General features: G+C 40.9%; 1 protein-coding gene across 1 annotated transcript; it reads right to left on the bottom strand.

Moving 5' to 3' along the window:
* Window positions 1-56,636: 56,636 nt before the first annotated feature.
* On the bottom strand, window positions 56,637-114,167 carry LOC136153904 (odorant-binding protein-like). The gene is made up of 8 exons (XM_065916047.1): window positions 114,090-114,167; window positions 113,483-113,622; window positions 106,100-106,167; window positions 102,191-102,301; window positions 100,325-100,426; window positions 58,571-58,681; window positions 56,896-56,997; window positions 56,637-56,656 (listed from the first exon to the last, which is right to left on the bottom strand). Exons 1-8 carry the CDS (start codon window positions 114,165-114,167, stop codon window positions 56,637-56,639), a joined length of 732 nt encoding a protein of 243 aa, XP_065772119.1.
* Between the last annotated feature and the right edge of the window lie 30,012 nt (window positions 114,168-144,179).

Here is a 144,179-nt window from a genome sequence, read left to right as displayed (position 1 = left end):
ATCTATGAGACAGAGGAAAGATACAAATAGCGCCACCTCAACATATTGTCAGTTAGATGATTGTGGCGCACGGCGGGCATGAAGAACTGCCCATCATGTTATGGGCCCACTCACGCGATGCATGCTCAGAGTGCTCCCGTTAACCACGGCAAGGAAAGGAGGCATGACTTTTCCACTTCCTCAACTTTTCCTATACTTAACCAGTCACTCCTTGCTGTCGTACTAATATGCTTTCTAGAATGTGTGTTCTGATGAACCTCAGTTCAGTTCAGTTCAGTCACTCAGTCGTGTCTGATTCTTTGCGACCCCATGAATCACAACACATCAGGCCTCCCTGTCCATCACCAGCTTCCAGAGTTTACTCAAACCATGCCCATCGAGCCAGTGATGCCATCGAGCCATCTCATCTTCTGTTGCCCCCTTCTCCTCCTGCCCCCAATCCCTCCAAGCATTAGGGTCTTTTCCAATGAGTCAACTCTTCCCATCAGGTAGACAAAGTACTGGAGTTTCAGCTTCAGCATCAGTCCTTCTGATGAACACCCAGGACTCATCTCCTTCAGGATGGACTGGTTGGATCTCCTTGCAGTCCAAGGGACTCTCAAGAGTCTTCTCCAACACCAAAGATCAAAATCATCAATTTTTCGGCACTCAGTTTTCTTCACAGTCCGACTCTCACATCCATACATGACCACTGGAAAAACCATATCCTTGACTAGACAGACCTTTGTTGACAAAGTAATGTCTCTGCTTTTTAGTATGCTATCTAGGTTGGTCATAACTTTCCTTCCAAGGAGTAAGCATCTTTTAATTTCATGGCTGCAGTCGCCACCTGCAGTGATTTTGGAGCCCCCCAAAATAAAGTCTGCCACTGTTTCCAGTGTCTCCCCATCTATTTCCCATGAGGTGATGGGACCAGATGCCATGATCTTAGCTTTCTGAATGTTAAGTTTTCTGAATGATAAACCTAACAGATTATTTTTGGCTTTTAAATTTATTTATTTTTGATTTGCTGAGTCTTCCCTGCTGCCCATGGGCTTTCTGCACTTGTGGTGACTGTGGAGTAGAGTCTAGTTGTGGTGTGCGGGCTTCTCATTGCAGTGGCTTCTCTTATTGCTGAGCGCAGGCTCTGGGGTGTGTGGGCTTCAGTAGTTGCAGCTCAGGGTTCTAGAGTGCAGGATCAGTAGTTGTGGTGCATGAGCTCAGTTATCCCACGGCATGTGGGATCTAGGACTACAACTAGGGACTAGTCGTAGTCCTAGTCCTAGTTCTCAGACTAGGGACTGAACCTGTGTCTCCTGCCCTGGCAGGCAGATTCTTATCCCCTGGACCACAAGGGAAGTCCCCGAGAGTGTTTTGAATAGCATAAACTTATTATCAAACCCAGGTCCAAAAATTCTTTTTATTTCTGTTATGCCAGCCATGGTGTTGGTTTCTCTTGACCAAAATCAACTGACCTTGTGTTCATTACCTTCTGTTCCTGAGTGCCTATGCCAGGCCAGGCAATCTTTTGAACACTTTAAGTGTTGTGTTTCCCGAGCCCCTCAGACTGGGATATGACAGAGCCCACTGCTGTGTTTGTTGGTGTGAAGACAGCTTACCTGCTGGGACGTGTAGGCAGTGACCACCTAGTGGTGACCTCGGTCCCCAACTGGAGACTGCCCCTCCTCTCTGCCCTGCCCATGTGTCTGCACAAGAAGCATCTCTGACCTACTCTGTGTCCCCTCTACACCCTCTATGTCCATTGTCTCTCTCCGGGCCTCCATCTCACCTTCCTGCAATCACTCAGCAACATGAAATGTAAAGCTGCCCATCTGTATTCCTGAAGCATGCAAACACCACAGCTCCATGTCTGAAACACTGAAAATTATTAGTGTGCTTGGACAAAAAAAAAAAAAAGCAGCTAAAGCAGCTTCAGAGTCTCAGAGCCCTGACAAGAATATGCAATTTTCCCAAGGCCACGCTGATTCCACCAGCCTTGCTCACGTTGAGACAGCTTAAGTCAGACTATGCACGTCCTCAGATTTTCAGTGACCTCCTGTGGTTAACCATAGCAGCATCACTGAGTTGACTATGATGTTCCTGAAGGGATGGGACAGTGAGAGTAAACCTATCTTCTGGGCGTCAGGACACCATCAAGGCCACTGCTGGTCTGGGCCTGATGTGGGGACACCTCCCAGTCCCCAAGACACACCTGAAGGCTGCAGTGGCTGGTCCCCAAGAGACCTTCCAATAAGTCTTGCACTTCTGTTTTTCTCCCTTGCTTAGTCACTGTGTAAAAGTCAAGCTAAAAAGGATTGCAAAAATGGAGAAAATAAACACAGTGGAAGCATTCATGATTCGGCCAAAGGAAACCATATAGTGGGAATAAGAAAATGAAGCTATAATTTAGAAAGCATCAAATATCAGAAGTTATCAATCAAAGTATGGGGAAATATTTCAGGCATGAATTTTACTAATTTGTGGCTATCGCATATGTGCTGTGTGACTATTTAGTTTAGACAGGGGTTGTGATCACATATTGATGTGTTTAAATTTTAATTGAACATGTCTCCCTTAGGCCATATGAAAATAAGAATGTTATTTAGGGCAATTATTAAGAGCTCAGAGATACAAAGTTTAGCCAGCATCCCCATTGATTTCTATAGAAGCTGCATTTATGGTTGAACTCACAATGATTTCCTTGAGTTCAAGTTCATCCATGTCACCTTGAATGGACCAAGGTATTATAAGATTGTTTTTAAAAGTGAATGGCACTAATGTCCCACCTCAAGATAGACTCAGAGACCTCAGTTCATAAACCTGTTTTAAATGATCTGTGAGAACCCTACGAAATACAAATTTTACACTCATGCTTAGTCACATTGTTCTTGTTGATATTTAATCGCTATGACATATCTGACTCTCCACGACCCCATGAACTGTACCACACCAAATTCCTGTCCTCCATGATCTTCCAGAGATTGCTCAAATTCATGTCCTTTGAGTCGATGATGCTATCTGACCATCTAATCCTCTGTCATCCCCTTCTCCTCCTGCCTTCAAATTTTCCCAGCCTCAGGGTCTTTTCCAATAAGTCAGTTCTTCACATCAGGTGGCCAACTAACTGGGACTTTAGTTTCAACATCAGTCTTTCCAATGAATATTCTGGACTGATTTCCTTTACAATGGACTGGTTTGATATCCTTGCAGTCCAAGGGACTCTCAAGAGTCTTCTCCAGCACCACAATTCAAAAGCATCAGTTCTTTGGAGCTCAGCCTTCTTTATGGTCCAACTTTCAAATCCATACATAATCACTGAAGAAACAACCATACTGTTGACAGAATGGACCTTTGTTGGCAAAGTGATGTCTTTGCATTTTAATAAGCTGCCTTGGGATGTCATAGCTTTCCTTCCAAATATCAATTATCTTTAATTGCGGAGCTGCAGTCACAATCCACAGAGATTTTCTAGCACAAGAAGATAATATCTGTTACTGCTTACACTCTTTCCACTTTCTATTTCCCATAACGTGAGGGGACCAGATGCCATGATCTTAGTGTTTTTAATGTTGAGTTTCAGACCAGCTCTTTCAGTCTTTTCTTTCATCATCATCAAGAGACTCTCTATTTCCTCTTCACTTTCTCCCATTAAAGTGGTATCATGTGCATATCTGAGACTGTTGATATTTCTGGCAGCAATCTTGATTCTAGCTTGTCATCCATCCAGCCTGGCATTTAGCATGATATACTCTGCATATAAATTATCGAAGCAACATCACAGTTTATAGTATCTTGTACCCTTTTCCCATTTTTAGACCAGTCTGTTGTTCCACGTCGAGTTCTCACTGTTGCTGACTGATCCACATACAGGTTTCTCTGGAGACAGGTAAAGCAATCCAGTATTTCCATATCTTTAAGCATTTGCCATAGTATGTTGTGATTCACACAGTCAAAGGCTTTACCATAGTCAATGAAGCAGAAAAAAAAAATTTTTTTTTTCTGGAATTGCTTTGCTTTCTCCATGATCCAGTTGATAATTTGATCTGGTTCATCTGCCTTTTCTAAATCGTGCCTATACTTCTGAAACTTGTTGGATCGTGTACCGCTGAATCCTAACTTGAAGGATGTTGAGCACTACCTTACTCACATGTGAAATGAGGACAATTGTGCAGTAGTTTGAACATTCTTTGTCGTTGTCCTTCTTTGGGACTGAAATGAAACTGACCTTTCCCAGTTCTGTGGCCACTGCCGAGTTTTCCAAAGTTGCTGACACATTGCTTACAGCCCTTTAACAGCATCATTTTTTTTTAAATTTTAAAGAGCACAGCTTGAATTCTGTCACCTCCACTAGCGTTGTTCATATAATGTTTCCTAAAGCCCACTTAACTTCAGAGTCTAGAATGTCTGGATCTGGTCTCGTTGAGGAACACTCCATTGAGGGGAGATGTTCCAGTCCCCGATCTCTGATTTTTAGTAGAATTCAAGTGTATGGGGTTATTAAAGAAATTTGAGACCAAGATTTCTACCTGAACATACTCTTTCCAGTGAAACATTCATACTTACAGTCAACAGCATAAAAGTTTTCTTCCTTTGTGCCTGAGACATATTTTTCTATGCATTCTCCATTCTCTCTTAAAAACAAAACATATTCAAGTTGGTTGATTAAGATAAAGAAATTTGATGGATAATTAGGATTCTTTCTGTATGACACCCAAGAATATGTGTCAGGTATCACCTCAGTGCTGGTGAACAATTTGACCTTCAAGAGAGACAAAATATATTGTCTCAGATCCAGTCACTATCAAGTGACAAGGATGGCTAGTCTACACAGTAAGTCTGACTAGTAGTTCTAAAGATAACGTGCAGATACAAAACAGGTCATGCATAAAGCCAGTAAACTTGGAGAAATCTAGAATTTTAAGAAACAAGAAAAAGAATGAACTTTTTCTTTATATATATGTTCTGAGAACTGAGAGGCATAGCCGTCCTGACAGACCTTGGACATTGTCACAACTGTAGCAGTGATTCATTAGACAATGAAAGTGAAAGTGTTAGTCACTCAGTTGTGTCCTAGTCTTTGTGACCCCGTGACTGTAGCCTGCCATTCTCCAACCCTGTCCATGAGATTCTCCAGGCAAGAAGTCTGGAGTAGTCTGCCATTTCCTTCTCCAGACGAATTTCCCGACCCAGGGATCGATTCTGGGTCTCCTGCATTACAGGCAGATTCTTTATCCTCTGAGATTCCAGGGAAGCCTTTATTAGACAATATGAGAGTCACCAGGCCTTATTACACAATATAAGCCACCAGGGAATCCCTCATTTGAAAATATGAGAGCCAAAAATCACAAAATTTTAAAAAAACTTTAATTTCCTCTAAAAACACACTCTCCCTCCATCACAATGCCATATGAGAATTAAACTTCAAAGACATATGTACATATATAGACACATTTCACACTCAGACAGACACAAGCACAAGTAAACACTTAAGTACATGTGATGTGCTTATATAGTATTATGAAGTAATTTATGTATATATTATTAGTATATATTGTCACCTCTGTAAAAAGATCGTGAGTGGTTTCACACATGTCCTCTGTTCGTGTGAAGAGCTAGAAAAGTTTAGATTATGCAAATTTGTTCTTATCTATGGCTCTGCTGCTGTGGCTTACCTATGGCTCTAAGGGTAGACATTGAATGATGAGTGAAGAAAAGGACAGTATGAAAAGGCAAAAAGATAGGACACTGAAAGGTGAACTCCGCAGGTCTGTAGGTGCCCAATATGCTACTGGAGATGAGTAGAGAAGTAACTCCAGAAAGAATGAAGGGATGGAGCCAAAGCAAAAATAACACCATTTGTGGATGTGACTGGTGATAGAAGCAAGGTCAAATGCTGTAAGAGCAATTTTGCATAGGAACCTGGAATGTTAGGTGCATAAATCAAGGCAACTTGGAAGGGGTCAAACAGGAGATGGCAAGAGTGAACATTTTAGGAATGAGGAAACTAAAATGGACTGGAATGGGTGATTTTAACTCAGATGATCATTATATCTATACTGTGGGCAGGAATCCCTTAGAAGAAATGGATTAGCCATCACAATCAACAAAAGAGTCAGAAATGCAGTACATGGATGCAATCTCAAAAACGACAGAATGACCTCTGTTCATGTCCAAGGCAAACCATTCAATAGCACAGTAATCCAAGTCTATGCCCCCAACTAGTAATGCTGAAGAAGCTGAAGTTTAATGGTTCTATGAAGACCTACAAGACCTTTTAGAACTACCACCCAAAAAAGATGTCCTCTTCATTATTGGGGACTGGAATGCAAAAATAGGAAGTCAAGAAACACCTGGAGTAACAGGTAAATTTGGCCTTGAAGTACAGAATGAAGCAGGGCAAAGGATAACAGAGTTTTGCCAAGAGAAGGCAATGTTCATAGCAAACACCCTCTTCCAACAACACAAGAGAAGACTCTACACATAGACATCACCAGATAGCCAACACCAAAATCAGATTGATTATGTTCTTTGCAGCCAAAAATGGAGAAGTCCTATACAGTCAGGAAAAACAAGACCAGGAGCTGACTGTGGCTCAGATCATGAAATCCTTATTGCCAAATTCAGACTTAAATTGAAAAAGTAGGGAAAACCATTACAACATTCAGGTATGACTAAATCAATTCCCTTATGATTATACAGTGGAAGTGAGAAATGGATTTAAGGGTCTAGATCTGATAAAGTGCCTGATGAGCTATGAATGGAGGTTCATGACATTGCATGGGAGAAAGGGAGCAAGACCATCCCCAAGAAGAAGAAATGCAAAAAAGCAAAATGGCTGTCTGATGGGCCTTACAATTAGCTGTGAAAGAAAGGAAGCAAAAAGCAAAGGGGGAAAGGAAAGATATACCCATTTGAATGCAGAGTTCCAAAGAATAGCAAGGAGAGATAAGAAAGCCTTCCTTGGCTATCACTGCGAAGAAATAGAGGAAAACAATAGAATGGGAAAGACTAGAGATCCCTTCAAGAAAATTAGAGACAGCAAGGGAACACTTCATGCAAAGATGGTCTCAATAAAGGACAGAAATGGTAGGGACCTAACAGAAACAGAAGATATTAAGAAAAGGTGGCAAGAATACATAACAGAACTGTACAAAAAAGATCTTCATGACCCAGATAGTCACGATGGTGTGATCACTCACCTAGAGACAAACATCCTGGAATGTGAAGTCAAGTGGACCTTAGGAAGAATCACTATGAGCAAAGCTAGTGGAGGTGATGGAATTCCAGTTGAGCTATTTCAAATCCTGAAAGATGACACTGTGAAAGTGCTGCACTCAATATGCCAGCAAATTTGGAAAACTCAGCACTGGCCACAGGACTGGAAAAGGTCGGTTTTCATTCCAATCCCAAAGAAAGACAATGCCAAAGAATGTTCAAACTACCGCACAATTGCACTCATCTCACACACTAGTAAAGTAATGCTCAAAATTCTCCAAGCCAGGCTTCAGCAATATGTGAACTGGGAACTTCCAGTTGTTCAAGCTGGTTTTAGAAAAGGCAAAGGAACCAGAGATCAAATTTCCAACACCCTCTGTATCATTGAAAAAGCAAGAGTTCCAGAAAATCATCTCTTTCTGTTTTATTGACTATACCAAAGCCTTTGACTCTGTGGATGACAACAAACTGTGGAAAATTCTGAAAGAGATAGGAATACCAGACTACCGGACCTGTCTCTTGAGAACCTTGTATTCATTTCAAGAGGCAACAGTTAGAACTGGACATGGAACAACAGACTGGTTCCAAATAGGAAATGGAACATGTCAAGGCTGTTTGTCACCCTGCTTATTTAACTTCTATGCAGAGTACATCATGAGAAACGCTGGGCTGGAGGAAGCACAAGATGGAATCAAGATTGCTGTGAGCAATATGAATAACCTCAGATATGCAGATAACAGCACCCTTATGGCAGAAAGTGAAGAAGAACTAAAGAGCCTCTTGATGAAAATGAAAGAGGAGAGTGAAAAAGCTGGCTTAAAGCTCCACATTCAGAAAACTAAGATCATGGCATCTGGTCCCATTACTTCATGGCAAATAGATGGGGAATGAGGGAAACTGTGGCTGACTTTATTTTGGGGGGCTCCAAATCACTGCAGATGGTGATTTCAACCATGAAATTAAAAGACACTTACTCCTTGGAAGAAAAGTTATGACCAATCTAGACAACATATTAAAAAGCAGAGACATTACATTTTCAACAAATGTCCATCTAGTCAAAGCTATGGTTTTTCCAGTGGTCATGTTGGATGTGAGGCTTGGACTGTTAAGAAAGCTGAGCACCACAGAACTGATGCTTTTGAACTGTGGTGTTTGGGAAGATTCTTGAGAGTCCCTTGGACTGCAAGGAGATCCAACCAGTCCATCATAAAGAAATCAGTCCTGAATATTCATTGGAAAAACTGATGCTGAACCTGAAACTCCATTACTCTGGCCACCTGATGCAAAGAACTGACTTCTCTGAAAAGACCCTCCAGTTGGGAACGATTGAGGGCAGGAGGAGAAGGGTATGACAGAGGATGCGATGGTTGGATGGCATAACTGACTTGATGGACAAGTGTTTGAGCAAGCTCCGGGAGATGGTGAAGGAAAGGGAAACCTAGCATGCTGCAGTGCATGGCGTCTGAAAGAGTCGGACAAGAGTGAGGGACTGAACTGATACTATCAAACATATGGATATATATAATGTATAATCATTGATATATATATATCAATCTCTCCTAGCATAAAATATTTAGTTTTTTTTTTCTTAACGTTTTCATTCCTCAGAATGCATACCTGAGTTTACATGTTCTCTCTCTCTTTCTCTTTTTTTTTTTTTCCCCTAATTTGGGGGCGGTGGTTGTGGAGGATAATTGCTGAACAAACGTGTTGATTTCTACCATAACTGTATGTCCGTAGGAAACCGTCTGTGATATAGTGGACATCCCGTGAATGGTACTTGGATCTGTGTGTGTGTGTGTGTGTGTGTGTGTGTGTGTGTGTGTGTGTGTGGTTGGTTGGTTGCTTAGGTGTGTCCAACTCCTTGTGACTCCTTGAACTGTAGCCTGCCAGGCTCCCCTGTCCATAGATTTCTCCAGGCAAGAGTACTGGAGTAGGTTTCCATTTCCTCCTCCAGGGGATCTTCCCGACCCAGGGATCAAACTCGTGTCTCTTACGGCACGTGCATTGACAGGCACCTGGGAAGGCACGTGGGAAAGTCACTACGGGCTCTAACGGCTCTGGGATACTCAGTGGTGATGAAGCATCACGAAAGGAAGCCCCGAGGGCAGAGCTCTCTGGGTTATCTCCCCCCACCCTCAACTTCTTCACTCAGTGAAAACCATCTCTTACAAATTCCGCAGGAAGGGGTCAAGGCCCTGGTGGGGACATGGGCCTCTTCCCTCAGCCGTGTCCCTCTTTCCTTTAATGAGTTGATGCCAGTGGCCCTTCTGGGTCCCCCCCTCTAAGCAGAGTTTTCAGGACATTCCCTGGAGGCCCAAAGGGGAACTGATCCCCTCCCCCAGCTCAGAGACCCTGCTCAGCCCCAGAGCTCAGGGCGTCTTGCTCTCACCATCACCCAGAGAGCTCCCTGCAGACGGAGAAGACACACCCTCCCTCAGGTCTGAGTTTATAGCTTTGTTCCTTCCGGGTGATTTTTACTTACTTGGCATAAAAGCGGAACAGTACTGTGCCATTTTCTTCATCATACTCCACGTAACGCATGAAAATGTGGAATGGCCCGTCCTCAGTGATCTTCTCTATGTTGTTGGCTGCGATGTAATGGCTTATCCATCTTCCTGTGAACTAAAGGCAAAATTCCCTTCAGATATCTCAGCCCATCTTCCCGAAATCATCCCTCAGGAGTTTCCCTGCCCTTTCACTTGGGCAGAACTTACCTATCTTTATGAACACAGCTCTAGGTGTAAAATCATGTGAAAACTCAAGTCACCTCAAGGAAAGAATTGAGGTATTACTGAGCTAGCTTGAGCTGTCTTTTCAAATGCAAGAGCCCTAATCCAACAGCTATGTGTCATTCCGTCAGTTTTACAAGAGCAGTGAACATGCATGAGAGCCAATGAATCAACGGCAGAGGTGATAGAGACATCACAAATAGCAGGTGAAGAGCCAGTGAATGGAGCAATTTTGAATTGCAGGGAGATGACTAGGCTTAGCGATCCACAGGACCAAACCTCCAAAGGGACACTCACACGGGTACATGTCAAGACCTCCTCCCGAGCTTGGACCACCGTTCAAATGCCCCAGTACCTGTGAGTTGTCTGTCTGAGCTTCACCTTCACTGGCCACAAGCAGACCAAGGACAAGACTGAACAGCAGAACCTTCATCTTGTTGACTCTCAAGACCCTTATTCTCTAGAAGCTGAGGGTGTCCCAGTGGTTAAAGAGGATGCAAAATTGCTGCCACTTTTATGGTCTGCATCTGTTGGCATGACACATCATGAACCAATGATTGTTCCTCATACGACCGCAGTTACAACACAAGGCACCTTCAGTATCCTGGTTGGCAGAGGTAAACTTTTCTGGCATTCTGTCATTTTAATAATGATATTTGTTTTAAGAGAAGCATATGTGGATGTGGGGATTTGACCTTTAAAGTGAGACATTGCAGTGCATCCAATATTGCAAGGAGACAATTATTTAGTTTACTGCTTATGATGAGATCCAAAATGAGATGAGCCGTCCAAGGTACATATCCCTCACTCCTGAACTGTTCCTTTAACATGGAGGAGGTAGTTTAACATTTATTTTCTAAAAGTAAAGATTGACTGTGTGGTTTAGCCAAGGGAATACTATTTCCTAAGAGACCCTTGGAAAGACTCCTGTTATTCTGAGGTAAGGACCATGTCAGCACAAAGCAATTATCACTTTCTTTTGCCGCAATGTGGGCTTTTTCCTCCTAAGTACTAAGAGGACGATCTAGTAAAATGCCACTTAAACTCACTTGGAGAAGGCACATCAGTAGTTTACTTTCAGTGATTCTTTCCAGACACACTTTTACCCATTTAATCTGTAATATAATATGTACTCACTAACTCAGCTGTTTCTTCCAGTGAGCAAAAAAGCTGGACAGCAGTTCTTGCAATTTTTAGAATTTTGAATGAAAAAAATAAATTACCTAACTCAGGATCGCTGAAAGAGTGAAAGAGTCATTTGCTTTTGTATATTTCATCAAAATTTTCTTATATTTATCTCATTCATGGCAATTTATCAAATAAATACATTAAAAGATTTATTTCATTCTAGTATAAACATTAAGCAACGGGATTCAGGGTTCCTGAGTCACCTAAGTGAGAACTGACCCAGTGCTGCCTGCTCCTGGGACAGATCAGAGCTCAGAATCCTTCATTTGCATTGAAGTCAGACCTTTGAGGAGAGCTTGTCATCTCAAGGGCGTCTTCAGCTCACGTCTTCAGAGGATCGCTTCCCTTCATGTTCACGTGGACCGACAATAGTATCTATATGTTTTCCTTTTATTCTCTTTTCTTTCAGTTGCAGTATCATGTAATCTCTTTTGTTCATGCATTCCTCTGTATATTATCCTGTCGTATTTTCAGCTGTGAAGTCTGCGTGATAAAATGTTTTCATGTCTCAGAATATCCTGAAACCGTTTCCTGTCTTTGGTCTTTCTTTGATCCAGATACGAATTTTCTGCTTTTTGTCTATTTGTTTATCTTGGCTGCACCATGCGGAATGCAGGTTCTTAGTTCTCCAGTGGGGATGAAACACATATGGCCCCTGTACTCTCTGCAGGGAAAGTGCAGAATCCTACCACTGGACCACCAGAGAAGTCCCTGATTCAGATAAATTTGAGTAGTCACGTGATCCCAGCTAACACCCCTTACCATAAAATCATCGCTCTTCCATCTGTACTTTTGTACCTCCAGCATTCCCAGGTTTCCGTTTTGGACCCTTACCAACATGTGTACGCTAGCAGTGTATCCTAGGACCATCCCATCTTAGGAAGATCTTTCTAACTGCAAATCAAGGGGAGATTAAACACTAGTTCTTCTAAGAGATTATTGCAACAGTTGTAATAATCATGTTGGTTTCCATTCATCTTAGCACTCATCTTCCCTCACTGTGTTCACAAGTCTGTTCTCTGTATCTGCATCTCTGTTCCATCCCTGCAAATAATATGTAGCTGTTGAGAAGTTGGTGAAACACAGGGAGCCCAGAGAGGTGCTCTGTATTGACCTGGAGGAGTGAGATGGGGTGAGGGGAGGGGGCTCAAAAAGGAGGTGGTTAATGAATAATTTTGGCTGATTTGCATTGTTGAATGGCAGAAGCCAAGAAAACATTGTAAAGCATTCTCCACCAATTAAAAGAGAGAATAGAAACGAAAAAATGTTTTCATCCTTAGGGGAACTGAAAAAAAAAAAAAATCCTCCTGCTTAGTATTGAAAGGACTCAAATGCCCTTTAATCCCAACTCTCATTAATATTGGTCAAAATGTATGCAATAGAGTAATAAATAAAAGCAGAAACACCTTACAAAAACATTACTGCTGTAACTCCCTCCAAATAACGCTAAGCACTGCTTGATACATCTTCCTATTTTCTCCTCAAATTTATTCAGGTTTTTGTAACTGAGAACTCTTAACAACAGGTTATTAATTTTATTTTGCATGTCTGTTTTTTTTCTGTACCACTGCTTTTACATCTTAGATTGTGTAACTCCTAACTAAACATTGCAAGGAGGCTATTGATCTTGGCCACTCAAAATTTCAGGTTCCCTCAAGGAAACATGACCAATGTTGCAATGCAGTTAAAGTCTAAAGTTGAGACAATCAAACACAAGCCCACTATTTTAAAGAAAGTAATTGTGTATATACCTTTTATGACAAAAATGTATTTTTATATTTATTTATTAGTGCATTTATACATTTGTATGCACTAGGTCTTAGTTGCAACACACAAAGTCTTTGTTTCATCATAGCTGGGATCTTTAGTTATGGCACATGGACTTTCTAGTTGGGCTACTGACAGACCAGTGAATCCAAAAAAGGAGGTGGGGAGGCAAGGAATGAGGCTTTATTTGAACAGTTGGCTGAGAAGATGGTAGACTAAAAGTAGTACAGTCTCAAAGTAATCGCCTTATCAGGGTTTGGAGGCCACATTCTTTTACAGAGCCAGAGGAAGAGAAGTTATGAGAAACTAAAGTCAAAAAGCAGAATAGAGAGCTAGAAACAGTGAGGAAGCAAAGTAAAAAGGATTTTCAGTCTTGCAGAACATCTCAGGATGGGCCAGCCTATGGAATGTCTGTGTTAATTTCTTCTTTTCATAGCTGGGCAGCTTCAGTTTATCTCCCTGTGAGCTGAGAAAAGGCACTTTAACAGTCAGACTGAAGGGTAGGGTCTTCTGAGGCAGGCCATAATGTATGATTATAACCACAGTGGCAACAAAAAGCAAGCCAAAGAAGCAGTTCCAACATGGAGCCTCCCGTGGTTCCTCACTACAGTTCCCCACTCTCAAAGTCCATTCCACAGTCTTGTGGAAAAAGGGGGCAGTGACCATTCTGCTTCATGAGAAGGATCGTTCTGGGAGTGTTTACCACTGGTGTCAGTGCTTCATAGGTTGAGATTTTGCTTCTTGTTTTCCTCTTTGGAAAGTGTCTACTGTACACCTACTGTCACCCTCAAAATTCTGCACTTGAAATCCAGGAGAGAATAACTCAAGTTAAGGAACTGAGCACTTTTCCAGGCATGGGAAGACACAAGAGTCAGGGCTCATTAAAATAACTTCCTTGGTATATACTTCAGCTCTCTGAGGGCACGGGATCCTATATTCGAAGCATTTCTTCAGGGTTCACCATAGGAAGTGGCTGTAGACTGATGGATCCTAGATACCGGATATTCTTCCTCTCGTCTGACCAGCTCATGTTGGAGGGCTGCGATTGTTGTTTCCAATTTTCAGGCTTCCCCCTCTTGGTCATGAATGTGACCAATATTTGGGAGACATTTCATTATCAAGACTTGTCACACGGCACTGGAAGGCTCCATCTAGTTTAGGCAAAAATTTTTGATGTGCCACTCCCGGTGTTAAGTTTTGGACCAGGTCCCATCAGTAATTAAAAAATCTCTGTGGATTCTGGCTAACTAAAATCCAAGTGACATTTTCCCTTATTGCTTCATCCCATACGTAGAATCACAATGTTACAAGTATTTTATGTTATGAATGTGATTTTCTCAAGATGTTTAGCCATGGAAGTATTGTTGGAGGCCTGATTATCCTTTGGGTACTGCAAGAGGCAACAGCCCTTAAATGAGACCCTATATAAAAAATGAAGCTAGTGACATTGACAATGGCATTGTTCAGCGCAGAGATACAAAGCACAATTTGAAAACAAAAAACAAATGTAAACAATGATGACTATAACTACTTGTGTGGTTTCTGCGGTGCTGGAGTGGTGAGCAGCGGCTGAAAGAGATGGGAATACCAGACCACCTGACCTGCTTCTTGAGAAATTTGTATGCAGGTCAGGAAGCAGCAATTGGACTTGGACATGGAACAACAGACTGGTTCCAAATAGGAAAAGGAGTACGCCAAGGCTGTGTATTGTCACCCTGCTTATTCAAATTATATGCAGAGTGCATCTTAAGAAACACTGGGCTGGATGAAGCACAAGCTGGAATCAAGATTGCTGGGAGAAATATCAATAACCTCAGCTATGCAGATGACACCTCCCTTATGGCAGAAAGCAAAGAAGAACTATAGAACCTCTTGAGGAAAGTGAAGAAGACCAATAGAGCCTCTTCGTGATAGTGAAAGAGGAGAGTGAAAAAGTTGGCTTAAAGCTCAACATTCAGAAAACTAAGATCATGGAATATGCTCCCATCAGTTCATGGCAAATAAATAGGCAAACAGTGGCTGAATTTATTTGGGGGGGCGGGGGCTCCAAAATCACTGCATATGGTGACTGTAGCCATGAAATTAAAAGATGATTACTCTTGCAGAGGAAAGTTATGACCAACCTAGACAGCATATGAAAAAGCAGACACATAACTTTGCCAACAAAGGTCCATCTAGTCAAAGCTATGATTTTTCCAGAAGTCATGTATGGGTGTGAGAGTTGGACTATAAAGAGAGTCGAGCACTGAAGAATTGATGTTTTGGAACTGTGGCATTGGAGGAGACTCTTGAGAGTCCCTTGGAATGCACGGAGATCAAAACCGTCCATCCTAAAGGAGATCAGTCCTGAATGTTCATTGGAAAGACTGATGTTGAATCCGAAAGTCCAATACTTTGGCCACCTGATGCAAAGAGCTGATTCATTTGAAAATACCCTGATGCTCGGAAAGACTGAAGACAGGAGGAGAAGGGGCCGACAGAAGAAGAGATTGTTGGATGGCATCTCTGACTCAATGGACATGAGTTTGGGTAAACTCCAAAAGTTGGTGATGGACAAGGAGGCCTGGCCTGCTGCGGCCCGTGGGGTGGCCAAGAGTCGGACATGACAGAGCGACTGAATTGAACTGTATCCAGTTTCAGTAATCAAGTGACCTTGGGAGAGGAATAACCGATTTAATGAGCTATCTGCAGTTTCATTGTACTGGTCATGCACAATTATGCAAGGCTTAATCTTTGAGACAAGCATATGGCAGGATCAGGCAGGTAGGGAGGAAAAGATAAGTTCTTCAATTTTACTCACAGAAGGCATAAATTACCAAGTTACTAGCCATCATTATTAGTTTGAGGCGGTTTTTTTTTACACCTGGAAAGCATAGGTTTAAACAAGTAATTTTTTGGATATAAACCATAAAGATTATAACCATATTTGTTAGGCATTCAGTCCTATGCAACTAATTCTTTATGTTAGCAGCTTTATGAAGCCATCAGGTTTCCCATTAGAATTATGTATTTATTTATTTTTACTCAGTTCAACATTATGGTCTGAAAGTCATCAACTTGCAATTACTCAAAGCCTGCCCCCCCCCCCCCTTTAATCACTCCTCTTGAAGAGGAGGCTTTTTTTTTTTTTAATTTTTTTAATTTTTTCAGTGGGCTTTGTCATACATTGATATGAATCAGCCATAGAGTTACATGTATTCCCCATCCCAATCCCCCCTCCCACCTCCCTTTCCACCCGATTCGAAGAGGAGGCATTTTTACAAGGTATCAGAGTGGAACTGTAGCTATCCTTAATGACAAAAGACTCAAGAAGGCAAGTTTAAATCTGACTACAGTGCAATTCACGCCGAACCTGGTTATTGCAGTGACATACGACACTTTCAGATAATACCTAGAAATATGACTAATATTTGACCAGGACATATCATGGTTTTCAGTTCAGTTCAGCTCAGTCGTGTCCGACTGTTTGTGACCGCATATTTTAGGCACCCCATATAATCTCTAGAATATCTGCATCATTTAGAATATAACTTAAGATCTATTTTTTATCTGAAAACTCCTCCTACCTAATTTATCATACCACATGAAACTAATTAGCTTAATGTCTTTCGGTTCTTTTAGGGACCCTTCCAAGCATCCCATAGTCAGCTAGAGGTAATTTGATCTTAGAAGTTTTGTTAAAAGTGCATTCAGAAATAATGAAGTGTTTTAAAACACAGTAAATTCCTAGGTCACTGTGAAAAATACTAATTTTCTTAGACAAAATGACAATTAAAAAGTTTCAAAGGCAAATACAGATCAGTTAAAAAGGAAAAAAAGTACTTAAAATTCCTTATCATTTTTGAAAGCTTGAGTTTTTTTTAAAAGAGAGAAAAGTTAAATTTACATTTTACCTCTGCTTAGTTTAGAGGGTCATTTACTCAGTTAAAGTTGTTTTAGACTCAGTCAGTGCTGACTGATCATGTACAAAACACTTTTTTGGCTCATTTTCTACAAACATTACATCACTTAATGTATTTTAACACAGTTTTAACCTTCAAGTTGTAGAATATTTGGAGAGATCCTTAAACATTTAATTATTTCCAAAAATTCACTGAAAACTTATATCTCATTTGCACTCTTTCCACAGAGGTTTTTTTCACTCTGAGTTACTTTCCTTGTAACAGACATAATAAGATCTTATTTTGCTTACATTAAAGCTCAGTTCAGTTCAGTCAAGTCATTCAGTCGTGTCCTACTCTGTGCGACTCCATGAACCGCAGCACACCAGGCCTCCCTGTCCATCACCAACTCCCGGAGTTCCCCCAAACCCATGTCCATTGAGTCGGTGATGCCATCCAACCATCTCATCCTCTGTTGTCCCCTTCTCTTCCTGCCCTCAATCTTTCCCAGCATCAGGGTCTTTTCAAATGAGTCAGCTCTTCGCATCAGGTGACCAAAGTGTTGGAGTTTCAGCTTCAGCATCAGTCTGTCCAATGCATATCCAGGACTGATTTCCTTTAGGATGGACTGGTTGGATCTCCTTGCAGTCCAAGGGACCATCAAGAGTCTTCTGCAACAGCACAGTTCAAAAGCATCAATTTTTCGGCGCTCAACTTTCTCTATATTCCCACTCTCACATCCATACATGACCACTGGGAAAACCATATCTTTGACTAGACGGACCTTTGTTGACAAAGTAGTGTCTCCGCTTTTCAATATGCTGTCTAGGATGGTCATAAGTTTCCTTCCAAGGAGTAACCATCTTTTAATTTCATGGATGCAATCACCATCTAGGCACAATGAAAATATTCTGCTTAATATTATGTTTTATTGTGGTGACCTAAGGCATGTATATTACTTAGATCAATAAATTTAAACTTTAATACTAAATACTAGTTTAATACTATTTCCCAGTTCACAGGAACCTGAAATTCATTTAGCTTAATTTCTCTTGTATTTTGAATTGTTGGGATTGGAAGTTTATAAGCGCTTAATCCTTTTTAAGCCAATTAGTTAGAATTCTTTTACAAATCAACCATGGCATGGTTATCCAAAGACAAAGATCCATACAAAGAGAGATCTGAATTCCCATTTGAAGATTTCAGTCTAAGTCACGTAAGACATTGTGAAACCCATCAGTTTTCAAAAGAGTTTGGATTAAAATCGGGTGTCTGACAGGTGGAACAAGTCAAGCTCCCTTGATGAGATGGTGAGATATTTGCAGAAAAAGAAGTTTCTAATCACCTTTGACAAACCAACGTCTAAATCACATTAAACTCTCTAAAATTCACATGTAAAAAAGGACTCACAGATGAGTGTTGCTGAGAGACCAATAGGACATTTTCATCTCAAAAATATAAACCTGTTCTGCCTAGAATGACATCCCATCTCCACCCCACCCACCTTGTTTAATGTTCACAAGGATCTCAAGGTAAATGGGGATGATTTTTGGAGTGTAAAGGATTTTTGGAGCCACTCTGGTGGTGCTATAAAGACTATGGTTGTGAAACAAGGGTAGGCTTTTGTTCTGCCCGTAGTCCGAATCCCCGGTCGGGAAAGAAGACTCCTCGAGACAATGCAACTTGCAATAGGGGAATTTATTACTGACTCGAGCCAGGTCCTCCCGCCCTCATCAAGGGTGTAAGGATGAAAAGGTCCCGAGCCCCAGTTCTCTTGGGTATTTATTGGGTACAATTATTAGTTGGCGCAAGCGGATTGGTTACACAGTTGCAAGGCAATTTTTGTTGGTCCAATCCTTCGTGGGCTCTCAGCTTTCCCCTGATAGGTTCCCTTTTTCTTGCTAGGCACATGTTGATTGGCTGGCTCCAGGTGGCCTGATAATTATGTTACCCTGGGAAACCAGGCCTGCTCCTACTCTAGGCTGCCTGTCATGGCGTTAGCCGTGACAGCCTCACAGCTTTCACTTCTTGAGAGAACTTGGTGGCCACCTCAGTGAGACTGAGGGACTTGACATACCTGTTTATCTGTGTTGGACAGCTTTACTTTTCCTCATCTAGTTTAGGTGAGGAGAACTCTTGGGAAGGCTCAGAGGCAACACCTTGGCTCCTGTAATTCAGTCTGAAATGACGGGGGAAAAGGTGAAGGTACCAGGAGAGAGAGAGATGGAGGAATCTGCCTCTTTCTACCCCACGGGGAGCAGCCAGGGGACATGGGCTCAGTGTTTTCCTGAACCAACATTTACCTCATTTGCCCAGAGGTTGTCCTACTGGGGGCGGACACTGAGAGGCTGGCCTGTTCCCTTACTCCTTATGAGCTCACAGGAAGCTACAAGTGGCAGAAGGCCTAATGGATTTTACGTGCCTAACTCATGCCTGCAGGATACTAGCTGACCTGGTTCTCGGCTCCAGGGAGGAAGCGGAAATGAGAGCCCTCACTTGTTGGGTGGCAGCTCCTCCTGGGGCACAGTGGGCTGTGTGGCTCGGAACACACGAGAGAGTAACGCTGGCCAGATTTCCTCAATTGCTTCCATCGTCAACAGCCTGTCCGAGGATTCAAGGAAAGAGAAATGCAAGCGTGTGGGCAGGAGGACCTTTGAAGAATTACCTCTCATTTTAGTTTGAGCTGTTAGTACCAAATGCCTGCACATTACCAAAGTAGCCATAATAAAATCAAACCTAGGCAGCTGGAAAGTAACAGAAACATGATTTCCCAGCCCCATAAGAGTTTTGATCTTTGTCCAAAAGGTTGGAGTTTTCCTTTGCAGGAGGTGCCCCCCCCCCCCTCCCAACTGGAGCTGAAGCTTCCCACTGTCAAAGTTACCTGGGGCTCCTCTAGGGAAATTAGAATCAGTAACCTCTATGCCCTGGGAGTCACTGGGAGTCCCTGGGCCTCTTCATTTATTAGCAGTATTTTGCTCTTCTTTGTAAAGTGCTTCAAACTGCCAGATTTTCTAAATGTGAGTCAATCAGGTGCCATTGCTCTTTTGGTCTTAACCTATGTTATGTACATCCTGAAGAACGTTCCTTTGGAATAAATTTAATGCCTCCCATTTTTATAAGTTTGATAGCACCAAGACACAAAGGAATGTAGGCAAGCTCCACCAAAGAAGGCACAAGCAAAGTCCAACATCAATGCACAGAGGAGCATGTGTTATCAGTCAGTCAGTTGAGTCTGACTCTTTGTGACCCTGGGGACTGCAGCCCACCAGGCTCCCCTGTCCGTGGGATACTCCAGGCAAGAACACTGGAGTGGCTTGCCATTCCCTTCTCCAGGAGATCTTCCCAAACTAGCAATTGAACCTGGGTCTTCTGCTATGCACGCAGATTCTTTACTGTCTAAGCCACCAAGGAAGCCCTTCTAATAAAGTGAAGTGCTAGTTACTCAGTCGTGCCCCACTCTCTGCAACCCCATGGTCTGTAGTCCACCCATCCCTCCTGTCCATGGGATTCTCCAGCCAAGAATCCTGGAGTGGGTTGCCAAACCACTTCACAAATTATGTAAATAAATTTGCCCTACAAAACATGAACTAATTCCTAATAGGCTACCCACATCCACCGGAACAATTTCCCTAATGAACCAGTTCCAATTGGACCAGTTCTAGGTAGATAAACTCTTACCCTACCAAAACAAATGAGGAGGGGAGCCTTCCACTCCAGGGTGACAGATCGGTCTCAGGGTGACTAGTGACGGCAGTGAGGCCAGGGAGCTCTCCACTCGAGGGCATCCTACAACCGTGGTTCCAGTCCTACATCCACTTCCTGGTGATACCAACAGGGCCTTTGCCCCAGCCCCAGGCAGCACGTTGATCAACACTCACTGGACGTTGACACTTTCCGAGCTCAATGAAGACCTGCAGTGGGACATCCAGGGTGCCAGGCATGTCTGCTGGCTATGTAGAGTGACCAAAGGGCATGTCCCTGATAGTCAGCGCCTTACAAAACGTGGTCCACTGGAGGAGGGAATGGCAAGTCACTTAAGTATTCTTGCCTTGAGAACCCCATGAACAATATGAAAAGGCAAAAACATAGAACACTGAAAGTTGAGCTAGCCAGGCTCAGTTCAGTTGCTCAGTTGAGTCCGACTCTTTGCAATCCCATGAATCACAGCACGCCAGGCCTCCCTGTCCATCACCAACTCCCAGAGTTTATTCAAACTCATGTCCATCCAGTCGGAGATGTCATCCAGCCGTCTCATCCTTTGTCTTCTCCAACACCACAGTGCAAAAGCATCAATTGTTCGGCACTCAGCTTTCTTCACAGTCCAACCCTCACATCCATATATGACCACTGGAAAAATCATAGCCTTGACTAGACGGACCTTTGTTGGCAAAGTAATGCCTCTGCTTTTTAATATGCTGTCTAGGTTGGTCATAGCTTTCCTTCCAAGGAATAAGCCTTTTTTAATTTCATAGCTGCAATCACCGTCTGCAGTGATTTTGGAACCAGTTTAATAGGTGTCTAATACACTGCTATGGAAAAGTGGAGATAAAGCTCCATAAGGAATCAAGTTCGGTTCAGTTCAGTTGCTCAGTCATGTCCAACTCTTTGTGACCCCAGGAACCGCAGCTCGCCAGGTTTCCCTGTCCATCATCAACTCCCAGAGTTTACCAAAACACGTCCTTAGAGTCAGTGATGCCATCCAACCATCTCATCTTCTGTCGTCTCCTTCTCCTCCTGCCCTCAATCTTTCCCAGCGTCAGGGTCTTTTCAATGAATCAGCTCTTCCCATCAGGTGGCCAAAGTATTGGAGTTTCAGCTTCACCATCAGTCCTTCCAAAGTTCACTCAGGACTGATCTGTTTGGATTGGACTGTTTGGATCTCCTTGCAGTTCAAGGAACTCACAAGAGTCTTCTCTAACACCACAGTTCAAAAGCATCAATTCTTCTGAGCTCAGCTTTCTTTATAGTCCAACTCTCACATCCACAAATGACTACTGGAAAAACCATAGGCTTGACTAGATGAAACTTTGTTGACAATGTAATGACTCTGTTTTTTAATATACTGTCTAGGTTGGGCATAACTTTTCTTCCAAAGAGTAATCATCTTTTAATTTCAATGCTGCAATCACCATCTGTAGTAATTTTGGAGCTCCCCCAAATAAAATAATAAAGGCTGCCAGTCTTTCCACTGTTTCCCCATCTATTTGCCATGAACTGATTTAACCGGATGCCATGATATTAGTTTTCTGAATGTTAAGCTTTAAGCCACTCCCCTCTTTCACTTTTCACTCCCCTCTCACTTTTATCAAGAGGCTCTTTAGTTCCTCTTCACTTTCTGCCATAAGGGTGATGTCATCTACATAGCTGAGGTTACTGATATTTGTCCCGGCAATCTTGATTCCAGCTTGTGCTTCTTCCAGCCCAGGGTTTCTTTCTTTCTTTCTTTTTCATTTATTTTTATTAGTTGGAGGCTAATTACTTTACAATATTGTAGTGGTTTTTGCCACACATTGACATGAATCAACCATGGATTTACATGTGTTCCCCATTCCAATCCCCCCTCCTGCCTCCCTCCCCATCCCATCCCTCTGGGTATTCTCAGGGCACCAGCCCTGAGCACCCATCTCATGCATCCAACCTTGGCTGGTGGTCTGTTTCACCCTTGATTGAATACGTGTTTCAATGCTCTTCTCTCAGAACATCCCACCCTCGCCTTCTCCCACAGAGTCCCAAAGTCTGTTCTGTACATCTTTGTTTCTTTTTCGGTTTTGCATATTGGGTTATCATTACCATATTTTTAAATTCCCTATATATCTGTTAGTATACTGTATTGGTCTTTATCTTTCTGGCTTACTTCACTCTGTATAATGGGCTCCAGTTTCATCCATCTCTTTAGATCTGATTCAAATGAATTCTTTTTAATGGCTGAGTAATATTCCATTGTGTATATGTACCACAGCTTCCTTATCCATTCGTCTGCTGATGGGCATCTAGGCTGCTTCCATGTCCTGGCTATTATAAACAGTGCTGCGATGAACATTGGGGTGCACGTGTCTCTTTCAGATCTAGTTTCCTCAGTGTGTATGCCCAGGAGTGGGATTGCTGGATCATATGGCAGTTCTATTTTCAGGTTTTTAAGAAATCTCCACACTGTTCTCCATAGTGGCTGTACTAGTTTGCCTTCCCACCAACAGTGTAAGAGGGTTCCCTTTTCTCCACACCCTCTCCAGCATTTATTGCTTGTAGACTTTTGGATAGCAGCCATTCTGACTGGCGTGAGGTGGTACCTCATTGTGGTTTTGATTTGCATTTCTCTGATAATGAGTGATGTTGAGCATCTTTTCATGTGTTTGTTAGCCATCTGTATGTCTTCTTTGGAGAAATGTCCGTTTAGTTCTTTCAGCCCAGGGTTTCTGATGATGTACTCTGCATATAAGTTAAACAAACATAGTGGCAATATACAGCCTTGAAGTACTCCTTTCCCTATTTAGAACCAGTCTGTTGTTCCATGTCCAATTCTAACTGTTGCTTCCTGATCTGAAAAACATGTTTCTCAAGAGGCAGATCAGGTGGTCTGGGACTCCCATCTCTTTCAGAATTTCCCATAGTTTATTGCAATCCACACAGTCAAAGTCTTTGGCATAGTCAATAAAGCATAAATAGTTGTTTTTCTGGAACTCTTACTTTTTCGATGATCCAGCGGATGTTGGCAATTTGATCTCTGGTTCCTCTGCCTTTTCTAAAACCAGCTTGACCATCTGGAAATTCACATTTCACATATTGCTGAACCCTGGCTTGGAGGATTTTAGGTATTACTTTACTAGCTAATGAGATGAGTGCAATTGTTTGGTAGTTTGACCATTCTTTGGCATGCATTTCTTTGGCATTGGAATGAAAACCGACCTTTTCCAGTTCTGTGGCCACTGCTGTGTTTTTAAAATTTGTTGACATATTGAGTGCAGCACTTTCACAGCATCATCCTTCAGGATTTGAAATAGCTCAACTGGAATTCCATCACCTCCACTAGCTTTGTTCGTAGTTTTGCTTTCTAAGGCCCACTTGACTTCACATTCCAGAATGTCTGGCTCTAGGTGAGTGATCACACCAGCGTGATTATGTGGGTCGTGAAGATCTTTTCTGTACAGTTATTCTGTGTATTCTTGCCACCTCTTCTTAACATATTCTGCTTCTGTTAGGTCCCTACCATTTCTGTCCTTTATTGAGCCCATCTTCACATGAAATGTTCCCTTGGTATCTCTAATTTTCTTGTAGAGATCTCTGTCTTTCCCATTCTGTTGTTTTCCTCTATTTCTTTCCATTGATCGCTGAGGAAGCCTTTCTTAACTCTCCTTGTTATTCTTTGGAACTCTGCATTCAAATGGGTATACCTTTCCTTTTCTCCTTTGCTTTTTGCTTCCCTTTTTTCACAGCAATTTGTAAGGCCGCCTCAGAAAACCATTTTGCTTTTTTTTTTTTTTTAAAGTCTGCCAGGTTAGTAGGTGTTCAATATAAAACTAGGGAAGCATAGAGAAACATCTTCATTAGGAATCCAGTTCAGTTCAGTTCAGTCGCTCAGTCATGTCTGACTCTTTGTGAACCCATGGGCCTCAACTTGCCTGGCCTCCCTGTCCATCAGCAACTCCTAGAGTTTACCCAAACTTGTGTCCATTGAGTCGGTGACGCTATCCAAGCATTTCATCCTCTGTCGTCCCCTTCTCCTCCTGCCCCCAATCTTTCCCAGCATCAAGGTCTTTTCAAATTAGTCAGCTCTTTGCATCAGGTGGCCAAAGTATTGGAGTTTCAGCTTCAACATCAGTCCTTCTAAAGAACACCCAGGACTGATCAATTCTTCAGCACTCAACATTATAGTCCAAATCTCACACCCATATATGACCACTGGAACAACCATAGCCTTGACTAGACGGACCTTGTTTGGCAAAGCCTAATGTCTCTGCTTTGTAATATGCTATCTAGGTTAGTCATAGCTTTTCTTCTGAGGAGTAAGTGTCTTAATTTCATGGCTGCAGTCACCATCTGAAGTGATTTTGGAGCCCCCCAAAATAAAGTCAGCCACTGTTTCCCCTTAAGAGGCTGGGCTAAAGCAGAAATATTGCTCAGTTGTGCATGGGCCTGGTGCTGAAAGTAAAGTCCAATTCCGTAAAGAACAATATTGCATTGGAACCTGGAGTGTTAAGTACATGAGTCAAGGTAAATTGGAAGTGGTTAAACAGAAGATGGCAAGAGTGAACACTGACATTTTAGGAATCAGTGAACTTAAATGGACTGAAATGTGTGAATTTAATTCAGCTGACCATCATATCTACTACTGTGGGCAAGAGTCCCTTAGAAGAAATGGAGTAGCCATCACAGTCAACAATTCCATAATGCCGTACTCTGGTGCAATCTCAGAAATGACCGAATGATCTCTGTTCATTTCCAAGGCAATTCAACATCACAGTTATCCAAGTCTATGCCCCAACCACTAATGCTGAAAAAGCTGAAGTTGAATGATTCTATTAGATCTAAGACCTTTTAGATGTTATTGATCTAAGATCTACAAGAACTTTTAGAACTAACACCATGATAAATGTCCTTTACGTCATAGGGAACTAGAATGCAAATGTTGGATGTCAAGATTTACCTGGAGTAGCAGACAAGTTTGGCCTTGGACAACAAATTGAAGCAGGGCAAAGGTTAACAGAGTTTTGGCAAGAGAATGCACAGCAAACAGCCTCTTTTAACAGCACAAGAGGTGACTCTACACATGGATGTCACCAGATGGTCAGTACCAAATTCAAATTGTTTATATTCTTTGCAGTTGATGAAGGAGAAGGAATATACAGTCAGCAAACCTAAGACCTGGTGCTGACTGTGGCTTAAATCATCAGCTCCTTATTGCAAAATTCAGACTTAAATTGATGAAAGTAAAGAAAACCACTAGATCATTCAGGTATGACCCAGACCAAATCCGCTATGATCATATAGGGCTTCCATGAGAGCTCAGGTGGTAAAGAATCAGCCTGCATTGCCGGAGACCCCAGTTCAATTTCTGAGTTGGGAAGATATGCTGGAGTAGGGATCGGCTACCCACTCCAATATTGTTGGGCTTCCCTTGTGGCTCAGTTGGTAAAGAATCCGCTTGCAATGCGGGAGACATGAGTTCAATCCCTGGGTTGGACAGATCCCATGATGAAGGGAAAGCCTACCCACTCCTGAATTCTCACCTGGAGAATTACATGGACTCTACAGTCATGGAGTCACACATAATCAGACATGACTGAGCGACGTTCACTTATGTAGAATTTTCAGGAAAGGAAAATAGTTTAATATGATTAATAGGATCATACGTCAATGAATGACTTTCTCCAAGTTTAGTGATATTTCTTGTTTACTTCTTGGGTTTGAATAAAATCTTCTTGACCTGCAATTTTATGAAGCATTCTACTCAATGTCCTTGATAGATAAAGGATAGTAGAATTTTTCTGCTTTATCTTGCATTAATTGTCATGACACATTTTTCAAGTAATGTGTCCATTTCCATGGAATGTTCATTTCAACATCATAAATCTGTTTATAGTTTTTTCATGCACTTAATTTGTGTAGTTTGTGGTGATAAACTGTTTCTAATAACTATAGTTATGAAGACACACAGTCAAACACATATGTGTGTGCATATATGTACATGAGTGAAATTAGCTCAGTTGTGTCTGACTCTTTGTGACCCCATAGACCATATAGTCCATGGAATTCTCTAGGCCAGAATACCAGAGTACTAGAGTGGATAGCCTTTCCTTTCCCCAAGATATCTTCCCAACCCACGTGTCCTGCATTGCAGGCTGATTCTTTACCAGCAGAGTCACAAGGAAAGGAAAGAATACTGAAGTGGGCTGCCTATCTCTTCTCCAGTCAATCTTCCTGACCCAGAAATTGAACCGGGGTCTCATGCATTGCAGGCAGATGCTTTACCCACTGAACAATCAGGGAAACACATGCATATATATGAGAGTTCACAGTTTTTGAGTTGTTTATATTACATTTCAGCTTTCAATATCATTTTAATATATTCACTTTGTTCCTTTGGGCTCAGTTGCCTATGTGTAATTCTACTCATCCAATCCAGCATTTCCAGAGGTAGTGTGAAGACCAGAGTCAGAACTTCACCACATACACTCTGCTAAAGAAGTGCAAGAACTTAAACATTGTCCTTGACCTCCATTACTACAAACTAAACCATAGAAACATTCATTACTGGTGCTTCAACTTGGCCAACTTAGCCCATTTGCAGGCCATGTCTATGTAGAAACTGAAACATTTATTCTCTTAAATATTACTTAGGTCTAGTCCTATTTCCCAAGCTCCTGGAACAAATTGTGAGCTTTGGCCCAATGCTAGGAATAACTTGTCCATCCTGAGTGTCTGCTAGATCTATGTTGTAAAGAGCTCAACAACCATGGGGAGGTGAGCATTGTGTTCTGCCCATGACAGTGGGAATGTCCAGTCCTTCCAGATATTAATGTCCACTGCTCTTCTAAGCCTAAGAGGATGGATGATCATCTTTAGATGTGAATAATTCCAACTTCCTGACTGAGTTGTCAATTTCGTGTTCCTGCAGACGCTGCCATGACTTCCTGTTGCTACGTATTGACTGAGACGCCGCTGCTGCACACATTTGCTTCCTAGTGAGGGGATGTTACCAAATCAGCCTTTCATCTCAATTTCAGGAGTGCCGGTGTGGTCAGAATGCACATGTTTCCTCAGCTGTGCCCATGGCATCTCCCACTTGCTCTCCATGAAGCTCAGAGAGTGGAGCACAAGCTCCTTTCCCTGTGATGAATACGGTGCTTTCTAGGGACATCTTTCTGGAACAGATTGCCTCCTCCCACTGTAGTCAGGGGATCCATATCTCTGCCCCCTGCCTCGTGATGGTTTACTCTTTTTCCTCCTCTCCTCAGTACCTCTAGGGCATCTCTATTTACCCACCTTCAGAATTGTCTCTGATGGAACACCTATCCCTTAAAAGGCATGTTTCTGGATGGGTGAATTTAGTAGGCATATTTGTGTGTTGTAAAACGGAGACGTTCAGTAAAGCACAAGCATGTCCATTTTATAGTAAACTAACTTATTTAAACCCCCCGAAATCAAATGCCACCAAACAGGACGTGATTTGTGACCAGGAGAGATGAGAGGCGAAATGGAGTGTGGGTGTGAAGAAAGAAGGATCATGTTAACCAGGAACCAGGAAAGTCATCTACTGGTTGTTGGTCTTGATTCCAGGGATACGAGGATGTGTCTGATCTCAGTGACTCTTCTGTAGGTGAACAAAACAAAAACAAATTATCAGTAGAGTCAACTTTGTGATGGCCAGCAGGGGTGAGGCTCAGGCAGTAGACTGTCCAGGGTAGAGTAGCTGGTTACTGATCCAATGTCAGAATCCTGGTGGACCTCACTAGTCCACACCTCTCTGATGTGGGTGGGAGGGGGGTCCCTGTGGAAATTCCCGCAGGACATACATATGGGGCGACCTTACCCATTTGAGGTTGATTCTAGGGGGAATGGTTTCTGCGTTCACGTTCATGGGAAAGTTTCATCTAAAGATGGTTTCCTGGATCTGTGATTGGGGCAAGCTCCTCTAACTCCAAGACTTTGACTTTGGGGTCTTCAAAGAATCAGTGTTTAAAATTTTATTTTAAATTCAAGTATAGCTGATTATCAGAGCTGTATTAGTTCAGTAGTACTGCAAGGTGAATAATTTATACATACACATGTTAATATTTATTCTTTTTCAGATTCTTTTCCCATTTAATTTTTTTAAAACAAAATATTGGGTTTAGCTTATTGTGGTGTGTAGTATGACTTTCTGGTGTATCCATCTTGTATATAATAGCTTACATCTGCTAATCCCAAACTTCCAATCCTCTTTTTACCCAGCCTCCTGCTCATTGGTGACCACAAGCGTGTTCTCTTTGCCTGTGAATCCATTTCTGTTTTGTAAATATTGTCTTCATTTTCTACTTTAGATTCCGTGTATAAATAGTACCATGTGATTTTTCTATTTCTCATCCTGACTCACTTCACATAGTATGGTAATCTCTAGTTACATCCGTGTCTCTGCAATCGGCATCATTTCCTTCTTTTATGACTGAGTAATACTCTATTGAATATATGCAACACATATATTGTATCATGTTCACCTGGAAGCTAAAGTTTTCCTTTGCTTTTGATCTTTATTTTTTATTTTTTTCTCTACAGAAATTTAAAAGCAACACATTAGCCTAGATCAGGGTCATTTTCAAATCTCTCTGAGGCTTAATTTAGAAAGTTTGAAGATTTCATTTTAAGAAAGTCTTCTGAGGGTGAATATATTTCAAAGACACGTTTCAGTGTGGTTGGAGGGCCCTTGTTGGTTCTATCAAAACCATGTGAGATGAAACACTGGTGTTGCAGAAGTCATGAGCTCTGTTTAATCCATTTCTCCTAGAGGAGGGATGTGTGTGGACAACCATGAAGTCAGGACTGATGGGACCACGAATTAGTAATTCTACCAGCTTGTGGTATTGCTGCTTCTCTCTGACAACGTTGTTCTGCATGATTCCTGCAGGATAAGGCTCTCTTACCAAAGATGCTCAGCATTAATCAACCAACAAATTTGCAATTTAATATAGCTCAGGAGAAGAAAAATAACCTAATGTAATCAAGTTCTCTAGTGATAGAATGTTAGTTGTTGGGACAAAAAAATGATTACCTATAAAATTTGGCAGGTACAAAATCACTAAGTTTCATTGTGAAGTATTTAATGGGAACAGCAGTAGTGACGGACAGTTTTCACTTACACTGAGGATGTTTTGAAATACGTAGCTTTCCTCAGGGAAGCTAGTCATCTGGGAAAGATGAAAAGGACAGAAAAAATTTGCACAAGACTACTACCATTCCTCAGAATTTCAAGTTTTTGTTTTTGTTTTTTAAGTAAGAGATTATATAAAAGATTATTTATGGAGAGAGAAATTTTAAATAATTTGAGTTGCTTCCTAATAATGTATTTACCTATTGGGTGAATGATACATTTAGGGAAAAGTATAATTCCATTTGCACTTTCAGTGAAATTCACTATATTTTTCTCATCAATCCCTTTCTCTTCCATCAGCTCCTTGAACTTCTGCAAGCCTTCCTCTTCAATATTTGGTTTAATGGAAAAGCACCATACAGAAAACAGAATTTTTTTGTCTTAGATCCCAGGGAAGTTTGTGGATATAGAACAAGAAGTTTGAGTGTGCAAGTCAGATCTTGTTACCATGAAGCGTCAATCAGTTTCCATTTCCCATGACACCTATGTCTTCTGTTTGAATTAAGAATTAATCCCCATCCAACTCTGTAACTTATCCCCACCAGCATAGGCAGCAGGACCCAAAGACTCACAGGAGCTCCATGGATTTTTGGCTCCATCCATCACAGTATAGAACCTTCTTGCTTTTTTTAAATCAAATTCCTAATTTCTATATCTGCCACTCCTGTCTTGTTGTGTTCCCAGATAAATAGGGAACAGGGTTCTCCGCTGAGAGGGATAAGTTCACTACATCAGACATGACAGGGGAGATGGTTTTTTTTGTTGGTGGTGTTCAATGAGCTCACTGTTCTCACTAGTAATGTTTCTGTAATAGACCCATGTTGTTCCAATGGTATTCACACCTCTCAGTGCTTCTATGTTGTTATTTGGGCTGATGTCAATGTTCATAAAAATACTGATTTGAAAAACCGAACAGGATGAATATTTATTCTGAAACTTTCTGTTCCAAGGCTTTAAGTGTACTGTGAAACTGGTACCACCTGAAGAAATTGAGAATAGCCTCATTAGAGCCATGCCTTGAAATAAATTGTGGTGTTAAAAAAAAAAAAAGGAAAGTAGACACCAATGCAACATTTTAATTGTCCTCTCATTAAGAATCAAAAATAATTAACCATATTTAGTAAAAGTCAGCTTATCTTTAAATGACCACAGGTTGGAAAAGTTTGAAATTTCTGATGATCTGACCCCCTCTAACTCTACGAGCTCCTCTTTCTTGGTAGATTACGTTCCAGAGTCCTTAATTCCGTGAACAAAAAGACCTAGGTTCTCTAGACTGGGCAATGGATATTGTCACTATACAACGATTTTATGGATGAAAATAGTGAGGATGGAAATGTTACATGATCATGTCCTTGTGAATAGGAGGATGTCATACGAACCAAATATTCCAGTCAGTGCTGTCTTTTTGCCATGTTCATCCACATTATTGTTACGTGCTACCAGGATATTTTCAGATGCATAAGCAACTTCAAATACATTTTTACCCTCATCTGTGTGAGAGAGAAAAGATACACACTACATGTCTGATGTCTTAATTTATTTTCAGTTGAATATATTGTGACATTTTGAGTGTAGTAGCAGCAGTACATGTGATATTGATCTGTGTCTTACACCATGGGTGGTCTGAATGCAATGGTTGTTATGACAGAAATAAAAGCAGGCAAGACTTTTCCATTCCAAATTTTCATACAGTTGATTGGATGCACTTAAATTGTAGTGAAATATGTACCAAGTAGGCCATGTAATATTAGGAATATATTTGGGGCCTGTTATTAAAGAACTGAGGGATATAAATGTTAGCCATCATCCCCATGGTTTTCAACAGAAGCTGAATATGTAGTTGGACTCAGGATGATTTATTTGGATTTAAGCTCATTCACTGAGCCTTGAGTGGAGTAAGATGTTTTAATATATATTTTTTAAGTGAATGATACTGATGTGCAAAATTTCATCTCTTGTGATGTCAGTTCATAAAGCTGTTGTCAATTATCTGTGAGAACCATATGAAATACAGGTCTCCACATGCTATATAATTGGGTAACACTCATAACTGGGTGGAGACCTCCAAGCCGTGTGTTTTAACCCTTGTCTCATAGCAAAATAAACTGATTGGAGAATTAGGGACTAGAGGCTGCTCAACCATCTGATTGCTCATAGCAGTATAATTCAGCTGTGTGGGATTATGGAAGGAAGTTGTGCCAAGATTCCCACCCAAGCATACACTGACCAATGAAACACTCATACTTACAGTCAGCAGCATAAGTACCATCATCTTGCTTTATTCCCATGATGTGTTTATGTTCCCATGTTCCCTTGTGTCTTAAAAACAAAACACATTCAAGCAGGTTGATTAAAGTCATGAAAAAGTTTGATATAAAATGAGGATTTTTGTTTCTCCCCAAAGATTAGCTGTGACTTGCAAGGTTAGTGCCTGTAACAATGTGACCTTGAAAAGAGAAGAAACATGGTCTCTAAGGCCAAGTCACTATCAAGGGACAAGGAGGGCTTGTTTATTAAATCAGAGCTGTAGTGCCAAAGATAAGCTACAACCACAAAATAAATCATGTTTAAAGCTGAATATGGAAGAATCTAGAATTTTGGGAAAATAAAAGTATACCTGTTTTTAAAAAATACTTCATGCAAACAGTGAGTTGTGGCCATTATGACAGACCTTGGGAGTTATCACAACCCTGGAAATGATTCATTAAATAATATGATAGGGGAAAAAAATCACAAACTTGGGAAAAGAAACACTTGATTTCATCAAAACACATACCCTTCTTCCATCACAGTGTCATTAAGAGGATTAAACCCTGAAAGACATGAACGTTGAGACATATACACACACAAGGAAACACACAGGTAACATTATATGCTTATTTCACGGAAGGAGATTATATCTGTGTCCCTCATTCCTATAATGACTTGATTCCAGTGGAGATTCTGGGGCCCGCTTTCAAGCAGGCTCCGGGACATTCCCTGGAGGCTGACAGGAGAACTGCTGCCCCAGCTCAGAGACGCTGCTCATTCCCACAAATCAGGGCGCCATGCTCTCAGGATCATCTAGAGAGTTCTCTGAAGATGGGGAAGACACACCCTCCTGGAGGCTCGGGGTTTACCTCTATTTTCCCTCTGGGTGACTTTTACTTGCCTGACATAAAAGTAGCCGTCTACTGTGCCCTGTTCATCATCAAACAGAAGTTTCTAGAGGTAAATCTGGAATGGCCCATTCGGGTTGATCTTCTCCAGGTTACTGGGTGCAATATACATGGTTCTCCATTGTCCTGAAAGCAAACAGAAAAATTCCCCTTCAAATTTGTAGCCCTTGACTTTTTATTTCATCCAGCATCATAGGTCATGATCTCCCCTGGTGGCTCAGATGGTAAAGCGTCTGTCTACAATGCGAGAGACCCAGGTTCATTCCCAGGGTTGGGAGGATCTCCTGGAGCAGGAATGGAAACCCACTCCAGTATTCTTGCCTTGAAAATCCCATGGACGGAGGAGCCTGGTAGGCTACAGTCCATGGGGTCGCAAAGAGTTGGACACAGAGTGACTTCACTATTCATCAGTCATGAGTTTCCCATCACTTGTACAAATCAGAGATGTTATCAAGATTGACAATAATGTAAAACTGATGTCAGAGTGAAAGAAAGAATTGAGACTTTTCTGAGATAGCTTGAGCTCAGATGTCAAATGCAAGAACTCTAACAATTGTCTGATGGATCCTCTTTCTATGTTACAAGAGCAGGAGAAATGCATAAGAGGCAACTAATACACAGTAAAGATGCTACAGAGACCAAACAGAACAGGTACAGAGCCAGTAAATGGAGCAGTGTTGAGATGGAGGGAGATGACTCAGCTCATGCATCCACATAACAAAACCACAAAAGAAACACACACACGCCCAAGACCTCCTCCCAGATCAGACCATCCCTGGTACCTCTGAGAGACTTGTCTGAGCTTCCTCTTCTTGGGCGGCACAAACCACAAAAAGTAGTAAACTCAGGGAAACGCCTTCATTTTGATGCTCCTGTAGTCTTTCTTTGGTCAAAACTGATGTTGTCCCAGTAGCTGGAGAGGTTGTGACTTGCCACCTCTTATATGGTCATTGTGTTGGTGCAATGCATCGTGAACCAATGGTTGTTCCTCCTAAGACCAAGGTTACACAGAAGTCATTTTCAGTATCCTGCTTGGCAGGAATCATTTTTCATGTCATTTTGTCATTTTTTGTCATGATGACGGTTTTAGGAGAAGCTGAGGCAATCTGGACATTTGACCTTTAGAGTGAATGAGAAATCACAAAACACATGTAATATTTCAAGGTCAGGAGTATTTATTTTCGTTTATATCCTGAAATCACACTGAGATACACTGTCCAAGTTACATATCCCCCACTCCTGTATTGTTTCCTTAACATTTAGGAGACAGTTTACAGTTTGTTTTCTAAAAGTAAAGATTGACTGTGTGGATTAGGCAGGGTAAACTGATTTCCTAAGAGACCTTTGGAGAACCTCCTATTTCCCTGAGGGGACGTTCACATCAGAACTACGTGTTCACCATCAACTCCTGCCCCCCAGTGGGATCTGTCCTCCTTGTAACTAAGACTTGGATCCATTCAAGTGACCCTTAACCTCGTCTGAAAAAGACCTGTCCACAATCCAATTCCATCACTCCTTTCCCAGACACCTTTTTACCCATCGAATCTGTAGTATGTTATCTTTTTTTTTTTCCCATTTATTTTTATTAGTTGGAGGCTAATTGCAATATTGTAGTGGTTTTTGTCATACATTAACATGAATCAGCCATGGATTTACATGTATTTCCCATCCTGAACCCCCCTCCCACCTCACTTTCCACGCGATTCCTCTGGGTCTTCCCAGTGCACCAGGCCCAAGCACTTGTCTCATGCATCCAGCCTGGGCTGGTGATCTGTTTCACCCTAGATAATATACATGACTTGATGCTGTTTTCTCGAAACATCCCACCCTCGCCTTCTCCCATAGAGTCCAAAAGTCTGTTCTGTACATCTGTGTCTCTTTGTCTGTTTTGCATATAGGGTTATCGTTACCATCTTTCTAAATTCCATATATATGCGTTAGGATACTCTATTGGTCCTTATCTTTCTGGTTTAATTCACTCTGTATAATGGGCTCCAGTTTCATCCATCTCATTGGAACTGATTCAAATGAATTCTTTTTAATGGCTGAGTAATATTCCATGGTATATATGTACCACTGCTTCCTTATCCATCCGTCTGCTGATGGGCATCTAGGTTGCTTCCATGTCCTGGCTATTATAAACAGTGCTGTGATGAACATTGGGGTGCACGTGTCTCTTTCAGATCTGGTTTCCTCGGTGTGTATGCCCAGGAGTGGGATTGCTGGGTCATATGGCAGTTCTAATTCCAGTTTTGTAAGGAATCTCCACACTGTTCTCCATAGTGGCTTTACTAGTTTGCATTCCCACCAACAGTGTAAGAGGGTTCCCTTTTCTCCACAGTCTCTCCAGCATTTATTGCTTATAGACTTTTGGATAGCAGCCATCCTGAGTGGCGTGTAATGGTACCTCATTGAGGTTTTGATTTGCATTTCTCTGATAATGAGTGATGTTGAGCGTCTTTTCATGTGTTTGTTAGCCATCTGTATGTCTTATTTGGAGAAATGTCTGTTTAGTTCTTTGGCCCATTTTTTGATTGGGTCATTTATTTTTCTGGAATTGAGCTGCAGGAGTTGCTTGTATATTTTTGAGATTAATCCTTTGTCTGTTGCTTCGTGTGCTATTATTTCCTCCCAATCTGAGGGCTATCTTTTCACCTTGCTTATAGTTTCCTTTGTAGTGCAAAAGCTTTTAAGTTTCATTAGGTCCCATTTGTTTATTTTTGCTTTTGTTTCCAATATTCTGGGAGGTGGGTCATAGAGGATCCTGCTGTGATTTATGTCGGAGAGTATTTTGCCTATGTTCCCCTCTAGGAGTTTTATAGTCTCTGGTCTTACATTTAGATCTTTAATCCATTTTGAGTTTATTTTTGTGTAGGTGTTAGAAAGTGTTCTAGTTTCATTCTTTTACAAGTGGTTGACCAGTTTACCCAGCACCACTTGTTAAAGAGGTTGTCTTTTTTCCATTGTATATTCTTGCCTCCTTTTTCGAAGATAAGGTGTCCATAGGTTCGTGGATTTATCTCTGGGCTTTCTATTCTGTTCCATTGATCTGTATTTCTATCTTTGAGCCAGTACCATACTGTGTTGATGACTGTGGCTTTGTAGTATAGTCTGAAGTCAGGCAGGTTGATTCCTCCAGTTTCATTCTTCTTTCTCAAGATTACTTTGGCTATTCAAGATTTTTTATATTTCCATACAAATTGTGAAATTATTTGTTCTAGTTCTGTGAAAAATACCACTGGTAGGTTGATAGGGATTGCATTGAATCTATAGATTGCTTTGGGTATTATAGTCATTTTGACAATATTGATTCTTCCAATCCATGTACATGGTATATTTCTCCATCTGTTTGTGTCCTCTTTGATTTCTTTCATCAGCATTTTATAGTTCTCTATGTATAGGTCTTTTGTTTCTTTAGATAGATATACTCCTAAGTATTTTATTCTTTTTGTTGCAATGGTGAATGGTATTGTATCCTTAATTTCTCTTTCTATTTTCTCATTGTTAGTATATAGGAATGCAAGGGATTTCTGTGTGTTAATTTTATATCCTGCAACTTTACTAGCTCTTGTAATTTTCTGGTAGAGTCTTTAGGGTTTTCTATGTAGAGGGTCATGTCATCTGCAAACAGCGAGAATTTCACTTCTTCTTTTCCTATCTAGATTTCTTTTACTTCTTTTTCGCTCTGATTGCTGTGGCCAACACTTCCAAAACTATGTTGAATAGTAGTGGTGAGAGTGGGCACCCTTGTCTTGTTCCTGATTTCAGAGGAAATGCTTTCAATTTTTCACCATTGAGGGTAATGCTTGCTGTGGGTTTGTCATATATAGCTTTTATTATGTTGAGGTATGTTCCTTCTATTCCTGCTTTCTGGAGAGTTCTAATCATAAAAGGATGTTGAATTTTGTCAGAGGCTTTTTCTGAATCTATTGAGATAATCATATCATTTTTATCTTTCAATTTGTTAATGTGGTGTATTACATTGATTGATTTGCAGATATTAAAGAATCCTTGCATTCCTGGGATAAAGCCCACTTGCTCATGATGTATGATTTTTTTCATATGTTGTTGGATTCTGCTTGCTAGAATTTTGTTAAGGATTTTTGCAACTCTGTTCATCAGTGATATTGGCCTGTAGTTTTCTTTTTTTGTTGCATCTTTGTCTGGTTTTGGAATTAGGGTGATAGTAGCCTCATAGAATGAGTTTGGAAGTTTACCTTCTTCTGCAATTTTCTGGAAGAGTTTGAGTAAGATAGGTAGGTGTTAGCTCTTCTCCAGTTTTTGGTAGAATTCAGCTGTGAAGCCATCTGGTCCTGGGCTTTTGTTTCCTGGAAGATTTCTGACTACAGTTTCGATTTCCTTGTTTGTGATGGGTCTGTTAAGATCTATTTCTTTCTGGTTCAGTTTTGGAAAGTTATACTTTTCTAAGAATTTACCCATGCAGAGAGCTGTTGGTAGTAGTCTCTTATGATCCTTTGTGTTTCAGTGTTGTGTGTTGTGATCTCCCCATTTTCATTTCTAGTTTTGTTAATTTGATTCTTCTCAAATTTGTTAATTTGTTTCTTAATGAGTCTTGCTAATGGTTTATCAATTTTGTTTATTTTTTCAAAAAATAGCTTTTAGCTTTGTTGATTTTTGCTATGGTCTCTTTAGTTTCTTTTGCATTAATTTCTGCCCTAATATTTAAGATTTCTTTCCTTCTACTAACCCTGGGGTTCTACATTTCTTCCTTCTCTAGTTGCTTTAGGTGTAGAATTAGGTTATTTGTTTGACTTTTTTCTTGTTTCTTGAGGTAAGCCTGTAATGCTATGAACCTTCCCCTTAGCACTGCTTTTACGGTGTCCCATAGGTTTTGGGTTGTTGTGTTTTCATTTTCATTCATTTCATTCATTTCTATGCATATTTTTATTTTCTTTTTTGATTTCTTCTATGATTTGTTGGTTATTCAGAAGCGTGTTATTTAGCCTCCATATGTTTGAATTTTTAACAATTTTTTTCCTGTAATTGAGATCTAATCTTACTGCACTGTGGTCAGAAAAGATGACTGGAATTATTTCAATTTTTTTGACTTTTCCAAGACCAGATTTGTGGCCCAGGATGTGATCTATTCTGGAGAAGGTTCCGTGTGCACTTGAGAAAATGGTGAAATTGATTGTTTTGTTTTGGGGTGAAATGTCCTATAGATATCAATTAGGTCTAGCTGGTCCATTGTGTCCTTTAAGGTTTGTGTTTCCTTGTTAATTTTATGTTTAGCTGGTCTATCCATAGTTGTGAGTGGGATATTAAAGTCTCCCACTATTATTGTGTTACTATTAATTTCCTCTTTCATACTCGTTAGCATCTTCTTCTTGGATTGATCCTTTGATCATTATGTAGTGTCCTTCTTTGTCTCTTTACACAGCTTTTATTTGAAAGTCTATTTTATCTGATATGAGTATTGCGACTCCTGCTTTCTTTTGGTCTCTGCGTGAAATATTTTTTTCCAGCCCTTCACTTTTAGTCTGTATATGTCTGTATATGTCCCTTGTTTTGAGGTGGGTCTCTTGTAGACAGCATATATAGGGGTCGTGTTTTCGTATCCATTCAGCCAGTTTTTGTCTTTTGGTTGGGGCATTCAACCCATTTACATATAAGATAATTATTGATAGGTGTGGTCCCGTTGTCATTTACTTTGTTGTTTTGGGTTCGCATTTATACAACCTTTCTGTGTTTCCTGTCTAGAGAAGATTCTTTAGCATTTGTTGAAGAGCTGGTTTGCTGGTGCTGAATTCTCTCAGCTTTTGCTTGTCTGTAAAGCTTTTGAATTCTCCTTCATATCTGAATGAGATCCTTTCTGGGTACAGTAAACTAGGTTGTAGGTTATTCTCTTTCATTACTTGAAGTGTGTCCTGCCATTCCCTTCTGGCCTGAAGGGTTTCTATTGAAACTGTTATGCTTATCGGGATCCCTTTGTGTGTTATTTGTTGTTTTTCCCTTGCTGCTTTTAATATTTGTTCTTTGTGTTTGATCTTTGTTAATTTGATAAATATGTGTCTTGGGGTGTTTCGCCTTGGGTTTATCCTGTTTGGGACTCTCTGGGTTTCTTGGACTTGGGTGCCTATTTCCTTCCCCGTTTTAGGGAAGTTTTCAGCTATTATCTCCTCGAGTATCTTCTCATGGCCTTTCCTTTTGTCTTCTTCTTCTGGGAGTCTTATGATTTGAATGTTGGGGCGTTTCACATTGTCCCAGACGTCCCTAAGGTTGTCTTCATTTCTTTTGATTCTTTTTTCTTTTTTCCTCTCTGCTTCATTTATTTCCACCATTTTATCTTCTACCTCACTTATCCTATCTTCTGTCTCTGTTATTCTACCCTTGGTTCCCTCCAGAGTGTTTTTGATCTCATTTATTGCATTATTCATTTTTAATTGACTCTTTTTTATTTCTTCTAGGTCCTTATTAAACATTTCTTGCATCTTCTCAATCTTTGTCTCCAGGCTATTTATCTGTAACTCCATTTTGTTTTCAAGATTTTGGATCATTTTTCTTATCATTATTGTAAATACTTTTTCAGGTATATTCCCTATCTCCTCCTCTTTTGTTTGACTTGGTGGGCATTTTTCATGTTCCTTTACCTGTTGGGTATTTCTCTGCCTTTTCATCTTGTTTAGATTGCTGTGTCTGGAGTTGACTTTCTGTGTTCTGGAGGTCTGTGGTTCCTTTTTATTGTGGAGGTTTCTCCCAGTGGGTGGGGTTGGACGATTGGCTTGTCAAGGTTTCCTGATTAGCGAAGCTTGCGTCAGTGTTCTGGTGCGTGAATCTTGATTTGTTCTCTTTGGAGAGCAACGGAGTGTCCAGTAATGAGTTTTGAGATGGGTCTATGTGTTAGGTGTGACCTTGGGTAGTCTGTATGTTGACGCTCAGGGCTATGTTCCTGCATTGCTGGAGAATTTGTGGGGTATGTCTTGCTCTGGAACTTATTGGCTCTTGGGTGGTGGTTGGTTTCAGTGTAGGTTTGGAGGCTTTTGGACGGTCACTTATTACTTAAAGATCCATGTACTCAGGAGTTCTCTGGTGTTCTCAGGTTTTGGGCTTAAGTCTCCTGCCTCTGGATTTCAGTTTTATTCTTCCAGTGGTCTCAAGACGTCTCCAACTACACAGCACGGATAATAAAACTTCTAGGTTAGTGGTGAAAAGATTCTCCACCATGAGGGACACCCAGAGAATTTCACAGAGTTACATGCAGAAGAGGAGAGGGAGGGGGGAGATAGAGATGACCAGGAGGAGAAAAAAGGGGACTCAAGAGGAGAGAGACAGATCAATGCAGTTGTCTGTTCCCAAAGTGTTCTCCGTAGCCCAGACACCCACAGAGATTCACAGAGTTGAATTGAGAAGAGAGGGGAAATGGAGGAAATAGAGGTGTTCTGAGGTAGGAAACGGAGAGTCAAAAGTGGGAGAGAGTAATCAACACACTCCTGAGTAAAAATGGGAACTGACTATTGGATTTTTAAATGTCCAAAATTGATATCAAATACTGAAAAACAACGATTAAAAACCTGGAGTAGAGGTTAGACTCTTAAAAATACAATATTGAAAACAAAAACACAAAAATTTTAAAAATATATATGAATTTCGGTTTAAAAATAGGGTTTCTCCTTTTTTTTTTGGAAAGGTTATAGTGAAATGAAAATGAAAATTAAGGAGTAATAGAGGACTTTAAAAGAAAATAAGAGAAAAAAATAAAACAAGAAAAAAAATTTCCTAATTAAAAACAAATAGTAAAAATATATCAAAATGAAAATGAAAGTTAAGGAGTAATGGAGGAGTCATAGAGAACTTTAAAAAAAAAGAGAGAGAAACGAAATAAAAGGAAAGAAAAGAAAAAAATTTTTGATTAAAAATAAAAAAGTAAGAATATATCTAGGAATTTCTCTGGAGCTGTTGTGTTCAGTGGGGGTTTGGTTCAGTTTCAGATAGCTCCTCGTTCCAGCTTACACTTCTCGATATCTACAGTCCCCTTCCGGTGTAGTCGGTGTTACCTACAGGGATTTTCATCTGTTGCACTGGTCCCTTCTGAAGCGGTTCCCTTTGTGTATTTGGCTTCTGTTTGCCGGTCTCTTCAGTGTCTAAATTCCGCCCTGACACAGGCGGGCGGAGGTGGTCTCTTGCTCAGGTTCGCTGGTTCAGTCCTGCTGCGGGGATGGGGGGCGCTGCAGGCAGATATCGCTGTGTGTGGGGAGCACTCGCAGAGTTCCGGCCACACTGGGTTTGCCCCCGCTCACGGGTGTGTGCTCTCCCCGTCTACACTGCTGAGTCTCCTGGCTGCTCTACATGGAGCGGGCCCTGTGCGGTTCACGTTTTCAGGTATTCCACAAAAGCGTGGACTCGGTTGCGCCTGCGTCTTGTGCCTTCCCAGCCGGAGCAGCTCAGGCAGCCAAGAGCTTGACGGGCGCACTCTCCCTGGGTGCGGTGTGCCTTCTCCCCTCCACGGGCCCAGCCTCAGTTTCCACACGCGCCTGTCAGGTGTGAGCACCTTGTGTCTATTCTTGGGCTGGCCTCTAGCCTTGACCCTCCCGGCGGATGTCGACCATCCAGAATCTCAGCAAGTCTTTGGTTAGAAACTGGAGGCCTGTTTGCAGTTTGGTAGGGCATGCCGTCTCTGGGCCGAGTTTGCCCCTTTCCCCTCCCCCCTGCCTCCTATCTCCGTCGGGGGATGTGCCGGTCCGCCGAGGGCTAGCTCTTCTCTGGGATTGCTCAGTCCCTTTGTTCTGCGAACGGCCAGCAGTGTGTTCAGGCCGGTTAATTTTCTCTCTCTCTCTCGCTATCCCACAGTTTAAGTTGCTATCTCAAGTTAGCTCCCTCCGATTGCCCTCAGGGCACTCAGGTCCGATCCTTACCCTGAGCAATGCCGCCCGCTCCTCTCCGTTCCGCCCCCACTTGCTGGTGGCGGATGCAGGCATCTGGGGTACTTTTCTGCTGGGAGTTGCTTTTAGGCATGTCATCTGTGGGTTTTATTTATTTTTCCTCCCAGTTAGGCTGCTCTTTGAGAGTTGAAAACTACCCCCAGACCCGCCCATGAGAGGGTTTCCTGGTGTTTGGAAACTTCCTCTATTATGACTCCCTTCCTGGGACGGGTCTCCGTTCCTAGCTCTTTTCTCTCTCTTTTTATCTTTTATATTTTGTCCTACCACCTTTTGAAGACGATGGGCTGCTTTTCTGGGCGCCTGATGTCTTCTGCTAGTGGTCAGAAGTTGTTTTGTGAAGTTTGCTCAGCGTTCAAATGTTCTTTCGATGAATTTGTAGGGGAGAAACTGGTCTCCCCATCCTATTCCTCCGCCCTCTTGGCTCCTTGGCTCTGCAGTATATTATCTACTCACTGACTCAGTTGTTTCTCAGGCAGGCGAGAAAGCAGGGCAGTAGCTCTTGTTCTTTTTTTAGAATTTTGAAGGAAAGAACAATTTTCCTAACTCTATTCACATACTTATATCCATGATCAGACTGGCAAAGAATCTATTCTTTGTGTTTTTTTAATCTAATTTTACTTAAGTTCATCTTCAATCTTGGTAACTTATCAAGTAGATACCCTCCAGATGTATCTTGATCGGATTATAGAAATGAGGAAACTGAGATTCAGGATTCTTGTGTCAGTTGAGCAAGAACAGCCAGAGTCCTGACCAGTACTGGCTGCTCCCGGGACAGATCAGAACTTAGAATCCTTGTTTTATGTTGAAGGGGAGCTTTAATATAAGCTCCCCCTTTTATATTTTATATATAAAATATTTTTTATTTTTGAGGGGAGCTTTTTTTTATATTTGAGGGGAGCTTGGCTCAAGGGTGTCTTCAGCTCACATCTTCAGTTGGCCCCTTCCCTTCATACTCACATGGACCAACAATTTTACCTATTATTCTTTGTTTGCTTTTTGTTGCAATATCATATTTTCTCTTTCGTTGACAAACACCTTCTTTGGTGCCCTTTCTAAACATCTGCTGTAAAATCTATGCAATAGAAGGTTTTCATATCTTAAAACATTCTGAACTTTTTACTCTCTGAAGTCTCTAATTCATATAGTCATTTGGTTAGTTGTTTTGTGCCACCACGAGCTGTTGCAGGATCTTAATTTCCCAACTCATGCTCCCTGCAGTGGAAGTGCAGAGTCTTAACCATTGGAATGACAGGGTCAGCCTGATACAGATATTTTCAAGTAGGGATGTGATGCAACTAACAACTCTTATTCACCCGCCATCACCCTTCTGTCTCTCCTTAGGTACCTCCAGCATTCTCAGGTTTTCCTTTTGGATTCTTACCAACATGTGTCCCCTGGGAATGTGTCCTAGGACTATCCCATCTTAGGAAGACCTTTCTAAGTGCTAATCAACGGGACATTAAACAGAGCTACTCCAAGAGTAAAAGGCTGTGACAGTTCTGTCATTTTGTAACTGAAGGAAGTCATGGGACTTTTAATCCCAGCTCTCTTTCATCAATGTTGATCAAAATGTAGATAATAGAATACTAAATAAAAATGGAACACTCCTGAGCAAACTTTGCTCTTGTAACTGCTCCAAAATAATGCTAAGCTGTGCTAGAATGTCTTCCTGGTGTGTCCTCAGATTTATCCAGGTTTCTGTTTCGATGGAGGCTCTTTCTCCCAGATTAAGTGTGTCTTACTTTTTTACTTTCTCCGTGATCCTTATTTTTATATCTTTGGTTGCATGACTCTTGTCTTAAACAATGCAGTGAATCTTTTGACCCTGGCCACCAAAAACACCCAGTTCCCTCAAGGATTCCTGAGCAAAGTTGCAGTGTAGTTTGAATCCAAGTTTGGATAATAAAGCACAATCCCACTATTTAATTTTTTTAAGAAATTGATTATGTATATAGCTTGTATTCCCAAGAAAGTTTCTTTTTAAACATTTATTGATTTATTTATTCATTCATTTGTCTTTGCCATGTCTTAGTTGTGGCACACAGGATCTCTGTTCCATCATGCAATGCAAGAGTCTTTAGTGGCAGTGCATGGATTCTCTACTTATGGCCTCCAAGGGTCAATAGTTGAAATGCCGGGGGTTAGTTGCCACAAGGCATTCAAGGTCATGGTTCCCCAGTCAGTGATTGAACTGTTGACTCCTGATTTTCCAGGTGGGTTCTTAATGACTGGACAATCAGGGAAGTCTCAGAAGCACACATTTTGAGCTCTGACCCGGGTGACATTCTGTACATAGTGACTCTCCCAATAGGAACATGCTCAAGTACCCACAGAGAAGGTTATCGGTGATGCTGGTTCTGATAGAACATGTTTTATGTTGAGCCTGGAACCTGCATTTTTAACAGGCGTTCTAGGAGATGTCACTGTTTCTCATTCCAAACCACACTTTTTAGCAGGAAGTCTTCCCAAAACTTGTCCTGTTTTAAAGCTCTCTGTGATACTGTTTCCCCTTGTAGGTATCTCTGTCCTTAACCACTGGCTTTGGTTGGACCATGTCTTAGAAGCCTTTATAAGACTGCTTGCACGATATTGCTTCTCAACTGGACGTTCCTCCCAGGAATGACAGTTGGCATGTATGGTGAGGTTTCCTGGATCACAGTGGGAGAAGTGAGAGGTTACACCTTCCATGTGGGCACTGGAGAGGAATCAGGCTGCCTAACAGCCTATAATGTGTAGATCAGCACCTCACAGAAAATTATCCAGTCGTGTCCATCATGGAGAGACTGAGAAATCCTGAATCACCTCTGAGTTAACCTGCTGCTCTGGCCAGAATGAAGCCTCAGTCTTTGTAGGAATCTGTAGATTTCTATAGGATGTGGTTCTCCATCCAGTGTCACAGCCTATGCTCCCTAACTCCTTCTCCTTCCCACTTCATCATCTCTTCTGTTTTTTAAGCGGTCTTCATGTACTGATGAGTCACTTGCACGATACCAACCATGGTCTTCGCACCGTGGTGTTGCTGAGCCCCCACTGCTAGAGCTGGTGAATGAATTAAGTCCAGGTGTTACTTTTTTTTTTTTTTTTTCTGAATGAAAATATCCGGGTGTTTCATGGAGATTTTGTGTCTGAATGAATAAGTCCAGGTTTTTCATGGGGATTTTGTTTCTTGATGGGCAAATTTTGGCAATCATATGTATAACGGGCATTTCTTGATGAAAAGAAAAGCCAAAGGACCTGTTAAGGTCTTGAATCCAGAGTCATATCCAAGCGTCTTTAGTCACCCACATGGGCATATTATTTCAGTAGAAGGGATCCTGGTCAGCACTGTCCAGTGGACAGACAAGGAAGAAGGCTCTAGAAGGTTGTGTGGGCAGAGGCCCAAGTGTCTCTAGGAGTCACCTAGCACCCTGGCTCTGTGACTGTTTGTCCTGAGACCTAGGACCGCGGGAAAAGACTGCTAACAAGGTTCAGCTACACAAAAAGGAATGTACAAAGATGAAACACATGAATCATAAAGAATGTGTGTTGTGTAAGATTCCTCCTGTCCATGGTTTCTGTCCTGAATTCAGTAAGGTCAGATTACTAAATCCAGTGAGAGCCTAATTCTCAGAACTCAGCAGGAAGCAGAGAGACTGAGTTCATTATCCAGGGATCAGTCTTCCTGGGAAAGGAGATAGAATATACAGAAGTTAATAGACAATTGCCAAATCAATGCCTCTTTCTAAGTTATAGGATGAAAATAGAGAAATGTAGGAAGTGGTACAGATGAACCGGTTTGGAGGGCAGGAATGGAGATGCAGACATAGAACATGGACACATGGATACAGGAAGGGAAGGTGAGGGTGGGAGGAACTGAGAGAGCAGCGCTGACATCTACACCCCACCGTGTGTAAAATAGACAGCTGGTGGGAACCTGCTGTATAGCACAGGGAGCTCAGTTCGGTCCTTGTGATGACCTAGAGGGGCGGGATGGCGGTGGGGTAGGGAGGCTCAAGAGGGAGGGGATACGTGTACACATCTGGTTGACTCATGTTGCTGTACAGTGAAAACTAACATAGCATTGTGAAACTATTATCCTCCAATTAAGGAAACTCAAACAGGGACTCTGTTTCAACTTAGAGGGGTGGGGTGGGGAGGGAGATGGGAGGGAGTTTTAAAGGGAGGAGGTATATGTATACCTATGGCTGATTCATGCTGAGGTTTGATAGAAAGCAACAAAATTCTGTAAAGAAATTACCCTTCAATTAAATATTAAAAAAAAAAAAGGTAAATTCTACATGCATGCTAAGTTGCTTCAGTCATGTCTGACTCTTTATGATGCCATGGGCTGTAGCCCACCGGGTTCCTCTGTCCATGAGATTCTCCAGGCAAGAATACCAGAGCGTGTTTCCATGCCCTCCCCCAGGGGATCTTCCCGAGCCAGGAATCTGACCTGTGTCTCTCAAGTCTGCTGCATTTGCAGGTGAGTTCTTTACCACTAGCGCCACATGGAATCCCCCAAATACTACATGGTGGTGGTGATTTTTAGTCACTAAATAGTGTCTGCCTCTTGCCATCCTGTGGGGTGTAGCCTGCCAGGGTCCACTGTCCATGGGGATTCTCCAGGCAAGATTACTGGAATGGGTTGCCATTTCCTTCTCCAGGGGATCCTTCTGCCCCAGGAATTAACTGATGTGTCCTGGATTGCAGGCAGATTCTTTACTGACTGAGCTATGAGGGAAATCCAAATACTACATAAATGTTGGTAAATACAGTGTAAATGCTACGTGAAAAAATTGAAAAGGGAACTAAGACTGTATATTTAGTCCTGTTTTGGAAAGAAGAAATATTTCCATGGAGAAGTTTTACGTGATGCCATGAGGGTAGTTGGAAGAGTGAGTTAAGTGTGTATCTCTGAGGATAACACAGTAGGACTTGAGAACAAAACATGGAAATGCGTTTTGAAGCCTGCACCCCAGACTGCTGAGGAGCATCTGGGCTGGAAATGCGTTTTGAAAGGTCCCCTTGGTTGGTTGTATCTGTCAATATTTTCGAAGTGTATTCACTTTTTCTTTACAGTTTTTTTTTGTTTTTTTTTTAATTTTTGATCGGAACCATTTTCAAACTTTTCATAAGATTGGTTCCAATATTGCTTCTGTTTTATATTTTGTTTTTTTGTCCTGGAGGCTTATGGGATCTTAGTTCCCTGACCAGGAATTGAACCCACACCCCCGTGTGTATAGGAAGGTGCAGTCCTAACCACTGCACCACCAGCAAACTCCATAACTGTTCAGTCACTTCGATAAGGCTTTCCATTTAGAGAAATTATGAAATAATTCATGCACACAAACAAAAAATTACTGGTTTGCTCTTTTCAATGGGAAACACTTAGAAATAGTTTCAAGAGTCTAGTAACTGACACGTCCATAGTGAAAAATGTAAGAAATTGCATTTGCAAATTAGAACTGTGTGAATCAACACACTCTTTAAAAATACTAGTACTTGAAATAAACATAAGCAGAAATATGTTTCTCTTTATGTTTTAATTCTCATGTATGTGCAAAGCAAAGACTTCTCTCCAGTATGTTAGTATACTTGTGCGTTAATGAAAAAGCACACGTATGTGTACAAAGTTTAATGAAATCTGTCTGAAGGACCTAATTCTCTCTAGGGGATTAAGGAGAAAATTACGATGGAAAAATGCTTTAATATGAACACTTATGATCATGTATTTATGGATGACTTTTCTCAGTCTAGTGACATTTCTTTTAATTTCTTGGAAATAATTCCCTGAAATGGGGAAGGAAATAGCCACCCAAGTCCAAGAATCCCTGAGAGTCCCAAACAGGACAAACCGAAGGTGAAACATCCCAAGACACATATTAATCTAACTAACAAAGATCAAACCCAAAGAGCAAATATTAGTAGCTTCAAGGGAAAAGTAACAAATAACTCCCAAGGAGATCCCCATAAGAATAACAGCAGATCTTTCAATGGAAAATGTTCAGGCCAGAAGGAAATGGTAGGACATACTTAAAGTGATGAAAGAGAGAAACCTATAATCCAGAATACTACACCCAGCAAGGATCTCATTCAGATATGAAGGAGAAATCAAAACCTTTACAGACAAGTGAAGTCTGAGAGAATTCAGCACCAACAAACCAGCTCTTCAACAAATGCTAAAGGAATTTCTCTGGAGAGGAAACACAGAAAAGGTTGATAGAATTGAACCCCAAACAGTAAAGTAAATGGCAATGGGATTATGCTTATCAATAATTACCTTAAATAAATGTAAATGGGTTGAATGCCCAACTATAAGACAAAGCCTGGGTGAATGGATACAAAAACAAGATCTCTATATATGCTATCTCCAAGTGGCCCACCTCAAACCAAAGGACACTTGCAGAGTGAAAGTGAAGGACTGGAAAAGATATTACAAGCAAATGGAGACCCAAGGAAAGCAGGAGTAACAATACGTATATCAGATAAACAAGACTTTGAAATAAAGACCGTGAAAGAGACAAAGAAGGACACTACATAATGATCAAAGGATCTATCAAAGAAGAAGATATAGCAGTTATAAATATATATGCATCCAACATAGGAGCACCTCAATACATAAGGCAAATGCTATCAAGTATGAACGGGGAAATTAACAGTAGCACAATTATAGTGGAAGACTTTAATACACCACTCACACCTGTGCATAGATCAACCAAACAGAAAATTTGCAAGGAAGCACAAACTTTAAATGATACAATGGACTGGTTAGACCTAATTGATATCTATAGTACATTTCACTCCAGAACAATGAATTTCACCTTTTTCTCAAGTTGAAATGGAACATTTTCCAGGATAGACCACACCCTTGGCCACAAATCTAGCCTTTGTAAATTAAAAAAAAAAAAAAAAAAAAGAAAACTGAAGTCATTTCAAGTACCATTTCAGAGTACAAAGAAGTAAGATTAGATGTCAACTACAGATGGGAAAAAAAAAATCTCTTAAAAATAAAAACATATGGAGGCTAAATAACATGCTTCTGATTAACCAACAAATCATGGAAGAAATCAAAAAGGAAATCAAAATAGGCACAGAAACAAATGAAAATGAAAACCTGACAACCCCAAAACTGTGGGTTTTAGTAAAAGTAGTGCTAAGAGGAAACTTAGCTATACAAGATTACCTCAAGTAAAAAGAGAAAAATCAAGTAAATAACCTAACTGTACATGTAAAACAACCAGAAAAAGAAAAATTAAGAACCCCAAAGTTAGTAGAAGAGAAGAAATCATAAAAATAAGAGTAGAAACAAATGATAAAGAAACAAAAATGCTATAGCAAAAATGAGCAAAACTAAAAGGTGGTTCTTTGAGAAGATAAATAAAATAGACAAACCATTAGCCAGACTCATCAAGAAAAAATTGAGTAGAATCAAATCAACAAAATTACCAATGAAAATGGAGATATCACAACAGACAACTCTGAAATACACAGGATCACAGGAGACTACCATCAGCAACTATATGGAAATAAAATAGACAACTTGGAGGAAATGGATGAATTCTTAGAAAATTATAACCTTCCAAAACTGAACCAGAAAGAAATAGAAAATCTTAACAGACTCATCACAAGCACAGACATCAAAACTGTAATAAAAAATCTTCCAACAAACAAATGCTCAGGACCAGATGACTTCACAGTTGGTTTCTACCAAAAATTTAGAGAAGAGCTAACACCTCTCCTACTCAAACTCTTCTAGAAAATTGCAGAGGGAATGGAAACTGCCAAACTCATTCAAGGCGACCATCACCCAAATACCAACAAAAGATGCCACAGAGAAAGAAAGCTACAAGCCAATATCAATGATGAACCTAGATGCAAAAATCCTTAACAACATTCTAGCAAACAGAATTCAACAACATATTACAAAGATCATACATGATGACCAAGTGGGCTTTATGCCAGGGAGGCAAGAATTCTTCAATACTTGCAAATCAATCAATGTGACATACCACATTAGCAAATTGAAAGTTAAAAACCATATTATTATCTCCATAAATGCACAGAAAGCCTTTGACAAAATTCAACCCCCACTTACAATAAAATCTCTTCAGAAAGCAGGCACAGAAAGAACATACCTCAGCATATTAAAAATCATGTATGATAAACCCACAACAAACCTTATTTATCCTCAATGGTGAAAAATTGAAATCATTTCCTCTAAAGTCAGGAACAAGACAAGGGTGCCCACTCTCACCACTACTGTTCGACATAATTTTGGAAGTTTTAGCCAAAACAATCAGATTAGAAAGGAAAAAATAATACTCTCACCATTTGCAGATGACATGATCCTCTCCCTAGAAAACACTAAAGACTCCACCAGAAAATTACTAGAGCTAATCAATGAATATAGTAAAGTTGCAGGATATAAAATCAACACACAAAAATCTCTTGCATTCCTATACACTAACAATGAGAAAACAGAGAATTTAAGGAAACAATTTCATTCACCATTGCAATGAAAAAAATAAAATAATTGGGAATAAATCTACCTAAAGAAACAAAAGACCTATATATAGAAAACTGTAAAACACTGATGAAAGAAATCAAACAGGACACAAATAGATGGAGATATATACCATGTTCATGGATCAGAAGAATCACTACAGTGAAAATGAGTATACTACCCAAAGCAATCTATAGATTCAATACAATCCCTTTCAAGCTACCAACGGTATTTTTAGAAAACTAGAACAAATGATTTCAAAATTTGTATGGAAACACACACACAAAAAACCTCGAATAGCCAAAGTAATTTCAAGAAAGAAGAGTGGAATTGGAGGAATCAACCTGCCTGTCTTCAGATGATGGTACAAAGCTACAGTCATCAAGACAGTGTGGTACTGGCACAAAGACAGAAATGTAGATCAAAGGAACAAAATAGAAAGCTCAGAGATAAATCCCCGCACCTATGGACACCTTATCTTTGACAAAGGAAGCAAAAATATACAATAGAGAAAAGACAACCTCTTTAATAAGTGGTTCTGGGAAAACTGGTCTACCACCTGTAGAGGAATGAAACTAGAACAGTTTCTAACAGCATACAGAAAGATAAACTCAAAATGGAATAAAAATCTCAATGTAAGACAGAAACTATAAAACTCCTAGAGGAATACATAGGTAGAACAGACAATAACAGAAATCCAAGAAAGATTCTCTATAAGCCGCCTTCCAGAGTAATGGAAATAAAAACAAAAATAAAAATATGGGACCTAATTGAACTTAAAAGCTTTTGCACAATGAAGGAAACTCTAAGAAAGGTGAAAAGACAGCCTTCAGAATGGGAGAAAATAATAGCAAACAAAGCAACGGACAAAAAATTAATCTCAAAAGTATACAAGCAGCTCATGAAGCTCAATTCCAGAAAAAATAAATGACCCAATCAAAAATGGGCCAAAGAACTAAACAGATGTTTCTCCTAAGAGGACATACAGATGGCTAACAAACACATGAAAAGATGCTCAACATCACTTATTATCAGAGAAATGCAAAGCAAAACTACAATGAGGTACTATCTCAAGCTGGACAGAATGGCCATCCAAAACTCTACTGGCAATAGATGCTGGAGAGGGTGTGGAGAAAAGGAAACCCTCTTATATTTTTGGTGCGAATGGAAAGTATTACAACCACTATGGAGAACAGTGTGGAAATTCCTTCAAAAAGCTGGAAATAGAACAGCCTTTTGACCAGCAATCCCATTGCTGGACACAGACACCAAGGAAACCAGAACTGAAAGAGACATGTGTACCCCAATGTTCATCACAGCACTGTTTACAATAGCCAGGACATGGAAACAACCTAGATATCCATCAGCAGACAAATGCATAAGAAGCTGTGGTACATACAATGAAATATCACTCAGTTATTAAAATTTGAATCAGTTCTAGTGAGGTGGAAGAAACTGGAGCCTATTATATAAAGTGAAGTAAGTCATAAAGACAAACACCAATATAGTATATCAATGCATATATATGGAATTTACAAAGATGATAACAATGACCGTGTATGAGAGACAGCAAAAGAGACACAGAGGTAAAGAACACGTTTGGACTCTGGGCGAAAGTAAGGTGGGATGATTTGAGAGAGTAGCATTGGAACATGGATATTACCATATGTGAAGTAGATGTCCAGTCCAAGTTCAACGCATGAGAAAGAGCACTCAAAGTCAGTGCACTGGGACAACCCAGAAGGATGGAAGGTGGAGGAAGGTGGGAGGGGTTTTGGGACAGGGGGACACGTGTACACCCATGGGTGATTCATTTCAATGTATGGCTAATGCACTGCAATATTGCAAAGTAATTAGCCTCCACTTAAATTTAAAAAGTTAATAAGAGGAAAGAAGAATAAAATTGCTTTTTCTTGTTAATATTGATGTTATAAATATACACAGGAAGACATATATTTGTATTAATATGTGTGTATGTGTAATATATATATATATATATATATATATATATATATGCATGTGTACATAGGATGTGTACTAACACACGTGTATATATGATGATTCACGTTTTTGACTTGCTTATGCTAGCTCTATCTTTATGTGTTTCTTAAGATAGTCAGCCTGTTATTCTGTGTGCAGTTGCGTCTGTGTGTATCCACAGATTTAATCAAGCATTTCCAGACATTTTGTGAGGACCAGAATCAGAAACCCAATTGCATACACTCGCCTATACAAGGAGGGGGGGGGGGGATGTAAACATTGACCTTGACCTCTATGACTCTCAACGAAACCACTGAATATTCGTCGCTGTTGCCTTTGTGAATGGCCAGCTGTAGCCCATTTGGAGGCTGTATCTATGTAGGAACTAAAACATTTATTCTGTTACATGTTGCTTAGGACTGGTATTATTTTCCTAGGACTTGGACCAAATGTCTGAATTTTGGCCAAACCATTGGAATAAGTTCTACAGCATTTTTTATTAAAGAGCTATCTGCTTGTTTTTGCTATGTTGGGTCTTCTCTGCTACAGGCAAACTTTCTCCAGCTGTGGCAAGCAGTGGCTACTGTCCAGTTGCCATGTGTGGGCTTCTCATTGCAGTGGCTTCTCTTGTTATGGAGCAGAGGCTCTGGAGCACAAGTCACTAGTTCTGTCTCATGGGCTCAGCTACATCCTGGCTCGTGGAATCTTCCTGGACCAGGAATCAAAGCTGCGTCCCCTGCCCTGTTTTGTGGATTCTTAACCCCTGGACCACCAGGGAAGCCCCATAACTATCTTTGTATCTTAAGTGTTTGCTAGATATTTTGGATTCGAAACGCCCTGAGTACTGTAGGGGTGTTGACCAGCGTGCTCTGCCCATTATCAAGGGAATGGACAGTCCTTGGGAATGCTCGTGTCCACTGCCATTTGAAGCATAAGAGGCCGGAAGACCAGCTTTAGGTCCAGTGACTATGGTTCAGTAACCGCTGCCTCATTTGGCTCTCAAGTGTCAGCTGCTGCCCCATCTTTGATTCCTTCTGTCTCACTTGTTCATAAATATGAATCCTTCAGCTCAACGGCAGAAGTCCTGGTGATATCAGACTACACATTTCCCCTCAGTTATGGTAATGTCGTCTGGGCTTTCTGTGCATATGCATTAGTGAGTGGAACGTACATTCCTTTCTCAGGAATGAAGAAAAAGCTTTTTAGGGACTTTTCCTTGATCAGACTTCCCCTTCCATACAGGAGCCTGAAAATGAAAGTGTTAGTTTTTCAGGCATGTCCAACTCTTTCTGATCCTATGGATTGTAGTCAACCAGGTCCCTCTGTCAGTGGCATTCTTCAGGAAATACTGGAGCGGGTTAACTTTTCCTCATCCAGAGGATTTTCCTGATCCAAGAATACAACCTGGGTCTTCTGCATTGCAGGCAGATTCTTTACCACCTGAGCCATCAGAAAAGGCTGTACCATGGAGCATCCATAACTCTGCCCAATGATGCCTTAGGCTATTTTCTCCCTCTTCTCTGGACACCTGAGGGCATGTCTACCAAATCTACATAAGGATTGACTCTGATGAATACCTGTCCTATGAAAGACACAGTTTCCTGGATACTTAATGTGGACATTTGTGTGTTTTAAATGAGGCGACTTTTGCACAGACATGCGTGTGAAGGGCAGAGAGTCAATTGATTTATTTAAACCCTCAGAAATCAAATAACACCAACCAGGACATGATTTAGTGACCAAAAGAAATGAGATGGGAGAGGGAGTGTGAGTGTGAAGAGAGAAGGATCATGTTAATCAGGAACCAGGAAAGTCATCTTCTTGTTGCTGATCTTGACTCCATGGAGACAAGGATGTGTCTGGTCAGTGACTCCTTCTGTAGGTGAATAAAACAGAACCAAAGGTTTAGTAGATTCGACTGTGTGACGGCTGACAGGGGTGAGCCTCAGGCAATAGGCTGTTCAGGGTACAGGGAGCTGTTAGATGATCCAGTGTCCAATTCCAAATGGACCTCAATGCTGTGCATCTCTGTGATGGCAGGTTCCCTGTGGAATTACCCCCTGGATGCACATGTGGTTGGAGATTTACCGTTGGGCATTGATTCTATGAGTAATGATTTCACATGCATGTACATGCTGGTGCTTCATCCAAAGATAATTCAACTCTAATCCTGCAACTTTTGTCACTTTGGTCCTCAAGAATTAATTTTTTCTTTTATGTTTTAAATATTAAAGAATAGTTGATTACCAAAGTTACATTAATTTCAGGTATACAGCCAAGTGATTATGCATGCAAAAGTTAGTATCTATTCTTTTTCAGATTCTTTTCCCATTTGGGTCTTTACAGAGTATTGCGTCTAGTCTCCTGTGCTATGCAGTTGGACCTTGTTCTGTAACCATCCTATATATAATAGTCTGCATCTACTAACCCCAAGCTTCTCAGACAGTAAGAATCTGCCTGCAATTCAGGGGACCCAGGTTTGATCCCTGTGTTGTTGAGATCATCAATAGCAGGAAATGGCTACCCTCGCCAGTAATTTTGCCTGGAGAATCCCATGGACAGAGGAGCCTGGAGGGTTATGTTCCATGGGGTTGCAGAGAGTCGGACACGAATGAGCAGCTAACATTTCTTCTACATTCACTTTTCAACTACAAACATCCCAATCCTTCTCTACCCAACACCCTCTGACTTGAAACCCACAAAACTGTTCTCCACATCTGTCAGTCTGTTTCTGTTTGTAAATAAGTTCCTACATGTCATTTTTTAAATTCCACAGAGAAGTGATATCTACCTGAAAGTGAAAGTCATTCAGTCGTGTCCAACTCTCCGTGACACCATGGACTGTAGCCCAACAGGTTCCTCTGTCCATGGAGATGCTCCAGGCAAGAGTACTGGAATGTCTTGCTATTTCAATCTCCAGGGGATCTTCTTGACTCAGAGATCGGATGCAAGTCTCCTGCCCTGTGGGCAGATTCATGACCATCTGAACCATGGCATTTTACCTACACTAAAGTGAGAGGTGGACTATAAGGAAAGCTGAGTGCTGAAGAATTGATGCTTTTGAACTGTGGCATTGGAGAAGACCTCCTTGGACTGCAAGGAGATTCAACCAGTCCATCCTAAAGGAAATCAGTTCTGAGTATTCATTGGTAGGACTGATGTTGAAGTTGAAACTCCAACACTTTATCTACCTGATGCAAAGTAATGGACCATTTGGAAAGATCCTGATGCTGGGAATAAATGAAGGTGGGAGGAGAAGGGGACGAGAGAGGATCAGATGGTTGGATGTCATCACCGACTCAATGGACATGAGTTAGGACAAGCTCATGATGGAGCTTGAGTTCATGATGGACAGGAAAACCTGGCATATGGCAGTCCATAGGGTCACAAAGAGTTAGATATGACAGCGAAATGAACGGAAAAATATAAGTGGCATTTATAGTATTTGTCTGTGTCTTTCAGACTTATTTCACTCAGCATTACAAATATCTAGGTCCATCCATGTTGCTGTAAATAGAGCTATATCCTTCTTCTCCTGGCTGAGTAATGTTCCATTGAATATATGTACCACCTCTTTGTTATCACATTCACTTGCATGGTAGTGCTTTCAGTCGCTCTTTTTGTTGAGATTTTTTCTCGACAGAACATTAAGAACCATATTTTAGATCAGTGTCATTTCTGGAGGCTGTATTAGTTTAGAAAGTTTAAATATCTCACATTTGGAACATCTTCTGAGTGGGAATATATTGCAAATGCATGTTTAAGACAGTGTGGTTGGAAGCCATTTACTGGTTCTGTCAGAATCATATGAAATCAAACAGTGGTCTTGCAGAAAGCATGCAAGCGGAAGTCGCTCAGTGGCGCCCAATTCTTTGTAATCCCATGGACCATGACAGTCCATGGAATTCTCCAGGCCATAATCCTGGAGAAGACTTTCCCTTCTTCAGGGGATTGTCTCAACCCAGGGATCAAACCCAGGTCTCCCCAGCTGAGCCACAAGTGAAGCCCAAGAATATTGGAGTGGGTAACCTAGCCCTTCTCCAGCAGATCTTCCCAACCCAAGAATTGAACCTGTGCCTCCTGCATTGCAGGCTGATTCTTTACCAACTGAGCTATCAGGGAAGCAGAGCTCTCTTTAACACTGCTTTTCTCAGAGGATGAATGTGTGTGTACAACCACAAGGTGAGGACTGATGGGAACACTAATAATTTCGACCAACTCGTGGGGATTCCTGTTTCTCTTTGATGACTCTGGTCTCCAAGATTCCTGCAGGATAAGACTCTCTCTCCACAGCTTCTTGGTGCTAATCAACCAAGCTGTTTGCAATAATATGACTCAAGAGCAGCGAAATTATGTAACAAAAAATTCTTTAGTGACACAATTAATTGTTGAAACAAACATTTCACACATATGAAAAGACAGTATGACCTTATTATTTCATCTGGAAGGGGTAGCATTAATCATGGACTGTGTTTACTTACAAAAGTGTCAGAGTCACTTTTTTTTTTTTTTTTCACTCCTCTGGACAGTCATCTGGGGAAAAACAAAATGGGAGAAATAAAAGAGCCACCGATAAGTAACATTCCTCAGCATTTCCAAGTTTTCTTTCTTTCATCCTTTCTTCCCTCCTTCCTTCCATTCTTTCTTATAATAATGGACCTTAAAAAAGATATTACTTGTGGGAGAAGAAATTTTGAATAAGTTGATTTGTTTTCTTATATTGTTACGCCAGGTGAATGGTAAGGTCAGGGGAAAAAGTATAATTGCTTTACCATTATCAATGAAGTTCAGGATATTTTCTTCTGGAATCCCTTTTTCTCTCACCGTATTGTAGAACTCTTCTTTGCATTTTGGTCCGACATCATCTCCTATGCCTATAAAATCACCATGCAAAAAGCAGAATTACCGACCCCTGGAAACCCACAGAAATTTCTCAATCTACAGAAAAGAAATGGAACGTGCAATCAGATGTTCACTTGTATAATCTAAGAACTTCAAGCAGTTCCCACAACACAGACATGTGCTTTCTGTCTGAAGAATTGACCCCAGTCCAACTTGGTGAACAGGGCACCCTACTCCTCACCATCAGGAGCTGGACCACAAAGGCTTGCCAGGATCTCCATGAACTTGGAGCTCAGTCCATCCGAATATGGAGTCTATGTGCTTCTCCCACGTTCATCATATATGTACCTGCCGCACATATCTGTTTTTACACCAAAGTTAGTAGGAAACAACTTTCTCCGTTTCCATGGACACATTCACCTCATCACACAAAATAACCGGGGCTGACTTACTCTATCATGAACCTACCATTCTACCCAATAGCCTTTTCTGAAATAGACCCCTGTTGTCTCCATGGCACACACACGTCTTAGTGCTTCTCTGTGGTTACTTGATGGGGTGATGTCAGTGTTCATAAGAACATTGCATTTGAATCATGGAACAGGAGAAAGATTTATCGTACAAGTGTCTGTTCCAAGGCTTACAGTGCCTCAGAAAACTGATACTGTATACTAACACATACATATGGAATCTGCATATATATGGAATCTAGAAAGAAGGTACTGATAATGAATTTATTTGCAGGGCATCAGTGGAGAAACAGTCATAGAGAAGAGACTTATGGGCATGGGAAGAGGGGAGGAGATGGTGAGATGTATGGAGGGAATACCATGCAATCTTACATGACCGTATTTAAAGTAGATAACCAATGGGAATTTGCTGTATGTCTCAGGGAACTCAACAGGGGCTCTGTATCAATCTCGAAGGGTGGGATGAGGAGGGAGATGGGAGGGAGCTTCAAAAGGGAGGGAACATATATATACCTATGAAAGTCGCTTGTGTCTCTGCTAGTAAAGATCCCTCTTGCAGTGTGGGAGCCCTGGCTTGATCCGTGAGTTGGGAAGTTACACTGGAGAAGGGAAATGGTACCCACTCCAATATTCTGGCCTGAAGAATTCCATGGACGGTATAATCCATGGGGTCTCAAAGAGTCAGACACGACTGAGCAACTTTCACACAAGCACATGGTTACCTATGGCTGATTCATGTTGATGTTTGGCAGAAAACAACACAATCGATAAAGCAGTGATCCTTCAACTAAAGATTAAATAAAATCTTCAACGTGAAATAAAGTCAACCTGATTATAGACATGGCTCGAAATTTGTTGACATACATAAAATAGAATAATCCAGTAAATTTTCATTTTTAAAATTTCAGCAGAGAGAAATCATTTTGAAATGTCTGGTGTGATCTTCTGCACCTGATGACCTCCTGTTTCTTGGTAGATTACCTTCCAGGATCATGAATTCGGTGAGCATAAGGACGCAGGCCTGGCACCCTGAATATGGAATCCTGTCAGCACCTCCTGACATTCTGAATGAAAGTCCTGACAGGGGACGCGTTACATGAGGATGGAAATGGGAATTTTAGGATGTCATACCTACCAAACAATTGCACCAGTTGTGTCTCCTTGCCATGTTCATCCACATTGAAAACATCGGCTAAGAGAGCGTTGTTTTCCACTCTAACGACACGAAATTCAGTGTAACCCGCGTCTATAAGAGAGAGAAAATATTCAAATAGGCCACCTTAACGTATTGTCAGTTAGATGATTGTGAGAGATAGCGGGCATGAAGAACTGCCCTTTCTGTATGGGCCCACTCACGCCATGCGTGCTCAGAGTGGTACCGTTAACCACGGCAACGAAAAGAGGCATGGCTTGTCCTCATCCTCAACTTTTCCTATACTTAACCAGTCACTCCTTGCTGTCTTGCTAAAATGCTTTCTAGAACGTGTGCTCTGATAAACCTAACATTATTTTCTGGCCTTGGAAATAATTTATTTATTTTTGATTTGCTGAGTCTTCCCTGCTGCCCATGGGCTTTCTGCACTTGTGGTGGCTGTGGAGTAGAGTCTAGTTGTGGTGTGCGGGCCTCTCATTGCAGTGGCTTCTCTTGTTGCTGAACACAATTTCTGGGATGCGTGGGCTTCAGTAGTTGCAGCACGGGGTTCTAGAGTGCAGGATCAGTAGTTGTGGTACATGAGCTTATTGCCCCACTGCATGTGGGATCTTCTCGGACTAGGGATTGAACCTATGTCTCCTGCCCTGGCAGGCAGATTCTTATCCCCTGGACCACCAGCGAAGTCCCTGTGAGTGTTTTAAATAGCATAAACATATGATCAAATCCAGGTTCAAAGTTTCTTTGTATTTCTGTTACTCCAGCCATGGAATTAGTTTCTCTAGATCAAAAGCAAATTACCATTCATCACCTTCTGTTCCTGAGTGCCTACTCCAGGTCAGGCAACGTCCCGAGCCCCTCAGACTGGGGTATGACATGCCCACTGCTGTGTTTGTTGGTGTGAAGACAGCTTACCTGATGGGGCGTGTAGGCAGTGACCACCTAGTGGTGACCTCCTTCCCCACCTGGAGTGCTGCCCCTTCTCTCTGCCCTACCCATGTGTCTGCACAAGAAGCATCTCTGACCTACTATGTGTCCCGTCTACACCCTATACATCTATCCTCTCTCTCCTGGCCTCCATCTCACCTTCCTGCAATTACTCAGCAGCATGAAATGTGAAACTGCCCATGAGTGGCCCTGAAGCATGCAAACATCACTGTTCCATGTCTGAAACACTGAAAATTGTTAGTGTGCTTGGAAAAAAAAAAAAAAGCAGCCAAAGCAGCATCAGAGTCTCAGAGCTCTGACAAGAATATGTAATTTTCCCAAGGCCACGTTGAATCCACCAGCCTTGCTCACGTTGAGACAACTTAAGTCAGACTATGCAAGTCCTCAGATTATCAGTGACCGCCTGTGGTTAACCATGGCTTCACCCAGGTGGGCATAGCAGCATCTCTGAGTTGACTGTATAGTTCATGAAGCAATGCGATAGTGAGTGTAAACCTTTCTTCTGGGCATCAGGACACCATCAAGGCCACTGCTGATCCTGGGCCTGATGCGGGGACACCTCACAGTCCCCAAGACACCTGAAGGCTACAGTGGCTGGTCCCCAAGACACCTTCCAATAAGTCTGGCACTTCTTTTTGTCTCCCTGTTTAGTTTTTGGGTAAAAATCAAGCTAAAAAGGGTTACAAAAATGGAGAAGAGTAAACATAGTGAAAGCATTCATGATTCAGCCAAAGCAAACCATATAGTGGGAATAAGAAAAAATGAAGGCATACTTTAGAACACCTCAAATACCAGAAGTTATCGATCAAAGTATGGGGAAATATTTCAGGCATGAATTTTACTAATTTGTGGCTATCGCTTATGTACTGTGTAACTACTTAGTTTAGGCAAGGGTTGTGATCACATATTGATATGTTTAAATTTTAATCAAACATGTTTCCCTTAGGTCATGTGAAAATAAGAATCTTATTTAGGGCCATTATTAAGAGCTCAGAGATACAAAGCTTAGCCAGCAGCCCCATTGCTTTATGTATAAGCTGCCTTGATGGTTGAACTCATGATGATCTCCTTGAGTTCAACTTCAACCATCTCACCTTGAATGGACCAAGATTTTATAAGATTGTTTTTAAAAAGTGAATGGCACGAATGTGCCATCTCAAGATAGACCCCGAGACCTCAGTTCTTAAGCCTGTTGCAAATTATCTGTGAGAACCCTACGGAATACAAATTCTACACTCATGCTTAGTCACATTGTTCTTGTTGATATTTAATCGCTATGATATGTCTGACTCTCCACGACCCTATGAACTGTACCACACCAAGTTCCTGTCCTCCACCATCTTCCAGAGTTTGCTCAAATTCATGTCCTTTGAGTCGATGATGCCATTTGATCATCTAACCCTCTGTCATTCCCTTCTTCTCCTGCCTTCAAAATGCCATCTGATCATCTAATCCTCTGTTATTCCCTTCTTCTCCTGCCTTCAAACTTTCCCAGCATCAGGGTCTTTTCCAATGAGTCAGTCATTTACATCAGTTGGCCAACATACTGGGACTTTAGCTTCAGCATCAGTCCTTCCAATGAATATTCAGGACTGATTTTCTTTACAATGGACTGGTTTGATCTCCTTGCAGTCCAACAGACTCTCAAGAGTCTTCTCCAGCACCCAATTCAAAAGCATTTGTTCTTTGGTCTCAACTTTCTTTTTGGTTCAACTCTCAAATCTATTCATAATTACTGAAGAAACAACTGTCAACAACAACTGTTGACAGAGTAGACATTTGTTGACAAAGTGGTGTCACTGCATTTTAATAACCAGTCTTGGGTTGTCATAGCTTTCCTTCCAAATATCAATTATCCTTAATTACGTAGCTGTAGTCAAAATCCGCATACATTTTTGAGCCCAAGAAGATAAAATATGTCACTGCTTCCACTCTTTCACTTTCCACTTCCCATAAAATCAGGGGACCAGATGCCATGATCTTAGTGTTTTTAAATGTTGAGCATCAGCCCAGCTCTTCAGTCTCCTCTTTCACCATCATCAAGAGACTCTTTATTTGCTCTTCACTTTCTTCCATTAAAGCGGTATCATGTGCATGTCTGAGACTGTTGATATTTCTGGCAGCAGCCTTGAATCTACCTTGTCATTGACCCAGCCTGGCGTTTAGCATGATGTACTCTGCATATAAGTTATACAAAGAGCATGACAGTTTATACAATCTTGTATTCTTTTCCCAATTTTGAATCAGTCTGTGGTTCCGTGTCTAGTTCTCACTGTTGCTGACTGATCCACCTACAGGTTTCTCTGGAGGCAGGGAAAGCAATCCAGTATTCCCATATCCTTAAGAATTTTCCACAGTTTGTTGTGATCCACACAGTCAAAGGCCTTACAATAGTCAATGAGTAAGGAAAAAACTTTTTTTTTTTTTTTACTGTAATTGCCTTACTTTCTCCATGATCCAGTGAATGTTGACAATTTGATATGGTTCATCTCCCTTTTCTCAATCATGCCTATACTTCTGGAAGTTGTTGGATCGTGTACCGCTGAATCCCAACTTGAAAGATGTTGAGCACTAGCTTGCTTACATGTGAAATGACCAAAATGGTGCAGAAGTTTGAACATACTTTGTCATTGTCCTTCTTTGGGATTGAAATGAAACTGTCCTTTTCCTGTTCTGTGACCACTGCCGAGTTTTCCAAAGTTGCTGACACATTGCTTGCAGCCCTTTAACAGCATCATTTTTTAGGATTTTAAAGAGCACAACTTGAAATCTGTCATCTCCACTAGTGTTGTTCATATAATGCTTCCTAAAGCCCACTCAACTTGACAGTCTAGGATGTCTGGATCTGGTCTCATTGAGTAACATTCCGTTGAGGGGAGATGTTCCAGTCCCTGACCTCTGATTTATAGTAGGAATTTTAGTGGAATTCAAGTGTATCGCGTTATTGAAGAAAGTTGAGATCAAGATTTCTACCTGAACATACTCTCCCCAGTGAAACATTCATACTTACAGTCAAAAGCATAATAGTCTTCTTCCTTTGTGCCTGAGGTATAACTTTCTATGCATTCTCCATTCTCCCTTAAAAACAAAATATATTCAAATTGGTTGATTAAGATAATAAAAATCTGATGGATAATTAGGATTCTTGCTGACACCCAAGAATATGTGTCAAGTATCACCTCAGTGCTGGTGAACGATTTGACCTTTAAACGAGACAAAATACATTGTCTCAGATCCAGTCACCATCAAGTGACAAGGATGACTTGTCTACACACTAAATCTGACCAGTAGTTCCAAAGATAACCTGCAAATAAAAAACAGGTCATGTTTAAAGCCAATAAACATCGAGAAATCTAGAATTTTAGGAAAAAAGAAAAAGAATGAACTTTTCCATTATGTATACAGTTTCTGAAAACTGAGAGGCATAGCCGCCATGACAAACCTTCTGCGTTGTCACAGCCCTGGCAGTGATTCATTAGACAATGAAAGTGAAAGTGTTTCAAAAATAAACTCAAAATGGATTAAAGATCTAAACGTAAGACCAGAAACTATAAAACTCCTAGAGGAGAACATAGGCATAACACTCTCTGACATAAATCACAGCAAGATCCTCTATGACCCACCTCCCAGAATATTGGAAATAAAAGCAAAAATAAACAAATGGGACCTAATGAAACTTAAAAGCTTTTGCACAACAAAGGAAACTATAAGTAAGGTGAAAAGTCAGCCCTCATATTGGGAGAAAATAATAGCAAATGAAGAAACAAAGGATTAATCTCAAAAATATACAAGCAACTCCTGAAGCTCAATTCCAGAAAAATAAATGACCCAATCAAAAAATGGGCCAAAGAACTAAACAGACCTTTCTCCAAAGAAGACATACAGATGGATAACAAACACATGAAAAGATGCTCAACCTCACTCATTATCAGAGAAATGCAAATCAAAATCTCAGTGAGGTACCATTACACGCCAGTCAGGATGAGTGCTATCCAAAAGTCTACAAGCAATAAATGCTGGAGAGGGTGTGGAGAAAAGGGAACCCTCTTACACTGTTGGTGGGAAGGCAAACTAGTACAGCCACTATGGAAAACAGTGTGGAGATTTCTTAAAAAACTGGAAATAGAAGTGCCATATGACCCAGCAATCCCACTCCTGGGCATACACACTGAGGAAACCAGATCTGAAAGAGACACGTGCACCCCAATGTTCATCACAGCACTGTTTATAATAGCCAGGACATGGAAGCAACCTAGATGCCCATCAGCAGACGAATGCATAAGGAAGCTGTGGTACATATACACCATGGAATATTACTCAGCTGTTAAAAAGAATTCATTTGAATCAGTTCTAATGAGATGGATGAAACTGGAGCCCATTATACAGAGTGAAGTAAGCCAGAAAGATAAAGAACATTACAGCATACTAACACATATATATGGAATTTAGAAAGATGGTAATGATAACCCTATATGCAAAACAGAAAAAGAGACACAGAAGTACAGAGCAGACTTTTGAACTCTGTGGGAGAAGGTGAGGGTGGTATGTTTCGAAAGAACAGCATGTATATTATCTATGGTGAAACAGATCACCATCCCATGTGGGATGCATGAGACAAGTGCTCGGGTCTGGTGCACTGGGAAGACCCAGAGGAATTGGTTGGAGAGGGAGGTGGAGGGGGTATCGGGATGGGGAATACATATAACTCCATGGCTGATTCATGTCAATGTATGACAAAACCCACTGTAATGTTGTAAAGTAATTAGCCTCCAACTAATAAAAAAAAGAAAGAAAGAAAGAAAGAAAGTGAAAGTGTTTGTCACTCAGTAGAGATCAACTCTTTGCGACCCCATGGATCCACCAGTCTCCTCCTCTGTCCATGGGATTCTTCAGGCAAGCAGAATGGAGTGGGTTGCCATTACCTTCCCCAGGGAACTTCCCGACCCAGGAATCGAATCCGGGTCTCCTGCATTACAGGCAGATTCTTTACCCTCTGAGACACCAGGGAAGCCCTTATTAGATACTATGCGAGCCAACATAAGAGCCAAATAAGAGCCAACAACAGAGCCATCATTAGACAATCTGAGAGCCTAAAATCACAAAATTTTAAAAAAGTTTAATTTTCTCCAAACACACACTCTTCCTCCACAATACCACATGAGGATTAAACTTGAAAAACACATGTCCGTATACAGACACATTTCTCACTCACACAGACACAAACACAGGCAAACCCTTAAGTACACCTGATGTGCTTATATGATATTATGAAAAATGTATGTGTATAATAGATGATAAGTACATATTGTCACCTCTGTAACAAAAGAGTAAGTGGCTTCACATATGTCCTCTGTACATGTATGTGAAAAAAAGGTGTGTTTGGCACATGGAAAGAATTTTCATGAAACTAATGCTAAAAGGGAAATAACCCTAAAGGAACTGGATAAATTTTTGAACAGACACCTTGGAAATGAATGCCCACTCTGAAGTGTGGTGAGTGTTCTTGGTCATCAAAAGTGAAAATGCAAGTCACTCAGTCATGTCTGCTTCTTTGTGACCCAATGGACTATACAGTCCATGGAATTCTGCTGACCAGAATACTGGAGTGGGTAGCTTATCCTTTCCTCAGTGGATCTTCCTGACCCAGGAATTTAACTGGGGTCTCCTGCATGGCAAGTGGATTTTTTACCAACTGAACTACGAGGGAAGCCCTCTTAGTCATTAGGGAATTGAAATGCATTGAAATCACTGAACAGCAACAACAATGTGGCAACACAACAATTATCCAATATAAGTGCAAATACACAAAGTTTTATCTCAGCAGACAATCACTTTTCATTTGGCTTGAAAAATGTAACTCCTTTGATTTGGCTTCAAAAACGTGATTCCTTGCATATGCAGACATTGATAACTGTATTAAACATTGTGCTGAGTGATGGAAGGTGGGAAAAGTGATTCATAATGCGTGATTTTCTCACATGAAGAGCCAGAATGCTCGAAATTCTCCAAGACAGACTTCAACAATACATGAACCATGAACTCACAGATGTTCAAGCTGCTTTTAGAAAAGGCAGAGGAACCAGAGACCAAATTGCCAACATCAGCTGGATCATCAAAAAAGCAAGAGGGTTCCAGAAATACATCTATTTCTGCTTTATCAACTATGCCAAAGCATTTGATTGTGTGGATCACAATAAACTGTGGGAAATTCTGAAAGACGTGGGAATACAAGACCACCTGACCTGCCTCTTGAGAAATGTGTATGGAGGTCAAAAAGCAACAGCTAGAACTGGACATGGAACAACAGAGTGGTTCCAAATAGGAAAAGGAGTATGTCAAGGCAGTGTATTGTCACCCTGCTTATTTAACTTACCTGCAGAGTACCTCATGAGAAATGCTGAGCTGGAGGAAGCACAAGGTGGAATCAATATTGCCAGGAGAAATATCAATAACCTCAGATATGCAGATGACACCACCCTTATGGCAGAAAGTAAAGAAAAACTATAGAGCCTCTTGATGAAAGTGAAAGAGGAGAATGAAAAAGTTGGATTAAAGTTCAATATTCAGAAAACTAAGATCATGGCATCTAGTCCCATTACTTCACGTCCACCAGATGGGAATCAGTGGAAACACTGACAGACTTTATTTTGGGGGGCTCCAAAATCACTGCAGATGATGATTGCAGGCATGAAGTAAAAAGATGCTTACTCCTTGGAAGGAAAGTTATGACCAGCCTAGACAGCATATTGAAAAGCAGAGACATTGCTTTGCCAACAAAGGTTCATCTAGTCAAGGCTATGGTTTTTCCAGTAGTCATGTGTGGATGTGACGCTTGGATTATAAAGAACGCTCAGTGCCAAATAATTGATGCTTTGGAACTGTGGTGTTGGAGATAACTCTTGAGAGTCCCTTGGACGACAAGGAGATCCAAACAGTCCATCTTAAAGAAATCAGTCCTGAATATTCATTGGAAAGACTGATGCTGAAGCTGAAAACTCCAATACTCTGGCCACCTGATATAAAGAACTGAGTCCTTAGAAAAGACCCTGATGCTGGAAAAGATTTAGGGCAGGAGGAGAGGAGGAGAACAGATGATGAGATGGTTGGGTGGAATCACCGACTTAGTGAACATGAGTTTGAACAAGTTCCGGGAGTTGGTGATGGACAGGGAGGCCTGGAGTCCTTCAGTCCATGGGGTCACAAAGAGTCGGACAAGACTGAGCGATTGAACTGAACTGAACTGAAGAAAAGGATGTGTGCTGGAGAAATTTTATATTTTTCCTCTTAAAAACAAAACTGTTTATATGTTTGAGACTGTTATGTCTTTTTGCCACCGTGGTGGCTTCCCTGGTAGAGTATATATATCCCACAGGCTCAGTCATAGCGGCACATGGGCTTACTTGCTCCAGGGCACGTGGGGTCCCTCCAGACCAGAGATGGAACTCAGGTCTCCTGCATTGGCATGCGTATTCTTAAGCACTGAGCCACCAACTGAAGCCTGGGATTTTATATCTTGACTGTGTAGATGGTGAAAGAACTGTGCACATATGCAAGCTCATTGACCTGTGCATTCCACAAAGGTGCATTTAATTACATGTAACTATACTTCATTGTGTGTTCAGTTGCTCAGTTGTGTCCGACTCTTCAGAACCCCATGGACTGAAGCCCACCAGTGTCTTCTGTGCATGGGATTCTCCAGGCAAGAATACTGGAGTGGGTTGCCTTTTCTTATTCCAGGCAAAATTGATTTCAGAAAGATTAGCTACATGAAAATTTAAACGTATGACACAGAAATTGTACAATATGGCTAAGAGGATGTTTACAGATGTTTTTAAAAAATTAGTGGAAACAGATAAATGTTTCTCCTGAGACAGGATATATATGTGTTTGAGTCTGTTCCTATATGCTGCTGCTGCTGCTAAGTCGCTTCAGTCGTGTCCGATTCTGTGCGACCCCATGGATGGCAGCCCACCAGGCTTCACAGTCCCTGGGATTCTCCAGGAAAGAACATTGGAGTGGGTTGCCATTTCCTTCTCCAATGCATGAAAGTGAAGTCACTCAATCGTGTCTGACTCTTAGAGACCCCATGGACTGCACCCTAACAGGCCCCTCCATCCATGGAATTTTCCAGGCAAGAGTACTGGAGTGGGTCATTATTGCATTCTCCCTGCTCCTGTATGAGTGATTTAAATTTAATTGTAAGTATACTATCAAGTGATGAAGCTGGAACTCCAATACCTTGGCCGCCTAATGTGAAGAATGGCTTATTGGAAAATACCCTGATACTGAGAAAGATTGAAGGCACTAGGAGAAGGGGATGACAGAGGATGAGATGGTTGGATGGCACAGCCAACTCAATGAACATGAGTTTGACAAAACTCCATAAGATGTTGAAGAACAGGGAAGTCTGGCGTGCTGCAGTCCATGGGATTGCAAAGAGTTGGACAAGACTGAGAGACTGAACAGATGCTATGAAACATATGGTTGTATATAATATATAATGAGTTATATAATTTATAAATCAATATCTCCAAGCATAGAACATTTCATTTTTTCTTTTCTTCATATTTTTATTCCTCACAATGCATACCTGAGTTTTCATGTTCTGGTTGTTTTTCTCACATGGTGTGAGGTGGGGGATAATTGACTGAACTGATGTTATGAAATATGTGGTTATATATAATCAGTTCAGTTCAGTTCAGTCACTCACTCGTGTCTGACTCTTTGCGACCCCATGGACTGCAGCAAACTCGGCCTCCCTGTCCATCACCAGCTCCCGGAATTTACTCAAACTCATGCCCATCGAGTCGCTGATGCCATCCAGTCATCTCATCCTCTGTCTTCTGCTTCTCCTCCTGCCCCCAATCCCTCCTAGGATCAGGGTCTTTTCCAACGAGTCAACTCGTTTTGGCATGAGTTGGCCAAAGTATTGGAGTTTTAGCTTCAATATCATCCTTCCAATGAACACCCAAGACTGATCTCCTTTAGGATGGACTGGTTGGATCTCCTTGCAGTCCAAGAGACTCTCAAGAGTCTTCTCCAACACCACAGTTCAAAAGCATCAATTTTTCAGTGCTCAATTTTCTTTATAGTCCAAATCTCACATCCATACATGACCACTGGAAAAGCCATAGCCTTGACCAGACGGACCTTTGTTGGCAAAGTAATATCTCTGCTTCTTTATATGCTATCTAGGTTGGTCATAACTTTCATTCGAAGGAGAAAGCGTCTTTTAATTTCATGGCTGCAGTCACCATCTGCAGTGAATTTGGAGCCCCCAAAATAAACTCTGACACTGTTTCCACTGTCTCCCCATCTATTTCCCATGAGGTGATGGGACCAGATGCCATGAACTTAGTTTTCTGAATGATAAGCTTTAAGCCAACTTTTTCACTCTCCTCTTTCACTTTCATCAAGTGTGAGGATTTTTACTCCTCACAATGCATACCTGAGTTTACATGGTCTGGTTTTTTTGTTTGTTTGTTTGTTTTTTTGGGTGGGGTGAGGTGGAGGATAACTGGTGAATAAATGTGTTGATTTCTGCATTACTTGCATGTTCCTAGGAAACAGTCTGCGGTAGGGTGGAAATTCCAGGAATGGTACTTGGATCTGTGTGTGTGTCATCCATTGCTCAGTCCTGTCCAATTCTTTGGGGCCCCTTGGACTGTAGCCCACCAGGAATCTCTGTCTGTGGGATTCTCCAGGCAAGTATGCAGGAGTGGGTGGCCATTTCCTCCTCCAGGGGATCTACCCGACCCCGTGATCAAACTCATGTCACGTGCATTGGCAGGCACCAGGGAAGGCACCTGGGAAAGTCACTAGGGGCTCTGACGGCTTTGAGAAACTCAGTGGTGATGCAACATCACGGGAGGAAGCCCCGAGGGCAGAGCTCACTGTGTGCTCTCCCCGGGATCCCACTTCCGGGCTCAGTGGGAATCGTCTCTTACAAATCCGCAGGAAGGGTTTAAGCCCTGGTGGGGACTGTGGGCTCAAGGACATGAGCCTCTTCCCTCTGGCTGGTCCCTCTTTCCTTTAATGAGTTGATGCCAGTGGAGCTTCAGGATTCCCCCTCTAGGCAGAATTTTCAGGACATTCCCTGGAGGCTCACAGGGGAACTGCCCTCCCCCCAGCTCAGAGACCCTGCTCAGCCCCACAGCTCAGGGTGTCTTCCCCTCAACATCTCCCAGAGAGCACCTTGCAGACAGGGAGGAGACACCCTCCCCTAGGCCGGGGTTTACAAGTGTTTTCCTTTTGGGTGATTTTTACTTACTTGAGATAAAATTGGAACAGTACTGTGCCACGTTCTTCATCAATCTCAATGTAGCGCATGAAAGCATGGAATGGCCCGCCCTCGGTGATCTTCTCTATGTTATCAGCTGCCATGTAATGGGATTTCCATCTTCCTGTGAGCTACAGATAAAATTCCCTTCAGAAATCTTAGTCCATCTCTGTCAATTCTGCCCAACATAATCTCTCAGCAGTTTCCCTGCCCTTTCACTTGAGCAGAAGTTACCTATCTTTATGAACACAGCCCTGGGTATAAAATCATGTGAAAACTCATGTCAGATAAAGGAAACAATTGAGGTATTACTGAGAGAGTTTGAGCTATCTTGTCAAAAGCAAGAGCCCTAATCCAACAGCTGTATGATCTTCCTTCAGTTTTTCAACAGCAGTGAACATTTATGAGAGCCAGTGAAGAGATGGTAGAGATGACACAGACATTACAAATAACAGGTGAAGAGACAGTGGATGGAGCAAATTTGAATTTCAGGGAGATGGCTAGGCTTAGCGATCCACATGACCAAACCGTGACAGTCGCACGGATGCACATCAAGACCTCCTCCCAAGCTTGGACCACCATTCAAATGCCCAAGTACCTGTGAGGCGTCTGTCTGAGCTTCACCTTGACTGGCCACAAGCAGACCAAGTACAAAACTGGAGAGCAGAACCTTCATCTTGTTGACTCTCAAGACCGTGATTCTCTAGAAGCTGAGGGTGTCCCAGTGGTTGGAAAGGATGCAAAATTGCTGCCACTTTTATGGTCTGCATCTGTTGGCGTGACACATCATGAACCAATGGTTGTTCCTAATATGACCGCAGTTACAACACAAGGCACCTTCAGTATCCTGGTTGGCAGAGATAAGCTATTCTGGCATTCTGTCAATTAAATAATAATATTTGTTTTAAGAGAAGCATATGTGGATGTGGGAATTTGACCTTTAAAGTGAGAAATTGCAGTACATCCAATATTGCAAGGGGAGAGTTATTTATTTTCTTGTTTATCATGAGATCCAAAATGAGACGAACTGTCCAAGGTACATATCCCTCAATCCCGCATAGTTTCTTTAACATGGAGGAGATACTTTAACATTTATTTTCTAAAAGTAAAGATTGACTCTGTGGTTTAGACAAGGGAATACTATTTCCTAAGAAACCCTTGGAAAAGCTCCTATTATTCTGAGGTGAGGAGCAGGTCAGCACAAAGCAGTTACCACCTTCTCCTGCCCCAATGTGGGCTTTTTTCTCCTAAGTACTACGAGGAGGGTCTGGTAAACCGTCACTTAAACTCATCTGGAGAAGGCACATCAGTAGTTTATTTTCAGTGATTTCTTTCCAGACACCGTTTTACCCATTTAATCTGTAATATAATATGTACTCACTAACTCAGCTGTTTCTCCCAGTGAGCAAAAATACTGGATAGCATTTCCTGCAATTTTTAGAATTTTGATGGGAAAAAATAAATTTCCTCACTCAAGGTCACTGAAACAGTGAGAGTCATTTTTTCTTGTTTTTTTTTTTTTTTTTTTAAATCAAATTTCACTCATGTGCTTCTTCATTCCTGGTATTTTATCAAATAAATACATTAAAAGATTTATTTTGTTCTAGTGACAGGTTGTTGCTGAATGATAAGACGTGCGATTCTTTGCCTCCGGAGGAGACGGATTCATTCCGGGGCCAGAGACGAGGCTGGATCGCTCAGAGCTTTTGTGTAATAGTGTTTTTTAAAGTATAAAGGAGATAGACAAAGCTTCTGACACAGGCATCAGAAGGGGGCAAAAGAGTACCCCCTTTGCTAGTGTTAGCAATGGAGTTATATACTCTGGAAAGAATGTCTGGAGGTTGTGAAGACCTCACCAGACGCACTCCCATAATTTACACTTTAAGATAACAGAGTTGGCCAGAAGGTTTAATCCAAAGATTGGCCTCAGGCAGGATACATCCTTGTAAAGACCAGACCTACTCCCATAATTTATGTTTTAAGATAACAGAATTAGCCAGAGGGTCTAATCCAAAGACTGTCCTCAGGCAGGATACATTATTATTATATAGTCACTCACAATCTGTTAATGAAAAGAAAGGAAGGTCATAAAGCTTAGAATGGCACCAGATAATTCATCCCTGGCCACAAAAGATTGACTTGAATCTTGGAGAAGGGCAGATTACCAATAAATAGTTTCATTTACACAGATTAGGGGAACAATACCTGAGTAAGTAGGTTGGGCCATTTGGCGGAACCAACTTGAAGGTAGAGTCATAGCTTAAGACAACATTTCCATAAGAAAAAGAAATGTATTGGTTAACTCAAGGTTTGAGGGTAGTTAGCTTCAGGTGAAACCAGGTGTCATGGCAACACAGCATTTTAAGAGAAACCTTCTTTTAAATTTGTATAGAGAAGAAAAAAATATCGCTGGTTTGTTTCCTTCTGCCACTTAAGAGAGATAAAAATGTCTGGCACTTGCAACCTCCTTCCTCCATTTGGAGACCCCTGGCCTTCCTGCCTGTTACCCTCTCACTAGTACAGAAATTAAGAAACGGGATTCAGGGTTCCTGAGTCACCTACGTGAGAACTGACCCAGTGCTGCCTGCTCCTGGGACAGATCAGAGCTCTGAATCCTTCATTTGTATTGAAGTCAGACCTTTGAGGAGAGCTTGTTGCCTCAAGTGTGTCTTCAGCTCATGTCGTCAGAGGATAGCTTCCCTTCATGTTCATGTGGACTGACAATAGTATCTATATTATTTTCCTTTTATTCTCTTTTCTTTCAGTTGCAATATCATGTTATCTCTTTTGTTCATACTTTCCTCTGTATATTATCCTGTCATATTTTCAGCTGTGAAATCTGTGTGATAGAATGTTTTCATATCTCAGAATATCCTGAAACCGTTTCCTGTCTTTGGTCTTTGATCCAGATACGAATTTTCTATTTTTGTCTATTTGTTTATCTTGGCTGCACCAGGCAGCATGCAAGTTCTTAGTTCTCCAATGGGGATGAAACATACATGGCCCCTGTATTCTGTGCAGGGAAAGTGCAGAATCCTACCACTGGACCACCAGAGAAGTCCCTGATTCAGATAAATTTGAGTAGTCACGTGATCCCAGCTAACACCCCTTACCATACAATCATCACTCTTCCATCTGTACTTTTGTACCTCCAGCATTCCCAGGTTTCCGTTTTGGACTCGTACCAACACGTGTCCCCTAGGAGTATATCCTAGGACTATCCCATCTTAGGAAGATCTTTCTAATTGCCAATCAAGGGGAGATTAGACACTAGTTCTTCTAAGAGATTAGTGCAATAGTTGTAATAGTCATGTTGGTTTCCATTCATCTTAGCACTCTTCTTCCCTCACTGTGTTCACAAGTCTGTTTTCTATATCTGCATCTCTGTTCCTGCCCTGCAAATAATATGTAGTTGGTGAGAAGCTGGTGAAACACAGGGAGCCCAGAGATGTACTCTGTGATGAACTGGAGCGGTGAGACGGGGTGAGGGGAGGGGGCACAAAAAGGAGGTGATTAATGAATAATTATGGCTGATTTGCATTGTTGTATGGCAGAAGCCAAGAAAACATTGTAAGACATTCTCTACTGATTAAAAGAGAGAATAGAAAGGAAAAAGTTTTCATCCTTAGGGTAATTGATTTAAAAAAAAATCCTATTGCTTTTTACTGAAAGAACTCATATGCCCTTTGATGCCAACTCTCATTAATATTGGTCAAAATGTAGGCAATAGAGTAATAAATAAAAGCAGAACCATCTTACAAAAACATTACTGATGTTCAGTTCAGTTCAGTCACTCAATCGTGTCCAACTCTTTGTGACCCCATGAATCTCCCTCCAAATAATGCTAAGCCCTTCTTGGTACATCTTCCTCAAATTTATTCAGGCTTTTGTACCTGAGAAGTCTCTAACAATAGGTTATTAATTTTGTTTTACTTGTCTGTTTTTTTCTGTAACCACTGCTTTTACATGTTAGATTGCACAAGTCTTAACTAAACATTGCAAGGAGGCTATTGATCTTGGCCACTCAAAATTTCAGTTTCCCTCAATGATTCATGACCAAGGTTGCAATGCGTTTAAAGTGGAGACAATCAAACACAAGCCCACTATTTTAAACAATGTAAGTGCGTATATAGCTTTTATGACAAAAATGTATTTTTATATTTATTTATTAATGAATTTATATATTTGTCTGTACTAGTTCTTAGTTGCAACACACAAAATCTTTGTTTTGTCATAGCTGGTATCTTTAGTTATGGCACATGGACTCTCTAGTTGTGCTACTGACAGATCAGTGAATGCGAAAAAGAAGGCAGGGATTCAAGGAATATGACTTTATTTGGACAGATGGCTGAGAAGATTGTAGACTAATGCCTCAAAGTAACCTTCTTGTCAGGGTTGGGAGGCCATGTTATTTTACAGAGCCAGAGGGTGCCGGGGTCCAGCCTTGGCAGTATCCAGGGTATACCCTCAGGATGAACGGCGTCGGTGAGAGAGAGAGAGAGAGAGAGAGAGAGAGAGAGAGAGAGAGAAGACACCTGAGACCCGCCTTGATAGGGCCAAGTCTGTGTTTTACTTTTCGGCAACTGATTTTACACCCTTTCACAGAACGTTTTCAAGGTACAAGATGCTTACTCATGATTACACAGGATTAGTATTACATCATTTTGTTTTTTAGGAAAAGCAGGATGTTTTTTGCTTTCTAACTCTATAGTAATTCTTAGCACATGATCTTCTGGCCTTGGGGCCATTAACATTTTATGCAGGTCAGGTGAATGTAAACCTGTTTTCCGTTTTAATGGTGACCTTAACTGAATGGTAGCAGTCTCATAGGGAAATAGTACAGAGTAGAATTATATCCTTGTTAATACAAAAATTAATCCTTCTGCAAAAGTTGTCAGTTGTGTTTATCTAGGAAGTTTACCCCATACAGACTCTGCGGCTTCAGTGAGGCAGCCTCTACCTAGCACTCCTGGCTGACAATTAACAACCATCTCATTGTTACCACACTAGGGCTAAGTCCTTATTTCTCTAGATCTTAAACTATATTAACAATAGTTTCTATAACACTACCTTAGCACATTAAAAGCAAAAGAGAGCAAGCAAAACACAGCAAGCAAATCTCAACCCAATAGCCACCTATAGAATAATTTTGCTTATGTTTTCTAATAGAACTCCTTTACCCCTTAAAAAGGCTCTATGTCTATTAGGGCTTTTATATAATCAGGTTCTTTATGCTATTTTATGATTAGGATGTTATAAGCCATCATGCATATTAGTACCAAGGGCATAAATGCATTTGGCTAACAAACTACCAGCAAAGGAGTTTAAATTAAAACACTCCTTTCACCTTGGATAATCTCATAAAATACCACCACCTGGGAAACTTATTGATCAAAGTTCTAAATTGATTCTTATTTGGGAAGAGATCGGCAGGGCCTTCTGCCTGTGTCAGAGAAATTAGGGAGTAGTCCATTGAGGCAGGCATCAGAAAGACAGATATCATCTTTAAGGTGAGCGCCGGGGGCAGCTCTTCGAAATCCCTGAAAATCTCATCTGCCTTGCCTGTTAGGCTTTCTCCTTGTGACCTTGTCATGGGTGGGATCTCATGAGCTGGCCTTTTCGAAAACCCCTGAAAACCTGATCCGCCTTGCCCGTCAGGTCTTCTCCCTCATGGCCTTGTCATGGGTAGGGTCTCGTGTGTTGGCTCCAGGCAAGAGGGAGAGAAGTTGTGAGAAACTAAAGTGAAAAGGCAGAATAGAAAGCTAGAGACAGTGAGGAAGTAAAGTAAAAATGGTCTTGAGTCTTGCAGAACATCTCAGGATGGGCCAGCCTTTGAAATGCATGTGTTAATTTCTTCTTTTCATAGCTGGGCACGGTCAGATTATCTCCCTGTGAGCTGAGAAAAGGCACTTTAAGAGTCAGGTAGGAGGGTAGTGTTTCTGAGGCAGGTCATTATGTGTGATTATAATAACAATGGCAACAAAAAGCAAGTCAAAGAACCAGTTCCAACATGGAGTCAGCTGTGGTTCTTCACTACAGTTCCCCACTGTCAAAGTCCATTCCACAGTCCTGTGGGAAAAGAGGGCAGTGACAATTCTGCTTGATGGGAAGGATCGTTCTGGGAGTGTTCACCATTGGCGTCAGTGTCATAGGTTGAGTTTTGCTTCTTGTTTTCCTCTTTGGAAAGTGTCTACTGTAAATCTACTGTCACCTTCAAAATTCTGCACTTAATATCCAGGAGACAGTGACTCAAGTTAAGGAATTGAGCAGTTATCCATGCATGGGGAGACACAAGAGTCAGGGCTCATTAAAATGACTCTTTTGGTATATACTTCAGCTCTCTGAGGACATGGGATCCTATATTCTCAGCATTTCTTCAGGGTTCACCATAGGGAGTGACTGTAGAGTGATGATCCTAGATAACAGATATTCTCCTTCTCGTCTGACCAGCACATGTTGAAGGGCTGCGATTGCTGGGTCCAATTTTCAGGCTTCCCCCTCTTAGTCATGAATGTGCCCAAGATTTGGGCGACATTTCATTGTCAACACTTGTCCCACGGCACTGGGAGGCTCCATCCAGTTTAGGCAAAAATGTTTAATGTGCCACTCCAGGTGCTAAGTTTTCGGCCAGGCCCCATCAGTAATTAAAAATTCTCTGTGGATTCTGGCTAAATACAATCCAGGAGACATTTTCCCTCATTGTTTCTTCCCATACTTAGAATCTCAGTGTTGCAAGTATTTTGTGTTATACATGTGATTTTCTCAAGATGTTTAGCCATGGAAGTATTGTTAGAGGCCTGATTACCTTTTGGGTACTGCAAGAGGCAACAGTCCTTAAATGAGACTGTATTTAAAAATGAAGTTAGTGACATTGACAATGACGTAGTTCAGCAGAGAGATACAAGGCACAATTTGAAAACAAAGAACAAATGTAAACAATGATTACTAGAACTACTTGTAATCCAGTTTCTGCGGTGCTGGAGTGGTGAGCAGCGGCTGAAAGAGATGGAAATACCAGACCACCTGACCTGATTCTTGATAAATTTGTATGCAGGTCAAGAAGTCACAGTTAGAACTGGACAAGGAACAACAGACTGGTTCGAAATAGGATAAGGAGTATGTCAAGGCTGTATACTGTCACCCTGCTTATTTAACTTATATGCAGAGTACATAATAAGAAACGCTGGGCTGGATGAAGTACAAGCTGGAGTCAAGATTGCCAGGAGAAATATCAATAACCTCAGCTATGCAGATGACACCAACCTTATGGCAGAAAGTGAAGAAGAACTAAAAAGCCTCTTGAGGACAGTGAAGAACACCTATAGAGCATCTTGATGAAAGTTAAAAAGGAGAGTGAAAAAATTGACTTAAAATCAACATTCAGAAAACTAAGCTCATGGAATATGGTCCCATCACTTCATGGCAAATAAATAGGGAAACAGTGGCTGAATTTATTTTTGGGTGCTCCAAAATCACTGCAGATGGTGACTGCAGCCATGAAATTAAAAGATGCTTACTCCTGGGAAGGAAAGTTATGACCAAATTAGACAGCATATAAAAAAGCAGACACATAACTTTGCCAACAAAGGTCTATCTAGTCAAAGCTATGGTTTCTTCAGTAGTCATGTATGGATGTGAGAGTTGGACTGTAAAGACACTCGAGCACTGAAGAATTGATGTTTTGAAACTGTGGCATTGGAGGAGACTCTTGAGAGTCCCTTGAAATGCAAGGAGATCCAACCAGTCCATCCTAAAGGATATCAAGCCTGAGTACTCATTGGAAGGACTGATGTTGAAGCTGAAAGTCCAATACTTTGGCCACCTGATGCAAAGAGCTGATTCATTTGAAAATACCCTGATGCTGGGAAAGATTGAAGTCAGGAGAAGGGGACGACAGAGGATGAGATGGTTGGATGGCATCTCCGACTCAATGGACATGAGTTTGTGTAAAGCCCAAGAGTTGGTGATGGACAGGGAAGCCTGGCAGCTGTCGCCCATCAGGTCGCAAAGAGTAGGACACGACAGAGTGACTGAACTGATCTGTATCGAGTTGTAGTTTTCAAGTGACCCTGGGAGGGGAATAACCTATTTAATGAGCCATCTGCAGTTTCATTGTACTGGCCATGCACAATTATGTATGGCTTAATCTTTGAGACAAGTGTATGTTACTGGTAGGATCGGGTATGTAGGGAGAAAAAGTTAAATGTTTCCATTTTACTCACAGAAGGCATAAATTACCAAGGTACTAGCTGTCGTCATTAGTTAGATGTGGTTTTTCTTATACCTGGAAAACATAGGTTTAAATATTTTTTTCGATTGAAACCATGAAAATTCTAACCATATTTGCTCGTTATCCAGTCATATGTAACTAATTCTTTACATTAGCAGCTTTATGAAGCCATCCGGTTTCCCATTATAATTAATTATTTATTTACTTTTACTGAGTTCAGCATTTTGGTCTGAACGTCAGCAACTTGCATTTATCCAAAGGGTTTTTTTTGTTGTTGTTGTTTGTTTGTTTTTAAATCAATCTTCTTGAAGAAGAGGCATTTTTACAAAGGTATCAGAGTGGAACTGAACCTAACCTTAATGACAAAAGTCTCAAAAAGGAAAGTTTAAGTCCTACTACAATGCAGTTTACAAAGAACCTGGTTAGTGCAGTGACATGCAACATTTTCAGATAATAACTAGAAATATGACTAATATTCGACCAGGACATATCATGGTTTTAGGAACCTCATATAACCTCTAGAATATCTGCATCTTTTAGAAAATAACTTAAGATCTATTTCTCATCTGAAAACTCCTCCCACCTAATTTATCACACCACATGAAACTAGCTCAATGTCTTTCATTCAGTTCTTCTAGGGACCCTTCCATGCACCCCTAAGTCAGCTAGAGTTAATTTGATTTTACAAGATTTGTTAAAAGAGCATTCAACAAAAAATTAAGTGTTTTAAATCACAGTAGATTCCTAGGTCACTGTGAAAAATACTTATTTACTTGGCCAAAATGACAATACAAATTTCAAGACAAAAAGAGATCCACTAAAAAGGGAGAAAAAGTTAAAACACCTTATCAAAGGAAAAATAAATTTTTTGAAAGCTTGAGTTTTTTAAAAGAGAGAAAAGTTAAATTTACATTTTGCCTCTGCTTGGTTTAAAGGTTCATTTACTCAGTTAAAGTTGTTTTAGACTCAGTCAGTACTGACTGATCCTGTACAAAACACTTTTGGGGTCATTTTCTACAAACATTTCTTCACAATGTATTTTATCACAGTTTTAACTTTCAAGTTGCTGAATGTATACAGAGACTCTTAAACACTTAATTATTTCCAAACATTCAATGAAAACTCTTGCAAATGCAAAATATTGCGTTTACACTCTTTCCTCACAGGTTTTTTCACATTGAGTTACTTTCCTTGTAACAGACATAATAAGATCTTATTTAGCTTATATTAAACCTCAGTTCAGTTCAGTTCAGTCGCTCAGTCGTGTTCAACTCTTTGAGACCCCATGAACCCCAGGACACCAGGCCGCCCTGTCCATCACCAACTCCCGGAGTATACCCAAATTCTTGTCCATTGAGTCGGTGATGCCATCCATCCATCTCATCCTCTGTCATCCCCTTCTCCTCCTGCCTTCAATCTTTCCCAACATTAGGGTCTTTTCAAATGACTCAGCTCTTCACACCAGGTAGCCAAATATTGGAGCTTCAGCTTCAGCATCAGTCCTTCCAATGAATATTCAGGACTGATTTCCTTTAGGTGGACTGGTTGGATCTCCTTGCATTCCAATGGACCATCAAGAGTCTTCTCCAACAACATTGTTCAACAGCATCAATTCTTCGGTGCTCAGCTTTCTTTATAGTCCAACTCTCACATCAATTCATGACCACTGAAAAAACCATAGCCTTGACAAGACGGACATTGTTGACAATGTAATGTCTCTCCTTTCAATATGCTGTCTAGGAAGGTCATCATTTTCCTTACAAGGAGTAAACGTCTTTTAATTTCATGGCTGCAATCGCCACATAGGCACAATGAAAATATTCTGCCTAATATTGTGTTTAATGTTGTGACCTAAGGCGTGTATATTACTTAGATCAAGAAATTTAAACATTAATACCAGATACTAGCTTAATACTATTTCCCAGTTCATAGGAACCTGAAATTCATTTAGCTTCATTTCTCTTATATTTAGAATTGTTGAATTTATATGTTTATAAGCACTTATTCTTTTTAAGCCAATTAGATAGAATTCTTTTACAAATCAACCATTACATTTGCCTCTGAGCCTTCCCAAGAGTTCTTCTCTCCTAAGCTAGATGAGGAAATATAAAGCTTTCCAACACAGATAAACTGGTATGCCAAGTCTTTCAGTTTCACTGAGGTGACCACCAAATTCTTTCAAAAACAAGCCTATCCTGTCTCACAACCATAATCTTTATAGCACCACAAGAGGGGCATTGTAATCCAAAGGCAAAGATGCATACAAAGAGAGATTCTCATTTCAAGATTTCAGTATTAAGTCAGGTAAGGCACTGTGAAACCCATCAGTTCTCAAAGAGGTTGGATTAAAGTTGGGTTTCTGACAGGTGGAACAAGTCAAGCTCTCTTGACAAAACGGCCGGATATTTGCAGAAAATAGTTTCTAATTACCTTGGACAAGCCAGCTTCTAAATTACGTTACACTCTCTAAAATTTGCATGTAAAAAAGGCATCACAGATGAGTGTTGCTGAGGAGACCAATTGGACATTTTCGTATCAAAAATATAAGTGTGTTCTGCCTAGAATGACCCCACACACACACACACACACCCTTTGTTTAATGTCCACAAGCATCTCAAGATAAACGGGGAAGGTTTTTGGAGTGGTAAAGGATTTTTGGAGCCCCTCTTGTGGTGCTATAAAGATTATGGTTGTGAGACAGGATAGGCTTGTTTTTGAAAGAATTTGGTGGTCACCTCAGTGAAACTGAAAGACTTGGCATACCAGTTTATCTGTGTTTATCTGTTTATCTGTGTTGGAAAGCTCATTTAGCTTAGGAGAGAAGAACTCTTGGGAAGGCTCAGAGGCAAAACCTTGGCTCCTGTGAGCCAGCCTGAAATGACAGGGAAAGAGGTGAAGGTAATAGGAAAGAGACAGAGGAATTTGCCTCTTTCTGCCCTGAGGGGAGCGGCCAGGGGGAAGTGGGCTCAGCGTTGTCCTGAACCAACATTTACCTAATCTGCCTAGAGGTTTTCTTGCTGGGGGGAGGGAACACTGATAGTCTGGCCTGTTCCCTTACTCCTTATGAGGTCACAGGAAACTTCAACTGGCAGATGGCCTAAGGGCTTTTAAGTGCCTGACTCATGCCCACAAGATACTAGCTGACCTGGTTCTTGGCTCAAGGGAGGAAGAGGAAATGAGAGCCTTAACTTGCTTGGGTGGCAGCTCCTACTGGGGCACAGTGGGGCTATGTGGCTCAGAACACAAGAGAGAATAACTATAGCCAGATGTCTTCAATTGCGTCCATAGTCAATAGCCTGTTCACAGAGGATTCAAGGAGAGAGAAATGCAAGAGTGTTGGAAGAAACACTTCTCATTTCAGCTCCAGCAGTTAGTACCAGAGGCCTTCCCATTACCAAAGTAGCCAGGATAAACCCAAACCTAGGCAGCTGGAAAGTAGCAGTAACATGATTTCCCAGCCCCTTAAAGGCATTTGAACTTTGTTCAAAAGGGTGGAGTTTTCCTTCGCAGGGGGTGCTCCCCAAACTGGAGCTGAAGCTCCCCACTGTCAAAGTTACCTGGGGTTCCTCTAGGGAAATTAAAATCAGACTACTCAATTCCGTGAGAGTATGTTGGAGTCCCTGGGCCTCATATTTTATGACCAGAGTGTTACTCTCTTTTGTAAAGTGCTTCAAACTGCCAGATTCTCAAAAAAGGTCTCATTCAGGGGTCATAGCTCTTTTGGTCTTAACCTATGGTATGTACGTCCCAAAGAACTTTCCTTTGGAATAAATTTAATGTCTCCCATTTATATAAGTTTGATAACACCAAGACACAAAGGAATGCAGGCAAATTCAAACAAGGAAGGCACAAAAAAATTCCAACATCAATGCACAGAGGAGCATGTGTTGTGTCAGGCAGTTGAGTCTGACTGTTTGTGACCCTGTGGACTGCAGCCCACCAGGCTCCCCAGCCCGTGGGATACTGCAGGCAGGAACACTGGAGTGGCTTGCCATTCCCTTCTCCAGGAGATCTTCCCAAACTAGCGATTGAACCTGGGTCTTCTGCTATGCACGCAGATTCTTCACTGTCTAAGCCACCAAGGAGGCCCTTCTAATAAAGTGAAGTGCTAGTTACTCAGTCGTGCCCCACTCTCTGCGACCCCATGGTCTGTAGTCCACCCATCCCTCCTGTCCGTGGGATCCTCCAGCCAAGAATCCTGGTGTGGGTTGCCAAACCACTTCACAAATTATGTAAATAAATTTGCCCTACACAACATGAACTAATTCCAAATAGGCTACCCACCTCCACCGGCACTAGTTTCCTAATGAACCAGTTCCAACTGCACCAGTTCTCGGGTAAGTAACCATTGCCCTAATAAAACAAATGAGGAGGGGAGCCCTCCACTCCTGGGTAACAGATCAGTGTCAGGTTCGCCAGGGGCGACAGTGAGGCCAGCGAGCTCTCCACTCCAGGGCATCCTACAACCGTGGTTCCAGCCTTCCTCACACCCCCTTCCTGGTGACATCAGCAGGGTCTTTGCCCCAGACCCCAGGCAGCACGTTAATCAACACCCAATGGCCCGTGAAGCTTTCCAAGGTCAACGAAGACCTGCAGTGGAACATCCAGGGTGCCAGGCATGTCGGCTGGCTATGTAAGTGGCTGAAGGGCATGTCCCTGAGAGTCAGCACCTGACAAAATGTGGTCCACTGGAGGAGGGAAGGCCAAACCACTTCAGTATTCAGGCCTTGAGAACCCCATGAGCAGTATGGAAAGGCAAAAAGGTATGACACTGGAAGAGGAGCCTGCCAGGTTAGTAGGTGTCCAGTACACTACTAGGGAAGAGTGGAGAAACAGTTCCATAAGGAAGCAAGTTCACTTCAATTCAGTCTGTCAGTTGTGTCCGACTCTTTGTGACCCCATGAACCATAGCACACCAGGCCTCCCTGTCCATCACCAACTCCTGGAGTCCACCCAAACTCATGCCCATTGTGTCAGTGATGCCATCCAATCATCTCATCCTTTGTCGTCCCCTCCTCCTTCTGCGCTCAATCTTTCCCATTAGGGTCTTTTCAAATGAGTCAACTCTTCACATCAAGTGGCCAAATATTGGAGCTTCAGCTTCAATATCAGTCCTTTCAATGAAGACTCAGGACTGATGTCCTTTAGGATGGACTGGTTGGATCTCCTTGCAGCCCAAGGGACTCTCAAGAGTCTTCTGCAACACCACAGTTCAAAAGCATCCATTCTTCGATGCTCAGCTTTCTTTATAGTCCAACTCTCATATCCTTATATGACAACTGGGAAAACCATAGCCTTGACTCGACGGACTTATGTTGACAAAGTAATTCTATGCTTTTTAATATGCTGTCTAGGTTGGTCACAACTTTCCCTCTAAGGAGTAAGTATCTTCATTTCATGGTTGCATCACCATGTGCAGTGATTTTGGAGCCGCAAAAAATTAAAGTCAGCCACTGTTTCCCCATTAGAGGCCGAGCTAAAGCAGAAACATTGCTCAGTTAGTTGTGCATGGGTCTGGTGCTGAAAGTAAATCCCAATTCTGTAAAGAACAATATTGCATTGGAACCTGGAGAGGTAAGTCCATGAATCAAGGTAAATTGGAAGTGGTTAAACAAGAGATGGCAAGAGTGAACACTGACATTTTAGGAATCAGTGAACTTAAATGGATTGGAATGTGTGAATTTATTCAGATGACCATTACATCTATTACTGTGCACAAGAATCCCTTAGAAGAATTGGAAGAGTCCTCACCATGGATAAGTCAATAATGCAGTACTGGGGGGCAAACTCAGAGATGAGAGATGATCTCTGTTCATTTCCAAGGCAATTCAACATCACAGTTACCCAAGTCTATGGCCGAACAACTAATGTTGAAGAAACTGAAGTTGAATGATCTTATGAAGATCTACAAGACCTTTTATAACTGAAACCATAAAAAATGTCCTTTTTGTCATAGGGGACTATAATGCAAAAGAAGGAAGTCAAGAGATACCTGGAGTAGAAGACAAGTTTGACCTTGGAGTACAACATGAAGCAGGACAAAGTCTAACATGGTTTTGGCAAGAGAATGAATAGCAAACAGCTTCTTTTAACAGCACAAGAGGTAACTCTACACATGGATGTCACCAGATGGTCAGTACCAAAATCAGACTGGTTATATTCTTTGCAGCTGACAAAGAAGAAGCAATATACTGCCAGCAAACGTAAGACCAAGTGCTGACTGTGACTTAGATCACTAGCACCTTATCGCAAAATTCAGACTTAATTGAAGAAAACAGGGAAAACCACTAGACCATTCAGGTATGACTTAAATCAGAACCCCTATGATTATATAGGGCTTCCGTGATATCTCAGTTGGAAAAGAATCAGGCTGCATTGCCAGAGTCCCTGGCTCAATCCTGGGTCGGAAAGATATTCTGGAGAAGGGATAGGCTACCTACTGAAGTACTGTTGGGCTTCCCTTGTGGCTCAGCTGGTAAAGAATCTGCTTGCACTGCGGGAAACTTGAATTCAATCCCTGGGTTGCAATGATCCCATGAAGAAGGTAAAGGCTACCCACTCCTGTATTCTCACCTGGAGAATTCCATGGACTCCAAAGTCATGGAGTCACACATAGTCAGACACGACTGAGTGGCTTTCACTTTCATAGAATTTTCAGGAAGGGAAAATAGTTTAATATGATTCATTTGATCATATATCAATGGATAACTTTCTCCAAGTTTAGTGATATTTCTTGTTTACTTCTTGGGTTTGAATAAAACATTCTTGACCTACAAATTTATGGAGCATTCTACTCAATGCCCTTGATAGAGAAAGGACAGTACAATTTTCCTGCTTTATCATGCATTAATTGTCGTGACACATCTTTCAAGTAATGTGTCCATTTCAATAGAATGTTAATTTCCATAACATAAATCTGTTTATAGTTTTGTCATGTCCTTTATTTGTGTAATGTGTGGTGATAATCCATTTTTAATGCACACAGTTATGAAAAGACATACAAACACATATGTGTGTGCATGTATGTAAATGAGTGGAATTCGCTCAGCTATATCCTACTCTTTGTGACCCCATAGACCATATAGTCCATGGAATTCTCCAGGCCAGAACACTGGAGTACTGGAGTGGGTAGCCTGTCCTAGTGAGGGAATGCTACCAAATATCAGTCCTTCCGCTCAATTGCAGAAGTGCTGGTGTGGTCAGAATATGCATGTTTCCTCAGATGTGGCTCATGGCATCTTCCACTTTCTCTGTATGAACCTGAGAGAGTGGAACACAAGTTCCTTTCCCTGTGATGAATACGATGCTTTCTAGGGACATCTTTTGGGAACATATTGCCCCCTCCCACTGCAGTAAGAGGATCCATACCTCTGTCCCTGTCCCATGATGGCTTAGTTTTGTTTTGTTTTTTTTTCCTTCTCTCCTCGATGCCTCTAAGACATCTCTATTTACCCATCCTCAGAATTGTCTCTGATGGAACACCTATCCCTTAAAAGGAATATGTTTCTCGATGGATAAATTTGGTATACATATTTGTGTGTTATATTTGTTTTTTAATTTTTTTTATTTTTCCCAATTATTTTTATTAGTTGGAGGCTAATTACTTTACAGTATTGTAGTGGTTTTTGCCATACATTGACATGAATCAGCCATGGATTTACATGTATTCCCCTTCCTGAACCCCCCTCCCACCCTCCTTCCCATCCCATCCTTCTAGGTCATCTCAGTGCACCAGCCCCGAGCACTTCTCTCATGCATCCAACCTGGAATGGTGATCTGTTTCACACTTGATAATATACATGCTTCAATGCTGTTCTCTCAGATCATCCCACCCTTGCCTTCTCCCATAGAGTCCAAAAGTCTGTTCTATATATCTGTGTCTCTTTTTCTGTCTTGCACATAGGGTTATCATTACCATCTTTCTAAATTCCATATATATGCGTTAGTATACTGTATTGGTGTTTTTCTTTCTGGCTTACTTCACTCTGGATGATGGGCTCCATTTTCATCCACCTCATTAGGACTAATTCAAATGAATTCTTTTTAATGGCTGAGTAATATTCCATGGTGTATATGTACCACAGCTTCCTTATCCATTCGTCTGCTGATGGGCATCTAGGTTGCTTCCATGTCCTGGCTATTATAAACAGTGCAGTGATGAACATTTGGGTACACGTTTCTCTTTCAGATCTGGTTTCCTCAGTGCGTATGCCCAGGAGTGAGATTACTGGGCCATATGGCAGTTCTATTTCCAGTTTTTTAAGGAATCTCCACACTGTTCTCCATAGTGGCTGTACTAGTTTGCATTCCCACCAACAGTGTAAGAGGGTTCCCTTTTCTCCGCACCGTCTCCAACATTTATTGCTTGTAGACTTTTGGATAGCAGCCATCCTGACTGGCGTGTAATGGTACCTCATTGACGTTTTGATCTGGATTTCTCTTATAACGAGTGAGGTTGAGCATCTTTTCATGTGTTTGTTAGCCATCTATATGTCTTCTTTGGAGAAATGTCTGTTTAGATATTTGGCCCATTTGGGGGTTGGATCATTTATTTTTCTGGAATTGAGCTTCATGAGCTGCTTGTATATTTTTGAGATTAATCTTTGTCTGTTTCTTCATTTGCTATTATTTCCTCCCAATCTGAGGGCTGTCTTTTCACCTTGCTTATAGTTTCCTTTGTTGTGCAAAAGCTTTTAGATCAATGGAACAAAATAGAAAGCCCAGAGATAAATCCACATACCTATGGACACCTTATGTTAGACAAAGGTGAAAGAAAAGCAGGTGAGACTTTCCAATTCCCAAATTTTCATACACTTCATGGGATACACTTAAATTGTAATGAAATATGTACCACTTACGCCATGTAAAATTAGGAATATATTTTGGGGCTATTATTAAAGACCTAGGGATATAAATGTTAGCCAGCATCCCCAATCTTTCAACAGAAGCTGACTTGGTAGTGGAACTCAGGATGATTTATTTGGATTTAAGTTCATTCACTGAGCCTTGAGTGGATTAAGATGTGTAATATTGTTTTTTTTTTTTTTAAGTGAATGATACTGATGTGCAAAACTGACTCTCTTGCAATGTCAGTTCAAAAGGCTGTTGTAAATTATCTGTGAAAACCATATGAAATACAGTTCTCCACATGCTATATGATTGGGTAACACTCATAATTGGTTGGAGACCTCTAAGCCATGTGTTTGAACATTTATATCATGACAAAATAAACTGATTGGAGATCTTAGAGACTAGAGGTTGCTCACCCCTCTGATTGCTCATAGCAGTAGAATTCGGCTGTGTGGGATTTCTGAGGAAATTGTGCCAAGATTCCCACCCAAGCATACTCTGACCAGTGAAATACTTATACTTACAGTCAACAGCATAAGCGCCATCATCTTGCTTTATTCCTGTGACTTGTTTAGGTTCCCATTTTCCCTTGTGCTTTAAAAACAAAGCACATTTAAGCAGGTTGACTAAAGTCATGAAAAAATTTTATATGTAATTTGGATTTTCTTTAGTTCTCCCCAAAGATTAAGGGTGGCATGTAAGCTTAGTACCTGTAACAATGTGACCTTGAAAAGAGAAGAAACATGGTCTCTAAGGACAAGTCACTGTCAAGTGACAAGGAGGGCTTGTCTATTAAACGTGAGCTGTAGCGCCAAAGATAAACTGCAAATACAAAAGAAATCATGTTTAAAGCTGAATATGGAAGAACCTACAATTTTGGGAAAATAAAAGTATACCTGTTTTTAAGAAATACTTCTTGCAAACAGTGAATCGTGGCCATCATCTCACACCTTGGGTGTACTCGCAACCCTGTAAATGAGTCATTAAAAATATGATAGGAAAAAAATCACTAACTTAGGAAAATAAATATTTAATTTTATCAAAACACATACTCTTCTTCCATCACAGTAACATTAAGAAGATTAAACCCTGAAAGACACAAACATTGAGATGCGCCGACAAACACTAGGAATCACTCAAGTACACATTTTATGTTTATTTGACATACGGAGATTATATCTGTGTCTCTCTTTCCTGTAATGAATTGATGCCAGTGTAGCTTCTGGGAGCATCTCTCAAGCAAGAGCTCCAGGATGTTCCCTGGAGGATCAGAGGGGAAGTCCCACCGTCAGCTGAGAGACCCTGCTCAACCCCATAACTCAGGGGGTAATGCTCTCAACATCATTTAGAGAGTTCTCTGCAGAAGGGGAAGACACTCTCCCTGAGGCTCGAACTTTACCTGCGCTTTCCTTCTGCGTGATTTTTACTTGCTTGACATAAAAGTAGAAGTCTACTCTGTCCTTTTCATCATCAAACAAAGGTTTTGGAAGGTAAACCCTGAATGGTTCATTGGTCTTGATCTTCGCCAGGTTACTGGATGCAATGTATGTGGTTTTCCATTGTCCTGAAAGCTAATAGCAAAATTCCCCTTCAAACGTGTAGTCCTTGTGTTTTTATTTCATCCAGCATCATTGATCATGAGTTTCTCACCATTTGTGCAAATCAGAGATGCTATAAAAATTGACAATAATGTAAAACTGAAGTCAGAGTGAAAGAAGGAATTGAGATTTCTCTGAGATAACTTGAACTCTGATGTCAAATGCAAGAACCCCAACAGTTGTTTGACTGACCCTCTTTCTTTTTTTTTCCATTCATTTTTGTTAGTTGGAGGCTAATTACTTTATAACATACACACCGAGGAAACCAGAGTTGAAAGAGACAGGTGCACCCCAATGTTCATCACAGCACTGTTTATAATAGCCAGGACATGGAATCAACCTAGATGTCCATCAGCAGACGAATGGATAAGGAAGCTGTGGTACATATACACCATGGACTATTACTCAGCCATTAAATAGAATTAATTTGGATCAGTTCTAGTGAGATGGATGAAATTGGAGCCCATTATACAGGCTGACCCTCTTTCTATGTTACAAGAGCAGGAAAAATGCAAAAGAGGCAACTAATACACAGTAAAGATGATACACACACCAACAGAACAGGCATAGAGCCAGTAAATGGAGCAGTGTTGAGATGGAGGGAGATGGCCCAGCTCATGGATCCACAAAACAAAACCACGAAAGGATTGCACACACACACACACACATGCACACACACACACCCAAGACCTGCTCCCAGATCAGACCATCCCTGGTACCTCTGGAGACTTGGCTGAGCTTCCTCTTCTTGGGCGGCACAAACCACAATAAATAGTAAACTCAGGAACACAACCTTCATTTTGACCCTCCTGTAGTCTTTCTTTGGTCAAAACTGAGGTTGCCCCAGTAGTTGGGGAGGTTGTGACTTGCCACCTTTTACATGGTCATTATGTTGGTGTGATGCCTCGTGAACCCATGGTTGTTCCTCCTAAGACCAAGGTTACACAGACGTCATCTTCAGTATCCTGCTTGGCAGGAATCATCTTTCATGTCATTTTGTCATTTTTATCATGATGATTGTTTTAGAGGAAGCTTGAGGGAATCTGGACATTTGACCTTTAGAGTGAATGAGAAATCACAAAGCACATGTGATATTTCCAGGTCAGGAATATTTATTTTCCTTTATATCCTGAAATCAAACTGGGACACACTAACAAATTTACGTATCCCCCACGTCTGTATTTTTTCCTTAATATTTAGGAGGTAGTTTACAATTTATTTTCTAAAAGTGAAGATTCACTGTGTGGATTAGCCAGGGTAAAATGATTTTCTAAGAGACCTTTGGAAACTTCCTGTTTCCCTGAGGTGATGATGATAAGAGGGCAAAGTGTTCACCACCTCCTTCTGACCCTCAGTGGAATCTGTCCTCCTTGTAACTAAGAGGTGAAAGTGAAGTTACTAAGTCGTGTCTGACTCTTTGCCACTCCACGGACTGACTATAGGGCACCAGGCTCCTCTGTCCATGGGATTTTTCAGACAAGAATACTGAATATATATGTACTGAATTCAGTAAGTTCAGATTTAGTGTTAACGAGAGCCTATTCGCAGAATTCAGCAGGAAGCCGGTTGAGTTCATCATATATGGAGCAGTCTTCCTGAGAAAGGAGATAGGAGGGGGTTTTAAACAGAGGGGATATAGGTATACCTATGGCTGACTCGCATCACTGACTCGATGGGCATGAGTTTGAGTAAACTCTGGGAGTTGGTGATGGACAGGGAGGCCTGGCTTGCTGCAATTCTGAGAGGGTAACAGGCGAGAAGGCCAGGGGTCTCTAAACGGAGGAAATAGGCTGCAAGTGTCAGACATTTTTATCTCTCTTAAGCAGCAGGAGGAAACAAACTAGAGATTTTTTTTCCCTTCTCTATACAAATTTAACAGGAGGTTTCTCTTAAAATGCTGTGTTGCCCGTGCACCCCAATGTTCATTGCAGCACTGTTTATAATAGCCAGGACATGGAAGCAGCCTAGATGCCCATCAGCAGATGAATGGATAAGGAAGCTGTGGTACATATACACCATGGAATATTACTCAGCCATTAAAAAGAATTCATTTGAATCAGTTCTAATGAGATGGACGAAACTGGAGCCCATTATACAGAGTGAAGTAAGCCAGAAAGATAAAGAACATTACAGCATACTAACACATATATATGGAATTTAGAAAGATGGTAACGATAACCCTATATGCAAAAAAGAAAAAGAGACACCGAAGTACAGAACAGACTTTTGAACTCTGTGGGAGAAGGTGAGGGTGGGATGTTTCAAAAGAACAGCATGTATATTATCTATGGTGAAACAGATCACTAGCCCAGGTGAGATGCATGAGACGAGTGCTCGGGCCTGGTGCACTAGGAGGACCCAGAGGAGTCGGGTGGAGAGGGAGGTGGGAGGGGGTATCGGGATGGGGAATACGTGTAACTCTATGGCTGATTCGTGTCAATGTATGACAAAACCCACTGAAATGTTGTGAAGTAATTGGTCTCCAACTAATAAAATTTAAAAAAAAAAAAAAAAATGCTGTGTTGCCGTGACACCTGGTTTCACCCAAAACTAACTATCCTCAAAACCTTGAGTTAACCAATATAAGTTCTCTTATGGAAATATGTGTCTTAAGTTATGTTAGTGTACTACATACTATGTCTTCAAGTGGTTCCACCAAATGGCTCAGAAACTACTTGAAACACCATTATATTATACTCAGGTATTGTTCCCCTAATCTATGTAAATGAAACTATTTGTTTGGTAATCTGCCCTTCTACAAGATTCAAGTCAGTTCTTTTATGGTCTGGAAAGAATTATCTGGTGCCATTCTGAGTTTTCAGACATTCCTTTCTTTTCATTAACAGACTGCCAGTGACTCTATAACACCCAGCTGAAGACTAGCAGGGGAGTTCTCTTTCTGCCCCCTTCTGATGCTTGTGTTAGAAGCTTTCTCTGTCTCCTTTATACTTGAATAAAAGTTTATTACACAAAAGCTCTGAGGGATCCAGCCTCGTCTCTGGCCCCGGATTGAATTCGTCTCTTCTGGAGGCCAAGAATCCTGGCATCTTCTGGTTCAGCAACAACCTTTCATCTTGGGGGCTCGTCCGGGATCCTTCAGGACAAGGTAAGGATGCTTAGAGCTCTAGTTCTTTGTTCTCCGAGCGAACACGTTTTCCGCTGCACTTTACTAACTCTACGGTGTGCTTGTGTGAATGAATGAAACGCTCTGCGTGAAGCAAGTGAGCAGCCCTCCTCTGCGGTTCCGTGGCGACCTCATAAGGCTTGTGGCAGAAACCTGTCGGGGGTTTATACTGACCTGCCAATGCCAAGAGGCAGCCAATGTCTCTTTTTGGAACCAACCAGAAACGGGCAAAGCGTGTGAACTGAACTCCTTTCTCGGTCAAACATTTCTGTCTCTTTGACCATTTCACAACTCTTTGGGAATTAGAAGTACAAGCTAATCTATCAGATCATAGACTTTCAAGGGACTTGTAATCTATGTTGCTATTGTACTGTGGTCTAGGTCCCAAACTGGGATTGGTAGTCAGGAAGCACCTAGCCTCGCTAGGACTCAAAATTCCGGAAGCTAGATGGAGCTCTAACTCCAAGAGGATCTCTGAGGTTAAAGGTTACTGGGATTGAAACTGCAATGAGTTTTCTTTTTTTTTTTTTTCCTTTGGTAACACTGGCTCGTAGTGGACCAGAGGAGGTTTTTATACTGGTGTGGTGATGCTTGGAAGAAACATCTCAGTTTAAAGTTCGTGCAGGTCTTATTGAGGTCAGCAATATACTCAGTGTTGTGCACAGGCACTCAGGTGACGAATGTTTCCCCCAGATGTCTTAGCTTGGGAGGCATTCTGGAAGGTTACACTGTTTGCACCCCGGGTGGCATCCGAGACAAGTGAGGTGAAAAGCTGGACGTCAGTCAGGGATGCCATCAGGTCTACCCCTGGGGCATCCCAACCCCATCTCAGTGGTAGAACTGGGAGGGATGAGTATGACGCCTGTGTCAGTAAGGGACAGACTAAGTCTGACCGGGAAGGAAAACCTTTTGGTGTAAAGTCTGTCTACAACCCCATCTAGGGCAGGGAGTGACACCTCCAGTAGAAAAAATGGCCCTGGTTGCTTTTTTCTCTTACCGATGGGAGCTAACAATTCCAGCCTCATTCCTTTGAACCGTAACCTGAAAAACGGGGATAGATTTGATCCCCAGGGCTTAAAGAAGACACACCTGGTCTTCCTATGTGATACTGCATGGCCACGGTACCCACTGGAAGTCAAGCGGTCCCAGCTACAGAACCAGACTGGGACCATAACACTGCTAAAGGAAGATGGGATCAGAGTCATTTTGTCAGATGCTTTCTTGAAGGACTCAGGCAGGTGCGTTCTAAGCCTTTAAGCTATGGCAAACTGGCAAACATAGAACAGGAGGAGACGGAAGCGCCTGGTAAACAGAATCCAACAACATTTTACAAAGGTCATATATCGTGACCAAGTGGGCTTTAATCCCAGGGAGGCAAGGATCCTTCAATAATTGCAAATCAATCAATGTGAGACCACATTAGCAAATTGAAAGTTAAAAACCATAGGATTATTTCGATAGATGCACAGAAACCTTTGACAAAATTCAACACCCACTTACGATAAAAAGTCTTCAGAAAACAGGCATCGGAAGAACATACCTCAGCATACTAAGTACCATATATGATAAACCTACAGCAAACCTTATCCTCAATGGTGAGAAATTGAAATCATTTCCTCTAAAGTCAGGAACAAGGCAAGGGTGCACACTCTCACCACTATTATTCAACATACTTTTGGAAATTTTAGCCACAGCAATCAGAGAAGAAACTGAAATAAAAGGAATCCAGATTGAAAAGGAAGAAATAATACTCTCACCATTTGCAGATGACATGATCCTCTACACAGAAAACCCTAAAGACACCACCAGAAAATTATTAGAGCTAATCAATGAATATAGTGAAGTTGCAGGATATAAAATTAACATACAAAAATCCATTGCAATCCTATACCCCAACAATGAGAAACAGAAAGAGAATTTAAGGAAACAATTTCATTCACCATTGCAAAGAAAAAAATAAAATAATTGGAATAAATCTACCTAAAGAAACAAAAGACCTATATATAGAAAACTGTAAAACACTGTTGAAAGAAATCAAAGAGGACACAAATAGATGGAGAAATATACCATGTTCATGGATTGGAAGAATCAATATAGTGAAAATGAGTATACTACCCAAAGCACTCTATAGATTCATTGAAATTCCTATCAGGCTACCAATGGTATTTTTAGAAAACTAGACAAATACTTTCACAATTGGTATGGAAACACACACAAAATCTCGAATAGCCAAAGTAATTTCAAGAAAGAAGAATGCAATTGGAGGAATCAACCTGCCTGTCTTCAGATGATGGTACAAAGCCACAGTCATCAAGACAGTGTGGTACTGGCACACAGACAGAAATATAGATCAAAGGAACAAAATAGAAAGTTCAGAGATAAATCCCCGCACCTATGTACCCCTTATCTTTGACAAAGGAGGCAAAAATATACAGTAGAGAAAAGACAACCTCTTTAATAAGTGATACTGGGTAAACTGGTCAATCACCTGTAGAGGAATGAAACTAGAACAGTTTCTAACAGCATACAGAAAGATAAACTCAAAATGGAATAAAAATCTCAATGTAAGACAGAGACTATAAAACTCCTAGAGGAATACAGAGGTAGAACACACAATAACATAAATCCAGGCAAGATCCTCTATGAGTCACCTCCCAGAGCAATGGAGATAAAAGGAAAAATCAACAAATGGGACCTAATTAAACTTAAAAGCTTTTGCACAATGAAGGAAATTCTAAGAAAGGTGAAAAGACAGCCTTCAGAATGGGAGAAAATAATAGCAAACAAAGCAACAGAGAAAAAATTAATCTCAAAAATATACAAGCAGCTCATCAAGCTCAATTCCAGAAAAATAATCAGCCCAATCAAAAACTGGGCCAAAGCTCCAAACAGACATTTCTCCAAAGAAGACATAGAAATGGCTAACAAACACATGAAAAGATGCTCAACATCACACATTATCAGAGAAATGCAAATGAAAACCACAGTGAGTACTCTCTCATGCTGGTCAGAATGGCTGCTATCCAAATGTCTACAAACAATAAATGCTGGAAAGGGTGTGGAGCAAAGGAACCCTCGAATACTGTTGGTGGGAATGCAAAGTATTACAGCCACTATGGGGAACAGTGTGGAAACTCTTAAAAAAAACAACAACTGGAGATAGAACAGCCTTTTGACCAGCAATCCCCTTGCTGGGCACACACACCAAGGAAACCAGAATTGAAAGAGACACGTGTACCCCAATGTTCATCACAGCACTGTTTCCAATAGCTAGGACATGGAAGCAACCTAGATGTCCATCGGCAGACAAATGCATAAGAAGTTGTGGTACATACAAACAATGAAATATTACTAGGCTATTAAAGTTTGAATCAGTTATAGTGAGGTGGAAGAAACTGGAACCTATTAGATAGAGTAAAGTAGGTCAGAAAGAAAAACAACAATACAGTATATTGATGCATATATGTGGAATTTACAATGATGAAAACAGTGACCCTATATGAGAGACAGAAAAGAGACACAGATGTAAAGAACAGACTTTTGGAATCTGTGGGTGAAAGTAGAGTGGGATGATTTGAGAGAGTAGCATTGAAACATGTATATTACCATGTGTGAAGTAGATGACCAGTCCAAGTTCAATGCATGAGATGGAGCACTCAAAGCCAGTGCACTGGGACAACCCGGAGGGATGGAACGTGGAGGAAGGTGGGAGGGGTGTTTGGACAGGGGGACACGTGTACACCCATGGGAGATTCATCTCAATATATGGCAAATACCTCAATATCACAAAGTAATTAGCCACCACTTAAAAAAATAAATTTAAAAGAAAAATTTTAAATAAATTTAAAGAAAATAATAAGAGGAAAGAAGAAAAAAAATATTTTTTCTTGTTAATACTGTTACAAATATACACAGGAACACATATGTTTGTACCAATATGTGTGTGTGTGTGTGTGTGTGTGTGTGTACATATGGATGTATACACATACTTGTGTATATGATATTTCAGTTTTTGACTTGGTTATGCTAGTTCAACCTTTTAAGTGTTTCTTAAGTTGCTCAGCCTCTTACTTTGCGTGCAGTTGTGTGTGTGTGTATCCACCCATCTAATCAAGCATTTGTGGACATTCTGTGAGGACGAGTCAGAACTCCAACTGCATACACTCTGCTGTAGAAGGGAGAGAACTTAAACATTTTCCCTGATGTCCATGACTCGCCACTAACCCATGGCAACATTCATTGCCATTGCCATGTCACTGGCCACCTGTAGCCCATTTGGAGACTGTGTCTAGGTAGGAACTAAAACATTTATTCCGTTACATATCAGTTAGGGCTAGTACTATTTTCCTAGGACTTGAACCAAATGTCTGAGTTATGGCCCCACCCTTGGAATAAGTTCTACATCACTTTTTCTTAATGAGTTATCTGTTTACTTTCGCTATGTTGGGTCTCCTCTCCTACAGGCAAACTTTCTCTAGTTGTGGCAAGCAGTTCCTACTGTCCAGTTGCCATGTGTGGGCTTCTCATTGCATTGGATTCTCTTGTTATGGAGCAGAGGCTCTGGAGCACAAGGTCAGTAGCTCTGTCTCATGGGCTCAAGTGCATCCTGGCACGTGGAATCTTCTTGGACCACAAATAAAAGCCCCATCCCCTACCATGGACTGTGATTTCTTAACCACTGGACCACCAGGGAAGCCCTATAACTATCTCTGTATCTTGAGTGTTTGCTAGACTTTTGGATTCGAAACACCCTGAGTACTGTAGGGGTGCTGATCAGCGTGATCTGCCCATTATCAAGGGAATGGACAGTCCTTGGGAATGCAAGTGTCCACTGCCATTTGAAGCATAAGAGGCTGGAAGACCATTCTTAGGTCCAGTGAACTATGGCTCAGTAACCACTGCCTCATTTGGCTCTCAGATATCAGCCGCCCCATTTTGATTCCTTCTGTTTCACTTGTTCATAAATATGAACACGTCAGCTCAACGGCAGAAGTCCTGGTGATGTCAGACTACACATTTCCCCCCAGTTAAGCTAATGTCATCCTGTGCTTTCCACGCATATGCCTTAGAGAGTAGAACGTACATTCCTTTCTCAGGAATGAAGAAGATGCTTTTTAGGAACTTTACCTTGATCAGACTCCTCCTTCCGTACAGGAGACTGAAAGTGAAAGTGTTAGTTGCTCAGGCATGTCCAACTCTTTACGATCCTAAGGATTGTAGCCAACCAGGCTCTACTGTCATTGGCATTCCTCAGGAAATACTGGAGTGGTTTCACATTTCCTCATCCAGAGGATCTTCCTGACCCAAGGATACAACCTGGGTCTTCTGCATTGTAGGCAGATTCTTTACCACCTGAGCCATCAGAGAAGGCTGTACCGTGGAGGATCCATAATTCTGCCCCATGATGCTTTAGTCTATTTTCTCCCTCTTCTCTGGACACCTGAGGGCATGTCTGCCAAATCTACATAAGGATTGTCTCCAATGAACACCTGTCCTAAGAAAGACAGTTTCCTGTTTACTTAATGTGGACATTTGTGTGTTTTAAATGAGGTGACTTTTGCAGAGACATGCTTGTGCAGGGCAGATAGTCAATTCATTTATTTAAACCCTCAGACATCAAATAACACCAACCAGGGCATGATTTAGTGACCAAAAGAAATGAGATGGGAGAGGGAGTGTGAGTGTGAAGAGAGAAGGATCATGTTAATCAGGAACCAGGAAAGTCATCTTCTTGTTGCTGATCTTGACTCCATGGAGACAAGGATGTGTCTGGTCAGTGACTCCTTCTGTAGGTGAATAAAACAGAACCAAAGGTTTAGTAAATTCGACTGTGTGATGGCTGATAGGGGTGAGTCTCAGGCAATAAGCTGTCCAGGGTACAGGGAGCTGTTAGATGATCCAGTGTCCAATTCCAAGTGGACCTCAATGCTGCGCATCTTTGTGATGGCAGGTTCCCTGTGGAATTGCCCCCTGGATGCACATATGGTTGGAGACTTACCATTGGGGATTGATTCTATGAGCAATGATTTCACATGCATGTACATGCTGGTGCTTCATCTAAAGATGATTATCAGGCACTGTAATTGGAGCAGACAACTCTAATCCTGCAACTTTTGTCATTTTGGTCCTCAAGAATTAATTTTTTTCTTTTATGTCTTAAATATTAGAGCATAGTTGATTACCAAAGTTACATTAATTTCAGGCGTACAGCCAAGTGGTTATACATTCAAAAGTTTGTATCTATTCTTTTTCAGATTCATTTCCCATTTAGGTCTTTACAGAGTATTGCGTCTAGTCTCCTGTGCTATGCAGTTGGACCTTGTTCTCTAACCATCCTGTATATAATAGTCTGCATCTACTAACCCCAAACTTCTCAGACAGTAAGGATCTGCCTGCAATTCAGGAGACCCAAGTTTGATCCCTGTGTTGGTGCGATCCTCTATAGCAGGAAATGGCTACCCTCGCCAGTAATTTTGCCTGGAGAATCCCATGGACAGAGGAGCCTGGAGGGCTATGTTTCATGGGGTTGCAGAGAGTCGGACACGAATGAGCAGCTAACCTTTCTTCCACATTCACTTTTCAACCACAAACCTCCCAATCCTTCTCTTCGCAACACCCTCTGACTTGGAACCCACAAAACTGTCACAAAACATGCACCCACATCTGTCAGTCTGTTTCTGTTTGTAAATAAGTTCCTACATGTCATTTTTTAAATTCCACAGAGAAGTGATGTCTACCTGAAAGTGAAAGTCATTCAGTCGTGTCCAACTCTCCGTGACACCATGGACTGTAGCCCACCAGGTTCCTCTGTCCATGGAGATGCTCCAGGCAAGAGTACTGGAATGTCTTGCTATTTCACTCTCCAGGGGATCTTCCTGACTCAGAGATTGAATGCAGGTCTCCTGCACTGTGGGCAGATTCATGACGATCTGAACCATGGCATTTTACCTACACTAAAGTGAGAGGTGGACTATAAGGAAAGCTGAGTGCTGAAGAATTGATGCTTTTGAACTGTGGCATTGGAGAAGACCTCCTTGGACTGCAAGGAGATACAACCAGTCCATCCTAAAGGAAATCAGTTCTGAATATTCATTGGTAGGACTGATGATGAAGCTGAAACTCCAACACTTTATCTACCTGATGCAAAGTAATGGACCATTTGGAAAGATCCTGATGCTGGGAATAAATGAAGGTGGGAGGAGAAGGGGACGAGAGAGGATCAGATGGTTGGATGTCATCACCGACTCAATGGACATGAGTTAGGACAAGCTCATGATGGAGCTTGAGTTCATGATGGACAGGAAAACCTGGCATATGGCAGTCCATAGGGTCACAAAGAGTCAGATATGACAGCGAAATGAACTGAAAAATATAAGTGGCATTTATAATATTTGTCTTTCAGACTTATTTCACTCAGCATTACAAATATCTAGGTCCATCCATGTTGCTGTAAATAGAGCTATTTCCTTCTTCTCCTGGCTGAGTAATGTTCCATTGAATATATGTACCACCTCTTTGTTATCACATTCACTTGCACGGTAGTGCTTTCAGTCGCTCTTTTTGTTAAGATTTTTTCTCAACAGAACATTAAGAACCATACTTTAGATCAGTGTCATTTCTGGAGGCTGTATTAGTTTAGAAAGTTTAAATATCTCACGTTTGGAACATCTTCTGCGTAGGAATGTATTGCAAATGCATGTTTAAGACAGTGTGGTTGGAAGCCATTTACTGGTTCTGTCAGAATCATATGAAATCAAACAGTGGTCTTGCAGAAAGCATGCAAGCGGAAGTCGCTCAGTGGCGCCCAATTCTTTGTAATCCCATGGACCATGACAGTCCATGGAATTCTCCAGGCCATAATCCTGGAGAAGACTTTCCCTTCTTCAGGGGATTGTCTCAACCCAGGGATCAAACCCAGGTCTCCCCAGCTGAGCCACAAGTGAAGCCCAAGAATATTGGAGTGGGTAGCCTAGCCCTTCTCTAGCAGATATTCCCAACCCAAGAATTGAACCTGTGTCTCCTGCATTGCAGGCTGATTCTTTACCAACTGAGCTATCAGGGAAGCAGAGCTCTCTTTAACACTGCTTTTCTCAGAGGATGAATGTGTGCGTACAACCACAAGGTGAGGACTGATGGGAACACTAATAATTTCCACCAACTCGTGGGGATTTCTGCTTCTCTTTGATGACTCTGGTCTGTAAGATTCCTGCAGGATAAGACTCTCTCTCCACAGCTTCCTGGTGTTAATCAACCAAGCTGTTTGCAATAATATGACTCAAGAGCAGCGAAATTATGTAACAAAAAGTTCTTTAGTGACACAATTAATTGTTGGAACAAACATTTCACACATATGAAAGGACAGCATGACCTTATTACCCCATCTGAAAGGGGCAGCGTTAATAATGGACTGTGTTTACTTACAAAAGTGTCAGAGTTACTTTTTTTTTTTTTTCACTCCTCTGGACAGTCATCTGGGGAAAAACAAAATGGGAGAAATAAAAGAGCCACCGATAAGTAACATTCCCCAGCATTTCCAAGCTTTCTTTCTTTCATCCTTTCTTCCCTCCTTCCTTCCTTTCTTTCTTGTAATAATGGACCTTAAAAAAGATATTACTTGTGGAAGAAGAAATTTTGAATAAGTTGATTTGTTTTCTTATATTGATACGCCAGGTGAATGGTAAGGTCAGGGGAAAAAGTATAATTGCTTTACCATTATCAATGAAGTTCACGATATTTTCTTCTGGAATCCCTTTTTCTCTCACGGTGTCGTAGAACACTTCTTTGCATTTTGGTCCGACATCATCTCCTATGCCTATAAAATCACCATGCAAAAAGCAGAATTACCGACCCCTGGAAACCCACAGAAATTTCTCAATCTACAGAAAAGAAATGGAACGTGCAATCAGATGTTCACTTGTATAATCTAAGAACTTCAAGCAGTTCCCACAACACAGACATGTGCTTTCTGTCTGAAGAATTGACCCCAGTCCAACTTGGTGAACAGGGCACCCTACTCCTCACCATCAGGAGCTGGACCACAAAGACTTGCCAGGATCTCCATGAACTTGGAGCTCAGTCCATCCGAATATGGAGTCTATGTGCTTCTCCCACGTTCATCATATATGTATCTGCCGCACATACCTGGTTTTTTTTTTTTAATTTTATTTATTTTTAATTTTTTAATTTTTTTATTAGTTGGAGGCTAATTACTTCACAACATTTCAGTGGGTTTTGTCGCACATTGACATGAATCAGCCATAGAGGAGTCGGGTGGAGAGGGAGGTGGGAGGGGGGATCGGGATGGGGAATACGTGTAACTCTATCGCACATATCTGTTTCTACACCAAACTTAGTAGGAAACAACTTTCTCCGTTTCCATGGACACATTCATCTCATCACACATAATAACCGGGGCTGACTTACTCTATCATGAACCTACCATTCTACCCAATAGCCTTTTCTGAAATATACTCCTGTTGTCTCCATGTCACACACACCTCTTAGTGCTTCTCTGTGGTTACTTGATGGGGTGATGTTAGTGTTCATAAGAACATTGCATTTGAATCATGGAACAGGAGAAAGATTTATCATACTAGTGTCTGTTCCAAAGCTTACAGTGCAACAGAAAACTGATACTGTATACTAACACATACATATGCAATCTCCATATATATGGAATCTAGAAAAAAGTACTGATAATGAATTTATTTGCAGAGCATCAGTGGAGAAACAGTCATAGAGAAGAGAATAATGGGCATGGGGAGAGGGGAGGAGATGGTGAGATGTATGGAGGGAATACCATGCAATCTTACATAACCATATTTAAAGTAGATAACCAGTGGGAATTTGCTGTATGTCTCAGGGAACTCAACAGGGGCTCTGTATCAATCTCGAGGTGTGGGATGGGGAGGGAGATGGGAGGGAGCTTCAAAAGGGAGGGGACATATATATATACCTATGAACATTGCTTATGTCTCTGCTAGTAAAGATCCCTCTTGCAGTGTGGGAGCCCTGGCTTGACCCATGAGTTGGGAAGTTACCCTGGAGAAGGGAAATGGTACCCACTCCAATATTCTGGCCTGAAGAATTTCATGGACTGTATAGACCATGGGGTCACAAAGAGTCAGACACGACTGAGCAACTTTCACACAAGCATATGGTTACCTATGACTGATTCATGTTGATGTTTGCCTGAAAACAACATAATCGATAAAGCAGTGATCCTTCAACTAAAGATTAAATAAAATCTTCAACATGAAATAAAGTCAGCCTCATTATAGACATGGCTTGAAATTTGTTGAAGTACATAAAATAAAATAATCCAGTAAATTTTCATTTTTAAAATTTCAGCAGAGAGGAATCATTTTGAAATGTCTGGTGTGATCTTCTGCACCTGATGACCTCCTGTTTCTTGGTAGATTACCTTCCAGGATCATGAATTCGGTGAACATAAAGACGCAGGTCTGGCACCCTGAATATGGAATCCTGTCAGCACCTCCTGACATTCTGAATGAAAGTCCTGACAGGGACGTGTTTCATGAGAATGGCAATGGGAATTATAGGATGTCATACCTACCAAACAAGTCCACCAGTTGTGTCTCCTTGCCATGTTCATCCACATTGATAACATCGGCTATGAGAGCGTTGTTTTCCGCTCTAACGACCCGAAATTCGGTGTGACCCGCGTCTATGAGAGAGAGAAAAGATTCAAATAGGCCACCTTAACGTATTGTCAGTTAGATGATTGTGAGAGATGGCGGGCATGAAGAACGGCCCTTCGTGTATGGGCCCACTCACGCCATGCGTGCTCAGAGTGGTACCGTTAACCACGGCAAGGAGAGGAGGCATGGATTGTCCTCATCCTCAACTTTTCCTATACTTAACCTGTCACTCCTTGCTGTATTACCAATATGCTTTCTAGAACGTGTGCTCTGATAAACCTAACAGATTATTTTCTGGCTTTTGAGATAATTTATTTATTTTTGATTTGCTGAGTCTTCCCTGCTGCCCCTGGGCTTTCTGCACTTGTGGTGGCTGTGGAGTAGAGTCTAGTTGTGGTGTGCGGGCCTCTCATTGCAGTGGTTTCTCTTGTTGCTGAACACAATTTCTGGGATGCGTGGGCTTCAGTAGTTGCAGCACGGGGTTCTAGAGTGCAGGATCAGTAGTTGTGGTACATGAGCTTATTGCCCCACTGCATGTGGGATCTTCTCGGACTAGGGATTGAACCTATGTCTCCTGCCCTGGCAGGCAGATTCTTATCCCCTGGACCACCAGGGAAGTCCCCGACAGTGTTTTAAATAGCATAAACATGTGATCAAATCCAGGTTCAAAGTTTCTTTGTGTTTCTGTTACTCCAGCCATGGAATTAGTTTCTCTTGATCAAAAGCAAATTACCATTCATCACCTTCTGTTCCTGAGTGCCTACTCCAGGTCAGACAATGTTCTGAACACTTTAAGGGTTCTATTTCCCGAGCCCCTCAAACTGGGTTATGACACAGCCCACTGCTGTGTTTGTTGGTGTGAAGACAGCTTACCTGATGGGATTTGTAGGCAGTGACCCCCTAGTGGTGACCTCCTTCTTTGCTTGGAGTGCTGTCCCTTCTCTCTGCCCTGCCCATGTGTCTGGACAAAAAGCATCTCTGACCTACTGTGTTTCCCCTCTACATCCATCCTCTCTCTCCGGGCTTCCATCTCACCTTCCTGCAATCACTCAGCAACACACAATATAAAACTGCCCATATGTGTTCCTGAAGCATGCAAACATCACTGTTCCATGTGTGAAACATTGACAATTGTTAGTGTGCTTCGAAAAAAACAAAAAAGCAGCCAAAGCAGCATCAGAGTCTCAGAGCTCTGACAAGAATATGCAATTTTCCCAAGGCCATGCCGAGTGCACCATCCTAGCTCCTGTTGAGACAGCTTAAGTCAGACTCTTCATGTCCTCAGGTTATCAGTGACCACCTGTGGTTAACCGTGGCTTCACCCAGGTAGGCTTAGCAGCATCACTGAGTTGACCATATTGCTCATGAAGGGATGGGAGTAAACCCATCTTCTTGGCGTCAGGACACCATCAAGGCCACTGCTGATCCTGAGCCTGATGTGGGGACATCTCACAGTCCCCAAGACACACCTGAAGGGTGCAGTGACTGGTCCCCAAGAGACCTTCCAATAAGTCTTGCACTTCTGTTTGTCTCCCTGTTTAGTCATTGGGTAAAAATCAAGCTAAAAAGGGTTACAAAAATGGAGACGAGTAAACACAGTGAAAACATTAATGACTTGGCCAAATGAAACCATATAGTGGGAATAAGAAAAAAAGAAGGCATACTTTAGAAAACATCAAATACCAGAAGTTATCGATCAAAGTATGGGGAAATATTTCAGGCATGAACTTTACTAATTTGTGGCTATCGCTTATGTACCGTGTGACGACTTAATTTAGGCAAGGGTTTTGGTCACATATTGATGTGTTTAAATTTTAATCAAACATGTTTCCCTTAGGCCATGTGAAAATAAGAATCTTATTTAGGGCCATTATTAAGAGCTCAGAGATACAAAGCTTAGCCAGCAGCCCCATTGCTTTGTATAGAAGCTGCCTTGATGGTTGAACTCACGATGATCTCCTTGAGTTCAAGTTCAACCATCTCACCTTGAATGGACCAAGATTTTATAAGATTGTTTTTAAAAAGTGAATGGCACAAATGTGCCATCTCAAGATAGACCCCGAGACCTCAGTTCTTAAGCCTGTCGCAAATTATCAGTGAGAACCCTACAGAATACAAATTTACACTCATGCTTAGTCACATTGTTCTTGTTGATATTTAATTGCTATGATATCTCTGACTCTCCATGACCCTATGAACTGTACCACACTAAGTTCCTCTGTCCTGCACGGTTTTCCAGAATTTGCTCAAATTCATGTCCTTTGAGTCGATGATGCCATCTGATCATCTAATCCTCTGTCATTCCCTTCTTCTCCTGTCTTCAAACTTTCCCAGCATCACGGTCTTTTCCAATGAGTCAGTTATTTGCATCAGGTGGCCAACATACTGGAATTTTAGCTTTAGCATCAGTCCTTCCAATGAATATTCAGGACTGATTTCCCTTACAATGGACTGGTTTGATCTCCTTGCACTCCAAGGGACTCTCAAGAGTCTTCTCCAGCACCACAGTTCAAAAGCATTTGTTCTTTGTTGTCAGTCTTCTTTTTGGCCCAACTCTCAAATCTATTCATAATTACTGAAGAAACAACTGTCAACAACAACTGTGAACAGAATGGACATTTGTTGGCAAAGTGGTGTCACTGCATCTTAATAAGCTGTCTTGGGTTGTCATAGCTTTCCTTCAAATGTCAATTATCCTTAATTACATAACTGTAGTCAAAATCTGCATACATTTTTGAGTGCAAGCAGATAAAATTGTCACTGCTTCTCCTCTTTCCACTTTCCACTTGCCATAAAATCAGGGGACCAGATGCCATTATCTTATTGTTTTTAATTGTTGAATTTCAGACCAGCTGTTTCAGTCTCCTCTTTCACCATCATCAAGAGACTCTATTTCCTCTTCTCTTTCTCCCATTAAAGTGGTATCATGTGCATATCTGAGACTGTTGATATTTCTGGCAGCAATCTTGATTCTAGCTTGTCATTGACCCAGCCTGGCATTTAGCATGAGGTACTCTGCATATAACATATACAAGGAGCATGACAGTTTATACTATCTTGTATTCTTTACCCAATTTTGAACCAGTCTGTTGTTCCACATCCAGTTCTCACTGTTGCTGACTGATCCACCTACAGGTTTCTCTGAACAGGTAAAGCAATCCAGTATTCCCATATCCTTAAGAATTGTCCACAGTTTGTTGTGATCCACTTAGTCAAAGGCCTTACAATAGTCAATGAGTAAGGAAAAAACATTTTTTTTTTTCTGTAATTGCCTTACTTTCTCCATGATCCAGTGAATGTTGACAATTTGATCTGGTTCATCTCCCTTTTCTCAATCATGCCTATAGTTCTGGAAGTTGTCGGATCGTGTACCGCTGAATCCCAACCTGAAAGATGTTGAGCACGAGCTTGCTCACATGTGAAATGAGCAAAATGGTGCAGTAGTTTGAGCATTCTTTGTCATTGTCCTTCTTTGGGATTGAAATGAAACTGACCTTTTCCTGTTCTGTGACCACTGCTGAGTTTTCCAAAGTTGCTGACACATTGGTTGCAGCCCTTTAACAGCATCATTTTTTAAGATTTTAAAGAGCACAGCTTGAATTGTGTCACCTCCATTACTGTTGTTCATACAATGCGTCCTAAAGCCCACTCAACTTGACAGTCTAGGATGTCTGGATCTGGTTTCGTTGAGTAACATTCCAATGAGGGGAGATGGTCCAGTCTCTGACCACTGATTTTTAGTAGGAGTGGAATTCAAGTGTATCGGTTATTGAAGAAAGTTGAGACCAAGATTTCTACCTTCCCAGTGAAACATTCATACTTACAGTCAGAAGCATAAAAGCCTTCTTCCTTTGTGCCTGAGGCATATTTTTCTATGCATTCTCCATTCTCCCTTAAAAACAAAATATAAAACAAAATATATTCAAATTCGTTGATTAAGATTATAAAAATTTGATGGATACCTAGGATTCATTCCGTATGACACCGAGAATATGTGTCAATTATCACTTCAGTGCTCGCGAACAATTTGACCTTTAAAAGAGACAAAATATGTTGTCTCAGATCCAGTCAACATCAAGTGACAAGGATGGCTTGTCTACACACTAAATCTGACTAGTCGTTCCAAGGATAGCCTGCAGATATAAAACAGGTCGTGTTTAAAGACAATAAACATAGAGAAATCCAGAATTTTAGGAAAAAAGAAGAAGAACGAACTTTTCCGTTATGTATACAGTCTCTGAAAACGGAGAGGCATAGCCGTCATGACAATCCTTGTGCATTGTCAGAACCTTGGCAGTGATTCACTAGACAGTGAAAGTGAAAATGTTTGTCACTCAGTGGTGTCCAACTCTTTGCTACCCACATGGACCCACCAGTCTCCTCCTCTGTCCTTGGGATTCTCCAGGCAAGAAGAATGGAGTGGGTTGCCATTTCCTTCTCCAGGGGAGTTTCCCGACCCAGGGATCGAATCCAGGTCTTCTGCATTACAGGCAGATTCTTTACCCTCTGAGACACCAGGGAAGCCCTTATTAGATGAAGTGAGAGCCATCAGGCCTTATCACACAACATCAGAGCCAACAACAGAGCCATCATTAGGCAATCTGAGAGCCTAAAATCACAAAATTTAAAAAAAGTTAAATTTTCTCCAATCACACACTCTTCCTCCACCACAACACCACATGAGGATTAAACTTGAAAGACACGTCCGTATACAGACACATTTCTCACTCACACAGACACAAACACTAGTGAACACTTAAGTACACATGATGTGCTTATATGATATTATGAAGAAATGTGTGTCTATAATAGATGATAAGTATATATTGTCACCTCTGTAACAAAAGAGTAAGTGGCTTCACATATGTCCTCTGTACATGTATGTGAAAAAAGGTGTATTTGGCACATAGAAAGAATTTTCATGAAACTAATACTAAAGGGGAAATAACGCTACAGGAACTGGATTATTTGTTGAATAGTCACCTTGGAAAAGAATGCCCTCAGTGAAGTGTGGTGAGCGTTCTTAGTCATTGAAAGTGAAACTGCAAGTCACTCAGTCATGTCTGCCTCTTTGTGACCGAATGGACTATACAGTCCATGGAATGAATTCTGCAGGTCAGAATACTGGAGTGGTTAGCTTATGCCATCTACAGTGGATCTTCTTGACCCAGGAATTTAAGTGGGGATTCCTGCATTACAGGTGGAATTTTTTGTCAACTGAGCTATCAGGGAAGCCCTCTTAGCCATTAGGAAATTGAAATGCATTGAAATCACTGAACAGCAACCACAAAGGGGAAACACAACAATTATCCAATATAAGTGCAAATACGCAAAGTTTATCTTAGCAAACAAACTCCTTTCATTTGGCTTGAAAAATGTAACTCCTTTCATTTGGCTTGAAAAACGTGATTCCTTGCATATGCAGACACTGATACCTGTTTTAAACATTGTGCTGATTGATGGAAGGTGGGAAAAATGATTCTTAATGTGTAATTTTCTCACATGAAGAGCAAGAAATATTTAGAATATGCAGATTTCTTCTTACCTATGGCTCTAGGGGTAGAGATTTAATGATAAGTGAAGAAAAGGACAGTACGAAAAGGCAAAAAATAGGACATTGAAGGATTAAAATAAAATTCTGTTTGAGGAGGCCTTACAAATAGCTGTGAATAGAAGAGAAGCAAAGAGCAAAGGGGAAAGGAAAGATATACCTATCTGAATGCAGAGTTCCAAAGAATAGCCAGGAGAGATAAGAAAGCCTTCCTCAGTGATCAGTGCAAAGAAATAAAGGCGAATAATACAGTGGGAAAGACGAGAGATTTCTTCAAGAATATAAGACATATCAAGGGAATATTTCTTGCAAAGATGGGCTCAATAAAGGACAGAAATGGTATGGACATAACAGAAGCAGATGATATTAAGAAGAGGTGGCAAGAATACATAGAAAAACTGTACAAAAAAGATCTTCATGACCCATATGATCACGATGGTATGATCAATCACCTAGAGCCAGAAATCCAGGAATGTGAAGTCAAGTGGGCCTTAGGGAGTATCACTTTGTACAAAGCAGGTGGAGGTGATGGAATTCCAGTTCAGCTATCTCAAATCCTCAAAGATGATGCTGTGAAAGTGCTGCACTCAATATGGCAGTAAATTTGGAAAACTCAGCATGGACCACAGGACTGGAAAAGGTCAGTTTTCATTCCAATGCCAAAGGGAAGCAGTGCCAAAGAATGCTCAAACTACCGAGCAATTAAACACATCTCACATGCTAGCAAAGTAATGCTCAAAATTCTCCAAGACTGACTTCAACAATACATGAACCATGAACTCCCAAATGTTCAAGCTGCTTTTAGCAAAGGCAGAGGAACCAGAGATCAAATTGCCAACATCAGCTGGATCATCAAAAAAGCAAGAGAGTTCCAGATAAACGTCTATTTCTGCTTTATCAACTATGCCAAAAGATTTGATTGTGTGGATCACAATAAACTGTGGAAAATTCTGAAAGAGATGAGAATACCAGACCACCTGACCTGCCTCTTGAGAAATCTGTATGCAGGACAAAAAGCAGCAGTTAGAACTGGACATGGAACAACAGAGTGGTTCCAAATAGGAAAAGGAGTATGTCAAGGCAGTGTATTGTCACCCTGCTTATTTAACTTACAAGCAGGGTACCTCATGAGAAATGCTGGGCTGAAGGAAGCACAAGCTGGAATCAAGATTGCCAGGAGAAATATCAATAACCTCAGATATGCAGATGACACCACCCTTATGGCAGAAAGTAAAGAAGAACTATAGAGCCTTTTGATGAAAGTGAAAGAGGAGAATGAAAAAGTTGGATTAAAGTTCAACATTAAGAAAACTAAAATCATGGCATCTGGCCCCGTTACTTTATGTCCAACAGATGGGAAACAGTGGAAACAGTGACAGACTTTATTTTTGGGGGCTCCAAAATCACTGCAGATGATGATTGCAGCCATGAAGTAAAATGATGCTTACTCCTTGGAAGGAAAGTTATGACCAACTTAGACAGCATATTGAAAAGCAGAGACATTGCTTTGCCAACAAAGGTCCATCTGCTCAAGGCTATAGTTTTTCCAGTAGTCATGTATGGATGTGAGGCTTGGACTATAAAGAAAGCTGAGTGCCAAATAATTGATGCTTTGGAACTGTGGTGTTCGAGATAACTCTTGAGAGTCCCTTGGACTACAAGGAGATCCAACCAGTCCATCCTAAAGAAATCAGTCCTGAATATTCATTGGAAAGACTGATGCTGAAGCTGAAAACTCCAATACTCTGGCCACCTGATATAAAGAACTGAGTCCTAAAAAGAATTCATTTGAATCAGTTCTAATGAGATGGATGAAACTGGAGCCCATTATACAGAGTGAAGTAAGCCAGAAAGATAAAGAACATTACAGCATACTAACACATATATATGGGATTTAGAAAGATGGTAACGATAACCCAATATGCAAAACAGAAAAAGAGACACAGAAGTACAGAACAGACTTTTGAACTCTGTGGGAGAAGGTGAGGGTGGGATGTTTCAAAAGAACAGCATGTATATTATCTATGGTGAAACAGATCACTAGCCCGGGTGAGATGCATGAGACGAGTGCTCGGGGCTGGTGCACTGGGAGGACCCAGAGGAGTCGGGTGGAGGGGGGGGTGGGAGGGGTGATCGGGATGGGGAATATGTATAACTCTATGGCTGATTTGTGTTAATGTATGACAAAACCCACTGAAATGTTGTGAAGTAATTGGCCTCCAACTAATAAAATAAAATTAAAAAATAAATAAATAAATAAAAAAAAAAAAAAAAAAAAGAACTGAGTCCTTAGAAAAGACCCTGATGCTGGAAAAGATTTAGGGCAGGAGGAGGAGAGGAGAACAGATGATGAGATGGTTGGATGGCATCACTGACTTAGTGAATATGAATTTGAACAAGTTCCGGGAGTTGGTGATGGACAGGGAGGCCTGCAGTCCTTCAGTCCATGTGTTCACAGAGAGTTGGACAAGACTGAGCGATTGAATTGAACTGAACTGAACTGAAGAAAAGGATGTGTGCTGGAGAAATTTTATATTTGTCCTTTTAAAAACAAAACTATTTTTATTTTTGAAATTGTTATGTCATTTTGCCACCGTGGTGGCTTCCCTGGTAGAGTATATATCCCACAGGCTCAGTCATAGCAGCACATGATCTTACTCTCTCCAGGGCACGTGGGGTCCTTCTAGGCCAGAGATGGAACTCAGGTCTCCTGCATTGGCAGACGTATTCTTAAGCACTGAAGCACCAACTGAAGCCTGGGATTTTACATCTTGACTGTGTAGATGGTGAAAGAACTGTGCACATGTGCAAGCTCATTGAACTGTGCATTCCACAAAGGTGCATTTAATTACATGTAACTATACTTCATTGTGTGTTCAGTTGCTCAGTTGTGTCCGACTCTTTGGAACCCCATGGACTTTAGCCCACCAGGCTCTTCTGTCCATGGGATTCTCCAGGCAAGAACACTGGAGTGGGTTGCCACTTCTTATTCCAGGCAAAATTGATTTCAGAAAGATTAGCTACATGAAAATTTAAACGTATGACACAAAAATTGTAAAACATGGCAAAAAGGATGATTGCAGATGTTCTTAAAAATTTAGTGAAAACAGACAAATGTTTCTCCTGAGACAAGATATATATGTGTTTGAGTCTGTTCCTATATGCTGCTGCTACTGCTAAGTCGCCTCAGTCAAGTCTGATTCTGTGCAACCCCATAGACGGCAGTCCACCAGGCTTCACAGTCCCTGGGATTCTCCAGGAAAGAACATTGGAGTGGGTTGCCATTTCCTTCTCCAATGCATGAAATTGAAGTCACTCAGTCGTGTCCGACTCTTAGAGACCCCATGGACTGCACCCTAACAGGCCCCTCCATCCATGGAATTTTCCAGGCAAGAGTACTGGAGTGGGTCGTCATTGCCTTCTTCCTGTTCCTGTATGAGTGATTTAAACTTAATTGTAAGTATACTATCAAGTAATGAAGCTGAAACTCCAATACGTTGACCACCTAATATGAAGAACTGACTCATTGGAAAAGACCCTGATGCTGGGATGCATTGAAGGCACTAGGAGAAGGGGATGACAGAGGATGAGATGGTTGGATGGCACAGCCAACTCGATGGACATGAGTTTGACAAAACTCCGGAAGATGTTGAAGAACAGGGAAGTCTGGCGTGCTGCAGTCCATGGGGTGGCAAAGAGTTGGACAAGACTGAGAGACTGAACAGGTGCTATGAAACATATGGTTATATATAATATATAATCAGTTATATAATTTATAAATCAATATCTCCAAGCATAGAACATTTCGTTTTTTCTTTTCTTCATATTTTTATTCCTCACAATGCATACCTGAGTTTACATGTTCTGGTTTGTTTTTTTCACATGGGGTGAGGTGGGGGATAATTGACTGAACTGATGCTCTGAAACATGCGTTATATATAATCAGTTCAGTTCAGTTCAGTCGCTTAGTCGTGTCTGACTCTTTGCGACCCCATGGACTGCAGCAAACTAGGCCTCCCTGTCCATCGCCAGCTCCCAGAATTTACTCAAACTCATGCCCATCGAGTCGGTGATGCCATCCAGTCATCTCATCTTCTGTCTTCTGCTTCTCCTCCTGCCTCCAATCCACCCCTCCCCCCCCACCCCCCCAACATCAGGGCCTTTTCCAATGAGTCAACTCTTCACAAGAGTTGGCCAAAGTATTGGAGTTTTAGCTTCAATATCAGTCCTTCTGATGAACACCCAGGACTGATCTCCTTTAGGATGGACTGGTTGGATCTCCTTGCAGTCCAAGGGACTCTCAAGAGTCTTCTCCAACACCACAGTTCAAAAGCATCAATTATTCGGTGCTCAGCTTTCTTCACAGTCCAACTCTCTCATGCCTACGTGACCACTAGTAAAGCCAGAGCCTTGACTAGATGAACCTTTGTTGGCAAAGTGATGTCTCTGCTTTTTAATATGCCGTCTAGATTGGTCACAACTTTCATTCCAAGGAGTAAGCTTGTTTTAATTTCATCGCTGCAGTCACCATCTGCAGTGATTTTGGAGTCCCCCAAAATAATGTCTGACACTGTTTTCACTGTCTCCCCATCTATTTCCCATGATGTGATGGGACCAGATGCCATGACCTAGTTTTCTGAATGTTAACATTAAAGTTTAAAGCTTAAGTTTTGAGCCAACTTTTTCACTCTCCTCTTTCACTTTCATCAAGTGTGAGGAGTAAAAACATGAAGAAAAGAAATAACTAAATGTTTTATCCAACATTGTTGGATAAAGTTGTTTCTTTTCTTCATATTTTTACTCCTCACAATGCATACCTGAGTTTACATGTTCTGGTTTTATTGTTTTTTTGTTTTTTGTTTTTTGTTTTATTTGGGGGGGTGGGGTGAGGTGGAGGATAACTGGTGAATAAATGTGTTGATTTCTGCATTACTTGCATGTTCCTAGGAAACAGTCTGCGGTAGGGTGGACATTCCAGGAATGGTACTTGGATCTGTGTGTGTGTGTCATCCAATGCTCAGTCCTGTCCAATTCTTTGGGGCCCCTTGGACTGTAGCCCACCAGGAATCTCTGTCTGTGGGATTCTCCAGGCAAGTATGCAGGAGTTGGTGGCCATTTCCTCCTCCAGGGGATCTACCCGACCCAGTGATCAAACTCATGTCACGTGCATTGGCAGGCACCAGGGAATGCACCTGGGAAAGTCACTAGGGGCTCTGACGGCTTTGAGAAACTCAGTGGTGATGCAACATCACGGGAGGAAGCCCCGAGGGCAGAGCTCACTGTGTGCTCTCCCCGGGATCCCACTTCCGGGCTCAGTGGGAATCGTCTCTTACAAATCCGCAGGAAGGGTTTAAGCCCTGGTGGGGACTGTGGGCTCAAGGACATGAGCCTCTTCGCTCTGCCTGGTCCCTCTTTCCTTTAATGAGTTGATGCCAGTGGAGCTTCAGGATTCCCCCTCTAGGCAGAATTTTCAGGACATTCCCTGGAGGCTCACAGGGGAACTGCCCTTCCCCCAGCTCAGAGACCCTGCTCAGCCCCACAGCTCAGGGTGTCTTCCCCTCAACATCTCCCAGAGAGCACCTTGCAGACAGGGAGGAGACACCCTCCCCTAGGCCGGGGTTTACAAGTGTTTTCCTTTTGGGTGATTGTTACTTACTTGAGATAAAAGTGGAACAGTGCCGTGCCATTTTCTTCATCAAACTCAATGTAGCGCATGAAAAGATAGAATGGCCCGCCCTCGGTGATCTTCTCTATGTTATTAGCTGCCATGTAATGGGATTTCCATCTTCCTGTGAGCTACAGATAAAATTCCCTTCAGAAATCTTAGTCCATCTCTGTCAATTCTGCCCAACATAATCTCTCAGCAGTTTCCCTGCCCTTTCACTTGAGCAGAAGTTACCTATCTTTATGAACACAGCCCTGGGTATAAAATCATGTGAAAACTCGTGTCAGATAAAGGAAACAATTGAGGTATTACTGAGATAGCTTGAGCTGTCTTGTCAAATGCAAGAGCCCCAATCCAACAGCTGTGAGATCTCCCTTCAGTTTTACAACAGCAGTGAACATATATGAGAGCCAATGAAGAGATGGTAGAGATGACACAGACATTACAAATAACAGGTGAAGAGCCAGTGAATGGAGCAATTTTGAATTGCAGGGAGATGGCTAGACTTAGCGATGCACATGACCAAACCTCGACACTCACACGGATGCACATCAAGACCTCCTCCCAAGCTTGGACCACCATTCAAATGCCCCAGTACCTGTGAGGCGTCTTGCTGAGCTTCACCTTGACTGGCCACAAGCAGACCAAGGACAAGACTGAACAGCAGAACCTTCATCTTGTTGACTCTCAAGACCCTGATTCTCTAGAAGCTGAGGGTGTCCCAGTGGTTGGAGAGGATACAAAATTGCTGCCACTTTTATGGTCTGCATCTGTTGGCGTGACACATCATGAACCAATGGTTGTTGCTCATATGACCGCAGTTACAACAGGAGGCACCTTCAGTATCCTGGTTGGCAGAGATAAGCTTTTCTGGCATTCTGTCAATTAAATAATTATATTTGTTTTAAGAGAAGCATATGTGGATGTGGGAATTTGACCTTTAAAGTGAGAAATTGCAGTACATCCAATATTGCAAGGGGAGAGTCATTTATTTTCTTATTTATCATGAGATCCAAAATGAGATGAGCTGTCCAAGGTACATATCCCTCACTCCTGCATTGTTTCTTTAACATGGAGGAGATAGTTTAACATTTATTTTCTAAAAGTAAAGATTGACTCTGTGGTTTAGACAAGGGAATACTATTTCCTAAGAAACCCTTGGAAAAGCTCCTATTATTCTGAGGTGAGGAGCAGGTCAGCACAAAGCAGTTATCACCTTCTCCTGCCCCAATGTGGGCTTTTTTCTCCTAAGTACTACGAGGGTCTGGTAGAACGCCACTTTAGCTCATCTGGAGAAGGCACATCAGTAGTTTATTTTCAGTGATTTCTTTCCAGACACCGTTTTACCCACTTAATCTGTAATATAATATTTACTCACTAACTCAGCTGTTTCTCCCAGTGAGCAAAAAAACTGGATAGCATTTCCTGCAATTTTTAAAATTTTGAAGGGAAAAAATAAATTTCCTCACTCAAGATCACTGAAACAGTGAAAGAGTCATTTTTTCTTGTTTTTTTTTTTTTCTTTTTTTCTTCTTTTTAAATCAAATTTCACTTACGTCCATCTTCATTCCTGGTAATTTATCAAATAAATACATTAAAGGATTTATTTTGTTCTAGTGAAAGGTTTTTGCTGAATGATAAGACGCGGGATTCTTAGCCTCCGGAGAAGACGCACTCAATCCGGGGCTAGAGACGAGGCTGGACCGCTCAGAGCTTTTGTGTAATAAAGCTTTATTAAAGTATAAAGGAGATAGAGAAAGCTTCTGACAGGCATCAGAAGGGAGCAAAAGAGTACCCCCTTTGCTAGTGTTAGCAATGGAGTTATATACTCTCCAAAGAATGTCTGGAGGTTGTAAAGACCTCACCAGAGCTACTCCCATTATTTACATTTTAAGATAACAGAGTTGGCCAGAAGGTTTAATCCAAAGATTGTCCTCCGGCAGGATACATCCTTGTAAAGACCAGACCTACTCCCATAATTTATGTTTTAAGATAACAGAATTAGCCAGAGGGTCTAATCCAAAGACTGTCCTCAGGCAGGATACATTATTATTATATAGCCACTCACAATCTGTTAATGAAAAGAAAGGAAGGTCATAAAACTTAGAATGGCACCAGATAATTCATCCCTGGCCACAAAACGATTGACTTGAATCTTGGAGAAGGGCAGATTACCAATAAATAGTTTCATTTACACAGATTAGGGGAACAATACCTGAGTAAGTAGGTTGGGCCATTTGGCGGAACCAACTTGAAGGTAGAGTCATAGCTTAAGACAACATTTCCATAAGAAAAAGAAATGTATTGGTTAACTCAAGGTTTGAGGGTAGTTAGCTTCAGGTGAAACCAGGTGTCATGGCAACACAGCATTTTAAGAGAAACCTTCTTTTAAATTTGTATAGAGAAGAAAAAAATATCGCTGGTTTGTTTCCTTCTGCCACTTAAGAGAGATAAAAATGTCTGGCACTTGCAGCCTCCTTCCTCCGTTTGGAGACCCCTGGCCTTCCTGCCTGTTACCCTCTCACTAGTACAGAAATTAAGAAACGGGATTCAGGGTTCCTGAGTCACCTACGTGAGAACTGACCCAGTGCTGCCTGCTCCTGGGACAGATCAGAGCTCAGAATCCTTCATTTGTATTGAAGTCAGACATTTGAGGAGAGCTTGTTTCCTCAAGTGTGTCTTCAACTCATGTCTTCAGAGGATCGCTTCCCTTCATGTTCATGTGGACTGACAATAGTATTTATATTATTTTCCTTTTATTCTCTTTTCTTTCAGTTGCAATATCATGTTATCTCTTTTGTTCATACATTCCTCTGTATATTATCCTGTCATATTTTCAGCTGTGAAATCTGTGTGATAGAATGTTTTCATATCTCAGAACATCCTGAAACCGTTTCCTGTCTTTGGTCTTTGATCCAGGTACGAATTTTCTATTTTTTGTCTATTTGTTTATCTTGGCTGCACCATGCAGCATGCAAGTTCTTAGTTCTCCAATGGGGATGAAACACATATGGCCTCTGTATTCTGTGCAGGGAAAGTGCAGAATCCTACCACTGGACCACCAGAGAAGTCCCTGATTCAGATAAATTTGAGTAGTCACGTGATCCCAGCTAACACCCCTTACCATACAATCATCTCTCTTTCATCTGTACTTTTGTACCTCCAGCATTCCCAGGTTTCCGTTTTGGACTCTTACCAACACGTGTCCCCTAGGAGTATATCCTAGGACTATCCCATCTTAGGAAGATCTTTCTAACTGCCAATCAAGGGGAGATTAGACACTAGTTCTTCTAAGAGATTAGTGCAATAGTTGTAATAGTCATGTTGGTTTCCATTCATCTTAGCACTCTTCTTCCCTCACTGTGTTCACAAGTCTGTTCTCTATATCTGCATCTCTGTTCCTGCCCTGCAAATAATATGTAGTTGGTGAGAAGCTGGTGAAACACAGGGAGCCCAGAGATGTACTCTGTGATGAACTGGAGGGGTGAGACGGGGTGAGGGGAGGAGGCTCAAAAAAGAGGTGATTAATGAATAATTATGGCTGATTTGCATTGTTTTATGGCAGAAGCCAAGAAAACATTGTAAGACATTCTCTACTGATTAAAAGAGAGAATAGAAAGGAAAAAGTTTTCATCCTTAGGGTAATTGATTAAAAAAAAAAATCCTATTGCTTTTTACTGAAAGGTCTCATATGCTCTTTAATGCCAACTCTCATTAATATTGGTCAAAATGTAGGCAATAGAGTAATAAATAAAAGCAGAACTATCTTACAAAAACATTACTGATGTTCAGTTCAGTTCAGTCGCTCAGTCGTGTCCAACTCTTTGTGACCCCATGAATCTCCCTCCAAATAACGCTAAGTCCTTCTTGGTACATCTTCCAGTACCAAGGTTTCTTCAAATTTATTCAGGTTTTTGTAGCTGAGAAGTCTCTAACAACAGGTTATTAATTTTGTTTTACTTGTCTGTTTTTTTCTGTAACCACTGCTTTTACATGTTAGATTGCACAAGTCTTAACTAAACATTGCAAGGAGGCTATTGATCTTGGCCACTCAAAATTTCAGTTTCCCTCAATGATTCATGACCAAGGTTGCAGTGCATTTAGAGTTTAAAGTGGAGACAAACACAAGCCCAGTATTTTAAACAATGTAAGTGCGTATATAGCTTTTATGACAAAAACGTATTTTTATATTTATTTTTTAATGAATTTATATATTTGTCTGTACTAGGTCTTAGTTGCAACACACAAAATCTTTGTTTCATCATAGCTGGTATCTTTAGTTATGGCACATGGACTCTCTAGTTGTGCTACTGACAGACCAGTGAATCCAAAAAAGGAGGTGGAGAGGTAAGGAATGTGACTTTATTTGGACAGATGGCTGAGAAGATTGTAGACTAATGTCTCAAAGTAACCATCTTGTCAGGGTTGGGAGGCCATGTTATTTTACAGAGCCAGAGGGAGAGAAGTTATGAGAAACTAAAGTGGAAAGGCAGAATAGAGAGCTAGAGACAGTGAGGAAGTAAAGTAAAAATGGTCTTGAGTCTTGCAGAACATCTCAGGATGGGCCCGCCTTTGGAATGCATGTGTTAATTTCTTCTTTTCATAGCTGGGCACGGTCAGATTATCTCCCTGTGAGCTGAGAAAAGGCACTTTAAGAGTCAGGCAGGAGGGTAGTGTTTCTCAGGCACGTCATTATGTATGATTATAATAACAATGGCAAGAAAAAGCAAGTCAAAGAAACAGGTCCAACATGGAGTCAGCTGTGGTTCTTCACTACAGTTCCCCACTGTCAAAGTCCATTCCACAGTCTTTTGGGAAAAGCGGGCAGTGGCCATTCTGCTTCATGAGAAAGATCGTTCTGGGAGTGTTCAACATTGGTGTCAGTGTTTCATATGTTGCGGTTTTTCTTCTTGTTTTCCTCTTTGGAAAGTGTCTACTGTACACCTACTGTCACCTTCAAAATTCTGAACTTGAAATCCAGAAGACAATAACTCAAGGAATTGAGCACTTTTCCATGCATGGGGAGACACAAGAGTCAGGGCTCATTAAAATGACTCTTTTGGTATATACTTCAGCTCTCTGAGGACATGGGATCCTATATTCTCAGCATTTCTTCAGGGTTCACCATAGGAAGTGACTGTAGAGTGATGATCCTAGATAACAGATATTCTCCTTCTTCTCATCTGACCAGCTCATGTTGGAGGGCTGCAATTGTTGGTTCCAATTTTCAGGCTTTCCTGTCTTAGTCATGAATGTGCCCAAGATCTGGGCGACATTTCTTTATCAACACTTGTCCCACGGCACTGTGAGGCTCCATCCAGTTTAGGCAAAAATTTTTGATGTGCCACTCCAGGTGTTCAGTTTTCGACCAGACCCCATCAGTAATTAAAAATTCTCTGTGGATTCTGGCTAATTACAATCCAGGAGATATTTCCCCTCATTGCTTCTTCCCATACTTAGAATCTCAGTGTTGCAAGTGTTTTATGTTATGCATGTGATTTTCTCAAGATGTTTAGCCATGGAATTATTGTTAGAGGCCTGATTATCCTTTGGGTACTGCAAGAGGCAACAGTTCTTAAAATGAGACTGTATTTAAGAAATGAAGCTAGTGACATTGACAGTGACGTAGTTCAGCAGAGAGATACAAGGCGCAATTTGAAAACAAAGAACAAATGTAAACAATGATTACTAGAACTACTTGTAATCCAGTTTCTGCGGTGCTGGAGTGGTGAGGGGCGCCTGAATGAGATGGAAATACCACACCACCTGACCCGATTCTTGAGAAATTTGTATGCAGGTCAGGAATTAACATTTAGAACTGGACAAGGAACAACAGACTGGTTCCAAATAGGATAAGGAGTATGTCAAGGCTGTATACTGTCACCCTGCTTATTTAACTTATATGCAGAGTACATCATAAGAATCTCTGGGTTGGAGGAAGCACAAGCTGGAGTCAAGATTGCCAGGAGAAATATCAATAACCTCAGCTATGCAGATGACACCAACCTTATGGCCGAAAGCAAAGAACTAAAGAGCCTCTTGAGGACAGTGAAGAAGATCTATAGAACATCTTGATGAAAGTGAAAAAGAAGAGTGAAAAATTGGCTTAAAGATCAACATTCAGAAAACTAAGCTCATGAAATATGGTCCCATCACTTCATGGCAAATAAATAGGGAAACAGTGGCTGAATTTATTTGGGCGGGGGGGGGGGGGGTCCAAAATCACTGCAGATGGTGACTGCTGCCATGAAATTAAAAGATGCTTACTCCTGGGAAGGAAAGTTATGACAAACCTAGACAGCATATAAAAAAGCAGACAGGTAACTTTGCCAACAACGGTCCATCTAGTCAAAGCTATGGTTTCTCCATTACTCATGTATGGATGTGAGAGTTGGACTATAAAGAAAGTTGAACACTGAAGAATTGATGTTTTGGAACTGTGGCATTGGAGGAGACTCTTGAGAGTCCCATGGAATGCAAGGAGATCCAACCAGTCCATCCTAAAGGAGATCAATCCTGAGTAAAGGATTGATGTTGAAGATGAAAGTCCAGTACTTTGGCCCCCTGATACAACAAGCTGATTCATTTGAAAATACCCTGATCATAGGAAAGATTGAAGGCAGGAGGAGAAGGGGTTGACAGAGGATGAGATGGTTGGACGGCATCACTGACTCAACGGACATGAGTTTGGGTAAACTCTGAGAGTTGGTGATGGACAGAAAGGCCTGGCGTGCTGCGGCCCATGGGGTTGCCAAGAGTCGGACACGACAGAGTGACTGAACTGAACTGTATCGAGTTGCAGTAATCAAGTGACCCTGGGAGGGGAATAATTGAGTTATTGAAAATGAACTATCTGCGGTTTCATTGTACTGGCCATGCACATTTATGCATGGCTTAATCTTTGAGACAAGCATATGGCAGGATCAGGCAGGTAGGGAAGAAAAGATAAATGTTTCCATTTTACTCACAGAAGGCATAAATTCCCAAGGTACTAGCTGTCTGATGCGGTTTTTCTTATACCTGGAAAAAATAGGTTTAAACCAGTAATTTTTTTGGACAGAAACCATAAAAATTATAACTGTATTTGCTTGTTATTCAGTCCTTTGCATCAAATTCTTTATGTTAGGAGCTTTATGAAGCCATCCAGTTTCCCGTGAGAATTATTTATTTATTTATTTTTACTCAGTTCAGCATTATAGTCTGAAAGTCAGCAACTTGCATTTATCCAAATGGTTTTTTTTTTTTTTTTTCTTTTCTTTCTTTTTAAATCAATCTTCTTGACGAGGAGGCATTTTTACAAAGATATCAGAGTGGAACTATACCTAATCTTAATGACAAAAGTCTCAAGAAGGCAAGTTTAAACCTGACTACAATGCAATTTACAAAGAACCTGGTTAGTGCAGTGACATGCAAAACTTTCAGATAATAACTAGAAATATGATTAATATTCCACCAGGACATATCATGGTTTTAGGAACCTCATATAATCTCTAGAATATCTGCATCTTTTAGAAAATATCTTAAGATCTCTTTCTCATCTGAAAACTCCTCCCACGTAATTTATCACACCACATGAAACTCGCTTAATGTCTTTCATTCAGTTGTTCTAGGGACCGTTTCATGCATCCCAAAGTCAGCTAGAGGTAATTTGATTTTACAAGATTTGTTAAAAGAGCATTCAGAAAAAAATGAAGTGTTTTAACACACAGTAGATTCCTAGGTCACTGTGAAAAATACTTATTTACTTAGCCAAAATGACAATAGAAAAATTTCAAGGCAAAAACAGATCAGCTGAAAAGGGAGAAAAAGTTAAAAAACCTTATCAAAGGAAAAATAAATTTTTTGAAAGTTTGAGTTGCTTTAAAAGAGAGAAAAATTAAATTTACATTCTGCCTCTGCTTAGTTTAAAGGTTCATTTACTCAGTTAAGGTTGTTTCAGACACAGTCAGTACTGACTGATTCTGTACAAAACACTTTTTGGGGTCATTTTCTACAGACATTTCCTCACAATGTATGTTATCACAATTTTAACTTTCAAGTTAAAGCAGAATACTTAGAAAGATCCTTAAACTCTGAATTACTTCCAAACATTCAATGAAAATTCATATCGCATTTGCACTCTTTCCTCAGAGGTTTTTTCACACTGAGTTATTTTCCTTGTAACAGACATCATAAGATCTTCTTTAGCTTATATTAAACCTCGGTTCAGTTCAGTTCAGTCGCTAAGTCGTGTCTCACTCTTTGAAACCCCATGAACCACAGCATGCCAGGCCTCCCTGTCCATCACCAACTCCCAGAGTTCACCCAAACCCATGTCCATTGAGTCAGTGATGCTATCCAACCACATCATCCTCTGTTATCCCCTTCTCCTCCTGCCCTTAGTCTTTCCCAGCATCAGGGTCTAGTCAGCTCTTCACATCAGGTGACCAATGTACTGGAGTTTTAGCTTCAGCGTCAGTCCTTCTAGTGAATATTCAGGACTGATTTCCTTTAGAATGGACTGGTTGGATTTCCTTGCATTCCAAGCGACCATCAAGAGTCTTCTCCAACACCACAGTTCAAAAGCATCCATTCTTCGGTGCTCAGCTTTCTTTATAGTCCAACTCTCACATCCATTCATGACCACTGGAAAAACCATAGCCTTGACAAGAGGGACATTTGTTGACAACGTAATGTCTCTGCTTTTCAATATGCTGTCTAGGAAGGTCATCATTTTCCTTACAAGAAGTAAGCGTCTTTTAATTTCATGGCTGCAATCACAACATAGGCACAATGAAAACATTCTGCCTAATATTATGTTCTATGTTGTGACCTAAGGCGTGTATATTACCTAGATCAACAAATTTAAACACTAATACTAGATACTAGTTTAATGCTATTTCCCAGTTGACACTGAGAGGGTAACAGGCAGGAAGGCCAGGGGTCTCCAAACGGAGGAAATAGGGTGCAAGTACCAGACATTTTCCTCTCTCTTAAGCAGCAGGAGGAAACAAACCAGTAATATGGTTTTCCTTCTCTATACAAATTTAAAAGGAGGTTTCCCTTAAAATTCTGTGTTGCCATGACACTGGGTTTAGCCTGAAGCTAACTATTCTCAAACCTTGAGTTAACCAACACTTTTTTTTTTTTTAAGGAAATATTTATCGTAAAGCTATGTTAATTTACCCCAAACTCAGTAAGTTCCGCCAAACAGCCCAACCTACTTACTCAGATATTGTTCCCCTAATCTATGTAAACGAAACTATTTGTTGGTAATCTGCCCTTCTACAAGACTCAAGTCAATCGTTTTATGGCCTGGGATGAATTATCTGGTGCCATTCTAAATTCTAAGACATTCCTTTCTTTTCATTAACAGACTGTGAGTGACTATATAACTTACAGCTAAAGACTAGGAGGGGGGTACTCTTTTGCCCCCTTCTGATGCCTATGTCAGAAGCTTTCTCTATCTCCTTTATACTTTAATAAAACTTTATTACACAAAAACTCTGAGCAATCCAGGCTGGTCTCTGGCCCCGGATTGATTTCATCTCCTCCAGAGGCCAAGAATCCTGGTGTCTTATCGTTCAGCAACAACCTTTCAACAGGAACCTGAAATTCATTGAGCTTAACTTCTCTTATATTTCAAATTGTTGAGTTTGTAATTTTACAAACACTTATTTTTTAAGCCAATTACATAGAATTCTTCTACACATCAACCATGGCATTGTAATCCAAAGACAAAGATGCATACCTTGAAAGATTCTCATTTCAAGATTTCAGTAATCTCAGGTAAGGCATTGTGAAACCCATCAGTTTTCAAGCAGGTTGGATTAAAATTGGGTTTCCGACAGGTGGAACAAGTCAAGCTCTCTTGACGAGGTGGCCGGATATTTGCAGAAAAAAAAGTTTCTAATTACCTTGGACATGTCAACATCTAAATTACATTACACTCTCTAAAAATCACATGTAAAAAAGGCATCACAGATGAGTGTTGCTGAGAAGACCAATAGGACATTTTCGTATCAAAAATATGTGTGTTCTGCCTAGAAAGACTCCTCCCCTCCCCCCTTTTTTTAATGTTGAGAAGCATCTCAAGATAAACGACGGAGGTTTTGGGAGTGTAAAGGATTTTTGGAGCCACTTTTGTGGTGCTATAAAGACTATGGTTGTGAAAGAGGATAGGCTTGTTTCTCTTTTTGAAAGAATTTGGTGCCCACCTCAGAGATACGGAAGGACTTGACATACCCGTTTACCTGTGTTGGAAAGCTTTACTTTTCCTCATGTAGCTTAGGAGAGAAGAACTCTTGGGAAGGCTCATAGGCAATACCTTGGCTCTTGTAAGTCAGCTGAAATGACAGGGAAAGAGGTGAAAGTACCAGGAGAGACAGACAGAGGAATCTGCCCCTTTCTGCCCCGAGGGGAGTGGCCACGGGACGTGGGCTCAGTGTTTTCCTGAACCAACATTTACCTAATTTGCCCAGAGAACATCTGGTCTATTCCCTTATTCCTTATGAGGTCACAAGAAACTTCAAGTGGCAGATGACCTAACGGCTTTTACGAGCCTAACTCATGCCCACAGCATAATAGTTGACCAGGTTCTCAGCTCAAGGGAGGAATCGGAAATGAGAGCCCTCACTTGTTTGGGTGACAGTGCCTACTGGGGCACAGTGGGCTATGTGGCTCGGAAACACAAGAGAGAATAACTGTAGCCAGATTTCCTCAATTGCTTCCCCAGTCCATAGCTTGTTCGCAGAGGATTCAAGAAGAGAGAAATGCATGAGTGTGGGCATGGGGACGTTAGAAGAAACACTTCTCATTTCAGCTCGAGCAGTTAGTACCAGATGCCTGCGTGTTACCAGTGTAGCCAGAATAAACCCAAACATAGGCAGCTGGAAAGTAACAGGAACATGATTTCCCAGCCCCTTAAGACCTTTGAACCTTGTCCAAAAGGTTGGAGTTTTCCTTCACAGGGGGTGCTCCCCAAACTGGAGCTGAAGCTCCCCACTGTCAGGGCTCCTCTAGGGAAATTAGAATCAGACTACTCGATTCCGTGGGAGTATGTGGGAGACTCTGGGCCTCTTCATTTATGACCAGCGTGTTACTCTTTTTTGAAAAGTGCTTCAAACTGCCAGATTCTCAAAACGGGAGTCATTCAGGGGTCATAGCTCATTTGGTCTTACCCTATGGTATGTACATCCCAAAGAACTTTCCTTTGGAATAAATTTAATGTCTCCCATTTTTATAAGTTTGATAACAGCAAGACACAAAGGAATGTAGGCAAATTCCACCAAAGAAGGCACAAGAAAATTCCAACATCAATACACAGAGGAGCATGTGTTGTGTCAGTCAGTCATCTGAGTTTGACTCTTTGTGACCCTGTGGACTGCAGCCCACCAGGCTCCCCAGTACATGGGATACTCCAGGCAAGAACACTGGAGTGGCTTGCCATTCCCTTCTGCAGGAGATCTTCCCAAACTAGCGATTGAACCTGGGTCTTCTGCTATGCACGCAGATTCTTCACTGTCTAAGCCACCAAGGAGGCCCTTCTAATAAAGTGAAGTGCTAGTTACTCAGTCGTGCCCCACTCTCTGCGACCCCATGGTCTGTAGTCCACCCATCCCTCCTGTCCGTGGGATCCTCCAGCCAAGAATCCTGGAGTGGGTTGCCAAACCACCTCATATATTATGTAAATAAATTTGCCCTACAAAACATGAACTAATTCCAACTAGACTACCCACCTCCACTGGAACTAGTTCCCTAATGAATCAGTTCCAATTGAACCAGTTCTCAGGTAAATAAACTTTGCCCTAATCAAACAAATGATGAGGGGGAGCCCTCCACTCTCGGGTGACAAATCGGACTCAGGGTGGCTAGCGGCAACAGTGAGGCCAGGGAGCTCTCCACTCCAGGGCGTCCTACAACCGTGGTTCCAGGTTTCCTCATGTTCCGTTCCTGGTGACACCAGCAGGGCCGTTGCCCCAGACACTGTGCAGCATGTTGATCAACACTCAGTGGCCCGTGAAGCTTTCCAAGGTCAACGAGGACCTGCAGTGGAACATCCAGGGTGCCAAGCATGTCGGCTGGCTATGTACAGTGGCTGTAGAGTGGCGGCTGAAGAGCATGAAATAAATGTTGATCAAATTATGGATAATAGAATAATAAATAAAAATGGAACACTCCTGAAAAAGCGTTAGTCCTGTAATTGCTCCAAAATAATGTTAAGTTGTGATGGAAATGTCTTCCTGGTGTCTCCTTGAATTTATCCAGGTTTCTGTAGCTATTAAACCTCCTTTTCCAAGCTCATTTAATGTGTCTTCATTTTCTATTTTCTCTGTGACCATTAGTTTTATAACCTTGCGCGCAAGACTCCTGTCTTAAACAATGTAAATCTTTGACCTTGACCACAAAAACAGCTGGTCCCCTCAAGGATTTCTGAGCAAAGTTTCAGTGTACTTAGAATCTAAGTTTGGATAATAAACCACAAGCCCATTATTTTTCTTTTGCAGAAAAGTATTACATTATGTGGTCCTCCATGATCTTCCTAATCCTTGTGTAAACTTTGATGTTGCAGGTAGATGTGGACAAGATAAAATTCCCTACAGCTATCAGAGAGGACAGGTCTTTCCGGTAGCTCAAATGGTAAAGAATTGCCTGCAATGCAGGAGACCAGGGATCGACCCCTATGTTGCAAAGATCCTCTGGAGAAGGGAATGGCAATCCACTCCAGTATTCTTGCCTGGAGAATCCCATGGACAGAGGAGCCTGGTGGGCTACACTCCATGGGATTGCAAAGAGTCAGGCATGACTGAACAACTAACACCACTAATCTCAGGGAGGACAAGTCCCACAGAGAAAGGTCCACTGTGTATCCTCACTGTACACCTTTGACTTTATATTACTGTGTTCTTACTATTTGTTTGCTTTTCATCACGCCTGTATTTTTTTTTTTTTCTTTAAATGATGGACAGTTCCTTTGTGGGTATTTCAGTTGGTTCAGACACAGGCCTAGATCAAAGTGTTTATTATCAATGAAGTAGGAATTGAAGTTTTCCATCTCTCCACCCTACTCTAATAACTGGTGACTGTGAGCTAATAACCAGGGTGGAACCCAAAGCCAGCATCCACGGCAGTAAACTCCAGACCCTTCCTTCTGAAGGTGTGTGCACCGAATCTGGAAAAGTTTCATTACCCTGCAGAAAGGCTTGAGGTCTCCTTTATCGGACAGTAACAGACAAGACAATAAAGTTTGCACCAGATTCTGTCACTTTGTACCTACACATGCATCAAAAAGAACGTGTATTTGTTAGCCATCTGTATGTCTTCTTTGGAGAAATGTCTGTTTAGTTCTTTGGCCCATTTTTTGATTGGGTCATTTATTTTTCTGGAATTGAGCTTCAGGAGTTGCTTGTATATTTTTGAGATTAATCCTTTGTCTGTTTCCTCATTTGCTATTATTTTCTCCCAATCTGAGGGCTGTCTTTTCACCTTACTTATAGTTTCCTTTGTTGTGCAAAAGCTTTTAATTTTCATTAGGTCCCATTTGTTTATTTTTGCTTTTATTTCCAATATTCTGGGAGGTGGGTCATAGAAGATCTTGCTGTGATTTATGTCGGAGAGTGTTTTGCCTATGTTCTCCTCTAGGAGTTTAATAGTTTCTGGTCTTACATTTAGATCTTTAATCCATTTTGAGTTTATTTTTGTGTATGGTGTTAGAAAGTGTTCTAGTTTCATTCTTTTACAAGTGGATGACCAGTTTTCCCAGCACCACTTGTTAAAGAGATTGTCTTTTTTCCATTGTATATCCTTGCCTCCTTTGTCAAAGATGAGGTGTCCATAGGTTCGTGGATTTATCTCTGGGCTTTCTATTCTATTCCATTGATCTATATTTCTGTCTTTGTGCCAGTACCATACTGTCTTGATGACTGTGGCTTTGTAGTAGAGTCTGAAGTCAGGCAGGTTGATTCCTCCAGTTCCATTCTTCTTTCTCAAGATTACTTTGGCTATTCGAGGTTTTTTGTATTTCCATACAAATTGTGAAATTATTTGTTCTAGTTCTGTGAAAAATACCGTTGGTAGCTTGATAGGGATTGCATTGAATCTATAGATTGCTTTGGGTAGAATAGCCATTTTGACAATATTGATTCTTCCAATCCATGAGCACGGTATGTTTCTCCATCTGTTTGTGTCCTCTTTGATTTCTTTCATCAGTGTTTTATAGTTTTCTATGTATAGGTCTTTTGTTTCTTTAGGTAGATATACTCCTAAGTATTTTATTCTTTTTGTTGCAATGGTGAATGGTATTGTTTCCTTAATTTCTCTTTCTGTTTTTTCATTGTTAGTGTATAGGAATGCAAGGGATTTCTGTGTGTTAATTTTATATCCTGCAACTTTACTATATTCATTGATTAGCTCTAGTAATTTTCTGGAAGAGTCTTTAGGGTTTTCTATGTAGAGGATCATGTCATCTGCAAACAGCGAGAGTTTCACTTCTTCTTTTCCTATCTGGATTCCTTTTATGTCTTTTTCTGCTCTGATTGCTGTGGCCAAAACTTCCAACACTATGTTGAATAGTAGTGGTGAGAGTGGGCATCCTTGTCTTGTTCCTGATTTCAGAGGAAATGCTTTCAATTTTTCACCATTGAGGGTGATGCTTGCTGTGGGTTTGTCATATATAGCTCAACATCACTCATCATCAGAGAAATGCAAATCAAAACCACAATGAGGTACCATTACACGCCAGTCAGGATGGCTGCTATCCAAAAGTCTACAAGCAATAAATGCTGGAGAGGGTGTGGAGAAAAGGGAACCCTCTTACACTGTTGGTGGGAATGCAAACTAGTACAGCCACTATGGAAAACAGTGTGGAGATTTCTTAAAAAACTGGAAATAGAACTGCCATATGACCCAGCAATACCACTTCTAGGCATACACACTGAGGAATCCAGATCTGAAAGAGACACGTGCACCCCAATGTTCATTGCAGCACTGTTTATGATAGCCAGGACATGGAAGCAACCCAGATGCCCATCAGCAGATGAATGGATAAGGAAGCTGTGGTACATATACACCATGGAATATTACTCAGCCGTTAAAAAGAATTCATTTGAATCAGTTCTAATGAGATGGATGAAACTGGAGCCCATTATACAGAGTGAAGTAAGCCAGAAAGATAAAGAACATTACAGTATACTAACACATATATACGGAATTTAGATAGATGGTGGTGATAACCCTATATGCAAAACAGAAAAAGAGACACAGAAGTACAGAACAGACTTTTGAACTCTGGGGGAGAACGTGAGGGTGGGATGTTTTGAAAGAACAGCATGTATATTATCTATGGTGAAACGGACCACCAGCCCAGGTGGGATACATGAGTCAGGTGCTCGGGCCTGGTGCACTGGGAGGACCCTGAGGAGTAGGGTGGGGAGGGAGGTGGGAGGGGGGATCGGGATGGGGAATACGTGTAACTATATGGCTGATTCATGTCAATGTATGACAAAACCCACTGAAATGTTGTAAAGTGATTGGCCTCCAACTAATAAAATAATATTAAAAAAAAAAAAAAAAAAAAAGAACGTGTATTTGGCAAGATTCCTTCTGTGCACCTGTTGTACTAAATTCAGTACGTTCAGATTTAGTGCCAACGAGGGCCTATTCTTAGAATTCAGCAGGAAGCTGATTGAGCTCATCATACATGGAGCAGTCTTCCTGAGAAAGGAGATAGGAGGGGGTTTTAAATGGAGGGGATATAGGTATACCTGTGGTTGACTCGCATCACAGACTCAATGGACATGAGTTTGAGTAAACTCTGGGAGTTGGTGATGGATAGGGAGGCCTGGCGTGCTGCGATTCATGGGGTCGCAAAGAGTCAGACACGACTGAGCGACTGAACTGAACTGAAATGAACTGACTGATGGCTGACTCACATTGAGGTTTGACAGAAAACAACACAATTCTTTAAAGCAATTACCCTTCAAAAAATAAATAAAACAAAAAAGGTAAATTCTGCATGCAGAATTACTGGCTTCGGTCGTGTCTGACTCTTTCTGACCCCGTGGGCTGTAGCCCGCCAGGCTCCTTTGTCGATGGAATTCTCCAGGCAAGAACACTGGAGTGGGTTTGCCACTTCCTTCTCGGGGGGGATCCTCCCACCCCAGGAACCAAACCCAAGTCTCCTACATTGCAGGCAGTTTCTTTATGGATTGAGCTATGAGGGAAGCTCAAATGCTAATAAATATTGCCAAATAAAATGTAAATGTGATGTAAAACATTAAAATGGGAACTTAGGGTGTATATGTAGTCCTGTTTTGGAAAGAGGAAATATTTCCATTGAGAAATTTTGAGTGATGCTCTGAGGGTAGTTAGAAAAGTGTTAAGTGTGTATATGTGAGGATAACACAGTAGGACTTGAGAAAAAAAAACATGCAAGGTTGTTTTGAAAGGTCCCCTTAGTTTGTTGTATCTGTCAAAATTCTAGAAGTGTATTGACTTTTTGTTTAGAGAAGTTTTTTTAAAAATCTGGACCATTTTTAAACTTTTCATTAAATTTGCTCCAATATTGCTTCTGTTTTATATTTTGGTTTCTTGGCCTGGAGGCATGTGGGATCTTAGTTCCTCGACCAGGGCTTGAACCCACACCTGCATGTGTATAGGAAGGTGGAGTTCTAAACACTGGGCCACCAGCAAACTCCATAGCATTTCAGTCACTTTGATAAGGCTTTCTATTTAGAGAAATTATGAAATAATTCACAAACACACACACACACACACACAAATTACAAGTTTGCTCTTTGTATAATGAAACACTTAGAAATAATGTCAAGAGTCTAGTAGTTTTGACACAGTCATAGTAAAAAATGTAAGAAATTGCATTCATAAATTACAACACTGTGAAACAAAACAATCTGTAAAAATACTAGTACTTCAAATAAACACAAGCAGAAATATGATTCTATTTATGTATTAATTCTCATATATGTGTAAAGCAAAGACTGCTCTCCATTATGTTAGTATTCTTGTGCATTAATGAAAAAGCACACCTACATATACAGAGTTTAAACAAATCTGTCAGAAGGTACTAATTCTGTCTAGGGGATTAAGGAATAAATTAGGGTGGAAAATTTTTAATATGAACATTTAATATGAAATGTTTTATAAACACTTAATAAGGATTAAATATTTCAATGTAATCATGTATTTATGGATGGCGTCACCTCAGTCTAGTGACATTTCTTTTAATTGCTTGGAAAATTTCCAATTAAATCTTTTTTTTTTTAATTAATTTATTTTAATTGGAGGTTAATTACAAGCTTGTGTTGGTTTTTGCCATACGTTGACATGAATCAGCCATGGGTGTATCCCCCCTCCCACATTCCTCACAAACCCATCCCTCTTGGTTATCCCAAAGCACTGGCTTTGAGTGTCTTGCTTCATGCATTGATCTTGAACTGTAATATTCATGTATCTATGCTTTTCTCTTATTGTCCCACACTCACTTTCTCCAACATAGTCCAAAAGACTATCATTTGCTTCTCTGTCTCTTTTACTGTCTTGCATATAGGGTCACCATTACCGTTCTTCTAAATTCCATATATATGCCTTAACATACTGTATTGGTGTTTCTCTGACGTACTTCATTCAGTATAACAGGTTCCAGTTTCAATTAAATCTTCTTGACCTGCATCTTTATGAAACATTGTCATCAATTCCTTTAATAGATAAAGGACAAATGAAATTTTCTGTTCCATTTTGCGTCAATTGTAGTAACACATCTGTCAACTAATGTGTACATTGCATCAGGAGTACAAGTTCCAGAAATATAAAACTGTTTACATTTTACCCATGATCTATATTTGTTGGGTTTGGGTTGAAAATTTGTTTTTCCAAAGAAAAAAGAATTAAAAGAAAGGAGGACAATCTTAGAGGCCCCTGAGACAATGTTAAATGCCCCAAACTTCAAATCGTAGGTTTTGCAGAAGAAGACGACAAAAAGAAAGGGCATGAGAAAACACTTGAGGAGATAATAGTTTAAAAGTTCGCTAAAATGAGGAAGGAAATAGCCACGCAAATCCAAGAATCCAGAAAGCCCCAAGTAGGAAAAACCCAAGGTGAAACATCCCAAGACACATATTAATCAAACTTACAAAGATCAAACACAAACAGCAAATATTAAAAGCAGCAAGGGAAAAGCAACAAATAACACACAAGGAGATACCCATAAGGATAACAGCTGATCTTTCAATAGAAACTCTTAGGGCAGAAGGAAATGGCAGGACATGCTAAAAGTGATGAAAGAGAAAAATCTATAATCCAGAATACTACACTCAGCAAGGATCTCATTCAGATAAGAAGGAGATATCAAAAGCTTTACAGACAAGCAAAAGCTGAGAGAATTCAGCATCAACAAACCAGCTCTTCAACAAATGCTAAAGGATCTTCTTTAGACAGGAAATGCAGAAAAGGTTGATAAAATTGAACCCCAAACAATAAAGCAAATGGCAATGGAATCATACTTATCAATAATTACTTTAAATGTAAAGGGGTGGAATGCTCCAACCAAAAGACAAAGACTGGGTGAATGAATACAAAACAAAGATCCCTATATATGCCGTCTACAAGAGACCCACCTCAAGACAAGGGACACATACAGACTGAAAGTTAAGGGACTGGAAAAAGATATTTCATGCAAATGAAGACTAAAAGAAAGCAGGAGTAGAAATACTCATATCAGATAAAGTAAGCTTTGAAATAAAGACCATGAAAAGAGACAAAGGACACTACACAATGATCAAAGGATCAAACTAAGAAGAAGATATAACAATTATAAATATATATGCACCCAACATAGGAGCACCGCAGTTTGTAAGGCAAATGCTAACAGCTATGAAAGGGGAAGTTAACAGTAACACAATAATAGTGGGAGACTTTAATACCCCACTCATATGTATGGACAGATCATCGAAAGAAAAAATTAGAAAGGAAACACAAACGTTAAATGATATAATGGGCCAGATAGACCTAATTAATATCAGTAGGACATTTCACCCCAAAACAATGAATTTCACCTTTTTCTCAAGTGCACCCAGACCTTCTCCAAGATAGACCACATTCTGGGCCACAAATCTAGCCTTGGTAAATTCGAGAAGATTTAAGTCATTTCAAGTATCTTTTCTGATCATAATGAGGTAAGATTACATGCCAACTACAGGGAATAAAGAAAACTATTAAAAATACAAACATATGGAGGCTAAACAACACGCTTCTGAATAACAAACAAATCATGCAAGAAATAAAAGAGGAGATCAAAATATGCTTAGAAACAAATGAAAATGAAATCACGACCATCCAAAGCCTATGGGATTCAGTAAAAATATTACCAAGAGGAAGGTTCAAAGCAATACAAGCGTACCTCAAGAAACAAGAGAAAAATTAAATATATAAACTAACTTTAAACCTAAAGCAACTAGAGAAAGAAGAAATGAAGAACCCCAAAGTTATTAGAAGAGAAGAAATCATAAAAATCAGAGCAGAAACAAATGAAAAAGAAACAAAGGAGACTATAGCAAAAATCGGCGAAACTAAAAGGTGGTTCTTTGAGAAGATAAATAAAATAGACAAACCATTAGCCAGACTCGTCAAGAAAAAAAGGGAGCAGAATCAAATCAACAAAATTACCAATGAAAGTGGAGATATCGCAACAGACAATACTAAAATAAACAGGATCATGAGAGACGACTGTCAGCAACTATATGGCAATAAAATAGACAATTTGGAAGAAATGGATGAATTCTTAGAAAAGTATAGCCTTCCAAAACTGAACCAGAAAGAAATAGAAAATGTTAACAGACCTATCACAAGCACAGAAATCAAAACTGTAATGAAAACTCTTCCCACAAACAAATGCCCAGGACCAGATGGCTTCACAGTTGATTTCTACCAAAAATTTAGAGAAGAGCTAACACCTATCCTACTCAAACTCTTCTAAAAAATTGCAGAGGAGTGTAAACTGGCAAACTCATTCAATGAGGCAACCATCACCCTAATACTAACCAGACAATGATGTCACAGAAAAAGAAAGCTACAGGTTAAAATCAAAGATGAACCTAGATGCAAAAATCCTTAACGAAATTCTAGCACACAGAATTCAACAACATTTTACAAAGATCATACATCATGACCAAGTGGGCTTTATGCCAGGGAGGCAAGGATTCTTCAATACTTGCAAACCAATCAATGTGACACACCACATTAGCAAATTGAAAGTTAAAAACCATATGATTATCTATAGATGCACATAAAGACTTTGACAAAATTCAGCACACACTTATGATAAAAAAAAAAAATCTTCAGAAAGCAGGCATAGGAAGAGCATACTTCAGCATATTAAATTCCATATATGATAAACCTACAACAAACCTTATCCTCAATGGTGAAAAATTGAAATCATTTCCTCTAAAGTCAGGAACAAGACAAGGGTGCCCACTCTAACCACTAGTATTCAACATACTTTTGGAAAATTTAGCCACAGAAATTAGAGAAGAAACAGAAATAAAAGGAATCCAGATTAGAAAGGAAAAAATAATACTCTCACCTTTTGCAGATGACATGATCCTCTACATAGAAAACCCTAAAGACTTCACCAGAAATTTACTAGAGCTAATCAATGAATATCATAAAGTTGCAGGATATAAAATGAACACCCCAAAATCCCTTGCATTCCTATACCCAAACAATGAGAAAACAGAAAGAGAATTTAAGGAAACAACTCCTTTCACCATTGCGATAAAAGAATAAAATAATCAGGAATAAATCTACCTAAATGAACAAAAGACCTATATATAGAAACCTGTAAAACGCTAATGAAAGAAATCAAAGAGGACACAAATAGATGGAGAAATATACCATGTTCATGGATCAGAAGAAACAATAGGGTGAAAATGATTTTATCACCCAAAGCAGTCTAGAGATTCAATGCAATTCCTATCAAGCTACCAATGGTATTTTTAGAAAACTAGAACAAATGATTTCACAATGTGTATGGAAACACACACAAAAAAACATTGAATGGCCAAAGTAATTTCAAAAAAGAAGAATGGAATTGGAGGAATCAACCTGCCTGTCTTCAGATGATGGTACAAAGCTACAGTCATCAAGACAGTGTGATACTGGCACAAAGACAGAAATAAAGATCAAAGGAACAAAACAGAAAGCTCAGAGATAAATCCACACAACTATGGACACCTTATATTTGACAAAGGGGGCAAAAATATACAATAGAGAAAAGACAACCTCTTTAATAAGTGGTACTGGGAAAATTGGTCAAACACCTGTAGAGGAATCAAACTAGAATAGTTTCTAACACCATAGAGAAAGATAAGCTCAAAATGGAATAAAAATCTCAATGTAAGACAGAAACTATAAAACCCCTAGAGGAATACATAGGTAGAACACACAATAACATAAATCCAAGCAAGATCCTCGATGAGTCACCTCCCAGAGCAATGGAGATAAAAGGAAAAATCAACAAATGGGACCTAATTAAACTTAAAAGCTCTTGCACAATGAAGGAAAATATAAGAAAGGTGAAAAGACAGCATTCAACATGGGAGAAAATAAAAGCAAACAAACTAACGGACAAAAAATTAATCTCATTCCATTGATCAATATATTTGTCTTTGTGCCAGTACCATACTGTCTTGATGACTGTGGCTTTGTAGTATAGTCTGAAGTCAGGCAGGTTGATTCTTCCATTTCCATTCTTCTATCTCAAGATTATTTTGCCTATTCAAGGTTTTTGTATTTCCATACAAATTGTGAAATTATTTCTTCTAGTTCTGTGAAAAATACCGTTGGTAGGCTGATAGGATTGCATTGAATCTATAGATTGCTTTGGGTAGTATACTCATTTTGACAATATAGATTCTTCCAATCCATGAACATGGTATATTTCTCCATCTGTTTGTGTGCTCTTTGATTTCTTTCATCAGTGTTTTACAGTTTTCTATGTATAGGTCTTTTATTTCTTTAGGTAGATACACTCCTAAGTTTTTATTCTTTTTGTTGCAATGGTGAATGGTATTGCTTCCTTAATTTCTCTTTCTGTTTTCTCATTGTTAGTGTATAGGAATGCAAGGGATTTCTGTGTGTTAATTTTATATCCTGCAACTTTACTATATTTGTTGATTAGCTCTAGTAATTTTCTGGTAGAGTCTTTAGGGTTATCCATGTAGAGTATCATGTCATCTGCAAACAGCAAGCGTTTTACTTCTTCTTTTCCTACCTGGATTCCTTTTACTTCTATTTCTGTTCTGATTGCTGTGGCCAAAGCCTCCAAAACTATGTTGAATGGTAGTGGTGAGAGTGGGCACCCTTGTCTTGTTCCTGATTTTAGGGGACATGATTTAAATTTTACACCATTGAGGGTAATGCTTGCTGTGGGTTTGTCATATATAGCTTTTATTATTTTGAGATATGTTCCTTCTATTGCTGCTTTCTGTAGAGTTTTAATCATAAATGGATGTTTAATTTTGCCAAAGGCTTTTTCTGCATTTATTGAGATAATCATATGTTTTTTATCTTTCAACTTGTTAATACAGTGTATTACATTGATTTGCAGATATTAAAGAATTCTTGCATTCCTGGGATAAAGCCCACTTGGTCATAATGTAGGATTTTTTAAAATATGTTGTTGGATTCTCTTTGCTAGAATTTTGTTAAGGATTTTTGCATGTATTTTCATCAGTGATATTGGCCTTTAGTTTTCCTTCAGAGATAAATCCACGAACCTATGGACACCTTATCTTTGACAAGGAGGCAAGTATATACAATGGAAAAAAGACAACCTCTTTAGCAGTGGTGCTGGGAAAACTGGTCAACCACTTGTAAAAGAATGAAACTAGAATGAACACTTTCTAACACCATACACAAAATTAAACTCAAAATGATTTAAAGATCTCAATGTAAGACAGAAACTATAAAACTCCTAGAGGAATACATGGGTAGAAAACTCAATAACATAAATCACAGCAAGATCGTCTATGACCCACCTCACAAAATATTGGAAATAAAAGCAAAAATAAGCAAATAGGAACTAATGAAACTTTAATCCTTTTGCACAACAAAGGAAACTATAAGCAAGGAGAAAAGAGAGCACTCAGATTGGGAGAAAATAATAGCAAATGAAGCAACAGACAAAGGATTCATCTCAAAAATATACAAACAGCTCCTGCAGCTCAATTCCAGAAAAATAAATGACCCAATCAAAAAATGGGCCAAAGAACTAAACAGATATTTCTTCAAAGAAGACATACAGATGGCTAACAAACACATGAAAAGATGCTCAACATCACTCATTATCAGAGAAATGCAAATCAAAACCACAATGAGGTACCATTACACGCCAGTCAGGATGGCTGTTATCCAAAAGTCTACAAGCAATAAATGCTGGAGAGGGTGTGGAGAAAAGGGAACCCTCTTACACTGTTGGTGGGAATGCAAACTAGTACAGCCACTATGGAGAACAGTGTGAGATTTCTTAAAAAACTGGAAATACAACTGCATATGACCCAGCAATCCCACTTCTGGGCATACACACTGAGGAAACCAGATCTGAAAGAGACACGTGCACCCCAATGTTCATCGCAGCACTGTTTATAATAGCCAGGACATGGAAGCAACCTAGATATCCATCAGCAGACGAATGGATAAGGAAGCTGTGGTACATATACACCATGGAATATTACTCAGCCATTAAAAAGAATTCATTTGAATCTGCTCTAATGAGATGGATGAAACTGGAGCCCATTATACAGAGTGAAGTAAGCGAGAAAGAAAGACCAATACAGCATACTAACGCATATATATGGAATTTAAAAAGATGTTAATGATAACCCTATACGCAAAACAGAAAAAGAGACACAGATGTACAGAACAGACTTTTGGACTCTGTGGGAGAAGGCGAGGGTGGGATGTTTCAAGAAAATAGGATCGAAACATATATATTATCAAGGGTGAAACAGATCACCAGCCCAGGTGGGATGCATGAGAGAAGTGCTCGGGGCTGGTGCACTGAGAAGACCCAGAAGGATCGGGTGGAAAGGGAGGTGGGAGGGGGGATTGGGATGGGGAATACATGTAAATCCATGGCTAATTCATGTCAATGTATGGCAAAACCACTACAATACTGTAAAGTAACTAGCCTCCAACTAATAAAAATAAATGCAAAAAAAGAAAAAGAACCTACAAAAGAATACAAGCAGCTCATGAAGCTCAATTCCAGAAAAATAATCAGCCCAATCAAAAAATGGGCCAAAGCACCAAACAGATATTTCTCCAAAGAAGAAATAGAAATGGCTAACAAACACATGTAAAGATGCTCAACATTACTTTTTATTAGAGAAATGCAAATCAAAACCACAATGAGTACTCTCTCACGGTGGACAGAATGGCTGCTATCCAAATGTCTACAAACAATAAATGCTGGAAAGGGTGTGGAGAAAAGGGAACCCTCTAATACTGTTGGTGGTAATGCAAAGTATTACAGTCACTATGAAGAAGAATGTGGAAACTCAAAAAAAAAAAAAAAAAAACAACAACAAACAAAACAAAACAAAAAAAAAAACTGGAGATAGAACAGCCTTTTGACCAGCAATCCCCTTGCTGGGCACACAAACCAAGGAAACCAGAATTGAAAGAGACACGTGTACCCCAATGTTCATCACAGCACTGTTTTCAATAGCTAGGGTATGGAAGCAACCTAGATGTCCATCAGCAGACGAATGCATAAGAAGCTGTGGTACATACAAACAATGAAATATTACTAGGTTATTAAAGTGTGAATCAGTTCCAGTGATGTGGAAGAAACTGGAACCAATTATATAGAGTAAATAGGTCAGAAAGAAAAACACCAATACAGCATATTAATGCATATATGTGGAATTTACAATGATGATAACAGTGACCCTATATGAGAGGCAGAAAAGAGACAGATGTAAAGAACAGACTTTTGGAATCTATGGGCGAAAGTAGGGTGGGATCTTTTGAGAGATTAGCACTGGGACATGTATATTACCATGTGTGAAGTAGATGACCAGTCCAAGTTCAATGCATGAGAAAGAGCACTCAAAGCCAGTGCACTGGGACAACCTGGAGGGATGGAAGGTGGAGGGAGGTGGGAGGGGTGTTTGGACAGGGGGACACGTGTACACCCATGGGAGATTCATCTCAATATATGGCAAATACCTCAATATCACAAAGTAATTAGCCACCACTTTTAAAAATAAATTTAAAAGAAAAATTTATGTAAATTTAAAGAAAATAATAAGAAAGAAGAAAAAAATTATTTTTTCTTGTTAATACTAATGTTATAAATATACAGAGGAACACATATGTTTGTACTAATATGTGTGTGTGTGTGTGTGTGTGTACATATGGATGTATACACATACATGTGTATATGATATTTCAGTTTTTCACTTGGTTATGCTAGTTCAACCTTTTAAGTGTTTCTTAAGCTGCTCAGGCTCTTACTTTGCGTGCAGTTGTGTGTGTGTGTATCCAACCATCTAATCAAGCATTTGTGGACATTCTGTGAGGATGAGTCAGAACTCCAACTGCATGCACTCTGCTATAGAAGGGGGAGAACTTAAACATTGTCCCTGACATCCATGACTCCCCGCTAACCCATGGAAACATTCATTGCCATTGCCTTGTCGCTGGCCACCTGTAGCCCATTTGGAGGCCGTGTCTATCTAGGAACTAAATCATTTATTCTGTTACAATTCGCTTAGGGCTAGTATTATTTTCCTAAGACTTGGACCAAATGTCTGAGTTTTGGCCCCACCCTTGGAATAAGTTCTACAGCATTTTTTCTTAAAGAGTTATCGGTTTACTTTCGCTATGTTGGGTCTCCTCTCCTACAAGCAAACTTTCTCTAGTTGTGGGAAGCAGTTCCTACTGTCCACTTGCCATGTGTAGGCTTCTCATTGTATTGGATTCTCTTGTTATGGAGCAGAGGCTCTGGAGCACAAGGTCAGTAGCTCTGTCTCATGGGCTCAGGTGCATCCTGGCACGTGGAATCTTCTTCGACCACGAATCAAAGCCCCATCCCCTGCCATGGACAGTGAATTCTTAATCCCTGGACAACCAAGGAGGCCCTATAACTGTCTCTGTATCTTGAGTGTTTGCTAGACCTTTGGATTCAAAACACCCTGAGTACTGTAGGGGTGCTGATCAGCGTGCTCTGCCCATTATCAAGGGAATCGACAGTCCTTGGGAATGCAAGTATCCAATGCCATTTGAAGCATAAGAGGCTGGAAGACCATCTTTAGGTCCAGTGGACTATGGCTCAGTAACCGCTGCCTCATTTGGCTTTCCTGTGTCAGCTGCCGCCCCATCTTTGATTCCTTCTGTTTCACTTGTTGATAAATATGAACGTTTCAGCTGAACTGCAGAAGTCCTTGGGATGTCAGACTACACATCTCCCCCCAGTTAAGCTAATGTCATCCTGTGCTTTCCACGCATATGCCTTAGTGAGTGGAACATACATTCCTTTCTCAGGAATGAAGAAAATGCTTTTTAGGAGCTTTTCCTTGATCAGACTCCCCCTTCAGTACAAGAGACTGAAAGTGAAAGTATTAGCTGCTCAGTCGTGTCCATCTCTTTCTGATCCTATGGATTGTAGCCAACCAGGTTCCTCTGTCATTGCCATTCTTCAGGAAATACTGGAGTGATTTCACGTTTCCTCATCCAGAGGATCTTCCTGACCCAAGGATAGAACCCGGGTCTTCTACATTGCAGGCAGAGATTTTAAAGTATGAGCCGTCAGGGAAGCCCCTACCATAAGAGGATCCATAGCCCTGTCCCGTGATGCGCTGGTCTATTTTCTCCCTCTTCCCTGGACACCTGAGGGCATGTCTACCAAATTGGCATAAGGACTGTCACTGAGGAACACCTGTCCGATGAAAGGCACAGTTTCCTGTTTACTTATTGTGGGCATTTGTGTGTTTTAAATGAGGTGACTTTTGCACAGACATGCGTGTGCAGGACAAATATTTAATCGATTTATTTAAAGCTTCAGAAGTCAAATAACACCAACCAGGACATGATTTAGTCACCAGGAGTGATGAGATGGGAGAGGGAGTGTGAATGTGAAGAGAGCACGATCATGTTAATCAGGAACCGGGAGAGTCGTCTTCGTGTTGTTGATCTTGATTCCATTGAGACGAGGACGTGTCTGGTCTCAGTTACTCTTTCTGTAGGTGAAGAATACGGAACCAAAGTTTTAGTAAATTCGGCAGTGTGACGGCTGACAGGGGTGAGCCTCAGACAATAGACTGTCCAGGGTACAGGGAGCTGGTAGCTGATCCAATGTCCAATTTCAGGTGGACCTCAACACTGCACATCTCTGTGATGGCAGGTTCCATGTGAAATTGCCCCCAGGATGTACAATGCTTGGAGATTTCCCACTGGGGATCGATTCTAGGAGTAATGATTTCAGAATGCATGTACATGGTGGTGTTTCATCTAAAGATGAATTTCAGGCTCTGTAATTGGACCATGAAACTGTAGCAGTCCAACTTTTGTCTTCGGGGTCCTCAATAATTTACTTTTTTACTTTTTAAAATATTATAGTTGATTATCAATGCTGCATGAATTTCAGGTGTACAGCCAAGTGATTTTACACACAAAAACTAGTATCTATACTTTTTCTGACTCTTTTGCCATTTGGGCTTTTACAGAGTATTGCGTATAGTCCCCTGTTCTATGCAGTTGGACCTTGTTCTCTATCCATCCTGTACATAAGAGTTGGCATCTACTAACCCCAAACTTCTCAGAGAGTAAGGAGTCTGCTTGCAATTCAGGGGATTCAGGTTTGATCTCTGTATTGGTAAGATCCTCTATAGAATGGAATGATAACCACACCAGTATTCTTTCCTGGAGAAATCAATGGACAGAAGAGCCTGTAGGGCTATGGTCCATGGGGTCGCAGAATCGGACAGGACTGAGCAACTAACCTTTTCTTTCACTTTCTCTTTTCAACAGCAAACATCCCAATACTTCTTTTCCACAATCCCCTCCCATTTGGCAGCCACAAGTGTGTTCTCAACATTGCGAGTCTGTTTCTGCTTTGTAAATAAGTTCCTCCCTGTTGTGTTTTAGATTCCATGCAGAAGTGACATCCATGTGAAAGTGAAAGTCACTGTCTTATCCGACTCTTCGTGACCCCATGGACTATAGCCCACCAGATTCCTCTGTCCACGAAGATGCTCCAGGAAAGAATACTGGAATGTGCTGCCATTTTTCTCTCCAGAGGATCTTCCCAACCCAGGGATTGAAGGCAGATCTCCTGCATAGTTGGCAGATTCTTTACTGCCTGAACTACAACATTTACCTACATTAAAGTAAGAGTTGGAATATTACAAAAGCTGAGTGTCAAAAAATTGATGCTTTTGAACTGTGGTGTTGAAGACCCTTGAAAGTCCCTTGGACTGGAAGGAGATCCAGCCAGTCCATCCTAAAGGAAATTAGTCCTGAATATTCACTGGAAGGGATAAGCTGAATCTCCATTCCTTTGGTCACATAACCTGAAGAATTGACTCACTGGAAAAGATACTGATGCTGGGAAAGATTGAGGACAAGCGGAGAAGGGAATGACAGAGGGTCAGATGATTGGATGGCATCACCGACTCAATGGACATGAGTTTGAGTCAATCCTGGTGTACTACAGCCCTTGGAGTCACAAAGTTGGACATGACTGAGCAACTGAACTGAACTGAAAACTATAAGTGACATTTATGGTATTTGTTTTTCTCTTTCTGGTTTATTACACTCAGCATGACAAGTATCTAGGTCCATCCATGTTGCTGCAAAGGAGTTCTTTGCTTCTTTTTATGGCTGTACAATGTTCCATAGAATATACGTACCACATCTTTGTTATCATATTCACCTGGAAATCTGTGCTATTCCTCACTTTGTTTCTTAATTTTCTTTCTGAACAAAAATTTAAAGACCATAGTTTGGTCTAGAGCAGTGTCATTTCCTGAGGCTGTCTTAGGTTAGAAAGTTTAAACATCTCACTTTTGGAACATCTTCTGAATGGGAATAGAAAGCAAATGCATGTTTCAGACAGTGGTTGGAAGGCACTTACTGGTTCTGTCAGGATCATATGAGATTAAACTGTGGTCTTGCACAAAGCAGGAAAGTGGCAGTTGCTCAGTCATGTCCAACTCCCTGCAGTCTCAGGGACCATGACAGCCCATGGAATTCTCCAGGCCAGAATCCTGGAGAAACTTTTCCCTTCTCCAGGGAATCTTCCCAACCCAGGGACCAAACCCAGGTCTCCCCATCTGAGCCACAAGGGCAAGAATACTGAAATGGGTAGCCTCTTCCTTCTCCAGCAGATCTGTCCAACCCAGGAATTGAACCAGGGTCTCTTGCATTGAAGGTGGATTCTTTAGCAACTGAGCTATCGGAAGCAGGGCTCTCTTTCACACCGATTCTCGTGGAGGAGGAATGTGTGAGGACAACCACGAGGTCCAGACTGATGGGAACACTAGTAGTTTCCACCAACTCGTGGGGATTTCTGCTTCTCTCCGATGACTCTGGTCTGCAAGACTCCGGCTGGATAAGACTCTCTTGCCACAGCTGCTCAGCGTTAATCAATCAAAGTGCTTGCAATTTTATGGGCCCCAAGAGCAGCGAAATTATGGAACAAAACAGTGCTTTCGTGACACATGTAAATTGTTGGGACAAACATTTCACAAATATAAAATAACAGTGTGTCCTTATTGCTTCATCTGGAAGGGTCACCATTAATAGCGAACTGTGTGTACTTACAAAAGTGTCAGAGTCACTTTTTCTTCACTCCTCTGGACAGGTATCTGGGGAAAAACAAAGTGGGAGAAATAAAAGAGCCATTGATTACTAACATTTCCAGGCATTTTCAAGGATTCTTTCTTTCTTTTTTAAAATAACAGTTCTTAAAAGAGATTACTTGGGGAAGAATAAATTTTGAATAAGCTGACTTGTTTCCTGATATTTACACACCAGGTGAATGATACGTCTAGGGAAAAAAGTTTAATTCCATTACCATCATCGATGATATTCCGGATATTTTCTTCTGGAATCCCTTTTTCTCTCACTGCATTGTTGAACTTCTCTGTGTTTTCCGAGTTAACAGTATCTCCTGAACCTGTAAAATCACCGTGCAAAAAGCAGAATTGTTGACCCCTGGGAACCCACAGAAATGTCTGAATCTACAGAACAAGAAATGCAACGGGCCAATCAGATGTTCACTTGTATAATCTAAAATCTTCAAACAGTTCCTACGACACAGATATGTGCTTTCTGTCCAAAGAATTCACCCAGTCCCATTTGGTGAGTAGGACGCTCTACCCCTCAGCATCGGGAGCTGGATCGCAAAGAAGACTTGCCGGGATCTCCATGAATTTGGGGTTCAAGCCATCTACTTGCTTCTCACACCTTCCTTGAATATGTACCTGCCACTCATATCTGTTTGTACACCAAGCTTAGTAGTAAAGAACTTTCTCCATTTCCATGGACACATTCACCTCATCACACATAATAACCAGGGGCAATTTACTCTTTCATGAACCTACCATTCTACCCAATAACTTTTTCTGAAATAGACCCCTGTTGTCTCCATGACACACACCTCTCAGTGCTTCTGTCTAGTTACTTGAGCCGG

Source organism: Muntiacus reevesi, chromosome X, assembly GCF_963930625.1.
Source record: "Muntiacus reevesi chromosome X, mMunRee1.1, whole genome shotgun sequence".
NCBI lineage: Eukaryota > Metazoa > Chordata > Mammalia > Artiodactyla > Cervidae > Muntiacus > Muntiacus reevesi.
The sequence above is the reverse complement of the archived record's forward strand: the minus strand, read 5'-3'. Positions and strand labels throughout refer to the sequence as shown.

Excerpts from the sequence above, each read along its gene's own strand:
- LOC136153904 (XM_065916047.1), bottom strand. The coding sequence starts at position 114,167 with ATGAAGGTTCTGCTGTTCAGTCTTGTCCTTGGTCTGCTTGTGGCCAGT. Across the intron at positions 113,623-114,089 it reads CTCAGCAAGACGCCTCACAG|CTCACAGGAAGATGGAAATC; the intron begins GTACTGGGGCAT and ends TTTTATCTGTAG. Across the intron at positions 56,998-58,570 it reads ACAACTGGTGCAATTGTTTG|GCATAGGAGATGATGTCGGA; the intron begins GTAGGTATGACA and ends GTGATTTTATAG.